General features: G+C 58.2%; 5 protein-coding genes and 2 long non-coding RNA genes across 21 annotated transcripts; 4 read left to right on the forward strand and 3 right to left on the reverse strand.

Annotated features, from left to right (window-relative positions):
* Nucleotides 1-1,803: 1,803 nt before the first annotated feature.
* On the forward strand, nt 1,804-5,509 carry LOC123596984. The gene is made up of 3 exons (XR_006711909.1): nt 1,804-2,244; nt 3,215-3,382; nt 4,475-5,509. It is a non-coding gene; the product is annotated as an uncharacterized LOC123596984 (long non-coding RNA).
* Nucleotides 5,510-14,603: 9,094 nt separating this feature from the next.
* Nucleotides 14,604-15,742, forward strand: ISG15 (ISG15 ubiquitin like modifier). The gene is made up of 2 exons (XM_045475188.1): nt 14,604-14,726; nt 15,194-15,742. The coding sequence occupies exons 1-2, from the start codon at nt 14,724-14,726 to the stop codon at nt 15,662-15,664; spliced, it is 474 nt and encodes a 157-aa protein (XP_045331144.1). The 5' UTR covers nt 14,604-14,723; the 3' UTR covers nt 15,665-15,742.
* A 2,309-nt stretch (nt 15,743-18,051) lies between these two features.
* AGRN (agrin) lies at nt 18,052-52,652 on the forward strand. Of its 10 annotated transcripts, none has more exons than XM_045475178.1 (39): nt 18,052-18,397; nt 20,631-20,892; nt 33,435-33,482; nt 37,945-38,160; nt 38,234-38,458; nt 38,545-38,769; nt 38,932-39,138; nt 40,194-40,412; nt 40,488-40,682; nt 40,779-40,979; nt 41,063-41,211; nt 41,302-41,407; nt 42,168-42,284; nt 42,367-42,531; nt 42,715-42,858; nt 42,963-43,087; nt 43,163-43,268; nt 43,349-43,702; nt 43,783-43,920; nt 44,361-44,488; nt 44,620-44,734; nt 44,820-44,939; nt 45,073-45,429; nt 45,622-45,814; nt 45,984-46,199; nt 46,621-46,742; nt 46,937-47,071; nt 47,286-47,382; nt 47,477-47,641; nt 47,762-47,873; nt 48,096-48,107; nt 48,324-48,440; nt 48,582-48,774; nt 48,856-48,943; nt 49,176-49,199; nt 49,893-49,925; nt 50,184-50,408; nt 50,892-50,995; nt 51,343-52,652. In XM_045475178.1, the coding sequence occupies exons 1-39, from the start codon at nt 18,191-18,193 to the stop codon at nt 51,498-51,500; spliced, it is 6,123 nt and encodes a 2,040-aa protein (XP_045331134.1). In that variant the 5' UTR covers nt 18,052-18,190; the 3' UTR covers nt 51,501-52,652. The 10 variants fall into 10 exon arrangements, with proteins under 10 accessions (XP_045331134.1, XP_045331136.1, XP_045331137.1 ...); XM_045475180.1 differs by having other exon boundaries at nt 18,053-18,397; nt 43,367-43,702; XM_045475181.1 differs by lacking the exon at nt 49,176-49,199 and having other exon boundaries at nt 18,053-18,397.
* Nucleotides 27,668-32,126, reverse strand: LOC123596989. The gene is made up of 3 exons (XR_006711912.1): nt 32,026-32,126; nt 28,208-28,270; nt 27,668-27,769 (listed from the first exon to the last, which is right to left on the reverse strand). It is a non-coding gene; the product is annotated as an uncharacterized LOC123596989 (long non-coding RNA).
* Nucleotides 52,653-55,526: 2,874 nt separating the features above from the next.
* Nucleotides 55,527-67,945, forward strand: LOC123596990 (tyrosine-protein phosphatase non-receptor type 11-like). 2 transcript variants are annotated; one of them, XM_045475189.1, is made up of 15 exons: nt 55,527-55,599; nt 61,264-61,386; nt 62,454-62,651; nt 63,276-63,462; nt 63,545-63,664; nt 63,874-63,987; nt 64,150-64,246; nt 64,509-64,588; nt 64,974-65,129; nt 65,350-65,481; nt 66,213-66,367; nt 66,472-66,539; nt 66,697-66,845; nt 66,959-67,050; nt 67,188-67,945. In XM_045475189.1, the coding sequence occupies exons 1-15, from the start codon at nt 55,586-55,588 to the stop codon at nt 67,354-67,356; spliced, it is 1,854 nt and encodes a 617-aa protein (XP_045331145.1). In that variant the 5' UTR covers nt 55,527-55,585; the 3' UTR covers nt 67,357-67,945. The 2 variants fall into 2 exon arrangements, with proteins under 2 accessions (XP_045331145.1, XP_045331146.1); XM_045475190.1 differs by lacking the exon at nt 63,874-63,987.
* A 742-nt stretch (nt 67,946-68,687) lies between these two features.
* On the reverse strand, nt 68,688-76,395 carry RNF223 (ring finger protein 223). 3 transcript variants are annotated; one of them, XM_045475195.1, is made up of 5 exons: nt 76,282-76,395; nt 73,908-73,979; nt 71,455-71,819; nt 70,330-71,187; nt 68,688-70,016 (listed from the first exon to the last, which is right to left on the reverse strand). In XM_045475195.1, the coding sequence occupies exon 5, from the start codon at nt 70,005-70,007 to the stop codon at nt 69,240-69,242; it is 768 nt and encodes a 255-aa protein (XP_045331151.1). In that variant the 5' UTR covers nt 70,008-70,016; nt 70,330-71,187; nt 71,455-71,819; nt 73,908-73,979; nt 76,282-76,395; the 3' UTR covers nt 68,688-69,239. The 3 variants fall into 3 exon arrangements, with proteins under 3 accessions (XP_045331151.1, XP_045331150.1, XP_045331152.1); XM_045475194.1 differs by lacking the exon at nt 70,330-71,187; XM_045475196.1 differs by lacking the exon at nt 70,330-71,187 and having other exon boundaries at nt 71,455-71,569; nt 76,282-76,302.
* CC1H1orf159 (chromosome C1 C1orf159 homolog) lies at nt 75,383-107,475 on the reverse strand. Of its 3 annotated transcripts, XM_045475192.1 has the most exons (10): nt 107,419-107,456; nt 87,641-87,742; nt 87,473-87,561; nt 85,360-85,435; nt 81,447-81,629; nt 81,070-81,135; nt 79,480-79,614; nt 78,118-78,143; nt 77,990-78,020; nt 75,383-76,520 (listed from the first exon to the last, which is right to left on the reverse strand). In XM_045475192.1, the coding sequence occupies exons 3-10, from the start codon at nt 87,542-87,544 to the stop codon at nt 76,423-76,425; spliced, it is 687 nt and encodes a 228-aa protein (XP_045331148.1). In that variant the 5' UTR covers nt 87,545-87,561; nt 87,641-87,742; nt 107,419-107,456; the 3' UTR covers nt 75,383-76,422. The 3 variants fall into 3 exon arrangements, with proteins under 3 accessions (XP_045331148.1, XP_045331147.1, XP_045331149.1); XM_045475191.1 differs by having other exon boundaries at nt 77,990-78,143; nt 107,419-107,475; XM_045475193.1 differs by lacking the exons at nt 75,383-76,520; nt 107,419-107,456 and adding an exon at nt 77,143-77,264 and having other exon boundaries at nt 87,641-87,736.
* Between the last annotated feature and the right edge of the window lie 29,269 nt (nt 107,476-136,744).

Below are 136,744 nucleotides of genomic sequence, written 5' to 3' on the forward strand. Positions count from 1 at the left end.
CCGCCATCGCCAGTCCCCACCAGGGCCTAGGGTCTCATCTGACCTGCCACGCGCTTAGCCTCCCGGGGTCCCCACGGCCCGCACACCTCCTCAAGGCCTGTGACACAGTGAACACCAGCCAATGGGCAGGACAGAGGTCCGCTGCCCAAGGTCATGAGGCAGGCAGGGTGGCGTCACGGGACATTTAAATTGTGACATGGAACCAATGAGGGTGCTGCTGCAGGTAGAGGGATGTCACCAGTCACGCAGGAAGATGTAAGGATGTCACCTGGTCAGGCTGGCGATGCCACCAGATAATCAGAGGTGATATCTCTGGTGAAGGTACATGGTGATAGCCCAGACAAGGGGATGTCATGGGGCCGGTGATGTCACATTCGTCTAGATTACCCAACAGCAAAGTAGGGCTCACAAAAAATGAGGAACAGCTACTAAAATCTGCTTATTTCAGGGGTGCTGGGGGCTCAGTCAGTTGACCGTCTGACTTCGGCTCAGGTCCTGATCTCGCCTTAGTGAGTTCCAGTCCCACATGGGGCTCTGTGCTGATGGCTCAGAGCCTGGAGCCTGCTTCTGATTCTCTCCTTCTCTCTCTCTCTCTCTCTCTCTCTCTCTCTCTCTCTGCCCCTTCCCTGCTCAAACTCTGTCTCTGTCTCTCAAAAACTAAAATAACACATTAAAAAATTGTCTCTCTTAAAAAAAAAATGTGCTGTTTCATAGTGACATAGTGGGAAAAACGGGACTATGTTTATCTTCCTGTTCCATATTGTTTTCATTCTGGGGGCTTTTTTGGTGGGTTTTGTTCTGGTTTGGCTTTTTGTTTTTTGTTTGGTTTTTGGTTTTTTAAGATTTTATATTTAAGTAATCTCTACACCGAAGGCGAGGCTCAAACTCACAAACCAGAGATCAAGAGTCGCATGCTCTACTGACCAAGCCAGCCAGGTACTGTGATATTATTTTCATTTTGAATTATATTGCTGGCCTATACTCTGTTGAGTACTCAGAGTCTCCAGTCCACTGTGGCTTGATGGCAGTGTTGCCATCCATCCCACAGACATTTCTGGGGCTCACTGTGGGCCTGGCCAGCCCTTGGGGTGGGGGAAGCCTATCCTGGGGCTTCTAATCTGGTGGATGACAGGGCAAGCAAAATAATCATTCCTTTCGAAGTGATAGAAAGAAATGGGTGGGCTGCTGGGAGAGAAGAAATCTTTCTTTTCACCTCACATCAAGGTGGGATCTTCTGGGGAGAATGCAGCTTTGCAAGGCCCCAGGGTGAGGGAGTGGCATCCCTAGAAATGGAAAGGGACCACAGAGGCCAAGGGAGGAGGGGAAGGGGCGGGCAGAGGCTTCTGGCTCCAGGAAGGATCTGAGAGCCTCAGGGGCCTTTTCTGAGCAAGGCAATGAGCCAAATGGCAGCTTGGAAAGGGTTCCCTCCACTGTTGTGGGTCTCCATAGTGAGTGTCGTTGGTGCTGCCCCCTGACCCAACACCCATTCCCGGGGTCCCACTTTGGGGTCCCATCCAGAGGCCTTCGTCCCATTCCGAGGCTGATTCTAGTCTAGTGCCAGGCAAAGATTGCCCCTGCCCTCTACCGATGCCCCCCACAGTCGGCCTGGGGTGCAGGGATGGGGCAGGGGGCAGCTAAAGTTCTCCCCACCACACAGTCACACATGGGCACCCAGATGAGGCTACCCATTCCCCTTTCCGGCCTCAGAGGAGCATGCGAGAGGAGTGGAGGGGGCATTGGAAAGCCGCTGGGGTCAGGCAGGGTTCTTCCGAAGGGGACCCCACCCCCCCCCCCACCCACCCTGCTAGCACGAAAAGCCTGGGAGCGTGATTGGTCCGGCGGTACAGGCGCGGCTCAGACTAGTCTTGCTGTCGAGGAGGTGGAGGTCATGAGGATTGCAGAGGACAGAAGCCCGCGGGCGCCCTCGGTGGCCACTGGCGCCTCCTCCTCTTTCCGGGAGTGATGGAGGAAGCTGCCTCCAGGAGGACCAGATGTGGGTGGGCTCTGGGAGGCCCCTAGCCTCCTGTGGAGGCCAGATAGGCAGGGGATTCAGACTGGAAGGAGAGGCCTGAGGAACTACGTTTTTGGCCGTTCTTTCCCTCACTAGTTGTTAGATGGGCTGACTTACCTTCCTATACCTGCGTCCTCGCCTGTAAAATGGGTCATCTTTCTATTTATTCCAGGATTATTGGGAAGATAAATGAGACCCTATTCTGAAGGCGCGCAGCACGTAGAGAGAACTGGGTACATGTCAGCTACCTTGTTGTTACTTCCCCAGGGGAGCAGGTGGGAGACAACTGGACAGAGGGGAGACTGAGGCAGGGAGAGGCAACTGGATAGAGGGGAGACTGAGGCAGGGGGAGACAACTGGGTAGAGGGGAGACCGAGGCAGGGAGAGGCAACTGGGTAGAGGGGAGACCGAGGCAGGGGGAGACAACTGGGTAGAGGGGAGACCGAGGCAGGGAGAGGCAACTGGGTAGAGGGGAGACCGAGGCAGGGGGAGACAACTGGGTAGAGGGGAGACCGAGGCAGGGAGAGGCAACTGGGTAGAGGGGAGACCGAGGCAGGGGGAGACAACTGGGTAGAGGGGAGACCGAGGCAGGGAGAGGCAACTGGGTAGAGGGGAGACCGAGGCAGGGGGAGACAACTGGGTAGAGGGGAGACCGAGGCAGGGGGAGACAACTGGATGAGGGGAGACCGAGGCAGGGGGAGACAACTGGGTAGAGGGGAGACTGAGGCAGGGGGAGACAACTGGGTAGAGGGGAGACCGAGGCAGGGGGAGACAAGTGGGTAGAGGGGAGACCGAGGCAGGGGGAGACAACTGGATGAGGGGAGACCGAGGCAGGGGGAGACAACTGGGTAGAGGGGAGACCCAGGAAGGTGGGGACAACTGGATAGAGGGGAGACCGAGGCAGGGGGAGACAACTGGGTAGAGGGGAGACCCAGGAAGGTGGGGACAACTGGATAGAGGGGAGACCGAGGCAGTGGGATGCCTGTCCTCAGCTTCATCACGTGCCCCACAGTGCTCTCTACGCTCTGAGCACGCCCTAGGCTCATCCTCAGACACTGGCCAGAGAGGGAAGCAGGCCCCCACCCAGGGTCTCCAGGGGCCTGTGTCTTGGCCTTCCCAGCCCCAGCCAGCCAGGAGCCCTCTCTAGGCCAGAGCTTTCCCAACGGCCTCACCACCGACATCCTCACTGTGTCTTTCCCACAGGGCCGCACCCCCGCTATCTGTATGGTCTTGTCTCTCTGGGCTGTTGTCCCTCAGACTGCCTCTGCAAGGAAGCACAGACTGGTGCCATGGAAAGCCCGCAAGGAGAGGTCCCATGGAAAGGCCTGGCGTAGGTATTGTAGCCAATAGCCCAGTCGTCTCAGCAAACACGTGAGTGAACCCCTAACCGGAAGTTGCCATGCCACCCACTTTATGTTTTCCCAGCTGCCCTGTGTGCTCTGCTCCGATTGTTTTTAACTTTTTTTAATAGTTCATTTGTTTTTGAGAGAGAGAGAGAGGGAGCGAGTGAGCGCAAGTGGGGGAGGGGCAGAGAGAGAGGGGGACAAAGGACCCGAAGCAGGCTCTGTGCTGGCAGCATAGAGCCTGATACGGGGCTCAGACTCACGAATCATGTCATCATGACCTGAGCTGGAGTCAGATGTTTGCCTGACTGAGCCCCCCAGGCGCCCCTCCAACCCTTACAGAGGCTCAGTGGTTTTGAGCCCTGGCTTTCCATCTGATGAGGTGCTTCTTGGAGCCATCAAAGGTCAGCTGTCTGTCTTTTGTACCCAGGCCCAAGTGGGCCAAGCCCCAGGTGGCTGATGGTCCAGCGGGCATCTCTGGGGCCCACTGGTGGTCGTGCGGAGTGGTGGGGGGGGGGGGGCAAAGCAAGGTAGTCAGTGTGGGAGTTTGTGGGGAAAGACAGAGGTATCTTCTAGGCCAGACCTGGGACTCCAGCCTTGTGGGCAGGAGGTCTCACATAGGCCACTGTGAGCATTCCACATGACAGTATTCAGCCAATGTCCCTTGAGGGCCTGTGAAGTGCTGTCTACCGATAAACAGCCCCCATCCCCCTCCACCACAAATTTTGACATGGGGTTAACAACTGTATTTACACCCTGCCCCTCACATTCCTCTGGCGCATGGATTCCAGAACATCAGAGACACCACAGACCACCACCTGCCCCTGTCCGCCCCCCCCCCCCGACCGTGCACCCTCCTCTCCTGCCAAGAGGCAGCAGCCCATTGGCTCAGGCAGCTGGGACCAGAGCTGTCCAGTGACCAGGCTAGAACTGTTGCAGTTTCTCTCCTGCAAGGTGGGAGTTAGGGGCTGAGTCTTATTGGTGTTTGCTGCAATTGTAAAGTGACAGAGGCCAGGGCTGATGGGATCCAGGATGCAAGATAGAGGTGAGGGAAGCATAATGCCCAGGACCCAGGCAGAGGCCAGGAGCACAGGCTGCGGACGCTGTTTTAACATTCCAGGACGACCCTGATCTTCTGTGGCCAGAGGGGCATCTTCCTCCCTTACAGGACCTGGAACTGACACACCTTCCCTCAGCTCCCAAATACTGCCCCCCAGCACCCGCTGAGTGACAGCACCGCCCCCCAGCACCCGCTGAGTGACAGCACCGCCCCCCAGCACCCGCTGAGTGACAGCACCGCCCCCCAGCACCCGCTGAGTGACAGCACCGACCCCCAGCACCCGCTGAGTGACAGCACTGACCCCCAGTACCCGCTGAGTGGTCAGGGTGTTATCAATGCTTTCACCCAAATCTGAGCACTGACACCTCTCTACATCTGGGAGGTGACAGAAGCCCCTCCGAGCTCTGTGTGCATGGGACGCTGCCTGGCCCACTGGCTCCCCCGGGTGCTGCTGTTCCTTCTTCTTGGACCGCTGCGCCTGGTGAGAGGTGAGCTTCCTTGTGCCTCCTCCTTGGCACTTCCAGACCTGTCTCTTTCCTAGCACAAAAGCCCCAGATTTGAACCTCGTATCATCAGATCTTAACTTGTTGAAGTTGTCTGCACGCCTGGGGGCTTCCCTCAAATCCTTCCTGTTTTACTCCTGATTCCCTGTCACTTTCCCCAACCACTCCTGTCATAGTTCCTGGTGATCTCAGAATCCACGGGGGATTCTCCAACCTTCTGTACATCCTCCCCTTCAGCAGTCCTGTCGCCTTCCCAGCTGGCCACTCGCTCCCCTGGCCAGGGTCCTTCTCACAACTGCAGCCTCTCCACAGTCTAACCTCAAGGCCCACATTCTCTGACGAGTTCCCAACCTTGCAGCTCATGCCCTCCACTCCCCTTTAGCCCCGCCGAGATCTGCGGTCCTCGGATAAGACCCAGGTTAGTACCTTCTCATCCCCTGATGGCCTTTCCCTCCTCTGTATCAAGAGAGACTCTCCAGATCGGCCACTGTGCCTGCTCCCTAACCCTACCCCCCTCCTCTTGCTTCATCATATTCACTTGGCCAAACCATGACCCATGTTAAATCCCAGCTATCTCCGTGTCTTTGTTCCTTCTCACAGTTGGTGGATCTGGGTGGTGCAAGTGGCTTCCCCAGGGCCCCACTCGTGCTGTCAGCTGAGGGTCAGCTAGGCTGCGAGGATACAAGTGGCACTATGTGTGGACACGTGGGGCTGTGGTCACTGGGCTTCTGGCGCTCTGCCACGTGGCCCCACCCTGCCCAAGCCGGCCCAGTTTCCTCACGTGGCTTGGCCAACATTTCCGAAGGGTGAAGCGGAAACTCAGGGTCTCTTGAGGCCTGGGCTACAGAACTCACACGGTGAAACTTCTGCCAACGTTTCCTCAGCTGAAGCAGGTCACAAGGCCAGCCAGATTCGAGAGTGAGATGCCGTGGCCGTGTTTCTCTATCAGTCACGTCAATCTTCTGGCATCCTGTCGCTGCATGGGGCCAGAGAGGCACCGAGCCACTGATCAGCCTTGCCTCACCCTCTGGACCACGGGCCTCTCGTGGCTCTGATGCTGCCTGGCCCCTCCCCAGCGTGCTCCTGAACAGCTCTAGCACACTTTTGGTCTCTCTCCCACAGTGCCTCCTCCCTGTCCTGCTCTCATCTGATATGGAGCTGAGGACACACAGGCCTGCAGATCACACGTCCTTTGGTTGAGCCCCGTGCTCTGCGTGTACTGGTGCTTCCTGCACGAGGCTGGTACCTGGCACCATCCCCTCTCTCTGCACCCTCAATCCCTCTCCCTGTGCATTCATTCCCATTTTGCTGTTCAGGGTTAGAAAAGCACACACGGCATCAACTTCTCAGGTCCCCACCTCACTTTCCATCTACCACTGCTGCTCTGTGGCAAAGATCCCAGAGCGACCGCCTACCTCGTGAACCCGTTTCCTCTCCTCCCTTCTCTCCAGCTCTCTCCCGGTCTGCCAAGACTCTATGGACACCAAGCTCACCAAGGTCACCAGGATGTTCCTGTGGCTGATCTAGTAGTGACGAGGTGCCTACACACCCCTCACTGCTTCTTAGACCTGTCAACCCCTGATTGCCCTCCTGCCTCACCGCCACTCCTTCTGCCTTTCTGATTTCTCCATGAGTCCTCACTCTCTCTGTGTGTCCCCACTCCCTTGCACACCTCACTGAGGCTCCTGCTGCTGGCACTCCAATTGGTATCCACAGCCTGGGCTTACCCACGAACCCCAGGCTGTATCCTTTACCTGATTTTAAGTCTAACAGGCATTTCGACTGCAACATGCCCATAGCCAAGTTCCTGATAGTGTCCTATGGTGTTGGATTTTGACTGATGCTCTTAGTTTCACACCCAACCTGGAGTTCCCACCCACTAGGAGGCCCTGACCACAGGGGCACAGGTGAGGAGGTCAACCTCCCTCTGGGCTACTTTTGACCTGCCTCTACCCTGCACAGCCCCAGCCTCTTCTCTCTGGCCCAGCCTCTCACCTGCACTGACTAGCAGGTGTCTTCATGCTCTCTGATGTAGCCTCAGGCTTCTGATGCCTTGTGAATAAGTCTTTACACCAATTTCTCTGTTTAGACAACCGGGGCGGGCAGTGTCTCTGCCTGGTGATTGGGCCTGACTGAGGCTCCTTGCCTCCTCTGCGTCTGACCTTTCTGGGAATTCTCAGACCAGCATTCTGCCGTCACGCTTAACACTTGGAGTCCACTCCCCACACTGGCCCATCAGGCCCTCCTGCAGCTCTAGCTCCCTGATATATCCGAACGCCACTTCTGGCCATTGGCTCTCCTGCCACTGACTGTGTCACCGTCACCTTTTGCCTGGATTTTCACAGAATCTCCTGATTGGTCTCCAGCTCCCTTCCTGACCCAAGGTCCTTCACTTCGTGCAGCTGTCCTGATGATCTTGTCAGGCCTGAGTGGAATCGGGCCAGGACCCTCCATGGTGAAAGCCTGGTGTGTTCAGTGGCCAGCCACGTGCCCTACTTCTCTGCATCCACTCTCCAGCCTCACTGCCTCACTCATGTGCGGACACACTCCTGCCTCAGGGCCTTTGCAGCATCTGTGTCTCTGCCTGGGAAGCTCTTCCCTCCCTGAGGTGTTTACTCAAAGGCCGCTTTGGTATCTCCTCTCTGCCTCCCCCACTTCAGGACTTACACTCCCCCTTTCCTGCTCTTTCTTCTTCCTGCTCATCCCTGTCAACGACGTGTGCCATCTGCGCCTCCCCGGCCCGTGTGGTGTCTGCCCATCACACTAGAACATGAGCTCCATCTTGTCCAGGGGAGTACCTGGCACGTAGCCTTGTACTCTGTAAAGACGTGTTGGCCAAATGAACGAGTGACAGAGATGGTATCTCCCAACATCCAGACAATGATACCATCTTTTCCCAAAATCAGTGTGGTGACCATTCCGCTGGCATCTGAGCAATGGAGGGATACCTTCCAATATCTGATGTCAAAATATGATTTTCAAGGCAAAAAAATCCCAAAGAGCAAGCACGACTTCCATGCAAATGCAGAGCGAGCCCATGTCCAGTGTCTGTTTAGCTCACCAAAGAGGAAACCAACAGGTTCCGAGAGGCTTTGAGGGAGGAGTACAGGTCAGTACGACACTGGCAGATGTCACATGGGGCGGCAAGACTGTGTTTCTCCAGGATTGATGCCCCCTGTGTCTGGTGGGACAGATGTCTACACCGTATTACCTTGTAACTTCAAGGATATCAGCAAAGGCACCTCCAGAGAGACCTTCAAGGATAGGAAGGATCCTTGTGCCTGATTTCCAAGTTTAGGATAATTTTCTTAACACTAAGAACTGGTGGCCTCTCCCCCAACCGTCCCACCTGAGTCTCCTCCTCCCCACTTTGGCCCCAAGGCCCAGATCCCAACCAGGTAGAGTGAAGGATTGTGTGGTGTGGCTCAGGGCAAGGGCTAGACTTCATGGGGTATCAGGGCTTTGTCTCCTGAGGCGAATTCTGCAGAGAGGGAGGATGAGATGGCTGATCCTTCCTTCTCTTTCCCCTCCCCACCTCTTCCTCTTCCATCGAAAGCGTGTGCGGAACAGGTCGGGCCCACAGATGCATCCCATTGGATTTTCTGTTTTGTGTCCTTCACCATCAGCCTTGGGTTGGTCGGGTGTCTGCTGCTTCCCTGCTGGGTCTGGGGTGAAGGGATGAAAGCGTCATTTAGTGGCAGGGGACATTAGGGAGCCTGGTTGGGCACAATCCAAGCCCCTCCTCCCCTTGACGGTACCTCCGGCACAACGGGCCCTGGGTCTCCACACTGCGGACCCCAGGCCTTGTTTTCGCGTGGTCCAGACCTCGGAAGACTTGTCCCTAGCACACAGGTGACCACATAGGACTACAGGGTGTGTCTGGATCTTGGGGCAGGGTCCAGCTGTGCTGCTTCCTTGCCCTCCCCAGCTCCTGTGGGTTGGAACTAAGTCCAGTGCCCCCCACCTTGTTCCTCCCATACCACAGCTCCAAGTCGCTGCCTCCCCAGGTTAGCACAACCCCTGCATCTCAGGTCTGCCTTCTACTTCTCTTCCCCCCCCCCCCCCCATAAGCCATCCCTGTAGCAAAAGGAATCTTTCTCATCTGCAGACTATCTCTTGACTTCCCTGAGGACCAACCACCCCTATCCCAGAATCTGGGGGAGAACCAGACATGGGGCTGTTTGAGTGTCCCTCTAGGACAGCTGGTCAGTGTGGGGATAGCAGCTTTATTTCCACTCTCTGTCCTCCACTGAGTCCTGTTCTCCCTGGACACCCATTACAAGGAGCTGTGGCTAGGAGAGGGATATGTCCACCAAGTGGGTGGTGAGGCTCTTGCATGAGAAGGGATGGGGTCCAGGACAGTGAGGTTGTGGCCCAGGTCAGGGGATCCTCGGCCTTCCTAGTGCTGGGTGGAGAAACAGAGTGACACTTTTCCCTCAGAGCACGGAAAGGAGGGGCTGCCTATTTAATGAGCTCAGCCAGCAGATATTTACAAGTAATTAGACTTCAACAATAAGTGGAAATTTGGCCCACCCAGTGTCTCTGACAACACTTTTCCTGGTCAGCCACGGTGACTAACAAGCTCTGTGCCACTTTCTCAGCAAGTCATGGTGTGCCTGGGCTTCCAACATCTGTCCCTCAGGAGGTCTGTGCGGGGCAGCCCACCCTCATCATTCCACAGCGCATGACCTTCGAACGGTGACCAAAGGCCCTCAGCTAATCAGACGTCATCCAGGATGATCGTCTCAGGGAGCAGTGATTGGCCAGGTGGAAAGGTAGGGGAAAGGAATCGGATCGGAATGAGAGCAAAGATTGTTGTGTCTCATTAAAAGGTAAACTCAAAAATAAAACAAACTCGAAATGGATGAAAAAGCCTAAATGTAAGACAGGAAGCCATCAAAATCCTCGAGGAGAAAGCAGGCAAAAACCCTTTTGACCTTGGCCACAGCAACTTCTTATTCAACACGTCCCTGGAGGCAAGGGAAACAAAAGCAAAAAATGAACTACTGGGACCTCATCAAAATAAAATCTGCAAAGCGCTGCACAGTGAAGGAAACAACAAAACTAAAAGGCAACCGACAGAATGGGAGAAGATATTTCCAAATCACATATCAGATAAAGGGTTAGTATCCAAAATCTATAAGAACTTATCAAACTCAACGCCCAAAAAACAAATAATCCAGTGAAGAAATGGGCAAAAGACACGAATAGACACTTCTCCAAAGAAGACATCCAGATGGCCAACTGACACATGAAAAAATGCTCCACATCACTCATCATCAGGGAAAGAGAAATCAAAGCCACAATGAGATACCACCTCACACCTGTCAGAATGGCTAACATTAATAACTCAGGCAACAGCGGATGTTGGCGAGGATGCGAAGAAAGAGGATCTCTTTAGCGTTGTTGGTGGGAATGCAAGCTGGTGCAGCCACTCTGGAAAACAGTATGGAGGTTCCTCAAAAATTAAAAATGGAACTACCCTGCAACCCCGCAATTGCACTACTAGGTATTTATCCGAAGGATACAGGTATGCTGTTTCGAAGGGACACATGCACCCCAGTGTTTATAGCAGCACTGTCGACAATAGCCAAAGTATGGAAAGAGCCCAAATGTCCATCAATGGATGAATGGATAAAGAAGATGTGGGATATACATACAATGGAGTATTACTCGGCAATCAAAAAGAATACAATCTTGCCATTTGCAACTACGTGGATGGAACTAGAGGGTATTATGCTAAGTGAAATTAGTCAGAGAAAGACAAATATCATATGACTCCACTCCTATGAGGACTTTAAGAGACAAAACAGATGAACATAAGGGAAGGGAAGCAAAAATAATATAAAAACAGGGAGGGGGACAAAATGTAAGAGACTCTTAAATATGGAGAACAAACAGAGGGTTACTGGAGGGGTTGTGGGAGGGGGGATGGAGTAAATTGGTAAGGGGCATTAAGGAATCTACTCCTGAAATCATTGTGGCACTATATGCTAGCTTGAATGTCAAATAAATAAATAAATAAACAAACAAACAAACAAATAAATAAAAGGTAAAGGTGGTAGATTTGCAACTAATAGAAGAGTTGGGCTGTGAGACTAAAACCTCTATGAGATAAGAACTGTGGACGTTCTTGGAAAGGTTTTTTTATTGTTGCAGTTTTTAGATAGTGAAGGGTTTAAAAATAAAATCAAGTATGTTAAATGACTTGAAAGGTTTTCAAGGTTTAAGGAAGTTTCAGTTAGTTTGTAAATGAGACAAAATATTAACTAAAGGTCCCCTTATGAGTGACCATTATAATTTCATAAGTAGAACATTAATGTTTGAGACTAGAACTTACATATTTGTGGCCATATTATTAGGTGCATACAAGTTTACAGTCATTTTCTTTTACCAGTGAACTCAGCCTTTTATTGTTACCTTCTGTATCTCTGTGACACTTTGCATATAAAGTTTCTTTGTTGATATGTTAATAAAATTGTTAATATGGCTGCAACTGCTTCGTTTTAGTTAATAGTCATGTGGTATGTTTCTTCCCATCCTTCTACTTTCAAATTTCTTGTATCCTTGTATTTCGGGTGATTCCTGTCTTCTGTAAGCTACATAAAATTAGATTATTTTTAACCAGCCCGACAATACTGGTCATTGAGTCCCCCTGGATTTCAGACTTCTTGCCATTGTTTCAAGCCCCCCAGTCTGTGGTAGTTTGTTATGACAGCCCCAGGAACTGAGACAGGTTCTGTCAGTTTGCTTCCCTAATGACTTTGCATTTAGTTCCTCCTATCAAAAGCCGGAAGACAACTGGTGACAATGGGATGAAGTAACTAAAAGAAAACGAAGAATCTGGTGCCATTATGTCAGTATTAAGAAATCAGAAGACATTGGGGCACCTGGGTGGCTCAGTTGGTTGAGCGTCTGACGTCTGCTCAGGCTGTGATTTCACAGTCGTGGGTTCGAGCCCCGCATCAGGCTCTGTGCTGACCACTTGCTCAGAGCCTGGAGTCCGCTTCGGATTCTGTGCCTCCTTCTCTCTCTGCCCCTCCCCCGCTCGTGCTCTGTCTCTCTGTCTCTCTCAAAAATAAATAAACGTTTAAAAAATTTAAAAATATATCTTAAGGAATAAGGAAAAGGGAATTAAAAAAAAGTTAACACGTCCTACTCTCACCATTTTGTAACCTGTTTCATTCAAATAGTGTATCATAAACATTTTTCCATATTAATAGATACTTTTATGCAAAACAATTTTTTAATGGCTACACGTGTTTCCCATAGCATAATGAATCCATTATAGTATAGAGGGGAATTTAGTTAATCAATCCCATATTGTTGAATATTTAGGTTGTTCCCAAATTTTTGCTAATACAAATAGCATATAGCAGGCGTAAGTTAGCTAAACATAAATAAAATTTAGGTAAATAAGAAAGTAAATAATTTTTGAAATAAAAAAAGTAAAAGAGTGGAAAAATAAATGTTGTGAATATAAATCTTTCCCAGCTCATTTCCCCATTTTCACCACCTACCTCCCAAATCTCATAGGACTCCAAAATTGTGAACACACCAAAAACCAGAGGGGTTTAATTTTTCTTCTTTTTATTATTTTAAGTTTATATCTTGACTCATTCCTTGCATAAGTAATATTGGTATTATAAAAAGAAAACCACAAATGTTTATTGAGATAAAGAATACAGAATGTAAAAATCTCCCCCAAATGACCATTATTAAACATGGTATTGATATCTTCTGATTTCTTTTTTTTTTTTTTTTACATTTATTTATTTTTGAGAAACAGAGTGAGACACAGCGTGAGCGGGGGAGGGGCAGAGAGCCTGTCAGCACAGAGCCTGACGAAGTGCTCGAACTCACAAACCCTGAGATCATGACCGGAGCCGAGTGGGAAGCTTAACAGACTGAGCCACCCAAGTGCCCCGATGTGTGTGTTTTTAGCTTTGTCTTTCTGAGGTGAAATTCACGCAACAAAAATTTGTCCATTTTAAAGTGCATAATTTAGTGTCAGTATATTTACAACATTGTGCAACCATTACCTCTCCCTAGTTCCAAAACATTTTATCACCCCCAAAGGAGGCCTCATATCCATAAAGCAATCACTCCCTATTCCTGCTCTCATCCAGTGCCTGGAAATCCCTACTGGGCCCTGTGGATTTGCTTATTGTGGGTATTTCATATAAGTAGAATCATATAATATGTGGCCTTTTGTATCTGTCTTCTTTCACTTAGCATAATGGTTTCGAGGTTCATCCATGTTGTAGCAGTTATCAGTATTTTATTCCTTTTTATGGTTCAGTAACATTCTATTGTAAGGGTGTATCATATTTTGTTTCTGCATCCAGCTGTTGATGGATTTGGTTGTTCCCACAGTTTCTACCTCTTGTCTATCGTAAATAGTGGTGCCACGAACATTTGGTTACAAGTATTTGTTTGAACACCTGTGTTCAATTCTTTTGGGCATATACCTAGGAATGGAATTGCTGGGTCATATGAAAATCCTGTTTAACTTTTTGAGGAGTGACTACACTGTTTTCCACAGTGGCTGGGCCATTTTCTATTCCATCAGCAATAATATGAGGGTTCCAACTTCTCTACATGCTCCCCAACATTTCCTATTGTTCTTTTTGAATTATTATTATGTTATACTAATATATGATTATTATTATAGTTATGCTATAATAATGGGTATGACATAACATCTCCTTGTGACTTTGATTGGAATCTCCCTAATGGCTTTTCCCTAATGGCTAATGAAGTTGAGCAGCTTTTCATGTGGTTTTGGCCATTTACATATTCTACAGAGAAATATCTATTCAAACATTTGTCCAATTTTTAATTGAGTTGCTTATCTTTTTATGGTTGAGTTATAAGAATTCTTTATATATTATGGACACTAGACCCTTATCTGACATACGATTTCCAAACATTTTCTTCCATTTTGAGAACAATCTTTTCACCTTCTGGATAGTGACCATTAGTTCATTTTTATAGAAAATAAGAGATACATCTCTTTCATTAAAAAAAAAAAAAAAAAACAAACGGGGCGCCTGGGTGGCTCAATCGGTTAAGCGGCCGACTTCAGCCAGGTCACGATCTCGCGGTCCGTGAGTTCGAGCCCCGCGTCAGGCTCTGGGCTGATGGCTCAGAGCCTGGAGCCTGTTTCCGATTCTGTGTCTCCCTCTCTCTCTGCCCCTCCCCCATTCATGCTCTGTCTCTCTCTGTCCCAAAAATAAATAAACGTTGAAAAAAAAAAATAAAATAAAAAAAAATCTTAAAAAAAAAAAAAAAAACAAAAAACTATCTGAAGAAATATTGTCCTAAACCAATGGTGATTATCTCTGGGTAGTTTGGATTGCCACTCTTTTGTTATTTCTGAATCAATTGTGGCAATGTGTTCCATACTTACTAATTTTGCAAACTGGTAAACGGAAAGTGAAAGTGCTAATCGTTAGCTCGTGTTATTGTGACTTCTGTGCATCTTGTAAAGGACCCGAAGTGATGGACACTTAGGGGGTTTCTGAATGCACACAGGGGCAGGGTCCTGAGTGCTGGGGCAAGTGGATAGTCCGGCTTTTACCCTTGTTATTCTGTTTTGTTTCTGTCACTCACGGGGCACACCTTGGGAAAAGGAAACTGAAACTGAAGCTGAATTCAGCCACTGGTGAGGCTCTCTTCCCGACACTGCCCCCTGACGTGCGCAGCTCAGGTTCATAAAAGGGCTGAGCCGCAGGGGAGCTGGAAGCTGAGAGGCAGCCTCCTCGTCTGTGCCTGTGGAGGACCTGGTGCCAGAGCCTACAGCCATGGTGAGGGGGCTTTGCCGGGTGGGGGCAAGGGGCTCTGTACCAGTCGATTTTCCCATTTCATCGCTGGGGTCTCCCAGGGGTGGAGCACTCACTGTGTGCCAGGCAAGTGGAGGTGCTCAGAGCTCCCTCAGGTCCCTAATCGTGCGGGGTGGTGGACAGAGCTCCTTCTGACGCCAGGGTCTGGGTCTTGGAAAGTGTGTCTTGCCCAGTGTTTAACCCTGAGATCCCTGGGCATTGGCACAGAGGGGCATCTTCGTGGGTTAAGGGAGGCGAGGTGATGGTTGCGGGTGGCTGCCTTTCTTCTGGAAATGCTCCTTGCTCGCCTCCAGCACCTGGGGTCCCTTTCCTGGTGGGTGGGGAGGAGAGCAGCATCCCCAGCCCTTAGGAGCTTGCCCTGTGGCCAATGCCATGCATGCAGTGGCTCCAGGACTGATGCCAGGGTCTGTAAGTCTGTGTGATGTCCACAGGGTGGGGACCTGAAGGTGAAAATGCTGGGGGGTGAGGAGTTCCTGGTGCCCCTGAGAGACAACATGCTGGCGTCGGAGCTGAAGCAGCAGATCGCCCAGAAAACTGGCGTGCCCGCATTCCAGCAGAGACTGGCCACCCACCCTGCCGGCACAGTGCTGCGCGATGGGGTTCCCCTCCTCAGCCAGGGCCTGAGCCCCGGCAGCACGGTCCTGCTGGTGGTGCAGAGCTGCAAGGACCCCCTGAGCATCCTGGTGAGGAACCACAGGGGTCGCACCATTGCCTACGAGGTCCGGCTGACGCAGACGGTGGCTGAGCTCAAGCAGCAGATATGCCGGCAGGAGCATGTGCAGGCCGACCTGTTCTGGCTGAACTTCGAGGGGAAGCCCATGGAGGACCAGCACCGGCTTGGGGAGTATGAACTCACACCCCAGTGCACTCTGGTCATGAATTTGCGCCTGCGGGGTGGGTGAGGCAGGACCAGGACAGCAGCGCGGAGGGCTGCCCACCCAAGTCCCTGACCAAGTGTGGGTAATAAAAGTTGACGCAAAGTTAAACGTCTCCTTCCGTTTCTGCCCTCCTCCTTCCCCCAGCACCCCTCGCTTCTGCACCCCTACTGATGAGGCTGGGGGAGGGGCAGAGGAGGAAGTGGGATAAGGAGACCCAGGGTCACCGGGTAGTCACCAGGCTGCATTTGCCACGTAAGTTAAGGCACAAGTCTAATGAGATCAAAATAGTGACCCACTCCCAGCCACTCCTCGGAGAAACTGAAGATGTCCCCTCACTTTTGAGAAATTAAATTCTAGAGAAAGAAGAGACATATCTGTTGGCGCGCACCCCTACCTCCGGGCTGAGCCTCAGTCAGCCCCTGCATAACTGATTCCCATCCCCCACATCTGGGTCAGCAGACAGTACAGGGAGGGAAAGGTGTGGTCAGGTTCTTACTAGGACCAGCACCCCTGGAAGTGCTCGGAGGGTGAGGCCCTAGGGCCTGCCTGGCTGGGTTGTGAGGCAGCCTCCTCCACTGGCACTCATGGCCCTCCAGAACCCATCAGCCTGCCCTGTCCGGCCTGCACTGGTCCGGGGAGGGGTGTGGGCAGGGCCTTGAACACACGCATTACCATCTGGCAAGCTGCTGAATGGAGACTATTCTCCAACAAATACACCTTAATGGAGAGACCATGGCCAGCAGGTGAGGGGCCCCCCTGGAATGGGCGATTCCTTCAGTCCAATGTGGAAGAGCTTGTCTCAGATGGAGGGCACGCACCTAATTTGACACAAACTACACCTGCTTCCACGTAGACTGTTTCTCTCTATACCAACTTCCCAGGAATTCCACGGGAGCCAGACTGAGTCAGCTTTGGACACAGGCAAGATGGGGGGTGGGGGGAGAGACACAGAACATACCCATACGCTTCTCTGGGCTAAAGTCCACGACTCTGGGGACGCAGACCTCAGCCTTCAGTCTGTTCAGAGTAATTTGGCTGGAGACCCAGAAGCTCCTTTCTGGTCTGGGGGGGGGGGGGGGGGGGGTGGGGGCAGGGAGGGGAGGGGGCAGTTTGTATCTGGGCTGAGAGACTTCTAGGTCTTGCTCATCTGTGACCAATATGTGTAGACAGGCAGCTGTGTGTATGTATGTGGGAGGGGTGCTCTCTTGGTTCCAGGTTCATTTCCTGGGTCCCCACCCTCACTTCTTTGTCATACTACAAATTAGCGGGTGTGAGCATACATCCCTGGGGCCATCCTCCTTCCCTGAACCCCTCCCACCAGGGTCGGGGAGGTAAGGTACCTTCTCCCAGAGGGGCTACTTCCTGCATTGCTTCTGGCTCAGAGATCTGCGGATGGCTTGGGGTGAGGGGGTGTGCCACGGATTCAGCCCTGGACGGACAGAAGGGGTCTCCTCCCCCTCCCCCTCGATCTTCAGCTAAGCTAGGCTCCAAATTGTACTCTCTGGATCTCAGTTGATCCCATGTACCTAGACAGGCTGGCTGGAGAAGGGCCCACCGCGGGGCTGAGGAGGGGGCGTGGCCGGCCGTCCCCTGCTGAGCCGACACAGTCGCGGCTGGACGACAGAGGGAGCCCTCCGCTCTGCAGCCAGGCCGGGGCCGACCCGGGACCGGGCGGTGGGCGGGTCTGCGCTCCATTCTGACCAATCGCCACAGCCACCGGTCCACATTGGTCCTAGCCGGCCGGGGGCGCGGCCTGCTGGGGCCGCCTCCTCGCCCGAACCTGCTGGGGGTCCCGGACCCGGGCGAGTTTCTGTCCCCAGCTCCCGAGAGGGGCTGTGGTGTGCCATCGAGCTGTTCCCGCCAGGGGAGGGGCGCAGCCCTGCAGGGTCCGAGGGGCGGCGGGGCCCCAGGACCTGGCAGCCCCTTCCCGCGGCCAAGGAGCTCCCGCAGCTCTGGCCCCGGCGCAGCCCGGAGCCCCTTGGAAGTCCCGTCACGTCGCCTCCAGATTATGCATTAACCCGATTGCAGCCGCATTTCCTGGGCGGGGGTGGGGGTGGGGGAGAGACGCCCGCGCAGGAGGGGGAGGGGCGTCCACGGGGGTGCGCCGCAGAAGAGCGAGCACCTCCCGGGCCCGCCCACCACCACCCCCACCCCCCCCCCGCCGTCCCGTCCGCCCTCCGCCCTCCGCCCTGGCAAGTCGCACCACCCACCTTGGCCCGACCCAGTCCGACCCCCGCCCTCCCACCAGCCCGGCCTCCGCCCGGCGTCGCTGTCCCGACGCTTTGTTCGCGGCCGGCGCGGGACGCTGGGCGCCGGGAGGGTAGGGGACCCGCGCGGGCTGGGGAGCTGGGCTGGGGGCGGGGGGGGGGGGGCGGGCGGGCGGGGGGAGAAGGGGCGGGGAGGGGGCGGGGCTGCCCCGGGTCCCGCCCCCGCGCCGCCCTCGCCCCCGCCGCCTCCCGGGAGCTGCGTCCCGTCCTGTCCAGTCCCGCTCCCGGCGCGGCCAGGCCCGCGCGCTCGCTCGGCCGCCTTCCGCCGTCGTCGGCCCGCGCCATGGCCAGCCTGCGGCCGCCCGGCCCAGCCCTGCTGCAGCCACTGCTGCTGCTCCTGGTCGTGGCCGCGCGCGCCCTGCCCCGCGCCGACGGGACGTGCCCGGAGCGCGCGCTGGAGCGGCGGGAGGAGGAGGCGAACGTGGTGCTCACCGGCACCGTGGAGGAGATTCTCAACGTGGACCCGGTGCAGCACACGTACTCGTGCAAGGTGCGCCCCCGCCGGGACCCCTCGCCCTCGCCCCAGAGAGCCCCTCCTGGAAGCCGGGGCTGGGGGGCCTCTTCCTCCGCCAGCCTGCGCCCCTAGCCCGGAGGCCGGCCACCCCACCCCACTGGGACCCCCATCCCAGGCCGTGGGAGCGGGCACCAGACGCTCCGCAGCTCTCGCTCCCGCTCCCTTGGCGACCGCCGGGCCCCCGGGTGGGGCGCGGGGTCCCGGAAAACTCGCGAGTGCCGGAGGGAAAGTTCCTGCGGCACCGCTGCGGGCCCACCTCGTGGTGCCAAGGCCCGGGAGACCCAATCGTGTCTGCCCCCACCCCCACCTCCAAACCCACCACCTTGCTGGAAACAAGTGCGCCGTCCCCCAGGGAAACTGTGTGGCTATCGCACCCCCTCCCCATCAGCCGTAGGAAAGGAACGGGGACAAGGAGAGGTGATGCCTGCTGTTTGGGGTGAAAGTGGGGATTTGGCCTACGGTCAGTGCTGTCACTACTCCCTCCCAGAGGCCTTTACCAGGGCCAGAGGGCGGCGGGGGGGTGGGGGTGGGGGGGGGGGTTCCGGAGAGAGTGGAGTGCGCATAGAATCTCCCACCCCCAGGCATCCTGGCGGCGGGTGCTGCAGTGACTAGGTGTGGGGACAGGAGCAGAAAAGTGGGTGGAACCGTTGCTGAGCCTCAGCTGTGGAGGGGTGCAGGGACAGGTGCCCCATCCTGCTCCTGGGAGAACTGGATCCCCCCAGGCCACAGGGGAGGGGTGCTGCTCGGCCTCTCCCTCAGCTGGATCTGGGAGTCTCCTGGGTTAGGTATGGTGGGTTTTTCCCATAACGCGTTCCTAGGGAGGACTCAGGGGATCCAGGGCCCATCCCCGCTCTGGCCCCTAAAACCACCTCCCTGACCAGAAATCGGATCATTCCTTCTCCATGGAGATGGGGGGGGGGGGGGAACAGCTTCTTTCAGATTGGCCTGTGTTGGCTACAGCTGGGATCCCCGCCCAGCCCCCTCCCCTCCACCACGCCAGGGCACTTTGCCAAGTCCCTGCAGGATTTTCCCGACTTCCTCCCCGCTGCTCCTGGGTGTGGCTGGGGTGGGGGAGGCGAGGAAAGCGGCCCAGTCCTCTCCCTGCTGGTTATCATCCTTCTGGAGCCTACTGTGTGTCTGGGGTTGGGAGGGATAAGGTTGGACAACTGGGCCACTGGAAGGTGGAGGGAGTCCCTAAGATGCTGCCTTCCTGAGGCTCCCAGCAGGGACCTGGCAGGTGGGCAGGCCACCATTGTCTTTCATCACCCGTTCCAGAAGTCTCAGATCCCCAGAGCTCCTGAGGAAAGGGGCTTCTTCTCAGGGAATGTGTGGTGGACTCATGTCCCCTGTGCGTATGTCCCCACGGATCTGTTCCTTGGAGAACATCCCAGTATAGCCTGCAGCTGCTGAGACCCTCCTGTACCCACCCACCCCCCTCGCTCCCCGGGCTGTGGGCGTCTCAGGGCTTGGTTTGTCAGAGCAGGTACCCTCAGGGCCCCAGGAGTGAGAGTGTGTAGGGTGGGGCTGCCCTGTGCTGCCCAAACTTGATTTTGTGGTTCGGAGGCTGCCTTGACTGCATTCACTGTAGGAGCCTGGCAGGAGGAGGGGTCTTTCGCCTCCTGGGGTGTGTGGGGGGAGAGGGTGTCTTAGGCCACCCACAGGGCTGCAAGGAGCCAAGCTGGCCCAGAGCCCTGAGCTCGGGGCCCATGGCCCTTACACCCCATTGTCCATGTTCGCTGCTCCTGGCTGTCCCCAGGGGTGGGCCCAAAGTAGTGGTGGGTAGGTGGAGAAAGTAAGGACATGGAAAGCAGGCACCCAGGCCAGGTGGATCCCCTTCCCATTTCCAGCCTGAGCTGAGATGGACATTATAGGAATTGGGGTGGCTGAGGTCAGTTAGACCTAGTGGGTGGGAGTGCTGCCTCCTGGGTGAGGGCACACGTCCTTCTGTGTGACACGCACAGGCTGTGGCATCCATCAAGGGTGTGTGCTTCCCTGCAGCCCCCTCCTGCAGGCTGACCCAAAGATCTACGCACACCTCTGCCCAGGCTTTGAGTCTACTCTGGACATTTGGCCTGAGCAACTGAGGTGGGAAGAGAAGAAAAAGCCCAGGCGCCCAGTCTGTACTTGTTCCTGGACTCTGTGGCCTCCTCTCCCCAGTGGAAAGAGGATCACTGATACCTGACCCCCCCCCCCCCCATGTCCACCCCAGGTTCGGGTCTGGCGGTACTTGAAGGGCAAACACATGGTGACCCAAGAGAGCCTGCTTGATGGTGGCAACAAGGTGGTGATTGGCGGCTTCGGAGACCCCCTCATCTGTGACAACCAGGTGTCCACTGGGGACACCAGGATCTTCTTTGTGAACCCTGCTCCCCCGTACCTGTGGCCAGCCCACAAGAACGAGCTGATGCTCAATTCTAGCCTCATGCGTATCACTCTGCGGAATCTGGAGGAAGTGGAACACTGTGTAGAAGGTACGTGGGGACTTGACCAGGGGCAGAGGGTGACTGAGGTGGGCAGGCTTGGAGGAGCTCCATATCATGCCCTGGGGAGCAGAGGAGAGTTTGCTGTAGGCAGGAGCGCATGTGTCTTGTGGTCGTCTGCTCTCCTTCCTTCCTCCCTCATCTCCCAGCTGACTCTGGCCGTCGCAAGGTCACAGCTCCAATCTCTGACATTAGCAGGGATCCCCACTAACCACCGCCGGTCCCACAGTGCCACCACCTTTTGTCTTAGGGCCAAGCAAGCCCCAGTCTTGGAAAGGGGACAGGCTTCCTCCTCTTCTGCTTACCCTCTCCCTCCTGGTCCTTTTCTGAGTGGGAGGAGGGGACCAGGTGAATGAACACCAGCTGTTTATGTTCCTGGAGAAGCCCAAACATCTGTCTGGACGGGTCCCAGATGTTGAGCAAACCCCTCAGAGTGGGGCATAGGGATTGGAGGAGGGGCTGCCCCCTTATGTGTTCCAAGAGGCCTGTCATTTCTAGAAGGGGGAGTTTGTGTGGGGTGGGGACTTCTGGGGGTTTGAGTGGGTGTGAAATGCTCTAATTGAGTCGAAGAACGTTTCCATGTCTGCTGTCCACACAGCACATGCCTATTCTGAATGGCCCGAGAGCTCCCCTCCCCCAGCCCAGCCTCTGGGAGGTGAGCTGGAATCACATGACCGAGGGCTTCCCTGCTGCCCCCCCACCCCCTTGCCCCAGGAGAGTCACAGTTGGGGGCTGAGATCCTTTGCTGGGGAATGTGGCAGGGAGAATGTAGGAACTGCCCCTCGCCCCCACATCCTGTCTGTCCTCTCAAGGCTGCCTGGGAAGGGATGCATCGGAGGGGGGGTGGCGGTGGAAAGAACATTTCCTCCTCCGGGCAGTGGGAAGGGTCTGTGACTTCCTTTCTCGGGAAGGCAACCCTGTCCTCTGATTTGTTCTTTTGGCCAGCAGGGAAGTCCCACTTTCTATCTAACTTACTGCTGTGATGCTGGCTTGGTTTTTGCAGGATCCTGGATGGTGGTCTGAGAGGGACTGTGCAGGGGTAGGGGCAGGACCTGAAATGGGGAGCCCTGTGGCATTTTGCCCCCGCTATGATCATCTGTTCCTGAGCCTGCTCCAGGGTCCTGGGCCACAGCATCACACAGAGAAGCCGGCGGGGCTGTGTATTCCCGGTCCCTTCCCAGCACTGGCTCAGATGAGGGGGACCCAGCCTGGCCCCCTCACACCTTACAACCTTGCCCTGCTCTGGCTGTTTGTGTTCTGGGGGGAAAGATGGGAAGGTGGCATGGAGATGGGGCAGGCTGTGAGATGGTGATACCCAGTTTGGGGGATGGGTGGGGGGGGGGGGTTAAGGAGAGGCTGGAGAAAGAAGGGTCAGGGTACAGAAAGTCCCCTGTCCCTATAAGATAGAGAGAGTGAATTATCAACTCTACAGCTGGGCGTGTCCAGCCTGAGGGTCTGTGACTCAGTAACTGTGGCCTTCTGTGGGGTCAGAGGGCATGTGGTGGGAGGGCCACCCTGGGCAGAACGAGGCTTGGCATCTTGCCCAAGCCTGTTCTACCCATGGCAGCCCCTGGCTCTGTATATGCCAGGCTGGGCACAGAGACAGCTGGAGAGGAGGGTACCCAGGGAGAGCCCCCCCCACCAGGACTGGGTGAGACTTGACCTACTGTGTGCCCTGGGCAGCCAGCACTCAGGTGCCAGGCCAGGACCCGAGCTCCAGCTGGAGAAGGGGTAGTGCTGGACCCGTAGGCCAGTGTGCAGCAACTGGCGTGCACCCAGGAGGGGCTGAGCCGCCGGACGCTTCCTGGGGTGGGCCTGCTAGGGAGGGTGGTCTTGGGAAGAGGGGACCCAGAGAAAGGCATTTGCTATGACTGTAGCTTGGAGCCTTGCAGGTGGAGCCAGGTGGAGGGAAGAACCTTCTGGGGAGGGGGGTGGTGTAGATGGAGGAGCTTGGGTTCCACTGTAAGGCGCCTGGGAAGTTTTGAGCTGGGCGACATAGATCTCTACTTTGAAAGCAAACCAGGGTGCCATGGTGGGGGGAGGCGGGCGGGGCGGGCTGGGAGGGCCAGGTGCTAGGACAGGGTTGCTGCATCCCAATGGCCCAGGGTGAAGGGGTGCCTCCCCCTTGAGGCTCCGGAGGCCTGAGGCACAAGATCCCGAGGGGCTAGGGCCAGGCTTGGGCAAGTATTAATCCCGTGCCCACCTTTCCAAGCTGGGTGAGGGTGGGAGATTGGCCCGCCTCCTATTCTGTGTTAGGTAAGGACCTCGGACCCCACCCCAGGACTCCACCCTAGGTGCTCTGGGAATCAAGGGCCTCACCCTAGTGAGGGAGATGGATGGACAGGGCTTGAGCTAAGCTGACCCCTCCCCGTCTGACTCTGACCCCATTCTGTTCCCAGGGGCCGCATTGTTGTCCCAGCCCCAGGGTGAAGCCTGGGCAGCCCCCAATCTGCGGAAGTCACCATGAATCCACCAGGCCCCACTGCGTGCAGGAAACCCCTGTCCCCAGCACACTTCCCTCCCCAGTGCCGCCCTCCCCCCATTCCTAAAGGCCCAGAGCAGCCAAGGTGGGGGGCAGTGTCCTTCCAGGCCCACCTCCTGGGGTACACCCTGGGCTTGCTCCCTCCTCCTCACTGCCTGAGCACTGCTCCTGGCAGTGTCCTGAAGGGGAACCTGCTGCCACAGCACACACCATCTCTAGGACTTGCCTTTCTCACTTTCTCCCCCAGGGCCTACAGGGTCTTTCTGACTCTGCCAGGTCAGGCCCCCTTCCCCAGCCTCCAGCCCCCAGGAAGGCTCCTCCTCCCCCTGTCCTCCCGCCTGGGGAACCACATTCCTGGCATAACTGAGACAGGTATGTGTCCCTCCCTGTGCGCCACCTTTGGGTGAGGGAGGCCTGCTGCTCCGGGGCAGCCTCTGCCAGAGGGAGACCCCTGCCCCCTGCTCTGTCAGGGAAGCAGCCTGGCCTCTTCCAGTGCCAGCTGCCCACGCACCGCGAGCCTGCCCAGGCTGGCAGCTGAGCAGGCATTTCCCCCAGTGCTCGGCCACCTTGCCCGGGCCTGGACACTACCCACACACACCCACTACTCTCCCCACCCTTGCCTCAAGAAGACTGGTCCTGGGGCTTCTCCTGGAGCCCCGGGGAGGGACATGGGCCTGTCTGAAGTCCTGGGGCCCTTGCCTCCCCACTAGGAGCCAAGAGCAGAGAAAGGAAGTGTTGTCTGCCCTTCTGGGGCCCTGGCACAGGGACAGGGTCAGAGTGAGTCTGGCATTGGCCCAGCCCAGCCCTGCCCAGCTCTGAAGGGGGTCCTGGCAGCAGCAGTCCCCAGCCCAACCTGGCAGGCCTGATTCTAGTGAGCACCGTCCCTTCCTCCCTGCCAAGCCAGCTGTCTAGGGCCTTAAGGAGGGCAGTGCTATCGGTCCAGTTGGAGAGGCAATGGGTCCTGGGCCCTCTGACTTCTTTCAGGCACTACAGGCCTTGGAGCTGGGTGTGGGTGGAGACACCCCCAGACGGAGGCCAGCTCTCTACAGTGTGGGGGCAGGTAGGTGTTCAGGGGAGGGTTCTGGGCAGCTAGCTTTTGCATTCCGCCCCCCCCCCCATTCATACCCTACTCCCCCCACATTCCTCCCTGCTGAAGTGGGAGGTAGCTTCTCCCTGTTCCTCTCCTGCTCTCTTCTAGACTGGGTTCTCACCCCACCCCCTGCAGACCCCACCCAGTGTCCTCCTGAGCCCCTCCCCCAGGCAGGTCAGCCAAGAGGGCTGAGAGAAGGCAGGCCCAGACTGGAGGTTGCCTGCCCTATTCTCTCTTCTTCCCTTCCACAGCTGGGGGGAGGGAGTCTGCCCAGGTGGGGGATGACCCCTCCCCCCCCCCCACCGTGCAGTCCTGTTCCCACCTGGGGAGTCCTTGGCAGGAAGGCCAGTGCTTCCGGGGCACCTGCTGGCTTTGGCTTTGATTTTAGTGTACCTTCGCTGGGGTAGTCCCAGGAGTGGGCTTTGCTAGCTGAAATGGACGGCTGGCGCTCCTGTTACTTCCCTGGGATGTCTCTACTTCGGCAGGGCTAAGCCAGTGAAAACAGCTCTTGGCTTTTTCCAGACCCACCCACCCCCTGGCTCCCCACCCAGAGAAGAGCCCCAGCCCCTGCAGACTGCAAATGGAAAAAAAAGGTTGTTTTGGAACTGTCGTGTCCTCTCCGTCTGTCTTCACTGGGCCTCCCCGAGCTGTGCCGGGCCGGACATACTCCTGTAGGGCTGGTTATGCCCATGGGGAAGTGGGAGATCACCTGGTCAGCACTAGCTGGCCTAGGTCTGGCAGCTACCAGTCTTCACAGGCCGAGTGCCAGGGTAGCAGAGGGGAGCGTGGGTCTGCCCCAGGGAAGTTAATGGGACAGGGGCCCAGACCTCAGCACCAACGGTCCAGCACGGCCTCCTCCATCCATCCTGGCTGTGTTGCTTCCTTCCTGAAGGGTTAATCCCCCACCCCCAACCCCATGAGAATCAGAGCCTGCCCCCTATCACCACAGGAGGGTGGAAAACAGCTGTAGAAACAGGCCTCCTTCTCCACACCCCCCCCCCCCCCCCCGCCCAGTCCCTTGCCTCTGCCTGCGGGACCCAGACCAGTCGCACCACCCTGCATGCCCCCCATCCCCACAAGTTCTACCCTTGCCCAGAGGCCTGGGCACGGGGTAGAGAATGGACTCCCTTTCCTGTTCTGCCCTCCTGGCCCTGGCACTCCCCTTGCCACTGGAATTGGGGAATCAAAGCTCCCACTCAGGTCACTGGGGCCTGGCTGGGGCCGGGCTGGAGGCTGCAGGCGCTCTCACCACAGTTGCCCACATAGTGCCGTATACCTCAGAGTCCCAGGAAGTTCTCACTGGAAGCGCTGACGGATAAGAAAAAGGGGCTCAGAGAAACAAGACAGCACCCCAGTGACAGTTACCCTAATGATAGCGACAGCTCAGTGAAGGAGGGTAACGTGCCCCCCATGCTTCTACACTGGGGCTTAAGAGGGGTCAGGTTGGAGCCTGAGGCTGTGGTTAGGATCTAGAGAGGGGGTGACCTAGGCCTCTGGTGGAGCCTCCCGTGGGGAGAGAAGCTCCCCTAGAGGGGCCCCTCTACCCAGAGCAGACCCTGAGAACTTCCTCTGAGGAAGATCCCCTGCCAGGGGCTGCTTACAGCTGGATCTGGGAAGGGGAAGAAGGCCCCTCCTGGTCAACACTCCACCCCCCCCCACTCCCCCCCCCCCCCCCCCCCCCCCCCACGGAGCCAAGGCTCTGGAGAGGGGGAAATTTCTGTCCTCACATGCAGCCAGCTGTTTCCAGCTGTGTGGCCTGCACACGTGTGTATGCGTGTGTTTGTATGCATGTGTGCCTGCAACCACAGACCTACTGATCTAGGCACATGAGACTTCTGGTCAGAGCCCCAGCTGGTGGCTTGTGGTTTCTGCCACCCTTGTTTCCCTGGGCTTGGCCTCGGGTGGGAGCCCTGCAGGTGGTCTGCCAACTGGCTGGTTGCAGGCAACCTTTGCTTGTGTCTCAGGGGCCTTAGAACAGGACCCGGCCTCTGTGTGCTATGGCTGTCCCATTTCCTGCCTGCTGCCCACCCTGTGCCTGGCAAAGACTGGGCACCTCGTCCTGCAGGCTCTCCTCTGGGAGTGACCACAGTGGTTTCTCAACGATGAGATGAAAGGGCTGTGGTCCCTGGGGGCCACTCAGGTTCACTATCCCAGCATGTGCCTGTGGGACCCTGAGTCTGACACAGGGCTCTGGGGGTGGCAGGGTAGTTAAGGAGTCAAGCTGGGCAAGTCAGGAGGGGCAAGTCTGCATCTGGCCTAAGGCGGGCCTGAGTCTTCCCCCCCTTCCCAGTCACCCGACCACCTGCCCTGGGAGAAGCAGACAGCCTGGCGCGGCTGCTGGAGGCACCTGCCCCTCCGTCCACAGATACGAGAGGCTCCGGTGCACATCTGGGAGAAGTAAAAGCACAAACATCTGGGCCAGATTGTTGCCTGTGCCCACCTGCCAGAGAAGAGGGTATGTCTCTCTCTTCCTGGAGGGGGAGGCAGTGAGGCTATGCCCGTTCATTAATCCATCCAGTGGTTCCTTCCTCATCCACACATCCATTCACAGCCCAGCACCAGATCCTCACTAGAAGGTGTGTGTGTGGGGGGGGGGGGGGGGGGGCGGGGGGGGTCCCTGGAAGAAGCTGCTTCCACCTGCACAGGCCCTGCTGGGGTCCTGAATGGGCTTCCCATGGAGATGGGGGTGAGCTCGGTGTTGGGAGGTGAAGGCAGAGGGGCAGGGGTGTTCTGGGCAGAGAGGACAGCACCAGGTTCAGTGGGTGCAGGGCATAGCTTCAGTGAGGGGTGGGAGCAAGCCGCCATAGGCGTGGTACAGGAGAAAGGGCTGGAACCCCGGAACCCACGGCTACAACCGGCTGGCTGAGAGAGCAAGCTGGCCCTCGCCCTCTGAGCCTGCGCCTTCCCAGACGATGACAGCACGCCTGCAGACCCCATTCCTGTCTGCAGCTCTCTCCTCTCTGGGGCTCCCTCTCTCTGCCCCTTTGTTCTCTGAACCTCTCTCTGCCTCTCCCCGCCCCACCGGTGTCTGCCTGCCACTCCTCTGCATCCTGACGCCAACCCAATCATCACCTTCATAAAGCACCGCCACTCAGACCTTGGTGCCAGTCTGTGCAGCCCCCATGGTGCCCAGTTCAACACAGCCGGGCCCTCAGTAGGAACACTCCCTGACTCACCTGACTCTCCTGACGCGCCACGCACTGTCCACACTTGGGTGGCTCCCTGGATCCCCCAGCTCTCCTTTCCTCTTGGAGACGGGCAGGGCCTGACCAAAAAGAGGGGGACTTGGGGCCGTCCTGGAGAAGAGGGACAGAGGGTGTGTGGATCAGCCCCACTCCATCCCTACCTTCTTTTCTCCAGGCACCTACTCTCCTCCACCTCTGTTCAGATGGCGCCCCCTGGTGGCTACAGCTGGTATCCTGGCAGGTGTGCAGGCCTTGAACTGGGCGCCCTGTCCTCCCCAGGCCTGAGGATCTGCCCCTCTGGCTCCTTATCTCCTACTCCTAATGCCTGTTACCTTCAGGCTTCACCACACTGGCATCACTTGGTCTTTTGTGGGCCTGGGCCCTGGGCCTTTGTAGTTGCCTCTGGAAGCTCTTCCTCCTGGTCTATGCAAATCCCTCTCCGCATCATCCAGGTCTCTGTAGATGTCATCCCCCAGTCCCTCCAATCTAGGTTACACCCCCCCCCCCGCCCCCGCTACACTGTACCCTCCCTGAGGGCAGAGAACCTACCTGACTCGGGATATCCTCAGCCTTCCCAGTGGAGGAGCTCAGACAGGCTAGTGTGTACAGGGCCTGGGGCACCAATAGCGATGTGTAAGGAGCGAGGGTTGGGCACAGAGACTGCTGGTCAGGCAGCTGGCGTCCAAGCATCCAGCCGTGCTGACCCCCTCCTCAAAACTGTCATTTAATGCTACCACCCTGCAGCGTAGACCACCCAGCGGAAGTGTGGGCCTTGCCTGGTAGCTGGGTGGGTGGGCACACAGCCCGCAGAGTCAAACATGGGTACCTCTGGGCTGCACCTGAGGTGAGACTCAGGCTTGGGCCTGACGAGGCCTCCTTCCCAGTGGCTGGCCCTGGGCCAGCAGCGACATCCCGCTGTGAAGTGCCCATTGTCTGCTGAGGCCCCGGGAGAGGGAATGGCTGCAGCCTGAGAGCAGACACCAGGAAGCTGGGGCCTGGGGGTGGGGCCGCCCTGTCTGGTCCTCTTCCCCTCCCCCACCAGGGCAGCCAGACACCTGTGACTGGGCCAGCGAGGTAGCCTATGTTCTCTTGCTGCGCTCCACAGGCGGCTGCGCACCAGTGTGGTGTGCACCTCAAGATCCCCGGAGACTGGGGGGGGGGGGGGGTGGGCAGACAGACTGGAGGTGGCACTGGCAGGGGTGGGGGCGGAGGCCTCAGCATTAGAGGTGTGTGTGTGTCTGGGCATGTGCGCGTGTGTGAGACAACCAGTGTGTGTTCATGCCGGTGAGTTGTACACTTGTACAACGCCCAGTGCAAACTTGAGGGAGTGCGTGTACTTGGGTCTCTGCTTGGGTGACACCTGGAACACCGAATGTGTATGTGCACATCTGTGCGGTCACATGTTGCTGTGTGTGAGCCCAGAGACCAGAGGGGCCAATCTCTGGCTCAGAATATCCTCTGTTCCTTCCTAGGGCATGTGCCTGAGTGGGCTGGTCAGGGCTGAATGATTTTGAGTCTGAAGATCCCAAAATAGCTCTGGTAGCCTGCACTCCCCTCCCCCTACTGGGTCTGGGGCCTCAATGGCCCTTTGTCTCTCTGAAGGCATGGAGCCCCTGTGGGGGGCTCAGACTCTGACTGGGGCCAGGAAGGACAGGCTGCCTGCTGGTTTCCCTTCCCCCAAGCCAGGCCCTAAGCTCCCCCACCCCCGCCCCCCACCATGCTGGCCGGGTGGACCAGTCTCTCCCCTTCAAATGAGCATCTGAAGGCCAGCCCATTTGCCCACGGAGACAATCCCTTGCCAGCCCCCACCCACCCCAGGTTTATACTGATCCCTGGGCCTACCCCTCCCACACCCTGGTTCCTTTATGCCCCTCCTCCTGCAAAGCCCACCCATGAAACTGTGGCGGCAGCAGACAGGGTCCATGTGTGGGCATGTGAACATTGCTTGGGGTTTGACCCCAGCACTGTCCGTGGGTCCTCCTTGAGCCAAGCTCCTGGGGGAGCTGCAGGGACAAGTAAATGAGAAAAAGTGTGAACTGCCTGGGCTCACTACACCAAGTCTTTGGGCTCTGACCCAAGCCCTGCCCTGAGAAGATAAAAAGTCAGACCCTGCCCTGGGTGCTCCCAGGCCAGGGTGACGTCCTGGGGAGCTGCCGGCACTATCAGTGTGGTAAGCATTGCCAAGGTCCCGTGAGGTGAGGTAGAGGGTGGGAGGCACCCCCGAGGTGAATGAAGGTGGGCTGACCAGGGGCTGGGGTCTCCAGGTGGTTTGACGGATTGTTGCTCTGGGTCCAGAGCACTGTGAGGTGAGGAGACCACTTTGCTTATTGGCTTTTCCTGCAAAGTTTCCGCAGAATCTCAGGCTCCAGGGCTCTAAGAGGTTTGAAGACCTCCGCTGTTGGTGATGGGGGACCCTGACAGGATGGGCTAACCCTTAGATGGGCTAACTAGCGTGCCTGGCCACCGGATGGAAAGGAGTCAAAGGAGATGGACCTCATAGAACTGGGTGCTGGCTGGCAGGTGGCTGCTGTTGCTGAGGAAGTGGGGGGGGGCGGGCAGAAGGTTGGGTGGGGTGTGGAGGAGCCTACCTGACCAGAGGGGACGGGGCGGGGGGGGGGCGTGGTGGTTAAGAACATGTTTATGTCACAGAGGAATACATCGTCGGGTGGAGGGACTTTAGGGAGAGTCCAGTTGGAGGCTTGGTGGGAGTTGAGGCACTAAGACACCTGTTGGTGCCCTGGGGTGGTGTTACTCTGGATGAGTGGAGAGTTGGGCACCAGGAAGGGCTTGTTCCAGGGCAGAGGAGCCCCACAGACCTGAGAGGGGACGGAGAGGAGACCGAAGAGTGACCAGGGCGGCACTGGTGGCTGTGGCAATAGCGGTTTGGCCGGAAGGGGGACCTGCTGACTTCACTTACAAATAACCCTGCGGAGTCCTAAGTGCAGTGTGGGTGTAGGTCTGAGTGAGTGGGCGGGTACGTGAGTCTGTGGAGTGTGGGACTATGTGTAGATGGGTATGATTGAGCATGGGGGTGGGTGGGGGGAGCACTGGTGCAATTAACATCTTTTCAGCTGGGATAGGGACCAGAAGAGGTCCTAGGATGGGGCTGGGGGGGAGGCCTGATCCCAAGTTGAAGAGGGACCCACTGTGCCTTGGAGGCCAAGCTTCCTCCCCCTCTCTCCTCAGAAAGGGCTGGCAGACTCTAAGAGAGGGACAGAGGTCACCGCAGAGACTCAAGGGCCTGCGACCAGGTCCAGGCTGGAAGCGGCCAGCCGTGGTGGGTGTGGCAGTGGGCGCTTAGGGGTTCCTCCCAGAGGACTGTGGGACGTGAAGGGATGGGAGTGCAGGGCAGTGAAGGTGTTGGTCACAGAGATGGCCACCAATGGGATCCTGGCTGCGGAGGGTGACTGGTGTGGATGGTGGGGAAGGTGCGCGACCCCTGCCCCCCTCCCTCCCCAACCGGGCAGGGGCTAGGAAAGGGGCGTCCTCTGGGGGCGGATGTGGACAGGCCTGACTTCGGGAAGGACCAGGCACCCCCCCGGGCCCGGCTGTGACGTCACGGCCCCGACGTTCCCTGGTGGCCTCTGGGGGGCGCTCCAGGCTGGCGGGACGGCGCCGGAGTCCCGCGATTATTTGCATAACACTTCTTTACAAGAAACTCATTTGCATGTTCCTCTCCACGGCCGGAAGGGAGGTGGGGGGCACGCGGGTGGTCTGAGGTGTTGCCGCCAATTCCCGGGAGGGCGGACCCATCTTGCCCCCTCCACCCTCCACGTTGGGCGCAGCCCGCTCCCCACCTGAGCGTGTACCTGGGGACCCTTCCCCCACATGCGCGCGCCAGGGCGGGGCCAGCACAGGCACACGCGCCCGTAGCGTAGAGTGGGGGCCTGCGTGCGGGCCTGAGCCCCGCTGCGTGCGCTCAGAACGACCCCCCGGCCCTCCGCCGCGCCCTCGGCCGCTGACGCACGCGGTACGGCCCAGCGCAGCCGGGTGGGCGCGGAAGGGGACCCGCCCCGCCCCTGACCCCGCCCCACACCTTCTGGCTCCGCCCACCCGGTTCCGAGCCGGGCCCCCACCCCCCAACCCCCGCCCCGCCCCGGCACCTGCCTCCTCTCCCCCCACCCCTGTTCCTTCCCGGCCCCGGCCCCGGCCCCGGCTCCCACCTCACCCACCCCACCCCACCCCACCCCACACCCCAGCGCCCCCGCCTGCCCCTGCTGCTGCCCCCGCCCGCCCTCCCGTCCTCTTCCGCGCGGTCCTCTGCGCCGTGAGCCACGACTCCCCACGGACACCGGGGTCCCCGGAGGCGGCTTCCTTTGTCTCTGCTCCCCGCCCTCCCTCCGCGGCGCCCCTCGCCCCTCACTCACCGCCCCAGCCCCGGCGAGGGCGACGGAGCCGAGGCGCGGCCCTCCGCGCACCCGCTCTTTATTCTCTGCCTCCCGCTCGCTGCCTGCGCCGCTCCCGCCTCTGCTGGGGACCCGAGACCCTCCGCGCCCGGCCGCCCGCGCCTCCCCACGGGGTCCCCGGGCGAGGGCCCGCTCGCCGCCAGTACCCCTCGGGCCGGCCCTTCCGGGGTCGCCCGGCGGGCGGGACCGGGGGCTCCCGGGGGCTCCGGGAAGACTGAGCACGCCGGAGAGCTGCGGGCACCTACGACTACCGGGCTGTGGATACAGGGGGTGGCCGCTGGCGGGCCCTCAGTTTCTCCTCCGCCGCCCTCTGAGCCCACATTTGGGGTGCTACTTCGGGAGAATTTTGCACATCTCCCATTATGAGCCTCAAAGGCTGCGGAGGGGTCCTGGCTCTCTGGGCTGTGACCGGCGTTGAACTTTGAGAACAGAGCTGCTGTCCGCTGCCCCAGGGGACCCAGCATGGGAGGAGTTGCCCCGAAGAGGCCCAAGGGCGCCCCTTGAGCGACCCGCTCACCCTGAGAGTGGGGGCTGAGGAGCCCAGGGCCATGCCTCCACTACCTCTGGAGAGGGACCCGCGGCAGCAGCGCGGGGTCTCCCTGCTGGTGCGGTATTTCATGATCCCCTGCAACGTCTGCCTGATCCTGCTGGCCACCTCTACGCTGGGCTTCGCCGTGCTGCTTTTCCTCAACAACTGTACGTGGCTGCGGGCATGGCCACCCCCCCCTCCCCCCCCCCCCCCAGGGGCCGGCTCGTGTGACCCTCCTTCTGCTGGCTGAGTTCCCCTGCCTCAGCCACCAAAGACTGGGGGAGAGGCAGGGTCAAATAGAGGCGACCAGCTGAGAGGTGGCTCCGATGGGCCATCTGCATCTTTTGGGGATCAGGATCAGGATGAGTCATTCTCTGGACCCCTGGGCCTGTCAAAGCTTGTCCTTGCGTTCATGGGGAGCTGACCCTCACCCTGAGCTGCAGAGACAACTCGTTCTGGAGCTCTGAGCTGCGGAGACCACTCGTTCTGGGAGCTGGGGAGGAAGGGAGCGGCTGAATGCGCTGGACGTGGGGGCTTTGGCAGGGCCTGGCGCTGGGCCCCTATGGGAATAAGAGGCTGCCCACACCCCTGCTGTTGGAGCCCCCTGTCAGGTGTCCAGCCACACAGCTGAAGAGGCAGAGAAAAGCAAGGGCCTCTGCCTTTGTCTGCCCACAGGCTTTGGCCAACCCTCAGGGCTCAGAATGGGGCCAGGGGTGGGGGTGGGCACGGGCATAGAGGGCAGGTGTGGGTGTGCAGGGGTGGCCCCTCCAGACTGGGCAAAGGGACAGCTATGGCAAAGCCTGCTCAGTGAGGCCTAACTCAGACATTTGTTTTTTTCCAGACAAACCTGGGACCCATTTCACACCAGCACCTCCAGTGCCTCCGGACGGTGAGTGAGTGGGGGGCCTCCGATGGTGACAGGCTGCACTTGGGAGACTGTGTCTAGAGGGACAGTGGCACTCTTGGGGATCAGGAGCCATTCTTAGGGTGTGCACACCAGACCTATCCGGTGTATCTGGAACAGATGAGGCTGGATGAGGGAGCCTGGGTCCTTCCTGGGATATCACAGTGGTGGACGGGCAGAGGGCGTGTCGGGTCTGGAGTCCTTGGGCCTGGCCCTGTCCTGGCCAAGGGCCATCGCACACAAGCATGTCTCCAACTTCCGTGGGCCTTGCGCTTCTTGGCCAAAAATTGGGAATAAGTCCTGGGGCCTGCAGGTTGTAAGATGGGTCAGACAACATGTGCAGAGCAGGGGGTGGGTGTGAAGGACCAGTGACTGAGGAGGGATTGGAGGGCCTGTCCCTGAGACTGAACAGCCTGGGCTTGGCCTTCCTGACCCACTTTATGGGCTGGCCTCCCTGAGAGGCCTGCTAGTCTGTAGGCCACTGTAATTTAGCTAATATGGGAAGGGGAGGGGAGGAAGCTGCCGATGCCACCAGAGAGGGTGGCTTGGGGTCCCCTCCTTGGGTGGGGACACGGAGAGCTACCAGGTTTGCTGTCAGTACCGGGCCCCCTGCTGGGCAGGTGCCTGGCCACGTCCACAGAAGTCACACGTAGGAGGGTATCCGTATATGGGATGGGCTGTGGGACAGGGTCCTGGAGCTGTCTGGATTTAAAGGCGAGGCTTGGGCCGGGAGGCACCTTCCCCTCTCCCGGTGTCCCCAGTCTCCTCTCCTAAAGCGAAAGAGCTGCGTCTCTGCTTTACAAACACAGCAGCTGCACACGTGGGCCCCCACACCCACACTCTGGTCCTACTGCCCCCTTGGGATCAGCTACGTGCCACGGCCGTCATCATCCCTCCGAGGCACACACACTGCGTACTTGTGGCCATGGGCAGGGCTTGGCGTATCCGGTCCATCCCCCACCCGGGACCAGGAGAGGAGTTGAATATACTCACTCCAACCGGCGGTTATAAAAAGCCACTGCCGCCTCCAGCATGGCACGCGTGAGGGAGCCCTTGGGCGTGCAGGGAGCAAGACTGCGCAGGGAAGCTGAGTGGCCGAGGAAAGGCTCCTGTACGAGTCTGGCCTGGGGCGAATGCGGCAGGACACGTGGCTCGTGGGTATATGGGTGCCCTGCCTGCATTTATGAGGGGCAGTTTATGGGGTGATTAAGGGCTAATACAGGCGTGGCTCGAGTGGTGCCTGCCACATGCAGGGCACGGCTGTTGTGATGAGCTTGCCAGCAAACGCGTGTGCACGTGTGTGTGCTTGTGCGTGTTTTATGTCCAATCAAGAAACTTGTCTTGAGCCCCTGTGATTCCCTAGACCCGGGGGGCGTGGAGAGCAGACCTGGGGACGGGCAGTTGTGGAGCTGTATCAGGGCTACGCGCGGGAGCAGCCCTCGCCTAGCCTGACGGCCTGAGCACGGGTCCGGGGAGGGAAACCATTTCGGCCTGGACAGGGTGAGCGCCGTGAACTCAGGCTTCTGCTCTGCCCACGTCACATCACCAAAGGCTGTAACTGTGCTGGGAGCCGCGAGATCTACCCCCACTTTGCAGCCAGGAGATGGCCCCGGGTGAACCGCCACTCTGACAGCGGCGTGGGCTCCACAAAGTGGTGGCGGGTGGGAGCGCTGGGGCTGGACCCGCCTGTGTGACTTGGGAGTCAGTGCGGGAGCCTGAGCTTGATGGCCCCCAGAGGCACCCTGGCCTCTCCTCTGCCCTCAGCCACCTTCGGTCCAACAGCTGCTTCCAAGGACCCTGTCCCCGAGACGTCTCTGGTCTCTGCCCCCAGCCCCCTCACCTTGCAGCCCATCATCCTCCCTCCACCTGACCCAGTGCGCCCCAGCCTTGCTTATCACAGGTTGGCTGCCATTGTCAACACCACCATCGCCCACTAGTAGCTATCTTGGGGGGACAAAGCGGAACCCTGGGCTGTGGAGGGAGGGTGCAGGTCTTGGTGGGCAAGGAACATGCTGGTCATCCAGGCGTAGATGTCTTTGTCCAAGGGGTGGGAGCCTTGGAGTGGTCTGGCTGGACCGAGGGTGATCAGACGGAGAGAGGTCTCAAACCAAGGGCACAGACACACGGCAGGCAGCCCAGGAACCAGAGGTGTAATGAGGTGACGACCAAGTCTTTGCCACAGGGTCCAATACTCTGGAAGAGACCTTGGTCGGTAGGTCCAGTTGAAGCCAAACAAAACGGGCTGCTGGATATCAGCAAGTGCCTGTGGATTCTGCCCGGGGGGTCCCGGGGGCCTTGGGCAAGGAAGACGAGAGGAAGGTGCTAGGGGAGAGTAGATGGAGTTGGAGGGAGACAGAGAGTAAAGAGGGCTTGCGGGTAGACAGGATTTGAGTTTGGTTTGAGGCGGGACAGAGCGGGGTGCTGATGTAACGACAGTTCTTGTTACGGTCCGCGTAGAGCTACGTGCTGGGCGCCCTCCAAGCCGCTGCAGATATTGGCCCCACGGTAACCCTGGGAGGCAGGTCCCACTGTCCCCACTCACAGAAGGAGATACTGAAGCATGGCAAGGTGATAACTTGCCCACAGTCGCCGGGCGGGTGAGTGCAGAGTTGGAGGCAGCCTGGCTCTGGGCTCTGCAGGAGCAGGGGCTCAGGTGAGGTGGGGAGGAGGAAGACAGGAGTGTCAGTGGGAGGGGAGAACAGGTGGCTGCAGGGACTCCAAGCTGGGGTGTCCCTACTGGCCCCGCCCTTGCCTCAGGCCTCTGTTCACTCAGCCTGTGTGGGGTGGGGGTAGGGATGCCCAGTCAGACCCGGAGGAGCCTGGGGTGGGCTGTTGCTGTGGCAACAGCTGGCTGCAGCTCCCTTTGGGGCCCTGCCCTCCCCGGAATGGAGGTGCTTCCCCCTCCTGCCCCACTTCCTGAGCCTGCTGGGAGGTGATGGGGGGAGCCACCCCACCCTCTGCACCATAACTTATTAATGATAATTGGAACCGATTAAACATTCATCACGTCTAAACAGCTGCAGCCTGTATCGGGCCTGCACTCGTGTGGGCGTGCAGTCCTGGTGGGGGTCCTGGTGGGGGTCCTAAGCAGTCAGCCTACCTGGGTCTTCTCAGGAGGACCTGTCTCTGACGGCTCTGGGTTTAAATGTCCGAGAGCCTTCGTTCCTCCAGTCCAAGGGACTGTGGTCCCTCACCGGTGGGGTCAGGAGCAATACTTCCTGGGGCTGCTGTAGAGAGTAGAGGTTCAGCCACAGGGTGTGTGCTGGGCACACAACAGTTTTTAACTACAGGGTTAGGAACTGAAGTGTTTAAAGAGGAGGGTGACACATCTGCAGAGCCCCTGTGCTCAGCCTCCCGGAGGAGGTCACGGTGGAGAGTATTGGGGGGTGGGCAGCAGGACTGGGGAGGAGGGTGAGGACACTTACTGAGATGGAGGCCGCAGAGGACAGACGGGGGAGAGGGAGGTGTGTGAGCGTCCGAGGGACCTCAGAGAGAGACCCCGTCAGCTTTCAGCCGGGGAGGCCGGGAGGGTGGGAGGGCCAGGAACCCTGGAGAAGGCCCTGTTGAGAACGCCATAGCTGAGGGACCGGGAGAGGTGTGGAAGGTTCGCAGGGTGGGCCGAGGAAAGCCCGAGAGGCAGAGCTTACGTGGAAAAGATGTGGGGAGAAAGGAAAGCTGAGGGGAAGGCCTGGGGTCGGGGCCCCAGGTTCCTGGCCAAGGAGGGGCCCAGAGCCAGAAGGTGGAATGTGTGGCCTGACCCCGGATACTTCCCCCACACCTGCCTTAAAACCAGGTGACCTCAGGCCAGAGGTGGCAGGGGTTGGGCTACTTTGGGACCCTGGAGCAGCTGCCCCCAGGAAGGGGCCAGGACCGGGGCTCTGAGGGGTGGGTCATGGGTCAGATGAGGGGCTTTGATTCTGACGTGGAGGCAGGGTGGGTTCCTGAGCAAACCCGGAGCCGGTTCCCTGTCATGTTGTCCTGGGGGTTGCAGGTGTGTGGCTCTGTGTGTAGGGTCCCCACGGAGGTGGGTCAGGAACAGGTGGACTTGATTCCCTGGTGCTGGCGTGAGATCTGGGGGATGCCCCCCTCCACAGCGGTGGGGTCTGGGGGAGGGGGGCAGAGAAGGTTCTACCATGAGGAAAGGCCCTGGGGCTGGTGGCAGGGGTGGGGGGGGGGGACTGTGGTGGCTGGGGCTGGAGAGGGGGAGGGAACAGGTCCTGTCAGCGTGCACAGGTGCGAGTGTGCGTGGCCGCGATGGACACACATACGTACGTCTCCGCGCATGCCAGCGTGGACGTGTGTGGACGTGTCCGTGGGGCTAACGAACGAACACGCTGAGCGCACCGAGAGGTCTCTGCAGATGCGTGGACGTGGGAAGTGTGCACCGGGGCCCGGGGGGCCGGCAGAGGCCGGGCCCTGACCTTCCCGTCTCCCGTCCTACGCCCAGCATGCCGAGGAATGTTGTGTGGCTTTGGCGCCGTGTGTGAGCCCAGTGCGGAAGGTTCCGGCAGAGCCTCCTGTGTGTGCAAGAAGAGTGCCTGTCCGGCTGTGGTGGCGCCCGTGTGTGGCTCCGACGCCTCCACGTACAGCAACGAGTGTGAGCTCCAGCGGGCGCAGTGCAGCCAGCAGCGACGCATCCGCCTCCTCAGCCGCGGGCCCTGCGGTGAGTGCGGGCTCCGGGCGCTGCCCCAAGGGCAGAGGGGACGGCTTTGTGACCCCACCCCCCACCCCCACAGGCTCCCGGGACCCCTGCTCCAATGTGACGTGCAGCTTCGGCAGCACCTGTGTGCGCTCGGCAGACGGGCAGACGGCCACGTGCCTGTGCCCGGCCACCTGCCGGGGGCCCCCCGACGGCCCCGTGTGTGGCAGCGACGGGGCCGACTACCCCAGCGAGTGCCAGCTCCTGCGCCATGCGTGCGCGCGCCAAGAGAACATCTTCAAGAAGTTCGACGGCCCTTGTGGTGAGCCCTGCCCCTGTGCGCGTAGCATGACTTCTGCGTGTGCGTGCACGGCCCGGCACCCTGACCTCCGCCCTGCTGCCCTCTAGACCCTTGCCAGAGCGCCCGCAGTGACCTAAGTCGTATCTGCCGTGTGAACCCACGCACGCGGCGCCCTGAGATGCTGCTGCGGCCAGAGAGCTGCCCTCCTCGGCAGGCACCCGTGTGCGGGGACGACGGGGTCACCTACGACAACGACTGTACGATGGGCCGCACGGGAGCTGCCCGTGGCCTCCTCCTCCAGAAAGTGCGCTCCGGCCAGTGCCAGCCTCAAGGTGGGTGGCCGCGGGGGGCCCAGCCATGCCGCTCTGTGTGACCTACATCCCTGCCGGTCCCCGCACTCTCCTGCGCTCCTCCCTGGTGCCCACTCGCCACCTCCTGTACGAGTCCCGAGCCGGCACTCTGGCCGGTCTGATCCCCTTGCTCTGCCCTCCCAGACCAGTGCCCAGATGTGTGCAGGTTCAACGCCGTGTGCCTGATCCGCCGGGGTCGCCCCCGCTGCTCCTGTGACCGCGTCATCTGCGACGGGGCCTACAGACCTGTGTGCGCCCGCGACGGGCACACCTACGACAGTGACTGCTGGCGCCAGCAGGCTGAGTGTCAACAGCAGCGCGCCATCCCTGCCAAGCACCAGGGCCCGTGTGGTGAGCACCAGTGGGTGGGGCCCACGCCGCAAGTGGGCTGGTCCTGCATGGGTCCCTGCCGGCTGTCATCACACACCATCCGCATCCTGAGTCACACTCCTGCTGGGGTCCTGGGCGAGAGCCGGTGACGGGGGAGGCCTGGCCGGGCTGCTGTCTGTCGAGGGGCTCTGGGGCGGTGGCTTCTGTTCGGAGGGTGCCGGGAGTACCCAGCGGGGAGTGGGCGGAGCCGGGTGCCCGGCTCCCTGGTGGCCTGCGTGGGGCCGTTCCGCCCTCCAGTCCCCTGGGCCCCGTGCGGGCAAAGTCTCAGTCAGGCTCAGGCTGCGTGGGGGCGGGCCGTGGAGGGTGGAGACAGCATATACTGCCGTGGCTCTGCCGACCCCCACCCCGTGTCCGTCAGTCGGTCTGTCCGTCTTTCCGCTCTCTCTCTCTCTCTCTCTCTCTCTCTCTCTCTCTCTCTGCGTCTGTCCTTCCTTCCCTCTTGGCTCCGCCTCTTGTGTCTTCCAGCCTGACCTGGCAGGATGAGGTACCGCGCCTGCCGCCAGGAGCCCACAGCCCGAGGTCTGCCCCCGGCACGGCAGGGAGGGGGGTGGCTCGCTGCTGCCTGGCCTTGTGGTCCTCAGAGCAAGTGGACAGACACCTCCTCCCCCTTGTGGCCCTGGGTGTGACTGTGGGCTGCAGACTCCTCCCCCTGTGGGGAGAGAGCCCCCCTACCTGTGTGGGTGTCCCAGGGCTGCTGGTGGCCAGGGGTCAGTGACCCGGATAGCTGCATAAGCCTGGCCTTCCCTCAACCCACGGCAGGGGGGGGCAGTCAGGAAGTTCCTGCGTCTTGGGGGCTCACGCAGGGGGCCGAGGCTGTTTGGGTCTGTGTCCCTGTCCGCGTCTGTCGTGTGTCTGTCCCTTTCTCTGCTGTGTCCTGAGCGTTTCGGCCCTTCTCCCAGTCCACCTCCCCTCCGCTGTCCCCACCCTGGGAGAGGGTCTGCTGCGTGGAGCTGGGGGCTTTGTGCATAAGCCCGGGGGAACAGGTGGAGCTCACTGGGTGCCTGTGTCCTCCCCAGACCAGCCCCTGTCCCCGTGCCTTGGGGTGCAGTGCCCGTTTGGGGCAGCGTGTGCCGTGAAGAACGGGGAAGCTGAGTGTGTGTGCCAGCAGGCGTGTTCGGGCATCTACGATCCCGTGTGTGGCAGCGATGGCGTCACGTATGGCAGCACGTGTGAGCTGGAAGCCACGGCCTGCACCCTTGGACGGGAGATCCGGGTGGCTCGCAGAGGACCCTGTGGTCAGTGGCGGGCAAGCGGGTCTTGCTAGTGGGGCGTGGGTCCTGGTCGCCGTGGTGACGGAGCCCCTTCCCTAGACCGCTGCGGGCAGTGCCGCTTCGGAGCTCTGTGTGAGGCTGAGACCGGGCGCTGCGTGTGCCCCTCCGAGTGCGTGGCCCTGGCCCAGCCTGTGTGCGGCTCTGATGGGCACACGTATGCCAGCGAGTGTGAGCTACACGTCCACGCCTGCACACATCAGATCAGCCTGCGTGTGGTCTCGGCCGGACGCTGCCGTGAGTGGGGCCGTGGGGGCCGGCAGGCTGTGGTCCTGGGTCTCCCCCCCCCTCGGCTGGGGTCCACTGACCTCCGCCTGGCTCCGCCCCCCACAGAGACCTGCGGAGACACGGTGTGTGCCTTTGGCGCGGTGTGCTTGGCTGGACGGTGTGTGTGTCCCCGGTGTGAGCGCCCCCCACCCGGCCCCGTGTGTGGCAGTGACGGTGTCACCTACCGCAGCGCCTGTGAGCTCCGAGAGGCTGCCTGCCAGCAGCAGACGCGGATCGAGGAGGCCCGGGCAGGGCCCTGTGAGCAGGGTAGGCTCGGGGATGACCGGCAGGGGCTGCCGTGCACCCGCCTCAGACAGGACCCCACGGGTGACCCGGCCCCCTCCCCGCAGCCGAGTGCGGCTCTGGAGGCTCTGGCTCTGGAGAGGACGGCGAGTGTGAGCAGGAGCTGTGCCGGCAGCATGGCGGCGTCTGGGACGAGGACTCGGAAGACGGGCCCTGCGTCTGTGACTTCAGCTGCCAGAGCGTCCCGAGGAGCCCGGTGAGCAACCCCCGCCCCCCAACCTCCCCCGGCTCCGGGCGGGCCGCGGGGAAGTGGCTGTGGCCACCCACGCTGACCCCGCCCTTCCAGGTGTGCGGCTCCGACGGGGTCACCTACGGCACCGAGTGCGAGCTGAAGAAGGCCCGGTGTGAGCTGCAGCGGGAACTGTACGTCGCGGCTCAGGGAACCTGCCGTGGTGAGCGGGCACACGGGCTCCGTTTGGGTGTGTGTGGCCTGTTCCCTGTGTGTGAATGCGCTTTGGTGTGTGTGCACACGCGTGAGGCATGTGGGTAGGCACGTCCCCGTGAGCGCTGCGCGTGTGCCGTGTGGGGCGTGCGCGCACGTGTTTTAAATGTGCGGTGTTGGCGAGTATTCGTGTTGGTGTAGTTGCACACGTGGCCACGGGGTGCCTATCAGTCAGCAGGTGCACTGAGCACCCACCGTGCGCGAGACTGGGCTTTGGTGCAGGGAGGCCGCGTGTTAGGGAGGCCCGCCCTCTGGACACTCTGTTTTGGGGGAAGACTGATGGTGATCCAGTAGATACGTCACATTTATGTACTTCTACGTGTGCACGAGTGCTCGTGGGTGTATGCGCGTGGACTCCTGCACGTGTGTGCACATGCATGTCTGCGGGGTGTTTGAATGCGCGTGGTTTGGGAGGAACGTTGGCAAATGTGCACACGTGCGTGTGTTTGTATGTGTGTGTGCCAGTCTGTGAAAACGTGCTACCCTAAGCATGTTTGGTTCCGGTTGTGCGTGTACATACGTGACCTTGGGTGTTCTGCGTGCTCTTGGTCCCATGCGTCCAGACATGTTTTATAAGTGGTGTGGTCCGAGCCCCAGGTACCCAGGTCCTGGTGGGAGTTGGCATCAGGGGAGGTTGAGGCGGAGTGGCCGGGCCCAAAGCGGGCATCAGGCAATGCGTGACATCTGAACCCTCTGCCCCCTTCCTGCAGGCCCCACCCTGGCCCCGCTGCCACCTGCGGTTCCCCCGCACTGCACCCAGACCCCTTACGGCTGCTGCCAGGACAACATCACTGCTGCCCGCGGTGTGGGCCTGGCTGGCTGCCCCAGTGAGTATTTGACCCCAACACTGACCCCCAGCCGGGTGGGGCCATGTAGCCGCAGTGACCTTATCCTGCCCTGGCCTTGCAGGCTCCTGCCACTGCAACCCACATGGCTCCTACAGTGGCACCTGTGACCCAGCCACAGGCCAGTGCTCCTGCCGCCCGGGGGTCGGGGGCCTCAAGTGTGATCGCTGTGAGCCTGGCTTCTGGAACTTCCGTGGCATTGTCACCGATGGCCGGAGCGGCTGCACTCGTGAGTGACAGGGGCGACGGCCAGTTCCCAGGTGGGCACTCCCACCTGTCCACCTTGTCACTGTGTTCCTCGTCTCACCTGCTCAGACCCCGGCCTGATCCGCACCAGGCAGGAGCTGGGCTGGGCTCTGGAGCCAGTGGGGAAACCAGGCGTGGACCTCAGGTTCTTCCCCCTGCCCCCCAGCCTGCAGCTGTGACCCCCGGGGTGCTGTGCGGGACGACTGTGAGCAGATGGCAGGGCTGTGCTCGTGTAAGCCTGGGGTGGCCGGACCCAAGTGCGGGCAGTGTCCGGACGGCCACACCCTGGGCCCTGCTGGCTGTGAGACAGGTGAGGGCCATGCCTGGCACTGACCTTGGCTCCCTTTGCTGGGGGTGGGGCCGTCATAGGGGCCAGGCCTCCTCAGCCAGCAGGGCCCCCCGTGTCTGCCCCAGACTCCTTGGCGCCCGAGACCTGTGCTGAGATGCGCTGCGAGTTTGGGGCATCCTGCGTGGAGGAAGCTGGCTCCGCACACTGCGTGTGCCCAACACCCACCTGTCCAGAGGCCAGTGCCACCAAGGTGAGGGGCGGGGCATGTGGAAGGTGGTAGGAGAGGTGAGGGGCCTTCCCCCAGCATCCTTGCCCTGTGCCCCAGGTCTGTGGGTCGGACGGAGTCACCTACGGCAACGAGTGCCAACTGAGGACCATCGCCTGCCGCCAGGGCTTGGACATCTCCATCCAGAGCCTTGGCCCATGCCAGGGTGAGGCCCAACCCACCGCCCCAGAACTGACCGCGAAGGCCTGACACTGGGCTGACCACCTGACCCAGCCCTCCACTCAGACTCTCTTTTTCTTGCAGAGGCTATTGCTTCTGGTGCCCGCCCAACATCTCCTGCACCCGTGGCCACTTTGGGGCTCAACGTGAGCAGGGCGCTGCCGCCCCCACCCAGCGCCCTCCCCCTGACTCCCGGCAGTACCCCTCACAGCCGGCCCACTCCTCGACCCTCACCGGGACCTTGGACCACTGCCCGCATCCCCAGGACAACCACGAGGCCCGTGCTGACCATGCCCCCCACGGCCCCTGCCACAGCCCCCAGTCTCGCCACATCTGCCTTTGGCGAATCTGGCAGTGCTGATGGGAGCGGCGATGAGGAACTGAGTGGTGACCTGGAAGCCAGTGGGACGGGCTCAGGGGGTGAGCATGGGCCCAGGGGTGTGGGGGACAGGGCCCAGGAGGGCCACCCCTGGGGCGAGGCTTAGACTGTCCTTTCCCAGGACTCGAGCCCCCTGAAGGTGGCAGCGCTGTGACCCCCGGGCCACCCCTGGAGAGGGCTTCTTGCTACAACTCGCCTTTGGGCTGCTGCTCGGATGGCAAGACGCCCTCGCTGGACACAGAAGGTTCCAACTGTCCTGGTGAGTGGGTAGCCGGGGGCTGGGGTGGAACGTGAATGGTGGCCTGGACACAGCCAGGAATGCTGTCTCCCCCCACCGCAGACAGGAGGCCTGTCCAGCAGGTGGGCCCTCAGGGTTTACAGTCTTCTGGTCTTGGCACACACACGTGCGTGGTCTCGGGGCTTCGGTGTGGGCATGCACACGTGTGGCCTCGGCCCTCACGCGCGTGTGGGTGCCTAGGACCCCGTGGCTCACTTCTTTCCTATTGCAAGCCGGCCTCGGGCACTGCTCCAAGAAGTCTGCCTGGTAACTGACGCCAGCCCTGCCCCGGGTCCCCACTAACCTCATGATCATCTGACTAACCACCACCTGCCCTGCACCCCGTGTGGCTTGCTGCTGGGGGCCTGTGCCCATGGCCAGCTCAGAGGCCAGGCAGGGCCTCACTGCCCCCTCCTCCACAGCCACCAAGGCGTTCCAGGGTGTGCTGGAGCTTGAGGGAGTCGAGGGGCAAGAGCTGTTCTACACACCGGAGATGGCTGACCCCAAGTCAGAGCTTTTCGGGGAGACGGCTAGGAGTATCGAGAGCACAGTACGTACGGGGCCCACAGAGCAGGGCTGCCCTTCCCTCCCGGGACAGACCCAGAGAAGGGCCGCAGCGGGAGGGCCTGACAACCCGGCCTGGGCAGCTCCCCGGAGCCTTCACCCGCTCCGCACCCACAGCTGGATGACCTCTTCCGGAACTCCGACGTTAAGAAGGACTTCCGAAGTGTCCGCCTGCGGGACCTGGGGCCTGGCAGCTCAGTCCGAGCCATTGTGGACGTGCACTTCGATCCTGGTGAGTTCCCTACCCCGGGCCCTCCCAGGAGACAATAGGGGCGCTGTGTGGGGCTCCGCCGTGCTCAGTGTCCCCTCCTTCTCAGCCACGACCTTTAGGGCGCCCGACGTGGGCCAGGCCCTGCTCCGGCAGATACAGGCCTCTAGGCGCCGGTCCCTGGGGGTCAGGCGGCCACTGCAGGAGCATGTGCGTTTCATGGACTTTGGTGAGTGCCCAGTCTGGCCAAGTGCTGTGGCTTGCCTGTCCTGTCACCCCCTGCGGACCCGAGGACCCTTGTCCCTGCTGGCCCTCCCTGTGCTCTGCCTTCTGGATATCCTGACAGTCTCCGTAACCCTCAGACTGGTTTCCTGCGTTCTTCACGGGAGCCACCACGGGAGCCACACCTGCCGCCGCCACGGCCAGGGCCACCACTGTGGCCCACCTGCCTTCTGCTGTGACCCAGCGGGCCCTCTACCCCAGTCACACAAGCCGGCCTATTGGCAGGACCACAGCCCTGCCCACGACACACCAGCTCCCCACCACTGCCCCCCGTCATGTGCCTGGACGCCGGCCCTTGCCCCCAGGCACCCAGCAGCCACCAAGGCCCTGTGACTCCCAGCCCTGCCTCCACGGAGGGACCTGCCGGGACCAAGACTCAGGTGGAGGCTTCACCTGTAGCTGCCCAGTGGGCAGGAGGGGAGACACCTGCGAGAAGGGTAAGGGTCATTCACACTGGAGAGAGGCAAGGGGCAAGGGTCGGGGCTGCACCAAGGCACCGTCAGGAGTTGGGGGCTAGGCACCCCTGAGCCGGGGACAGGGCTGGGGATCTCCAGTTGGAGGAACACGCGGGGTGGGGCCAGGCAGGGTCTCCTGCACCCTGCAGCCGGTCCCTCCCCGTCCCCCTGCAGCACTGCAGCCCTCACTGCCAGCCTTCGGAGGCCACTCCTTCCTGGCCTTCCCCACCCTCCGTGCCTACCACACGCTGCGCCTGGCGCTCGAGTTCCGGACGTGGGAGCCACAGGGGCTGCTGCTCTACAATGGCAACGCCCGGGGCAAGGACTTCCTGTCGCTGACGTTGCTGGGGGGCCGCGTGCAGCTCAGGTGAGCACGCCTGGCTGCCTAGGCCGGGGTGGGATCAGGGCCAGGGCATACTGGGGCGGGGGTGGTCAGGAACGGAGGTGAGGCGGCTCAGGGTTAGGGTGGGAGGCTGAGGTTGAGCAGTGGACCTGACTCCTTTTCGCTGTGCTGACCGCCTGCTCCCATCCCCCAGGTTCGACACAGGTTCGGGGCCCGCGGTACTGACCAGCTCAGTGCCTGTAGAGCCTGGCCGCTGGCATCGCTTGGAGCTGTCTCGGCACTGGCGCCGGGGTACCCTCTCAGTGGATGGTGAGACCCCTGTTGTGGGCCACAGCCCCAGTGGTACAGATGGTCTCAACCTGGACACAGACCTCTTTGTGGGCGGCGTCCCAGCGGACCAGGCTTCCGTGTGAGCATCAAGGAGGGTGGGGTGCCCCTGATCCTGGAGCCCTGACCTTGGTCCTGACCCTTGACTCTTGTGGGTGGAAGGGTGAGCGTGGATGATGGCAATGACCCTGATTTGATCCTGATCCTGATTCTGTCACCCCTGGGGTGGCATCCCTGAGGACCAGGAATGGTCCGTCCTGCTGGCTGCTGTGTTACCACCAAGGAGGGGCTAGGCTGGCCCTGACCTTCCACCTTGAGCCTTGACCCTCAACCCACTTCTTGGTTCTGTCCTCTTTGTGGGACTAGCCATCTTGTGAACATCAAAGGGGCTGGGGCTGGGGATCCTGGCTGACTGGGGGGCGGGGGCCAGTGTCACAGGGGGCTGTGCGGGAGGATGCCTTTGGTCTCTGGCCTCTGACGCCTGACCCTCGTCTTGGCGGCAGGGTGCTCGAAAGGACCTCCGTCAGTGTTGGCCTCAAGGGCTGCATCCGCCTGCTAGACATCAACAACCAGCGGTTGGAGCTCAGCAGCTGGCAGGGGACAGTAACCCGAAGCTCTGGTGTGGGTGAGTGCAGGGACCACCCCTGCCTCCGTAGGGCCCCGTGCCAGGCACTGCAGGCTGGTCTGTTCCCCTGTCAGTGCCCACCCGGCTGCTGTGGTGAGGGTGGAGCCTGGGCCGGGTGCTGGGGCAGGGGGCACAGCTGTGTGTCTGTGGGCAAGGGTTCAAGTCTCCTGGGACCCCTTCCTGTCTCCTTCCAGGTGCAACCTGTAGTGATGGCGAGAACCCCTGTGAGCCGAACCCTTGCCACGGGGCAGCCCCTTGCCGTGTGCTGCCTGAGGGCGAGGCCAAGTGCGAATGCCCCCAGGGACGAGGGGGCGCCCTGTGTCAGACAGGTGGGAGCACTGGGCCGTCAGGGCTGGGAGGAGGGTGGGGAGGAGGGGTTTTGGATTGCGCATTAGGGTGTGGGTTCGGTTTGGGGTTAGGATCGGAGGTCAGGCTAGTGCTAGGGCTTGAGTTAGGCCTGGGGCGCATAGATCAGTGGGGTTCCAGGGAACCCCGGGGGTCAGGGCCCAGCCCCCTGTGTGACTGCTCTCTTGTCTTGCACAGTCTCCAAGCAGGATTATCCCCGGCCCTTCCTGGCTGACTTCAGCGGCTTCTCCTACCTGGAGCTGGAAGGCCTGCATACGTTTGCGCGAGATCTAGGGTCAGTAGGGACAGAAGGGGTGGACGAGGGGGAAGCGTCCCACCAACCCCGTCCAGCCGTTGAGACGCCCCCACCTGACCCCGCGTGACCCCAGGGAGAAGATGGCGCTGGAGGTGGTGTTCCTGGCCCGTGGCCCCAGTGGCTTGCTCCTCTACAATGGGCAGAAGTCAGATGGCAAGGGGGACTTCGTGTCCCTGGCGTTGCATGATCGATTCCTGGAGTTCCGCTATGACCTGGGCAAGGGGGCAGCGGTCATCAGGTGCATCCTCTTGGGTGGGCGTGGGGGTGAGACTGGGGACACTCGGCAGTGTCACTCAGGCTCCTGAGTGGGCAGGCTGGCAGGGCCCAGAGCCCGCTCACGGTACCCCCTCCTCACCAGGAGCAAGGAGCCAGTGGCCCTGGACACCTGGACCAGGGTCTCACTGGAGCGCAGTGGCCGCAAGGGCGCCATGCGTGTCAGTGACGGGCCCCGAGTGCTGGGGGAGTCCCCGGTGAGTGTCCCCGGGGCCATGGACCTCCCACCACCAACACCCCTGCCTCCTTCTTCCTCCTCCTCCCGGGAGGCGTGGCAGCCCCCATCCCACAGCTGGCTCTCACTGAACTGTTTTCTCCCCCGTCTGTCCTGTGCCTCTGTCTGTCTGTCTGTCTTCTTTCTGCCCTCACTGCTCTCTGGCCCTTGCTCTGCAACCCCCACCCTGCTCTTCGGACACCAGAAGTCCCGCAAGGTACTGGTCTCTGCTCTCATCCTGCTCATTCACCTTCTAGAGTAGCCCCTACCCCCACTAAGTCCCCACATCGGCCGTGTTTGTGTGATTAACTGCCTCCTAGGTGGGCTGGCAGGCGAGGGGGGTGGACCACTGCGGGCCAGCGGGGCTGCTGATCTGGGGCTTAGCGTCCCTGTCCCTGCCCAGTGAGCTCCCTCACCCAGCACCTCCCCTCAGGTGCCACACACGGTCCTCAACCTGAAGGAGCCGCTCTATGTCGGAGGGGCTCCTGATTTCAGCAAGCTGGCCCGGGCAGCTGCAGTGTCCTCCGGCTTTGACGGCGTCATCCAGCTGGTGCGTGGGGCTGGGGCAGGGGTGGTGGCGTCGTGAGGAAGGGCCCACCCATCCCAGAGTTGCCTCTGTCCCGGGGCAGGGGCTGCCACGGTAGGGAGGACGCCCGGCAGGACGGAGGTTCTCCACCTCTTATCTCCCTAGGTCTCCCTGAAAGGCCACCAGCTGCTGACCCAGGAGCACGTGCTGCGGGCAGTGGACGTCTCGTCTTTCACACACCACCCTTGTACCCAGGCCTCAGGCCACCCCTGCCTCAATGGGGCCTCCTGCCTCCCTCGGGAGGCCTCCTATGAGTGCCTGTGTCCCGGGGGCTTCTCAGGGCTTCACTGCGAGAAGGGTGAGCGCTGCTTGGCGCTTAGCTGAGGCTGGGTGGGGTGGAGCCCCGCCCGAGGTGACCCTCACCCCGACGATCTCTCAGGGCTGATTGAGAAGTCGGCAGGGGATCTGGATGCCCTAGCCTTCGACGGACAAACCTACGTTGAGTATCTCAATGCCGTGACCGAGAGGTACCGTGCCGCCCGGGAGCTGGGCACCTCCTCTGCCCTCTGTTGTGTGTCAGGTCCTATCTGTGCGTGCTGTGCTGGGTAAGATGCCCAGACCCTCCACAGCCACCCTCAGCTTTGTGGCCAAGAGGGGAAGGCCCAGTGGCCCCCCCCCCCCACCTCCCCCCATCGACTCGGCCACCCACCACCTTCCTCCACCCTCCTTTCTCACCACCTCTGTCTCTTTGTTTCCAAGCGAGCTGACCAATGAGATCCCAGCGTAAGTAGCACCTTGGCCCCCATCCCCGCCTTCACTCTCACCCATTCTCAGTTCCTCATCCATTGGCAGCATGCCCCTTGCCCCACCCCCACTGAGGGCCAGGGCGAAACTTTCCACCCTGGTGGAGGAGAGTGGGGTTGGGCTGCCGTTCGTGCCATGGAAGGGTTGGTTCCCTAGCTTGGCAGCGGGGAGATCCCCATTCCCAGGACCTGTGCTGAAGCCCAGTCACCACGTCCACCCCAGCAGCCACTGCCCTTGACAGAGGGCCCCAGCAGAGCGTGCACGTGTGTGTGTGCGCATCAGAGTACCTGTGTGTCTGAGTATGTGGATGCTCACGGGTCCGTGTGCGGCGTGTGTATGTCACGTGTGTTTGGACAAAGGCCTCTCCCAGGCGGGTGAGCCCTCGGTCTTCATTCCACGCCACCCCATGCCTCACCTGTCCATCTTTGGCCTGGGTCATGCCCGCCAGCCCCACGTGTACCCACGTGTCGCTGCCCCGGCTCTGTGGTGGGAGAGCCGATTCCCCGGGGTCCCGTGTGTCTTCCGTGCGTGCCGGCTCTCGCACTCTCCACTGCTGGGAGGGGGACATGGGGCGGGGCTTCCGGGCCGCCCCACACTACCCCCCACCCCCCGCCTGCGCTGCAGCCTGTCTGTCCCTTGCTCACCTGCTTCCCCTCTCTTCCGGCTTCTAAGTCCTGAAGCTCCGGATTCCGGGGCCTTCCCCAGGTGAGCAGTGACATCCCCACCCCCGCTGTCTGTCCACCTTGCTCCTCTGTCTGTGTGTCTGCCTGTCCGGCCCCCTCCCCTACCGTCCGTCTCTCGGCCTGTCGGTTCCGTGTGGTTGTCCGCCTGCCTGCCTGCCTGCCTGCCCGTCCGGTCTCCCCGGTCTCATCACAGCTGCTGTCATGGCCCTTGCCCTCCCGCCTCCCCCATCCCGTCCCGGGACGCCCTCCTGGAGGCGCTGACCAGCCTTCTGCCCCGCAGTGAGAAGGCAGTGCGCAGCAACCACTTTGAGCTGAGCCTGCGCACAGAGGCCACACAGGGGCTGGTGCTGTGGAGCGGGAAGGCCACAGAGCGGGCTGACTACGTCGCTCTGGCCATCGTGGATGGGCGCCTGCAGCTGACCTACGACTTGGGCTCCCAGCCCGTGGTGCTGCGTTCCACCGTGCCGGTCAACACCAACCGCTGGTTGCGGGTGAGGGCACACAGGTCAGTGAGAAGCCCGGGGCGCGCCAGGAATAGTGGCGGGCACTGCCCGGACTTGCCCAGCCAGGGGCGCGCCCGGTCGCTTGTAGCCAGGGCACAGGCTTGAGGTGGGGGCAGGGCTAACTCACCCGAGGTCACTGCCAGCGATGGGGGGAGGGACCGGAACACACGGGAGAGGCCGTTATGGCCAGGGAACCCCTGATCTGAAAAGAGAGTCCCTGCTCTACCCAGACGCTGTTTGGAGACCTGTCCATACAGCCTGAGCCTGGCCGTCCCTTTAGCAAAGTTTAACCCACAGGAGGCTCCCCTGCGCTAGCCACAGTGTGCACTCCTGGGCATCAGCGCCACCCATTCTGGCCCCCAGGGGGGATGGCAGCGGGCCCGGGGCAGGGCTTCTGGCGAGAGGGATTTGGGGGCTCAGGATCTAGGGGTGGCAGGGTGTGCCCTCTGGAACCACCTGAGGGCCTCACCCCACCACACCCCCAGGGAACAGAGGGAAGGATCCCTCCAGGTGGGCAATGAGGCCCCTGTGACTGGCTCTTCCCCGCTGGGTGCCACACAGCTAGACACAGACGGAGCCCTGTGGCTGGGTGAGTGTTTTGGGGGAGGCCAGGGAAGGGGTACCCAGGGGTCTCAGAATCTGAGGGAAGACCTCATCCCTTGGGGCTGGCAACTCAGTGCCATCTGAGTCACCCATCCAGGACAGCCGACCCGCTGGCTGGGATAGTCCTGTCCCCTCTTGTCTTAGGCCCTGGGCGGTTATGGGGCCAGGAGAAATGCTCCAGCCTCCTGGCCTCGTGGCCCCCCAGGGCACTGACAGGCTTCAGGTAGCTCACCTGTCCTTTTCGGTTACCCGTGGGTCTGTCTGCCGGCTAGCGTCCCAGATTGCCCATTCCCCGCGTCGCAGTCGGGTGGCCTTCCTTCTGTCTTCTTGCAGGTGGCCTGGAGAAGCCGCCCGTGGGCCAGGCCCTGCCCAAAGCCTACAGCACAGGCTTTGTGGGCTGCCTCCGGGATGTCGTGGTGGGCCAGCGCCCACTGCACCTGCTGGGAGATGCCGTCACCAAGCCGGGGCTTCGGGCCTGCGCCGCCCCGTGAAACATACGCCACAGCCCACCAGCCGCCCTGCTGTCGTTATTTTCTATTTTTGTAAACTCGTTGCTTTTTTGATATGGTTTTCTTGCCTGTGTGTTGGCCAGAGGGACTGCTGGACCGGCCTCCCTACCATCCAGACAGACAAGCTACAGAGGCAAACTCTGTGTCAAGGGACTTGCAGGGGGAGGTGGTGCAGGCAGAGAGGGCTTGACTCCGGCGCTAGTCTCAGGACGTTCCTCTCCACCTCAGGCCACTGGGTCCCGGCCCCCCGTGCTGTGCCTCCCCTGCGTGTCCACCGGGCCCGTGTCCCCAGAGCAGGAAGGCGCTGCTGGGGCCTGAGGGGGCCTTTCCTCCTTGCAAGCCCTCAGGGGCCTCCTCGGTTCCCACTGGAGCTGCTCCTGCCCTTGGCGTGTGCGGTAGGCCGGGGCTAGCCTCGAGCGCAGCCTGGCCCCTCCCAGGCCTCCCGTGCCAATACTGTGACTTAGAAGCGATGTTACCGTTGGGGCTACATATCGTACCCTTCCTTCCCGCTATGTCCACCAGTCCCAGAGTGCTGGAGAGCAGCGGCCAAGCCCAGGCCTGGTCAGGGCACCTTGGCCCTTAGTTGGCCTGCCCGTCCGTCCAGCCACCCCGGACGTAGCTGTGTCCCCTCCCTGATACCCCAGGTCCCATGAGGAGTCCTGAGAGGGAGCAGGACCGCTGTTTGATGCGGTTGATGTCCGCGGCCTGCTTGTTTGGGCAGCCGGCATCCCCCTCTCAAGGATGGATGTTCGGGCCTGACCACCCACCTTTGTGCATTGATTTTATTTGACACGTGGAGCGACAGGGCCGTCGTTCTTCCTGTCCTGGCCCGAGGGCGGCTGAGGACTCCACACAGCAAACTCCCTCTCAGGTCCTGGTGTGAGGGTAGTTGTCATTGTCCAAGAATGACCAGGGGTCAGCCGAGTGTCTGACCGAGACCAAGGGGTGGGTGTAGAGGCAGCAGAAAAAACCGCAACGTTACGCCGCGTCCTACCTGTCCCCCCCCACCCTCCCCTCCGTGGGGGTAGCAGCCCCAACACCCCCACATCTGGGACTGTGTCATGTTACTAACTCCGGTCTGTGTCTGTGTCTGTGTCAGTCACCGTGAATTAAAGTCTGAACACTTTAAAAGAATTGCTGGCATCTGTCCACACCAGACACTGTGCCTGGGCCCTGCCTGGCCCGGTGATCACCCACCTGGCTGGCTTCTGTCCCATGGCTTCTCATTCAACTGTATGGTATAGCCCAGGCTGCAAGTTCTCTTCGGAGGCTCTGGATGAAGGGGGGTGCCGTGCACTGGGGATCAGGGCTGGTTTTCACAGAGGGCTGGTTATGATGGGGGTAGGGCCATGGAGGCCAGCCTTGGATGTGACACCTTGCGGGCAGCAACTCCCGTGTGTGCGCGTGTGTGTGCATATTTGCACATGTCATCTACGTGCGTGCGTCTGTGAGCACAGGATGGGAAGGAGGACTGTGAGGAGAGGGGGCAACGGGGTGGAGGGGCAGGGTAGGTGGGGAGGGAAGGAGGAGGGCCTGGGGGTCAGCCAGGGCGGGTGGGTGGGGCAGGCTGCCCTTTCCACTGGCTCAGGAGGGAGGGCAGCCGTTGGCCCCACTGTGAGCCCTAAGCAGGAAGCCTGAGCCATGTTGGTCCTGGGGAGCTGTGACCGACCAGCCCCCCCAGCTGCTGAGAGCCTCTAATGAGGAACGGGAAAAAGGGAGAGTCGAGTGGCTTTCCCTCTGGAACTCCTGACTTTTATTAAAGATAACTAAGTCTTCTTTTTTTGTTTTGCACTAATAGAAAAAAACCCACAATGAATGTAAGAAAAAAAATACCCATACACACAGGACCCGGGTGACCTATTAGCCCTTGGGCATTCACATTTTCATCCGTTATTCTTTCACTGTTTTGTTCAGGAGATGTGTATGGAGTAGATGCTGTGTTCCCATCACCTGGTCACGATAGGGTGAGGAAGCCCTAAACCCCCAGCGCTAGGGAGGGATTGGCAGGTGAGATGGAGGAAAGGAGGGCGGGACTAGCCTGGGGCTCCGTGAAAGTTCCAGGAGGCCTGGCGCTCAGACCCTGGCCTGCGGATGAGCAAGTTGCTGGAGGGAGGGTGTAAAGGCCTGAGGTGGAAAGAGAAAGTGCAGGGCCAGCCCAAATGGCTGGAGGCCACACATGCAGGACCGTGAGGCCAACAGCCAAGCTGGTAGGAACAGGCGAAGATGGACAGACAGATCTCGGGGGGGTTTGAGCCGGCGTTGCTCGGACTTCATGAGAAGGCCTCCTGATGTGTGAGAGAGTGCTGGGTCCCAAGTACTAATAAAAAGAAGAGGGGTGAGGCACCGGGTAGCTCAGTTGGTTGAGTATCTGACTCTTTAACTTTTTTTGAGAGAGAGAAAGTGGGGGGAGGGGCAGAGAGAGGGAGACAGAGAGAGAATCTCAAGCAGGCTCCACACTGTCCTGCTGGAGCCCGCCGAGGGGCTCGAACTCACAAACTGTGAGATCATGACCTGAGCCATAAACAAGAGTTGGACGCTTAACTAACTGAGCCACACAGGTGCCCCCAAGCATCTGACTCTTGATGTCAGCTCAGGTCATGATCCCAGGGTCATGGGATCGAGTCCCACATTGGGCTCCGTCCTGACAGCGCGGAGCCTGCTTGAGATTCTTTCTCTCTTCCGCTGCCCTTCCCCCACACGTGCACGCGTGCTCTCACTCTCGCACTCTCTCTAAAAAAGAGAAGAGAGGGATTTGGGAGGAGAGTGGATAGGCCTGGGCTGGGCTGGGCGGGGGACACTGATGGAGGCCCTAGGGCGCCTGGGTGGGCACCACCCTGATTTCATGTGGAGGGGCCGGGCTTGAGGAGCTGAGAGCCACCTGAATGGAGCCCAGGAAGCCGTGTAGTACCAGGTGGGAGGGGTGCTGAGCCGAAGTCCAGCACATAAGGGAGCAGGTGGACTGCTCTGGGCGTCGAGTGAGGGGAGAAGAGGACCTCACACCAGGAGGTTAAGGAGAAGGTGGGCCGGTGAGGCCGGGAAGACCAAGAGTGTCTGGGAGCTGATGCTTCCAGAAGGAGGGGGCTCTCAGGGTAACTGCTGCTGAGGGTCAGGACCCGCAGGTGGCCAGGTGAGGTGACCTGGGTGAGTGGGAGAGGAGGCATGGTAGCCAGAGCTGGCCTGCTCTCCACATTGGTGCATAGGGATCCAGGAACAGGGGTTGGAAGCTGCAGAAGTTTCCATGCCTTGGTGTACCACTCCTGAAAAGGTGGCAGAGGGGAGTTGAACAGGAGAGGGCCCCAAAATTCCGAACGAGGGAATCTCAAGGTTGAGAGCCCAGATAAATTAGGGTGGTGCTCCCCCGCAAGAGGCTTATGAAAGGTGGTTTGGCCGGTGGGGGCAAGAAACAAGCAGACAGGGGGCAGCTGTAGCAGAAGCAAAGGCTCTGAGGTGAAGGGGGTGTCAGCAACACTTAGGACGTGCGGAGACTGTCTGGTGTGAGTGGCAGAGGTGGAGGGGGGCGAGGGAAGCCCCGTTAGGTAGGAGGGGTTAGAGGAAGATGCGGTTATCTCAGTGGATCCAGTAACCCATCCTCCACCTCAACACTTCAGGGGTCTCCTCCTCTGGCTCCGAGTCCCCTCCCCCCACTCCCCATGAGGGGAGCACATCCCCCCTCCCCCCCCCCATTAAGGAGGCAAGGCAGGAAAGGTCTGCGGGTTCTGGGACACGCGGGGGCCGGGACCGATCCGCTGTCGCAGAGCGGCGGAGGCGGCTGGCCAGGCTGGGGGCCACTCGGACCCCTGCCACCCGGCTCCCTCGTCCTCCGAGCCCGGGACTCCCGCGTGAATCCCCTGGTTCTGAAGTTGGGCGCCGTCGAAAACTTTGGCTTTTATCCCAACTTCTCCCAAGCGCGGAGAGACGTGTGGGCGTGGCGCCTTTAAGGAAGCTCAGGGACTGGGCTCCGAGTGGGCGGGGCTCGGCGTGGGCGGGGCTCCTGGGGGCGGGGCCTTCTTGAAGCGGCCCGAGGGCGCGGCCGCCTGGACCCGCCAAGCGCCCAGCGTGGAGCAGACATGACCTCGCGCAGGTGAGCCGGGGCCGCTAGGTGGCTTGACGCCGCGACCCCTGGAGATGTGCTTCGGGTCCGACGGGCACCGACGGGTTAGCAGTGACAGGTCCCCAGGCCTGACCTCCTGGCGCAGCCTCTCTCCACTGCCAGGCCCTTGAGGCTGGGCCTCACCCGGGCAAATGAAAGGACTCTTTCTTAATGGGAGGTGAGGGGCTGGGCCTGGGTGAAGGTCAGAGGTACCCTAACTCTAGGGAACAGAGTATGCCCTGCAGGTGGTGGGTAACAGTGGTTGGAGCCTAGAGTGGGCGGCAGGTGTAGACTCTGCCCAGCTCCTGGCTCTGTTTGGGCCATCGGAGCTGTTTTCTGCCAGGTGGGGGTTACCTCTTCCTTCCCCAGGCCTGAAACCCAGGGCAGTAGCACTGAGGGGTCCCGCAGGGTCTAGTTGCCCCTGCTCTAGACTCGGTCCCTTGACCCTGCCTAGCTGTAAGGACCAGCTCCCCCTGGACAGGCTCGTCTTTGCTCTAGACCCTCCTGGGGCCGGGTTTAGGGGGCAACCTTCGCAGAAGGGATTCGAGAGCCTGAGCGGCCGCAGGTCAAGCCAGCTTCCTGCCTCCGTGGAGAGGGAAAATGGGAAATGTGACAGGAACTGGGCACTTCCTGCCCTTTCTGCTGGATCCCTGCTATCTGGATGTGTGCACACACGCATGTGAGCTCAGACTCTAGCGTGCATGTGGATGTGAGTGGGGGGTCATACGGGTGTGAAACACATATCACTAGGGGCTGGGTGAGGCCAGAGGTCACAGGAGGGGTCGTGCTAGGACGCTGCGTGACTCCCTAGATCAATGAGGGGCTGGACAAGGTCTGGGCTTCAGGGTCCAAGGGTATCTCTCTGCCTGAGCAAGATCCTTAGCCCAAGGCGGACGCCACTGCCTCCCCACAGCTCCCACCAGCAGTGCCTCAGTGATGAGGGTCCCGGGATCCCTATGAGGGATGTGGTTAGGAAGCAGCCAGGCACAGAGGCCTCCATCAAGGTCATAGGCTCAGGAGTAGTGGAAATCGGAACGTGTCAGCTCCAAAGCTCTGTGATAATAGCCCCAATTGAGGGAGGAGGAGGTTTTGAGGTCTGGTTGGAATGACCTCTCAGACTCACCTCAGCCTCACTCTTAATTGTTCTCCAGGCAAGTTCTGGTGCTCAGAGAAGGCCCAGTCTGTGTCACATGCCTGTGACCTTGCTCCAGCCTGGGAAAGCCCCGAGTAGGGCTCTGCCCGCCCTTGCCAACCCCTGTCTGCCCCACCCTGTGGCAACCATCTGGATTGTCACTCCTCTGGCCCCTGGGCCCCTTACACACCCCTGTCAGGCCTGGGCAGGTCTGACTAAAAGCCATGTAAGATCTATCCCCCTGTGCCCAACTCCACCTCGTGTCCCCTTCCAGTCACCCTCTGGCTTGTGAGCCAATGGGCGCCTCTGTCAGCTCTGCTCACTCAGGGGCCTCTAGTGCTGTGGGGAGAACTGGGTGCAGGTACATTGGTACTGATGCCTGGGAGGGGGCTGGATCCTACAGTGGGGTGGGGGGCCTGCTACACTCCTCAGGCTTACCCTCTGTTCCGGGAGTTGGAGAAGAAGGTGCATCTCTGGTTAATTTAGTTCTATATAGACAGGGTGGACCTTGGTTCAGTTTCCTCCTGGACCAGAAGGGTCAGGGTCTGCGGATGGGGCGCTGGGAGCAGGGAGAAGGAGAAGGATTATTGCCTGTGCTCTGGGGTCCTGAGGCCTGCAATTCTAACCCAGAATCCTCCTCCACTGGCCTGTGTATTCCCCACCATCACGACAGCATCTGCCCTGCAGGAGTGTCCAGCCGCCGTAACGTGTGTGTAGGCGTGTTGACAGGCTGTTCGTGTGCCTTCCAGGGTTCCGAGGTTGGAGCAAGGCCACACAGGGAGCCAGACCAGCCAGTGCCCTGTCTGGGTTCAGGCTGATCCGTTGGGTGACACGGGCTGTCCCTGGGCTCCAGAGCACTGACAGGGCTCAGCTGGGCCTTGAGGAGTCCGAGCCATTAGACCTGTTGGGAGCCCAGTATGCCTTGCTCACCCTGCTTGCCCCCCTTCCCTGGGCCTGCAAGGACATGTCACCAGGGCAGAGCTGAGTCACTGACCCATCACAGAGCAGGGAGCGCTTTGGCACAGAGGTGACCCTGGGCCCTGGCACAGAGAGGGTATGGGACTCGGAGGTGGGGACCTGTAGCCTCCCCACCTCCCCCTCCCCCTCAGCCAGGGGCAGCAAGCCTCCTGGCCTCCCGGGCGTCAGCTCCACCTCGAGGCTTGGTTGGGGGGATGTGAGGCCCTGCCTCAGCCTGGGATTCTGGAGGGCGGTGGTGTGAGTGGCTGCAACCTCTCAGGACGCCCCACCCCTGGAGATTTCCACCTGATATACCCAGCGGCAGTTTGTGGGGAGGAGAGGGCAGTGGAAAGTATGACTGAGAGTCCCTGGAAGGACAACAAGGTACCCTGCACCCCTCTCTGTGGCTTTGACTCTGGGCCTCCACCCTCCACCCCTGTCCCCACACTCTGGGCATTGCCCATCTTGGACTGGAATCTGAGGCTGCTGTGGCCAGGGGGAGGGGGCGTCTGGGCACAGGACGTGGTTCAGCAGAGTAGGTGGCCCAGGGTGGAGGGGTGGTTGGAAGCGTTCTTCCGGGTTCGGGTCCCCCCCGCCTCCACGGTAACTCATCACGGGTCCAGCGACAGCACAAAGCCATTGCCCTCTTCCTGGTGGCCTCCACTCTCCTGTGATGGGCCCTGGAGGTCACCATGTGGCATCTCCTCTTCTAGGAAGCCTTCCCTGGCAGCCTCACCTGCTGGACCCCTTGACCAAAAATTGCCTCCAGGTCTGGCTCCCCTACAAACCCGTGTCAGGGAGAACTCAAAACGCAATGCTCAGAATGTGCTCAGGACGTGCCTGGACAGCGGTAACCCCCATTCCCCAGGGAGCGTGAAAACAGGAGTGTTGCTCAGGCTGGGTGGCCCCAGGCAGGTCACCTGAGCTCCCAGGCCTCTCTGAACCAACACATGGACCCTGGGGAGCCATCGAGGTCAGAACTGAGCCTGCCCTCAGTGAAGACAAGGCTGACACAAAAGTGTGGAGGTGCCCGTGGGCTGTTAACAGATGTCCTGTGTAGAAGGTAGGACAGCGGTGGGGGCTGCAGTAAAATGCAGAGACAGACGGTGAGCCGTGCCCAGCAGGGGTGGTTGGTTCTGGGAGCGTTTGCAAGGTAGGACAAGAGGGCTCTGGGGAAGAGAGCACGGAGGGGCTGCGGGTTGGTGACCTGAGCTGTGAGGGGTGGCGGCTCCCTTCACTGAGTGAGGACCATGTAAAGGAACAGGGGCTTGTGGGCATGGCCAGGAGTTTTCAGTTTTGCAAATGTTAAGGTAGAAATGTTGCTACGCTTCCAAGTAGAGATGCCGAGGGGAGAAGTACCTATGAGCCCAGGTGGGGCCGGAGGTGTAGAAGGCGCACAGATGCGTAGGCACACGCAGGGCACAGGTGGGGAGCTCTGACATTGACAGGTCAGAAAGAGGAGGGCCCGGCAAAGGGTCCTGGCCAGGTGAGGCAGAAAACCAGGGGGGAGCGGAGAACAGGTTTCTAGAAGGAGGCAGGGTGCCTGTGTCGGTCAAATGCTGCTGAGGACTGAGGCCCGACCACAGGTCCCCGAGCCCGATGGGCACCCTCAATGCTGAGGTCTCAGTAGGGCTGGAGGGCGAACAGGTCTGTGAGGACTCGGGCAAGGGCGGACAGTGGAGAGCAGCACAGAGCAAGGGAAGTATCTCCTACCACTGTCAGTGGTCTCTGGGGCCACACGTGGCCCTCAGCAGTGAAATGTGGCCGTGGGACTGAGGAACCAGGTCTTGACTTTGCTGAATTTTCATTCATTTACATTCACATTTCAGCGTGCCGTAGGCTGCTGTGCTGGGCACGCCCGTGCCAACTGTGCACACAGATAGCTCCTTGGAGGCGTCAGGACAGGCCCTGAAGGCAGGAGTGAAAGGAAGCCTGATGGACGAGAAGAGCCTGGAGGAGAAGGGTCCTGCAGCTTTAGACACACGGTCTCATTTCCACTGTAGAAAAGCCTCCACAGGCCAGGACCATCGTGCTCCTATTGTTGGGTCAGATCTAAACCTGGGCCAGAAAGTCCTGCCGTAACAGGGAAGCAAAAGCTATGAGGGCAAAGAACACAGCAGCTCTGACCCTGGACACGGGCTTCTGCACAGCCCTGAGCGAGGGCCCTCCTGGCCTGTCCCCCACTTCATGGCAGAGGCTGTGGAGGAGGACAGTCCCGGGAGGCAGGGCGGGGGGCAGGGGCGGGGTCCCTCTCAGCCTACACTCCCCCCTCACCTCTAGGCCTTTACCAACACCTGCCTCAGTCTGTATCGGGCCCCACGGTTGGCAGAAGGAAGACAGCTCCTGACCTGACCTGCAGCTGCCCAGGCCCTTCTCTCAAGTGAAGCCCATCCATCCACCCGTGCCCCCACCATTTACGTATTCATTCACTTCTTTTTTTTTAATTTTTTAAAATGTTTATTTATTTTTGAGAGACCGAGCACGAGTGGGGGAGGGGCAGAGAGAGGGAGACACAGAATCCGAAACAGCCCCCAGGTTCTGAGCTGTCGGCACAGAGCCCGACGCAGGGCTCGAACTCATGAACCGAACCATGAGATCGTGACCTGAGCCGAAGTCGGACGCTCAACCGACTGAGCCACCCAGGCGCCCCACGTGTTCATTCGCTTCTTAATTCAAGTACAGTCACGAATACCCAGGCACTGTTTTCGCCCCTGGGATACAGCACTGCACGGAACAGTTTCCGCCCTTTGGAGCTTAAATCCTTAAGTGGGAGATAGACAGCAAACCAATAAATGTATCATGTGTCAGAAGGTGACAAAAACTATGAAGAAAGATAAAGCAGAGTAAAATAAGGGATGAGAAATGAGAGGAGTCCTCAGCCATAGGGAGGTGGGCCAAGGGAGCAGAGAACAGCTGGTCTAAAGGCCCTGTGGTCAATGACCTCACGTGAGTGAGGAACTAGGGCTGGGGAGAGGGGTCAGGGTGGAAGGTAGACCTGAGCCTGTAGGCTGTGCTTTTGTTCTGGGGCGGGGGACAAGGGTGGTTGGGAGGGCTGACTAAGCGACTCACACATTATGGCGGGGTTCCTGGGGCTGCGGCCGGTGCCCCTTGGGAGAGGGCGGTAGCCAACACCACCCCGGAAGGGGTGGAGCGAACAGGGTCTGTTGATGGGCTCTGAGGGCGGGAAGGAAGCCCTGGGTGACACTGGAGCACCCAAGTGCCTTTGGCCTAGCTGGGATGCCCTGGCAAGGCCGGAGGGACCAGACGCAGAGTTTGAGGCGAGGTTCCTAGTGGTAGCTGTGTGCAGGTGCTGGAGGGTGTCTGTTCCACCCCACCCCAGCTGCAGGGGTCTGCCCAGTTGTGTCCCCAGGACCCCATAGCCCCACCTCCTTCCACACAGGCCTCAGGCCCTGTGGTCATTACCCATGCGGGTTTCGAGCAGGGGGGCCAAAACAGGCACCATGGGTGGAGGTTGGATGTGGGCCGGGATTTTGGGGGGCGGGGGGGCCGGAGTGTTAGTGTCACCCCAGCTCTCTGGGATCACCGACTTGTGGTCCTCGTGCCAGGTGGTTTCACCCCAACATCAGTGGAGTTGAAGCAGAGAGGCTGCTCCTGTCCAGGGGCCAGCACGGGAGCTTCCTGGCAAGACCCAGCAAGAGCTGCCCAGGGGCCTTCACACTGTCTGTCAGGTGGGTGAAGGTGGGTGGGTGCTACGGCCAGGTGTGAAGGGGCCTGAGGCTCCAGGAGCCTCAGCCGTCTGAACACCCTCAGCTGGGGGACAGGTGGGGATCAGTCTCCCTCTCTTCCCAGAGGGGTGTTGGGCATCATCCTGGGCAGTAAGGATCCCTGCTGGGGGCTGGACATCCAAGAATCCGGGTCTGGTCGGGGGGTGGGAGCCAACGGTTTGGCAAGGGGTGGGTGGAAGTCTGGCATTCCTGACCAGACGGCTTCTGAGCAGGAGGGAGTCATTTAGAAGGGCCCGGTGAGGTAGAGAGTTGTCAGGACCTCCCTCCTGCCCTCTGAGGGGTCTCGCGTGCTGGACAGGGGCCTCGGTGGCCCTGATTATGATCCCGTGTCCTGGGGATGCTCGCAAATGCTGCCCACAGGGGGTCTGGCTGGAGGCCATGAAAGGGCCACTGCGTAGGGAGGAGGAATGGGAAAGGGCTGCAACCAGCAGAGTGGTGATCAGGGCAGGGGGTGGCTTCCAGAGGCCTCTAGATGTTTCCAGTTTCTCTGTTAAAACTGAGGCAGCAGGCGTCATGATGCCAGCCCTCAGGATGGACTTCCTCCACCTCGGAGAGACCGAGGTTCTCCCTCCAGGGGCTTCCCTGATAGCATCACATGCTGTGACCCTGGGGAAGCCATCTTGAGGGCCCTGTCCCCAGTCAGCTGGAGCCCCTAGGCAGGTGGTCTGGGGTGAGGCAGAGCCCCTTGCGGAGGGCTGCTTTAGCATCTGCCTCCAGGCCAAGGGAGAATCAGGCCTATGGTCTGCAAGCCCAGTCCTGACTGCACGGTGGGGAGGAGGCAGCGGGGGGTGGGGTGTCCACCCCCCATGGTGGGGCCCCCACCCTAGCTGGACACGGAGGGGCCTGTCCTTGGCTGTTCCTGATGGAGGAAGAGCACACAGGCAGAGATGTCAGGGCTGGAAAAGCTCAGGGACTGTTCTGGAAACTGAGGGCGGAGATGGGAAGAAGGGGGTTGTGGGGACAGACCCCCCCCCCCCCCACAGCAGTGATTGGTGCGCCCACCCTTCCAGGCGCCATGATGAGGTGACACACATCAAGATCCAAAACACGGGCGACTACTATGGCCTCTACGGAGGGGAGAAGTTTGCGACGCTGGCCGAGCTGGTGCAGCACCACACAGGCCAGCACGGGGGGCTGCTCCGCGAGCGTAGCGGGGCCCCCGTCGAGCTCCGGCACCCACTGGGCTGCCGGGACCCCACATCTGAGCGGTGAGCGGCAGGCATCTGCATGTTTGTGAACGTGTGCATGTCCGAGGAGCGCGGGGTGTGCTGCGCATGGCCCCCGGGCGTCCTCTGCCCTCCACGGCTCAGGCTCAGGCTTGGGCACAGCTGCAGCAAAGTTGAGGGAGTGTCCCCTGGGGTTCTGGGCACTCGCTGCAGGGGTGGGAGTGTACAGCAGGAGCCCTGTAGCCAGTCTTGTACCTTCCCTCTGGCTGGTGACTCACGTGGGCAGTTTTCTCCAGCCTCAGTTTCCCTGCCTGCCCTGCTGAGGCCTGAAGAGGCTGCATCTGCCAGGGAGGGGGCATGGAGCGGGTCTGGGAAGGTGGCCCTGCCCCTCCTTGCTGGGGACCAGGCTGCCACCTGGTGGCCACCCTGGGCCCCGCAGAGCCCACCTGTCTTGACTCCTGCCTTCTCCTGGGTAGGGTGAGAGTCAGAGAGCTGGGCAGGGCAGGTGTACCGCCGGGGCCCTTGAAGTCTGAGTGGGTCTGTCTGTCCCTGTGTCTGTGTCCTGGCTTGGAGCCTTCTGGCTGCAGGTGGGTCCGTGTCCCCCCACCTGGCCAGGCCATGGCCTCCGGTCTCACCTGCACTGCTTCCCACCTCCACCTGGGCCAGGTGGTACCATGGGCACCTGTCTGGACAGGAGGCCGAGCAGCTGCTGATGGAAAAAGGATGTCCGGGCACCTTCCTGGTGCGGGAGAGTCGGAGCAAACCCGGGGACTTCGTGCTGTCGGTGCTCACGCAGCCGCTGGACAAGGCAGACCGCCGGCCGCGGGTCACACACATCATGATCCGCTTCGAGGTGGGAGGTGGCAGCAGGGGTGAGGTAGGGCTGTGACTCTGGAGGCGGGCAGCGGCCGGGCCCCTCACTGCCGCCCCTACAGCCAGACGGCACGTATGACGTGGGAGGTGGGGAACGGTTCGACACTCTCAGAGGCCTGGTGGAGTGCTACAAGAAGAACCCCATGGTGGAGAAGTCGGGGGTCGTGGTGCACCTCAAGCAGGTACGCCCCAAGGCACATGACCCTTAGGATCCGGAGCGAGCTGCACCCCTGGGGTGGGAGGGCCCCAGGGGCAGTGGTGCCCAGGAAAAAGGATGCTAGCCAGTGCCGAGGGCAGGGTGGCCAATCTGGGGCCAGAGCAGCCGCCCCTGGGGGGCGCTGTGGGGTCCGCTGGACCCTGCTAAGCCTGGACGCAGGCCTCTCCGTGCCAGCCCCTCAAGGCCACGAGGATCAATGCCGCAAGCATCGAGAGCCGAGTACAGGAGCTCACCAGGGCCACTGACGCCGGCGAGAAGGCCAAGCAGGGCTTCTGGGAGGAGTTTGAGGTGCCCGCCCCTCTCCCCACCGCCCACTCTCCCACGGACTCCCGTCCTTTGGTGCTGGGGTGAGGGCCAGCAGAGGGGAGGTAGGTCAGTCACTGAAGGCTCTGGGGGAGGGTGGGGCAGCAGGCTGAAGCTTCTGCCCCCCCCCCCCCCCCCCCCGCCCAGATGCTGCAGCAGCAGGAATGCCAGCTCCTGTATCCCCGGAAGGAGGGACAGCGGCTGGAGAACAAAGCCAAGAATCGCTACAAGAACATCCTTCCATGTGAGGGCCGGGGGCGGGGGCTTCGTTGGGGGCCAGAGCTCCATCCACTCCATGGGGGGCCCATCTGGCAAGGAGGGGCCCTGGGGAGGTTGAGGCCGGATGTCACCTCCCACCACCGGTGTGACTTTTTCCCTCTTGCACATTCAGGGCTCCTTCCTCCCTCCTCCTGCTCACCATGGGGTCAGCAGGCAAGGAGGCAGGTGGGTCCGTTCCTCCCCCCACCCCCCCCCCGGAGACCCGAGCAGTATCTTCCCCTTCCCAGTTGATACCACCCGTGTCACCCTGCATGACGTGGACGACAGCGTGCCTGGAGCCAACTACATCAACGCCAACTACATCAGGGTGGGTGTGCGAGAGACAGGTGTGTGTGGCCGGCTGTGTGCGCAGTCTTGCATGGATCCGACAGACATCTTGAGCCACGTGTGGACACGCCAGTCACCCCATCCCCCTATTATGAACCCAGAGCTCTTTCTGGCGGGCCCAGGAACGATCCATGGACCCTGACAGGACAGTAGACGTTGTTGGAGAGGGACTGTGGTGGTTTCCAAGGAGTCCTCAGAGTGGGCCGGACTAAATATTGGTCCTAAGCTCCTCCCTCACCTAGGGCAGGAGGGGCTGTGTGTGAGCCACCTGCTGCTAATTTGCACATCGTTTGCATAGACTTGCATCGTCCTCTGGCACTTTAAATCCTGGAAACTGCAGACACCTGGCCCCCATCCCCTTACAGAGTGATCCAGAAGAGAAGCCAGGCCACGGACAGGGTAAGGTATACATCGCTACCCAGGGCTGTCTGCAGACCACAGTGGCGGCCTTCTGGGCGATGGTGCACCAGGAGAACACACGTGTCATTGTCATGGCCACAAGGGAGGTGGAGCAAGGCCGGGTATGAGCTTGGGTTTGACAGCCCTGTCCCCCCCCATGTGTTCGTGTGGTGGCCGGCCCAGCCCCTCTTCTCCTGCAGCCTTTGGGAAGCTGGGGGGAGCGGCGGACGACTCTGGAAAGCCCCTGCGGATGCATGTGCGTGCATGAGTCCCCACAGGGCACAGGGGCAAGGGCGCAGGTGGCCTTCCAGCACAGCTGCTGCAATGCACCCTCCCTCCCAGAACAAATGTTTCCGGTATTGGCCAGAGCTGCATGGCCGCCAAGAACATGGCCGTGTGTGTGTCTGCAACTTGGCTGAGTACCAGGCCCAGGGCTACTGTGTGCGGGAACTGCAGGTGTGGCGGCCAGATCAGGTGAGCCTAGAGGGCCACAAGATATGCAGGGCCAGGGTCACAGTGGTCAGGAAGTCCCCAGGTCTGTGCTGGGGGTGAGCCCTGTGCTGGGAGAGAAAACCCACCCACCCATGTGGCTCCAGGCAAGCCCATTGGCCTTGGGGGTATTCATATCCCTCAACCCAGCGGGCACAGTCCTGGCCTGGGCTCTACTGGGCAGCGTTCACAGGCAGGCCACAATCTCAACCTTAGGCCGCTGGTCCCAGGTGTCCGACTCCAGGGTGGCCTCACACCCACACCGCCTCGCCCTCCCCAGTCTTTCCCTGCGCCAACTGAGCAGGTTCAGTGCCCTTCATATGCCAGCGGTACCTATTTTCGTGTCAGGCACAGATCCCTTCCCATGGCCCACCCCGTCCCTTATGTCTAACCATCCCTTTGGTTCTTCCCAAATGGAGGTCGTTGTCCCTGAAACTTGCTCCCTCACCCCATCACACCCTCTTCCTTCCCCTAGGGGCCTGAGCCACCTGGGGCCATCTGAGGGCCCCCACGCCCTGAATTCCCTATTTCCCTCCCAAGCCTTTCTGCTCAGCCTTGACCCTGCTGGTCACTCCTTATGGCAATCCCCGCCTCCTCCCAGCTCATGCCCTGGGGGTGCGGAGGTCACAGCAGTGCCACTCTGACCCTGTGGCCCAGCCCCACCTGGGAACTGCCCATTCTGGCCTGGCTGGCACTCACCAGCCCGCCCTGCCCAGGGGGAGCCACGGCGCACAGTGAAGCACTACCAGTACCTCAGCTGGCCAGACCACGGGGTCCCGGCCGAGCCGGCCGGCGTCCTCGACTTCCTGGACCGAGTGAACACGGCACAGAGCAGCATGCCAGGGGCCGGACCCATGGTGGTGCATTGCAGGTGCGATCGGGGATGGGGTGGGCGGGCAACGCAGGTGCACCCCGAGGCGGGGCCGCGGCCTTCTCCCCTAAACTCTTCCCAGGCCTCCTGCTCCGTCCCCACAGCGCCGGCATCGGACGCACTGGCACCATCATCGTGATTGACATCCTGGTGGACAGCATCCGCAGGCGGGGTGAGCCGCGCGGCCCCTTCCCGCAGGCCAGCCCCTCCTATCGAGGCCCTCTCCTCCCGGCTACCCCGCCTCCCCGGCGCCGGCCCCGCCCCCCGTCTACCCCGCCGCCCCCCCCCCCCCCCCCGCCCCGTTCCGCCCTGAGCGCGCTCGTGCCCAGGTCTGGACTGCGACATCGATGTGCCCAAGACGATCCAGCTGGTGCGACGGCAGCGCTCGGGGATGGTGCAGACCGAGGCGCAGTACAAGTTCGTGTACCTGGCGCTGCAGCGGTACATCCAGGACGAGCAGCTGCGTCTGCGCGAGCAGGTGGGGGCGGGGCCGGGCTGGGGCGGGGCCTGCGCCGACCGCACCCTGGTGACCGGCGGGTGTCCCCCCACCCCACCCTCACCCCGACCCCCCCCCTCCCCCCCCCGCGCCAGCCGCCAGAAGAGCACGACCATCTGAACGCGGGCCTCGCGTCGGCAGACCCGGGCCGCAGCCCTGGGCCCGCGTCGTCCCGGGCACCGGCGGCGTGAGTGGGGCCGTCAGGGCGCGGGCCCGGGGCCCGGGGTGGGGGCGGGACGGCGTAGTCTCCGGGAGTGGGCAGGCCGTGGGGGGACGGGATCCCGCGCGCCTGCGCCGCCGGCCGAACCCTCTCTCCGCCCGCAGGACCCCAGAGGGCCTGCGGGGGGCCTCGGGCGGTGACGGTCTTCGAGGGCGCCGCCCCCCCACCCCCCCACCCCCCAGGGCCCGGAGCCGCGGCTGGAGGCGGGAGCCAGCAAGACACACTCCTCAAAAGACTGTGCACAGCCCTGTACAGCCCGGAGCTTGTCCCTGAGTGCTGGGGGAGGGGTCCTGGAACCCTCAGACCCTCCCTGGCCTGGGCCTGGATGCCTAGAAATGGGGAGGGGCAGTCGGGAGCCCCGAGTGCCCCTGCCCTTTCTGGGGCTCCCAGGTGAGGGAAGAGGGGGGAGCAGGGCTTCAGGGCAGTGGTTTGTCACTCACCGGGGGGCCACCAGTCACCACCCGCACAGCACAGTGACCAGTGCGACCCCACGTGTGCCACGTTTGAGTGTCGGCCTGTATGTGTGACGTGAGTCACCGGCGAGCAAGTGGCCAGTCTGTGCTTGACGGGACTGTAGCCGTTGGTGTTGTGCCTAGCTCCCCTGTACCCCAGCCACCCCCCTTCAGAGCTGGTCTTCGGCCCGACCCACAGCACAGGTTACATGTGGAAAATGCTTCATCAGGGAACGTGCGAGATGCCCGTGTGAGTGCGTGTGCGACGTCACGTGCCTGGCGTGGGTCTCACGTGTGGACTGGTGTGTGTGACGGGTGTGATGTCGCCCGCATGTAGTCTGTGGCCACACCCTCCCATCTCGGAACGCCCTGTGGCTTTGTGGGACCCTCAATAAAATGCCTCGTTCTCAGTTCCGCGTCTTCGTTGGGGTCTGGGGCCCAGCCTCTCGAGGGTCTCCCTGAGCACCCTCCCTATCCCAGGCCGGCCAGAAACCCCGCTGGTTGGAACAGGAAGTCCTGGGCTTTGGGGCGAGGGGTGAGGAGTCTGAGGCCTGGCGAGCCGGAACCAGCCTGGCCTCTCTTCGCCGTGCTAACTGGCGGTGTGGGATTCCTGGGGCCGACAGCAGGAGCGGATCCGGGCGGCCTCCCGCCCATCCCTCCAGCCGCCGCACCTTGCGGCTTCACCAGCCAGGCCGGGCCCGGGGCGGATCTGTGAGAGATCTTCAGGGATACACTGGTGGTCACTTCTGCTTCTGTACACCCTTAGGCCTCGGTTCCCAGGAGCTCAGTCCTGGGGTTCTACGACTTCTTGGGGTGCCACCTGCTGTGTCCACAGTGGGGGGCTCTGAACCACGCCAGGGCCCCGCCCCACTCTGGCCCAGCTACTCCAGCCCCTCCCCATCTTCCCGGGGGAGCCTCAAAGTTCTAGGGGAAGGGCAGGACTGCTCCAACCCATCCACAGCCCAGGGAACAGGAGTTGGACGCCCTAGAACCTGGGGTCTGTCTGCCCTGGGGGCTGCTGGGAGTTCAATCCGGTGGGGGTTTCCGCTTGCCTTAAAGCTCTCTGAGGCAGGGGCAGACCTGGCTCTTCTGGGAGGGAGAGGCTCGGTGGTGCAGGGAGGAGGGCTTACAGGGTGAGGACCCCTTACCAAATGTGGATACAAAATAATTTATTTAAAAATGTACAGTTTAGGAGAGGGGGGTGGGCACCGGGGGACCCGGCCTCTTGCTGCTGCCCTCTGTCCCCCTGGTCGCCACCCCCATCCTGCCCACCCCACTTCCCGCACGATGGAAGGGGCCAGCCCTGCCTGGGGAAGGGGCCATGGGTGAAATGTGAAAATAAAGATGGCGAGTCCCCTCCCTTCTCAGCCAAGGGCTCCCACTGCAGGTGGTTCACAGCGTAGAGGGAGGGACCTGACCAAGGCCGTCTCTCCTGGGCCCGGGTCTCCATCTGCACCCTGGCAAAGAGGAAGGTGGGCTCTGGGATCCGTGGGAGCCTGTGATTCTTGGAGGCTTCAGGGACCCCTTTATTCATGCCGTCGGGACCCAGCACCACAGAGTGCAAGGAAGGTGAGTCGAATGGGAAATGGGGTCCTCAGAGATGTTGGGGCTCCTCCAGGGGACCGACTCCCAAGAGCTGCTGCACCTGTGACCCAGCGGGGGGCAAGGGACCCACGCGGGCAGCTGGGGCAGGGGCGGCTGACCCTAGTTGTCAGCCAGGGGCCCAGAAGAGAAAGCGGTGGCCGTGGCCGTGGCCGTGGCCGCGGCCGCGGAGGGCTGAGGAAGGCAGTGCAAGTTCCCAGTCTTGAGCGCGCACTGCACGGGCCAGAGCACCACACAGGAGAGCACCAGCAGCAGGGCTGTGACCAGCGCCACCCGCCTCCAGTTCCTGCAGCGGGCCCAGCAGCGGGCCCGGCGGCCCCGGTGGCGCGCGGGGTCTGGAGTGGGCGTGGGTGCGGCGGGCTGGGCAGGCTTGCTCAGGCCCACGTCCACACACACGAAGCCAGGCTCGGGAAGGCCCGGCGCGGAGGGCGGTGGGCGGCAGCACAGCTTCGTGCCCTCCAGCCACACGGGCTCCTCCCGCCGCAGGTGAGCCGGCATCCTGGCCTGCAGCTGGCGGCTGGTGCGCAGCGCGGGGGCCCCGGCGGCAGGCACAGCCGTAGGCTGCCGGCAGAACGGGCAGGGCACGGCCTCGCTGCCGGCCTGGCCGGTTGGCCGGGCGGCCGCCAGCCGTGCCAGGCACTCCAGGCAGAAGACGTGTGTGCAGGAGAGCTCCTTCGGCGTCTTGAAGAGGTTGTCGTAGCCCGAGAAGCAGATGGAGCATTCCAGCGGGGAGGCCGCCTTCTCTGAGCTCGGGGTGCTGGGGGACCTGGGGCTGCTGGCTGAGCTGGGGGACCCGGGCACCGTGGCTGCAGGGCTGGTCCGACCAGGGGCCAGCATGGCCGTAGGCCACGCCTGCTGGCCTGACGACATGCCTCCGAGCTGTGGGACGAACGGAGTGCGCTGTGAGTGACCACAGGCTGCCCCTTCCCTGCACAGTCTGCTGTCTCTCTCACCCACACCGGCCCCAGAGATCTCTGCTAGGCCCACTCTAGAAAGGCCCCATACCCAAGTCAAGGTCTTTCTGTTCAAGTTGTAATCCTGCCCTCCCCCACATGCCGAGTCAGGGGTGAGCATCTGCGGGTGGGGGTGCTCCAGGTCTGACCGGCCCACGGATGGCCTGGCCACGGAGTCCGTGCGCGCAAGGGCATCGTGCTGACTGCTTAGCGGACGCCACCTACGGGGCCTGTCCTACCTGGCTGTGCCATCTGGGCAGAAAAAAAGTCGATGACAATGGCCCACAATCGTTACTATTGACATCTGGGCTCTGCCACAGTGGGCCCAAGTCACGTGACACAAGAGCCACGGCATAAAAAAGGCACCTTAGAGGGTGGAGTGACTCAGCCAGGGTCACCTGGTCAAGAGGTCGGCAGGGCCTGGGCTCTCACTGGAAGAGTGTGACGCTGCGTCAGACGAAATGGGTTTGAACGTGGATCCCGACACGGGGATCTGATTTGTTGGTACACATCCAGTTTTCGGGTAGGTGCGTGAGGGCAGGGTGCCAGGCCCAACTGGGTGAGAGTCCGGACTCGGTCTAGGCTCCAGGATGAGCTGGCAGGCTGGGGGAAGTCAAACAGGGCCAGCCGCACAGGGGTGGGGGCCGGCGTCCTAAGGATGGTTCGTTTCCCAGCCTTGCCCGAACCGGTAGGGCCAGCATGTCCGGCTGGTGACGAGGGCTTTCTGCTGGCCCTCGGGGCCTGGAGATGCACCTCAGCCCGGGAGCCAGAGGTGGAGGAGCCCCAGCCATCCTCCAGGATAACCCGGCCCCCTGCAGGGTCCCGTAGGCACACAGCCGCCACCCTCCTGACCCTCCTGACTCCCATTCCCACAGCAGACCGGGCCTCTGTTCACCGGGGAGGACTCGGGTGACCTGCCTGCTGCCCAGGGCCCTGCCTGGAGGAGGGAAGGCAAGGAGGACAGCGGACAGACCCTATGGAGCTCAGAAGGAATCCCCCCCGCCCCCAGACGTGACCCCTGGCCCTGGCTTGCTGGTTCATCCAGGTGGACCAGCGGAATGACTCTGTGGTGATGTGTCCTGAAGGTTTGGGTGTTGCTGCATGATGACCGTGACCACCGTGAATCATGGTGAGGTCACCGTGATGTCACGAGTGCTCCCAGCATTGCAACATGAAATGTCACCACATTTTGGGGACGGCAGCAGCCTCGGCATGGTCTGGGAGGGGACCGCGGGCTAACCTCTTCCAGGCCAGCGTGCCCCCACGTGATCAGTTCCCTGGCACTGAGGTCCCGGCCCTCCTCAGAGGCACCCCACCCTGAGCCTGTACCAGTGAGGGGTGAGTGCCAGCCGAGCTGGCCTTACCTGGTGGCCGGGGTTCAGCAAGGGCTGGGCATGATCCTCTTGGCTGGGCCACGGCCAGGCCCTGAGCCCTCCTGCCCAGCAGGGCCGGCCCGTGCTCCACCTGGCAGGCGTCCCCCTACGGAAGAGGCTGCCGGCAGCTGTCCTGGTGGCACCGGTCTGGCAAGCGTGCCCTCTTCTCTATCCCAGGCAGGTGGGGCTCGGGGGAGCGTGTGTGCCCTTCCAGATGCAGAGCACCGTCTGAGCAGGTGTGAGTTCTCTGGGTGTGGACTCCTGGCAGGTGTATTTATACACTCGAGGTCATGCAGGCCAGGGGCGTGGCCTGGGGCCTCCGGGATTGGCTGGCCTCCTGTCCTCACCCTGGCAGGCTGGGCAGCGGCGGGCAGGAAGTCAGAGGCGAGAGATCAGAGTCTGGGGTGAGGCTGGCGGTCGGCGTAGGCCTCCATGGTCGGGCCGGATGCCTGGGTAAAACCTCCCCCCGCAGCAGGCCCTGGGATATTGGAGGAGCCGGTCCAGAAACCGATCCACTCACTGACCCTGTTTAAGGCCCTGGTGCACCTGAGCTACTAGGTGGGCCTCCCAGGAGGGCCTCTCCGAGGAGCCCCCCACCCCCAAGCTCAGCCTCGCTCGTCACCCCCCACCTCATCCACACTGCCCACTGACATGCGTGTGCCACCCCAACGTACACACCCACGAGGGAACTTCCTGCTCTGGGTCCAGGGAGTGGGGCGAGAGGTCAGGGCTGGGCACCCCCGGGGTGGAGTCAGGGCAAGGACAAGTGAGGGATCAGACTGGCCATAGGACTTGTTTTGGGTGAGTGTCTGCTGGGGACACCCTCAGTGACACACAAGGGCACAAGGAAGCCCGGACACAGCCAGGAGGCCTGGAGATCTTCCTGGGGGGAGGGGTAATGGCTTCAGCCAGTGTGGGGTCCTCGCAGACCCCAGGGCCAGCCTATGCAAAGGCCTGGGGCTAAGGCAGGGGGGCTGAATGGAGGGCCTGGGGGCCTGGGGGCCTGGGTGGAGGACGTGGGGGGCTGAGGCCCAGCCAGTGGTATGGCTTGTGCCCCTCACAGCCATGTCGCACCTGCTCTGACAGTGGGAAACCAGAGACCCCGCTCATTCACAGAGGTGTGCTGGCTGGCCAGGGGAGGGGGAGCTCAGCCAGGGGGTAGGGACCCAGAGAGGGGGTGGAAATTCAGAGGGCTGGGGGCTCAATGTGGGGAGCTACTGTGTGGGCCTGGCCCAGCGTCTGCGTGACAGGGTGCTGGTTCCCAAGGGGACCGTGACTCAGGGCCACATGCTGCCTCCAGGAAGTGCCCTCTGTCTCTCTGCTCTGAGAACACCCTCCTGAGGGCTTCTGGGAATATTCAAGCTCTGAGATCACTTGAGCTCCTCAGTGGACAAGTCAGTGCCCAGAGGCAAAGGGAAGGCCCGAGGAATGTGCCATCTGGGGCGGTGGCCAGGCCTGACTGCACGGGAGCAGGGTCCAGACCCTGGCACCGGGATCTCGGCAGCTCACGACCTGGCTGACCCAGCTGGTACCCACACCCCTGCTCATACTCCACCCGGCGATGGGCAGCTGTGCTGCGTGGATGCGGGGCCACACGCGCTCTCTGTGTGAGGGGGTATATGTGTGCCAACGGGCCAACCTGGCTGTGTTTGAGCACAAATGTGTCCCTCGGCTGCAGGTGCACACACACACACACACACGTGCAGGGAGCATGGCTTTCAGTGTGTGACCCCACAGGCCTGGGACTCGCTGTGCTGAGGAGAAGACAAGGTCCCTAATGAGCACCTCACCCCTGTCCATCTGTGGCTTTTGAGATGTGGGGGTCCCCAGACACCTAGGAGCTCTGGGCTGGACACAGACGTTGTCCTTGGCCAGATGAGCAGGGAGGACTGTACCCCAAGGGCCGCCTCGGCTATGGGCCCGCCCCCCCAGGACTGGGACAGAACAGGCTTCAAACCCCAAGTGCTGTCAAGGACACACACAATGGCCGCTGCACGAAGAGGCCCTTCAGGGCTCATCTGGGGCCCAGGTGGCCCGGGGGTGTGAGGGCCGAGCCCCCAACCCTACCTGCCCAGTGCTGGCTGATCTGTCAACTGCTCTGCTGCCCCATCCCTACCAGCCGGGGACAGTGATACGGGAGAGACTCTGGGACACATCCGGGCTGCGGTTCCCACATGGGCAGAGAACGGGCCCTGGGCTCTGGCTGGGCTCAGCACTGCCCTGGGGGCATGAGGAAACCCTGCCAGGATGTCCGGTGGACTCAGCCCGTCCTGTCCCTCTCATGCCCGGCATGGAGAACCGGGTCCCCTCAGGTCAGTCGGCCAGCCCTCCCCCATCATGCTGCGGCCACCTCCTTCTGGGGCCTTGTGCCCGGGCTCCTGGCCGGGACCCCTGCACTCACGTTACCTCCTTGCGCCCCACCCGGTCCTGCTCTGTGCACCCACCTCCTAATGCTGCTGGAGTGCTTCCTCTTGCTGGCCTCTGACCTCTTCCGGCTTTCAGTGATTCTCCTAGTGCTGAGTGAATGAACGAACGAATGAGCCGCCAGCCATGACCCGGGGACTGCGCCAACTGCTCACCGCCCACACCATGCTCACCTCCCAGGGCGAGGGGGATCTCCAAAGCAATTGACATGGTGGGGGGCCAGGAGGTGACAGGTACGCCACCTGCCTTTGGCCTGAGCGATGACCCCATAAATCGGCCTCATTTTGGCTTCTTACACGAGAGCTGGGATCCAGGTAAGGGCTGGCTGCGGCTGGAGCTCAGGATGGACATGGGAGTGGCTGGTCAGGGCCCCACCGGGGATGCCCTGACTCTGCCAGCTAACCCGCCCCCAGCTCAGGTGCCCCCATACCCTATGGCACCCACTCACTCACAGGCTTTCTAGCCTGAATGCCCATTAGGGTCATGGAACTGGTCCAGTGACCACACTCCCCACTGGGGCCTAGAGAACAGTGGCACGCAGGCCCAGGGGTGTCCAGTGGCAGAATCTTGCCTCTGCAGCTCCTGGAAATCTGTGGTCTCAGGCTTGGGGGCGGGGGCTCAGCTGGCGTGGCTGAGGGCCACGGAGGCCAAGCCACCCAGGCCTTGAATGTCAGGGCAAGGTCATCCTGAGTGTAGGAGCCAGAGGGGTGGCAGGGTGAAATACAGACTTGTCTTTGCTGCCAGGGATGGGGCAAAGCTGGGGCTGGGGGCTGGGGGTGGGGGGAGGACTCGGAGATGTTAGAATGGCCCCAGGTTTCCAGTTTGCAGCTTAGGGTGGAGGAAATAGAGAAGGCCGCCGGAGGTGGGGTTGGGGGCATCTGTGCCCAGCCCGGGCCTTCAGGGCCTGACTGGCTGTACCTGCTGTCCTGGTTGAACATGGCTCTTCAATTCCTGTTTTGTCCCCAGATTGGCAGCAAGGGTTTGGTGCAAATGTGGGAACGGGGACGAGCGAGTGTCTTCACACGTCTGCCTCCCTCCCCACAAGGATCCACAGGATGGGACACCGCCCCCCCGCCCCCCCGACCTCGGGGGCCACAGAAACCAAGGGAGTCTGGACGGTCCTGCACGTTCTCCCCTGGCTCTCAGTCCCAGCCTCCCAGCCTCTGATCGGCACAGATGGGCAGTGGAGTGTCACCTCACTTCCCCGTGGTCCCTGAAGCTGGGGGGGGGGGGACCCTGAGCCTGGTCTCCCCACCTCCTTCTGGGTCCCCTTCTCCTCACACCAAGAGGACAGAGGAAAGAACAACAGTGCCCACAGGGACAGGTCACCATTCCTGGAGAAGTGAAGGAGTCCACATCAGCCTGGCTGGGGGCCCGCCGTGGGGGACTTGGCTTTCTCGGTGCCCCTAGGTCTCCCCCACGGTGGGGCGGGGGGGGCCAGGCCACAGCGGGGCCTCACCCTTACTGAGGAACAGAGGACCCTTGGCGCAGTGAGGATGGGGAAAGCCCTGAATAGTTTATTGACACTGATTTTGAGCTGCTGCGCCCCGCTCAGTGCTGGGCCCGTCACGGGTTCAAGTCTCGAACGAGCTCGTACCCATAAACTGTAGACGCGTGGGCCACGTGTCACGGTGCAGAAGGGCACAGCAGCTGAGCACACAGGCCCTGCCTCGGGACCCTGGGATGTGGACCAGGTGCTGGAGGAGCCATCATTCTCGACTGAGAATCTGGGAAGGACAGGGCCGAGCCCGGTGCGTGGGAGGTAGCCACAATCGCTCCTTTCTCCTCGGGAACCCCTTTCTGTGTGCAAGCAGCCAGGGACAGCACGGCCCGCCACAGGTCCATCCAGACCAGGCTACCCAGGCAGCAGTCACAGGTAAATGTGACCCTGGGTGGACACGTCCCTGCAGCACGCGGGCCCCGTGTGGGGAGCAGGTGATGAGCGGGCGACAGAGCGGACAGCAGGGCCCCTCCGCCTTTGCTGCTTCAAACTGACAGAAGTCAGTAGCAAACCAAGAAACTCGCCTCTGCAGCTCCTGGAAATCTGTGGTTTGGGGGCTCGGGGTGAGGGGGCGGGGCTCTTGGCTACAGGACGGCCCTGTAGGCGCCTCAGCCTTGGAGGGGCCAGTTCTCATGCCCCACCTCCCCTGGTCCGGACACCGTCCGGGCGGGGAGGCCGGGAGGCCGACTGGCCTGGTGGTGCGGGGGATGTCTGCCCGCTGTGGGCTCTGATAGGCGGGTTGGCCGAGCTCCCAGCTTTGCCAAGCACGGAGAAGCCCAGCAGTCCTTGTCTCTCCTGAGGGGCCCAGACCCCACACGGCCACGCTCTGGAGCCCGCCTCAGGGGCGCCTCCCCCTCCGTTACACTGAGCAGCTGTGGGGTGGGAAGAAGCACCTTCCAGCAGCTGGGCGGGTTCCAACTGAGCATCTGTCGCTGGGAGACGGTCAAGCTGAGCCAGGGGCCGTGTCCAGACCTGCCCTCTGTGTGCTGGGCTCTCTCCGAGGCGGTGTGCAGAGTTGTGGGCGGGTCCCCGGGTCAGACGTTGCTGACCCGGGCCTCCACCGAGGAGATGGCAGTGGGGCCTGTGTCCCTGTCCAAAGGCCGCTCCCGTCTGACATAGCGCGGCTTCCGCACTGAAACAGGGTCAGAAACGGGCAGGGTCAGAGGAGGGCCTGGGACAGGAGGAATGGCCCCCGGTGTCGGCTCTCAGCACGGCTCACAGGAGTGGGGTGTGGCCGCAGCCGAGGGGGAGGGAATCCCACTGAGCTCCAGCTTGTGAGCGGAGTGGCCGCAGCTGAGGGGAGACTCTGTGACGAACGCTCCGCTCATTCGGGACACTCGGTGCCCCTGCACCCCGAGCACCTTGGCCTGGACGAGCACCTTGCTCTCCCAAAACACAGAGGCCAACAGGTCCCATGAGGCACAATAGGACTGGATGGTGTCCCCCCAAATGTGTCCACGTCCGGAGCCCCAGAACCTGCAGATGTGACCTTACTTGGAAAAAGGGTATTTGCAGATGTGATTGAGGGTCTTGAGATGAGATCCTCCTGGATTATCTGGTGGGCCCTAAATCCGATGGCCAGCGTCCTCACAAGAGGGAGGCAGAGAGAGGAGACCCAGGAGAAGTCACGTGAAGTTGGGGGACAGAGGCTGGAGTGGTGTGGCCTGGAGCCACCAGAGGCCGGAGGAGGCAGGACGGACCCTCCCCTGGAGACTCGGGAAGGAGAGCCCCCGCCCCCCACCTCGATTTCTGACCTCTGGCCTCCTGAGCTGGGACGGAGTGCATTTCTGTTGCTTCAAGGCCCGCAGTTGCAGTTCGCGGGCATTTGTTATGACGGCCCCGGGGTGCTAATGCAAGGAACTTACATTCAAGATGCCTGTAGGTGGCACTGCTTTAGAGACATCAGACAAGCGTTGTGTGGGGCAGGGAGGAGCTAGCCTTGACCAAGTAACTCCTTTGTGCCCAAAGAAGAGGGACACCCACCCTGTCCCCACTCCAGACTTGTGCACAGAGGTAAGAACGAGACTGGGAAGGCCAGGAGACTTGCCGCATGGCCTGTGGCTGTGTGACCGTGGGCCAGTCACTTAACCTCTCTGTGGTCATGGCGCCATCTATAACAGGGTTCATATGTGTACCTACTCCCGGAATCATCCAAGGTGGGGCACACCTGACCCAGTAAAACTGAAGTGCCAGCCACCCGGAGGGGCCAGCCTGCTCCCTGCACCTACGGCCCAGCTAGAGCTGGGACTTGGGGAGGGCCAAGCAAAGGCTTCCGGGGATGGCCCCAGACCCTCTGCTGGGTATTCTCCTTCTCTCCCGACAGACTCAGCAGGTCAAGAACGAAAGGAAAAGGCACGGGAGCTGCAGTTGACCATAGGGGAACCCGGTGTCCCGTGGCTGACGACGGGGGAACCCGGTGTCCCGTGGTTGACGACGGGGGAACCCGGTGTCCCGTGGCTGACGATGGGAGAACCTGGTGTCCCGAGAACTACAGGGCCAGGTGCCTGCAGAGCCCAGTCCTGCAGTGGTCCCTGAAGGGCGGCTGATCCCAAGGGAGGGACAATTTTGAAATCTTTCACCCTGAGATGAGGACTGACGTACCTGAGGACTGTGGCGGGGGAATCATAGCAGCCTTGAAAAGGAGAAAAGGCACAGTGAGAAGTGCAGGTGGCCCCCAGCACAGAGGCCCACGACACGGGGGCACTCAGCCCATCCTTCTGGTTACTTACAGCTTCGCCAGGCTGCAGGGCAGGGGCTGCGGGCAAACGCAGGCGTCACCTGGAGGCCACATAGCTGCCTCGCCCGGGGCGGGGGTCCCTCGCCTAGGGAGGGGGTCCCCAGGGCCTGCAGAGGCTCTTTCCCCGCTCCAGGCTCAGCCCAGCCCCACCTGCACACACCTGCCCAGCAGTGCCCTCAGCCTAGCAGTGGTCTGTCCGGCCACACTTCCCAGATGCACTTGGGGAGACGGGCCCCCAAGCACCCCAGGGAGAGCCGCCCTCCCAGGCCCTCTTGGCGGAGCCACAAGCCAGCCCTCAGCAGGCACATTCCTCTTGGTCTCCAGCACCGTCAGAGAGACAGAGAAGGCTCTACCCTTGCCTGCATTTCCAGGTGAGGCCCAGGGCTGAGGGCCCGCCTCAAGAGACCACCACAGTGCCCACTTCTCACCTCCGTTGGGTAGGCCGCTATGCACCCCTGCGCTCTTGGTGGGCACCTAGGCTGCCCAGGAGCAGCTCTGGGGGCGGTAGGGAGGAGGCTCGGAGTGGGAGTGCCCCGGCCACTGCACTGACACACCAGGACCTCCGTGGCCACTGCAGCGGAGCAGCCTCCCACGGCGGACTCGGAGTGCCCATCCTGACTGGTGTGGGGGCCCGGCCCCTGACTCTCAGGACCTTCGAGCTACAACAGCCCCTCGGAGGCCCCCAGCATCGGCCATCAGTAGGCGGACAGGGTCTCACTGAGGCCAGGTAAGGAAGCTCTAGCTAATCACCCCCAGCACTGTCCACTGTAGGATCAGATCCGTCGGCCAGACCATCTGCCTGGCACACCCGAGGGCACGGCAGGAGTGACACCCATATCTTCGGGAGGGAGGCGGGTCTGCGATCCAGTCCGGGGTAAGCTGGAGTGGCATGGGGCCCCACTGTCCCTGCACCAGCCTGCCTGTCCCCCCCAGTCCCAGGGAGGCAGGACGGGGAGAGGAGACAGCTGGCTGGAGGAGCTGCAGGCAGGTGGCCCCCTCGACCAGGGATGTCACCCCCTCCCCACACCCCTCCCACCCCGCATCAGCGACCCCGCTGTGATGCCCTGAGGTGGCGTCTCGCCAACACCTCCACCCTGAGAGTCCCACAGAATCCACACGGGAGCCTCCCTAGGAAGTGGCTGCCCCTCTTACTCTCAGACACAAGAACCACGTGACAAGCCAGTCCCCTTCCTGTCGTTCGAGGAGTCTTCGTTGCTGGGCACCCTGGATCTCGCCACCCCGGCCCCCACTTCTCCGTGCCCCCCAGGCAGTACCCGTGGCTCTGTGCGGGCGTGGGCACTGGGCAGGACCCTCTGGCTCAGCAGGGTGTTGCCACGGTGGCAGGAGGAAATACCTTTGTTTCTCCCGTAGAAGACCTTGGGGAGTTTACTGGTTCGCTTCAGATAGAAGAACCCAGCCACGGAGAGGATGAGGCCAGAGCTGATGAAGAATGTCCCCAGGAAGAGAGAGGCTGCCACTTGAGGGCCCCCTGTGAGCAGAGTGAGTGGCAGCCAGTGGCAAGCCTGGACAGGCCTCAGGGGACCCCCCAGACCCCTGTTCCTGAACACACCTGGGCTGTGGGGCTGAGGTGCTCAGCCTCCCTCGGCCTCAGGCTTCTCACGGGGGGGTGGGATATGGAGAGGGCTGAGGATTCCAGCCCCCGAGAACAGCAGGCCCCGGGGTCCCCGTCTCCTTCCCAAAGGCTCGGCACGGACTGTGGACTCCCGTACCCCTGGCATCCAGGTCAAAGCCCTCGACTCAGAGGCAGCGGTTCCCACGACATCCTCGCCTCCTGGGGGCCGGTCAGCAGAGGGGACCCTGGGCCCACGATGCCTGCCCATCTCTACCTACACGGGTCAGCAGGACAGGCTGGCTGGGCCCGTGGGCGGGGGCTCTGGATGGCAACTGTAGGGAAAGTGCTCTCAGACTGCCTGTGGACAGGCATGAGGCGTGGCTGCGGCTACACTGGAACCTAGAAGCGGGGATGAATTCCAGCTCGTTTGGCAAGGGTGTCCCGCCCCAAACTGGCTGCAGTGAAAATGGGCCCGACAGCCAGACTCGCGGCCTTCCGCCATCAGCAGCCCCACTGCTAGGCCCGGCACGGTATCACAGGAGGCTGGGGCCGTCTGTGCTGACCCCGCCCTAAAACTCCTCCTCTGGTGGCCGACCTTGGTGGTCCAGGCCGGCACGAAGCCCCTTGCTTCTGGTCCTGAAACTTGCGCAGAAGGCCAGAGCCCTCTCAGTCCACGTACAACGTGTCCTCTGCCGAAGGCCCAGCGTCCGCAGGTCACGAGACCCCGTCACGACCTGGTCACCTCAGAAGAGGCGACCACTCCCGGGGCTGGTCCTGCTCCCCGACTGCAGTGGCCCCAGTGGCTGGGGTGCCACACCTCCGTGGCAGGACCGTGCCGTTATCTCGGACGGGACGGGACGCCCAGTGATCAGGAGCAGGCTGAGGACAGAGTGTGCAGGAGGGGGGCCTGTGTCTGGCCCTGAGGACCGGGTGGTGTGATGGGCTCTTCGGCCTGGCACGCAGTGTTTGCAGGCCACACCCCACATCCCCAGAACAGCGGAGGGAGGCAAGGGGACCTCAGTGCACCCTCCAGTCTCCAGAGCACCGCACACGCAGAGTTTCTGTGGACCGAGGGGCTGGGTGGGCCAGGACTGAGGCCACGGGTGAGGTGGCCTTCCACTGACTAGAACCTCGGGGGCACGTGTGAGTGCTGTGGCACAGGCCTCCTGCCTGTGCCCACTGACGCCAGCCCCGCTCTGCGATGGGGCAGGGTTCTCGCACATAGATCCCTCGGCCGGGCTGCAGTTCGACCCTGGCCGTAGCCGTGGCCCTGCTGAGGCCGGCGTAAGTGGTCACGGGCACTAGGAATGCCCCCTTTTCCACCGAGACCTGGTAGAAGCCCTGCTCTGGGCCGGTGAGCCAGAGACTTACCGAAATCAGGCCGCCCCGGTGTCCCCGTGCTCCTGTTCACCGGGAAGTGCGTGCCCCAGCCAGCGGCTGTGGGGAAGCAGACGTGTCAGTGTGCCGGCTCCCGGGCAGCCCAGACCCACAGGCAGGTCTGGACCACGCACGGGGACCCAGCTGAGGACACCCAGGGGACCAGAGACACAGCTCCGCGGGGAATCACGGGCCAGAAACCAGAAAGGGAGGTGGCCATGGGGACACAGCTGCCCTCGCCCCATGGCCGTCCCGCAGGGACAAGGATTTGGGCACGGAGGGGACCCGAGCGAGGGTGTTCACTCGATGGCTGGTGGTCCCGGGCGAGGTGGGCCACCCGCTGCTGTGGGAACAAGAAAGGCAGCTCCCACCCGTTCCTCCAGAACTTGGAGATGAGGCCCCTCGGCGGGAAGCAGGCCAGGCGGGCCCGGTGGGGGGTGCCGCGGGGCGGCCGGGCAGCGACGTGCGGCCTCTGCATTCGGAGCCGTGGTAGGTGCCGTTTCTGCATCGGACGCAGCTGATACTGCCGTCTTCGTTCCGGTGCCTGTAGCAGCCTGCGCAAGAGACAGTGACTCAGCTGCGAGTGACCCACGCCAGCTGTCTTCAGGGGGCTTTTCTGTATTCTGACTCTGTGAAATGAGAGTTCGTCCAAGAATGTGCGTTCTGCAGGTCTGGATGGAACGGCATACCTGCTCTCAGAAAAAGGAGCAAACTCGACGGGAGCCGCAGCGAGCTCGCTCACCCAGGGGCTCCTGCGGGCTCCTTTACCGGACGTCTCGTAAAATCCTGCGGGCGGGCGCCACACACGGCCGTGGGAGGACCACGATGGCCTGACCGCCGGCCCTCACCCTGCCCCGTCAGTGGCCCTGCCTCCAGCCCAGGGGTGACCCTTGCCCCCGTGTTGTCCCCGCCCTCCGCACCCTTCCCCGGGGAGGTCCCAGACTGATGTGCCGGCCAGCAGCCTCCCCCTCCCCCGGTGCTGGGAGCAGCCCAGCTCTCACCGGCCGGCGGTTCATGGACAGTCTGTTTTGCCAAGTAGCCAGGGCACCCCTTAAGGGCAAGAATTGTGTCTCGTGCCTTTATTTTTTCTTAACATCCCCAACATTTAGCACAGAGGCTAAGCAAACACATGCTCGATTGCAGGTACTGACCTGGGCCTCAATGCTAGCGCTGGCCGCTGGGGCAGTGTCCAGGGACAAGCCCCAGACTCAGGTGCGACGTTTAATCTACACAATGTGTCACTGTGAGATGACGCTAAGTGGATGGCAGGCCTGAAGACTGACCAGCGGTTACTCCTGTGGTACCGCGGGCAGACAGGCCCAGCACCACACCAGGAGGCCTGGGAGCATGGGGTCCCGGAACAGACCCGGTGCCAGCGAGGCCATCGTGGGAAGCACCCCTCCAACCGGCTGCAGGGTAACCGGGCAAAGCGGTGCAGGGCTGCCGGCCCCAAGGAGGCCCAGGGCTGGGCTGCTTTGTGCAGGGACAAGGTGACCCTGCCAGGACTGGTGACCAGACAAAGGAGCTAAGGTTGACTTTACGAAGCCAATGAAGCCGCTTTTGAAAAACCACAGGAGGGGTGCCTGGCAGACTCGGTCAGCGGAGCGTGTGACTCCTGATCTCAGGGTCATGGGTTCAAGCCCCACGATGGGTGTAGAGATTACTTAAAAAAAAAAAAATCCATAATGGAAGGGAAGGGGAGATAAGAGGCGAAGGGAAAAGAGGGACGGGAAGGGGAGGGGAGGGGAGGGAAGGGGAAGGAAGGAGGGAAGGAGGAAGGGAGGGAGGGAAGGACGGAGGGAGGGAGGGAGGGAGGGAGGAAGGAAGGAAGGAAAACCACCTGATACTTCCCAGCCTCACTTACAGGTGAGTAAGGAAGCTCACTTCCTGGCCAATCCAGGAAACTTAAGGGTATTTTGACCTTGAGAAGAGGGGAATTCAGGGCGCCTGGGGGGGCCCCATAGGTGAAGCATCCAACTTCTGCTCAGGTCATGATCTCACGGTTTGTGAGTTCGAGCCCCATGTCGGGCAGTGCACTCTCAGAGCCTGCTTCAGATCCTTTGTCTCCCTCTCTCCCTGTCCCTCCCTTGCTCGTACATACTCTCTCTCTCTCTCTCTCTCTCTCTCTAAAATACATAAACATAAAAAAAAGGAGAGAGGAATTCACCAACATCTATAGGTACTGCAGGTAAGGTCTGATGGCGAGTCCTTGGCTTGGCTTCCCAGCCTCGAGAGTCCAACCTAAGATTCCTTGTGAAAAGGTCCAGCAAGGCAGACTTAAAAGTCTAAATGGTGGGGCGCCTGGGTGGCGCAGTCGGTTAAGCGTCCGACTTCAGCCAGGTCACGATCTCGTGGTCTAGGAGTTCGAGCCCCGCGTCAGGCTCTGGGCTGATGGCTCAGAGCCTGGAGCCTGTTTCCGGTTCTGTGTCTCCCTCTCTCTCTGCCCCTCCCCCGTTCATGCTCTGTCTCTCTCTGTCCCAAAAATAAATAAACGTTGAAAAAAAAAAAAAAAGTCTAAATGGTTAATCACTATTCTTGCTGCACTTAGCTAGGTAATCGGGCCAAGTTTAGTGAGGCTAGACTTATTTTAAAAACAAATTCAATTCGGGGCGCCTGGGTGGCTCAGTTGGTTGAGCATCCAACTCTTGGTTTCAGCTCAGGCCATGATCTCACGGTTCGTGGGATCAAGCCCCACGATGGGCTCCGTGCTGAATGTTTATTATTTATTTGGAGCGAGAGAGAGAGCACACATGCACGAGTAGGGGGAGGGGCAGGCAGAGGGGGAGAGAGAGGGAGAACTCCAAGCAGGCACAGAGGCTGACGCAGGGCTCGATCCCACGAACCGAAGATCGTGACCTGAGCCGAAGTCAAGACTCGGATGCTTCACTGACTGAGCCGCCCAGGCGGGCAATAAACAAACATTTAAAAAAAAAAAAAAAAAAGAACTAAAACCGCCGTCTCCCCAAAGCCCTGCAAGCTGAGGCTGGACGTCTTGACACGAACCTCGCAGAAGTCACCTCGACACCTCACGTGTGGACAACCTCGTGCCTGCTGCTGCGTGGGCCACTCGGGAAGCTCACAAGAAGCCCCACGACCTCACCAGAGACACTCGCCGCAGTGCAACCCGGGAAATCCGTCAGACTGCCTCTTGCTGTCCTCACCCCCCAAACAGGCTTTGAGTGCAGCATCCAGAAAGGTACGTAGAGACTGGCCTCTAGACTGAAAGACCAGGTTTGTAACTCGCTACCACCATTCACATCTGTTTTCTTTTGTTTCCCCAGAAATGCCTCTGACTCCACACCGGCCCGCTCACGCCACGCCGAGGCCTCGTTCCGGTGGAGGCCCGGCCTGAGCATCGGTCTCACCGGGCGGACGGCCACCAGGACACCGAGCCCGAGGCGTGCCACCAGGGGCTCAGACCCGCTCTTTCCTGCCCGCTCACCTGCGCTCTTTCTCCCGCTGCCCGTCCCTTATCTCACAACTTCCAAGCAAATCTCCCTCAGCTCCCAGCTTGGCTTTTAATGTGTGGAACGTTCTGAGGAGGAAGTTTCAAGTGGGGGCTGAGGGGACCCGAACGTCACCCCAAAATATGCCTCTTTCACACAAAAATTATTTTGAGCTGAAGACCCTCAAAACACAGGAGCAAGAAGGGCTCTGGCGTCGCTTTCTCTCCCTGAGAAGCAGGGACAAAGGCCCCACGTGGAGGACGCCCACGCAGCAGGGGGAAAGGAACGCGCGCATCGCCAGGGACCCGAGCCCGGCGGACCTCGTTAAGGTCGCCCTCGCCTGCCTCCACCCCACACACAGCCTACTTTCCCGCAGTCGCCTCTCCCTGCTCAGCCTGGCGCGTGAGCGCTCCCGTCTTGGCTTCTTTATGAGGCTCCCGTGTCACATAAAGCTCATGTTACTCGGGCTGTGGGCTTGTCCCCGCGAATCGTCCGGCCGGACACCCTAGGAGGAGAGGTAGAGTCTCGCTTCCCCCACACCTCCCACTGCCCGGAGCCACTCTCCTCACGGGGTCCCGCCCCTTCTGCCCAAGAAGAGGCAGCCAGGCTGCTGGCCAGGAGGCAGGCTCAGACGCGGTCCTGTCCCCTTCCTGCGGCTTCTGTCCGCTCTCCCAGCCCCTGGCCCAGCTCCCAGGCCCCTCCAGCGTCCTTCCCGAGGGGCCATGTGCCCTCCTGCTCACACCAGGTATGGTGAGCTCAGCAGAGTTCACGTGAGGACTGTCCTCATCACCACGCTGGTGATGGCCGGTCAGGGTTGGCTCATGCCAAAGCAGCTTACCTGGGCCACACGGGCTTGTGCTCTGGCAGGTGGTGTTGACATCCACCACGTCCACACAACATTCAGGCTGCTGGCCCTAGAGGGGAGATGCTGGTGAGCTGCCAGACCCCACAGCCGGACGCTCGGGCAGGACCAGCAGGCCAGGCTGGGAACGGCCCTGGCCTGGGGGGCAGCGAGGAGGGGCAGGGAGCGGTCCTGGGAACACTTCCGGGACCGAGGTTTATGGAGTCGCTTCCCTCCACTGCCTGCCCGGCTGACCACCCAAGGCCTCGCCTGGGAGGTGGTGGGGGCCGTGGCCCTTTCTCCAGGTGGGTCTCGGGTCCGGGACGGAGCTGCTGCCGATCGCCCCGCGGACCACAGGCGGATACGCGGTGGGGCACTTCAGTCCAAGAAATGATTGACAGGCTTCACTCAGAGGTACTGCGGATTCAGTTCCAGACCACAATAAAGCGCGTCAAGTGAATTTTCTGGTTTCAGGTACGTGTACAAGTTACGTTTACACTCTAGTCCATCAGGCGTGCAATCACGTCGTGTCTAAAACACAATGTACGTGCCTTAATTAAAACGGCTCGGGGCGCCTGGGTGGCGCAGTCGGTTGGGCGTCCGACTTCAGCCAGGTCACGATCTCGCGGTCCGTGAGTTCGAGCCCCGCGTCGGGCTCTGGGCTGACGGCTCAGAGCCTGGAGCCTGTTTCCGATTCTGTGTCTCCCTCTCTCTCTGCCCCTCCCCCGTTCATGCTCTGTCTCTCTCTGTCCCAAAAATAAATAAACGTTGAAAAAAAAAAAAAACTGCTCTGCTGCTGCAAAATGCTGGCCGTCGCCCGAACCTTCAGCGGGTCATAATCACTGATCACTAGTCACCGTAACAAATGTGATAGTAACGAAAGAGTCGAAATATCGTGAGAATCACCAAAATGTGGCACAGAGACATGTTGTGAGCAGATGCTGGTGGAAACGTGGCACCCACAGACTCGCTCAACGCAGGGTGGCCGCGAGCCTTCAATCTGGAAAAATGCAGTATCTGCACAGCGCGATAAAATGAGGTGTGCCTGGCTATTCGCCACCTGCCAGACGACAGAGGTGCTAAACCCTACTGCAGGGCCACATGTGGACTCCTTCATGAAAAAAGGACACACACGTTTTTCTAGGCTATAATAAGATATGAAGATAAACCCAGGCGGCCCTGGCCTCCCTGGTGAGGTGTGTCTGCCCCTCACTCCCAACAAAATAGTCACCCCCTGGGTCCTGGTTGGTCCACCGATGTTCTCAGAAATGCTACGGATGCCTTCCACCGGGGGTTTTCAGCTTGGCCCTCGAGGAGGAAGTGCCCAGACCAGGGCACGCTGTGGGGTATGACCTCACACCTGCTGGGTGAGCACGCAGGAGTGCACCACGTGGGGGACAGACATGCCGAGCGCTGGCGTTTACGGGACCAGACTTGAGGGGTTTCCAAGGGGAGCTCGGCACAGCGTGTTTATCGTAGCTGAGCTTTTGTTTCTTGCGACAAGACCACAGTGAACGGTAAGGTGTCTAAGGAATGGCACGGAGTACCCACACCACCACAGGAAGTGTCGAAGGCCGGTTCACAGCTGAGGCCCAGCCCCCGAGGGACACCCCAGCCCTCCCATTCCACCCAACCCTAGCAGAGGCAGAGTGGTGGAAGGCCCCACCTGGCCTGGATGACGTGTGGCTTGGGAGAGCCAGGGCACCTGGTCACAGGAAGCCTGGGGCAGACCCTGCCTTATGCCACTGCTTGCCTGGAGTAAGCAGTCTCCAACCACCCCGCTGTCGGGCAGAGAGCCCGCAGGCTCCATTCAGGGCCAGTGGGGGGCAGCTGTGTAGAGACCCTATTTCAGCTGCAGCAACAGGTTCACGTTGGCAGAGACAGAAAGGAGGTTCTAGGGGACATAACAGAACAGGTGACAGTTGGGGGCATGTGTCTGCTGACCTCCATGTGGCACGGGCCTCCCTGGCCGTGACAGAGGGCACAGTCAGTGTCTCTGGGGCCAGGGCAAGGGTGACCCCCAGAGGTCGAAGGGTGAGGCCCCTCTGGGCAGGCAACTGGGAAGACTGGACTTCCTGGCACCCATGCTGCCCCGTGACGCGTCACCTACCACACTTTCTGAGGATTTGCTGGCAACTTCCACCAGGAGACCCGCCAGAAGGACAGCGCGCTGGAGCTCCATGTCCCAGAGCGCAGGGTCTGCAACAGACAGGGGCACTGTGTGGGTGCAGGCATCTCCTCCTGGGGCACCGTGGGGGCCGAGGTGCAGGACCCTTACCTGGCCTTCTGGGATGGGAGCTGCAGACATCCAGAGCCTGTCGCCCAGTGCTCAGGGGGCAGGGTGGGGTTGCTAAGAAGCCGCAGATCCCTGGTCCCGGGCCTGCAAACCAAGGCACACCGTTGAGGCCCGTTGTTCCCAGGTCGACTGGACTCACCACAAGGAGCCCCCGGAGCTGGGGGACTGGGGGGGCTGTGCTCAGTCCGTCTGGAGCTGGAGCTGGACAGACTCACTGCTTCCTCCAAAGCTTTCAGCCATTCGCTGCCTCCTGAAAGGACTAAGCACAAGGGGTTCTGGACCAGCCGGTCCTACTCATGAGCTCAGATGGATGTCGTCCATCTGCCATCTTGTTCTGTCCTAGGGAAACCCCAACTCAACCATTTTCACCAAGACACAGAACACCTGGGCAGCGAGGTGTCTCTGGGGCCAGCACGGGCCAGTTAGGGACCTGCAGTCTTATAATTTTCTGCTACTCACCCTGTTCTTGTCATGGAAACTGCAGGAAAGATGTCAGCTTGGGTGATAAAAGTACTACCTAAAACCACAACTGAGGACAACTCCAGAGCAGAGGACTTCTGATGGCTGATGGGGCCCCACACAGTGGGTAAGTTTCCTGACACTAGCAAATTCAAAACCCCACAGCCCGTGAGATGTGCTTACACTGCCACACTTCCAATGTGGTCAGAGAAAACCCACTAACCCGCACAACCCCTGCAGTGAATTGTTTCAGTTTTGAACAAATTTCTGTTAACTTACAAGGTGGTAACCATAATTATAATCTGTCCAAAACACAGCTGGCTAAATATTTGGACATAGAAAAGTCAACTCTAAAAGGACTTTTTTACGGGGTGCCTGGGTGGCTCAGTCGGTTGAGCGTCCGACTTCGGCTCAGGTCATGATCTCACATTCCGTGAGTTCGAGCCCCGCGTCGGGCTCTGTGTTGACAGCTCGGAGCCTGGAGCCTGCTTCGGATTCTGTGTTTCCCTCTCTCTCTGCCCCTCCCCCGCTCATGCTCTGTCTCTCTCTGTCAAAAATAAATAAAACATTAAAAAAAGGTTTTTTAAAAAAATAAAAGGACTTTTTAATTGACAGAAAGAGCTGCTTATTCAGGGAACCTGTTCAGGTTCCTGGAGATGAAGCTTCCACAGTGGCAAGGTGGGTCGGCAAGGAACACATCTGGAGCCGGGGAATGAGAAACCACCCCCTCAGCCAGCCGAGGGCCCATCAAGACGAGGCGGTGGGCGAGCTCCTGGCTGGGGGTCCTGGGGAAGAGCCCCACTGCCGAGGATGGTTGACAGGCGCCTTGCACTGTGAGCCCCAGGGTTCCGAGCACGGCAGGGAGGGAGGGTGAAGGCAGGATGACACATGCAGGAGGGCGGTATAGGAACAAGGGCGGGGCTCCGTCCTGTTATCCGCTTCATGCTAGAAGCCCTACACAGGCAGAAACAACCATCAGGCCTTGGTAAGAGCCCCCTTGCTGCCCCTCATTCATGCCATCCATTCAAAATGCACTTTATTCGAAATGCACCTTCTTTCTAGGACAGTAACTGCTGATGTCACAGACGCACTGACCCTCATCTACAGGGTGTGATCACACCTTTTCCACTTTTGCCCATGTAAGGTTGGCTCAGCAGAGGCCATCTATCTCTCCGTGCCTTGTGGAAACCCTAAATGTCATGGGACCTTCAGCTCAATCTGTGGTTAAGAGGCAACCCCAGGGTCATACTAAGTCACAAAACACCCTTTCAATTCAGGAATCAGAAGTACATATTTTAACCAACACTATCATCTGCTAGTCAGTCAACCTCTTAGGGTATAATTCACATACAATAAACCACATCCACGTAGAGCACACAACTCGGGGAGTTGGAAACGCTGTGCAGGATGTCTCTGCCACCCACAGACGACGCCTGAGCCCCTCTGCCGTCCTTCCCTCAACCCTGGCTTCATGCACCCATGGGGCTGACCTTTGTCACTGCATCGGCCTGCATTTTCTAGAATTCTACGTAAATGAACACAGTGTGTACACTTGTGTGCCTGGCTCCTTCCGTTTGAAATAATAATCCTTAGGGGCGCCTGGGTGGCGCAGTCGGTTAGGCGTCCGACTTCAGCCAGGTCACGATCTCGCGGTCCGTGAGTTCGAGCCCCACGTCGGGCTCTGGGCTGATGGCTCAGAGCCTGGAGCCTGTTTCCGATTCTGTGTCTCCCTCTCTCTCTGCCCCTCCCCCGTTCATGCTCTGTCTCTCTCTGTCCCAAAAATGAATAAACGTTGAAAAAAAAAATTAAAAAAAAAAAAAAAGAAATAATAATCCTTAGATTCATCTGTACCTCGTTCCTTTTATGGCTGAATGATACGCAACGTTGCCTTTACCCAACCACCTGCTGATGTTCACCTGGACTGTTTCTGGATTTTAGTGGCTGTGAATAAAGCTACTGTGGACATTTTTATACACATCTTTGCGTGGACATTTGCTTTAATTTCTCGGGTAAGCACTCAGTACTGCAGCAACAGGGTCAAGGGAAGTGTAACCTGCCGATCAGCCTTCCGCGGTACCACGTGCGCTCCCACCAGCAGGGTGTGGGGGCTCTTCGGCTCCGCATTCTTGCCAACAGTGGGCATTGTGTCAGTGGCTGTGCCGTGAGCATTTCACTGTTGCTTTAACTTGCATTTCTCTGGTCACTGATGATGGTTCCTCACCCTCGTATGTCTTCTTCAATCATTTGTCCATTTTGTTTAACTGGCTGTCCTTCTATCACTGAGTCATAATAGCTCTTCACACGCTCTTTGTCAGATATGTGTATTTTCAGATGTAAGTATATTGCAAGTATTTTCTCCCATCTGCGGCTTGACTTTTCATTTTCACATGGGATCCAGAAGAACAAATGTTTTCACTTTGATAAAATCCAATGCATCCATTTTTTCTTTTACATCTCTTGCTTTTTGTGTCCTAAGGTTAATCTCTGCCTTGACCCGAGGGTCATTCCTGTGTTTTATTCTAGAAGTTCTAGAGTTTTAGGTTTTACACTTTGAGTTACTTTTGTGTATGGTTGGAAGCAAAGATCAAGGTTCATTTTTCTCATATGTGTGTCCAGGGGTTATAGCACTGTTTGATAAAAAGATTATCCTTTGTGGGGGTGCCTGGGTGGCTCACTTGGTTGAGAATCTGACTCTTGATTTGGGGTCAGGTCATGATCTCAGTTTGTGGGACTGAGCCGCACACTGGGCTCCACACTGAAGTTTGGAGCATCCTTGGGATTCTCTCTCTCCCTCTCTCTCTGCCCCTCCTCCACTCATTCTCTCCCTCCCTCTCTCTCTCTCTCAAAATAAATTAATTAATTTAAAAAATTAAAATTAAATTAAAACAGCCTACCTGTCCCTGGGATTTTTTTTTTTTTTAATATTTTCCTTCTTGGGGCACCTGGGTGGCTCAGTCAGTTGAACATTCGACTCTTGATTTCAGCTCAGGTCAGGATCCCAAGGTTGTGGGATTGAACCCTGCTTAAGATTCTCTCTCTCTCTGCCCTCTCCCCCACTCATGTGCACTCTCTCTCTAAAATAAAAAAATAAAACTGAACACCTGGGTGGCTCAGTTGGTTGAGCGTTCAACTTCAGCTCAGGTTATCATCTCTCAGTTTATGGGTTCAAGCCCTGCATCGGGCTCTGTGCTGACAGCTCAGACCCTGGAGCCTGCTTTGGATTCTCTGTCTCCCTCTCTCTCTCTCTCTCTCTCTCTCTCTCTCTCTGCCTCTCCCCCACTCACACTCTATTTTTCTCTGTCTCTCTCTCAAAAACATACATTAAAAAAAATTTTTTTAATAAAAAATGTAAAAAGACTTTCCTTCTGGCATCTTCCATCATGGCATCTTTGTTGAAAATCAACCGAGTGTGTATGTATGGGTCTATATCTGGACTCTACTCTGCCCCATGCATCTATGTGTCTGTCCTTCACCAACACCACAGTCTCGATTACTGAAGCTTTCCTGAAAGCTTGCAAACCAGTAGCATAAGCTTTGCTCTGCCAGACCTAGGTCATATGCATTTCTGTATTTTCAAAATCACCTTGTTAATTTCTATAAAAGAGCCTGGTGGCATTTTGGCTAGAATAATGGACATTTTAACAATCATGAGTCTTCTGATCTATGAATGTGCTATCACCCTCCATTTATTTCTTCACATTTTCTTTTAAGCTATCTCGGCAACATTCTGTAGTTTGCAGTGAAGAGGTGGTCCTGGGCAGAAGTGGGTTCTGAACAAGCCAGTCCTATACATGAGCTCAGACTACTTAATAAGTGAGCTTGTCAAACTTCTTGCTAAATATTTTATTTTTTGGTACTATTGTAAATAGAATTGAATTTCTAATTTCACTTTCTAATAGTTTGCTGCTAGTACATAAAAATACAATTAAAATCTGTGCATTTGCCTTGCTTTCTGAAATCTTACTAAATTCATTTGATAGTTCTAGCACTTTTTGTAGATTCCTTAGATTATTCTACATAAACAATCATGTCATCTGCAAATAAATACAGCTTTACTTCTTTAGTTTTTTTTTGAAACTTGTTTTAGGGCACAGCAATTGGTCTATGTCAGAGAATATACATTGTGCACTTAGTAGGAATCTGTATTGTGCTTGTGATGAGTATAGCTTTCTACAAATATCAATTAGGTCAAGACGCCGGAGCGTAGCGTTCAGATCCTCTATGTCTTTACTAATTTCTTTTGCTGTTTTATTCTAATAATTGGTGACAGAAAGAGATGTTAAACTCTCTTATTATAATCATGGAATTATCTATTTCTCCTTTTAACTCTGTCAATTTTGGTTCATTTATTGTGAGGCTCTGTTATTAGGCACATTCATAAATTGATAGGTCTTCTTGAAAAAATGACCCTTTTATTATCAGATATTTCCCCTTTATCTTTGGTAATACTCAATATACTGGAATCTATTTTACCTAATATAAATGCAGCCAATACAGTCTGATATTCACTGTTTGCAACATAGATGGATTTTTAGATCTATAGATATATTTTGCATCTATATATCTTATCTTCAACCTGTGTTTTTTAATATTTAAAGTGAATCTCCTATATACAGTATGTAGTAGGTCTTGCTTATGTATCCATTGTGGCAATCTCTACCTTTTTTTTTTTTTTAATGTTTTTATTTATTTTTGAAGGAGAGAGAGAGAGAGAGAGAAAGAGAGAGAGAGAGAGAGACAGAGCATGAGCAGGGGAGGAACAGAGAGAGAGGGAGACACAGGATTCGAAGCAGGCTCCAGGCTCTAAGCTGTCAGCACAGAGCCCGATGAGGGGCTAGAACTCACGAACTGTGAGATCATGACCTGAGCTGAAGTCAGACGCTAAACCGACTGAGCCATCCAGGTGCCCCAATCTCTACCTTTTAATTGGAGAGTTCAGTCCATTAACACTTAATGTAATTATCACTATTGTTAGACTTAGGTCTACCATTTTATTGTCCATTTTCTGCTTGTCCCTCTATTTTGTTTTAATATATAAAATATTTTTAGAGCAGTTTTAGGTTTACAGCAAAATCGAGCAGGAAGTAAGCAAGTTCCCATAGTCCCCCACCACAACAGAAGCAGAACCTCCTCCACTATCAACATCCTGTAATTTGGGATAATCAATGAACCTATACCAACACGTCATTGTCACCCAAAGTCCATATTTACACTATGGTCACTCTTGTTTTTCTAAGTTTACTTATTTATTTTGATAGAGAGTGTGTGTGCATGTGTGCACGTGTGAATGGGGGAGGAGCAGAGAGAAGGAGAGAGAGAATCCCAAGCAGGCTCCGTGCTGTCAGAGCACAGAGCACAAAACCCAACTCGGGGCTCAAACTCACAGACCGTGAGGTCAGGACCCAAGCCAAAATCCAAAGTCAGACGTTCAATCAACTCAGCCACCCAAACACCCTTATGGTCACTCTTGATGTATATGTGGGCTTTGAAAAATGTATAAAGACACTATGGCTACTATTTTGTTTTCTTTTGGTCTCTATGGTGTTTTATTCCTCTGTTCTCTCTTTCCTGCTTTCTTTTATATTATTTGAATATTTAAAAAATTCTCTTTCAGGGGCGCCTGGGTGGCACAGTCGGTTAAGCGTCCGACTTCAGCCAGGTCACGATTTCGCGGTCCGCGAGTTCGAGCCCCGCGTCGGGCTCTGGGCTGATGGCTCAGAGCCTGGAGCCTGTTTCCGATTCTGTGTCTCCCTCTCTCTCTGCCCCTTCCCCGTTCATGCTCTGTCTCTCTCTGTCCCAAAAATAAATAAACGTTGAAAAAAAAAATTTTTTTTAATTCTCTTTCAGTTTATCTTTTGGTTCTTTGGTTATACTTCTTTGCGTATTTTTATAGCTGTTGCTATAGAGACTGCAACATACAATCCTTACTTTTTCACAGCCTAATTAGAATATGGCACCACTTCTACTAAAATGTAGACGCTGCAGGGGTGCCTGGGTGGCTCAGTCAGTTAAGCATCGACTTTGGCTCAGGTCATGATCACACAGTTCATGGGTTCGAGCCCCGCCTCGGGCTCTGTGCTGTCAGCTTGGAGCCTGGAGCCTGCTTCAGATTCTGTGTCTCCTCTCTCTCTGCCCTTCCCCCACTCGCACTCTGTCTCTCTCTGTCTCTCTCAAAAATAAATAAAACATTAAAAAAAATTTTTTTTTTTAATGTAGACACTGCAGAGTGCCTAAGGGGCTCAGTCAATTAAGCACAGGACTCTTGATTTTCACTCAGGTCATGATCTCACAGTTCATGAGATTGAGCCCTGCATCAGGCTCTGGGATGACAGCATGGAACCTGCTTGGGATTCTCTCTCTCTCTGTCTCTCTGCCCCTCCCCTGCACTCTCTCTCTCAAAGTAAATAAACTTTTTAAAAAATCTAGAAACTTTGCAACTCTATAGGTTCGTGTATCCTTTACTATTCTTTGTGCTACAACTGTCATACCTATTACATCTGCATACATTGCAAACACAAGAGATGTTTTAATTTTTTAAAAAATATGTACTTGAGGGGTGCCTCGCTGGCTCAGTTGGTTGAATATCCGGCTTTGGCTCAGGTCATGATCTCGAGGTTCGTGAGTTCGAGCCCCACATCAGGCTCACTGCCATCAGCGCGGATCCTGCTTCGGATCCTGTCCCCTTCCCTCTGCCCCTCCTCCACTTGCACACTCTTGTGCTCTCAATAATAAACATTAAAAATAAATTAATTAATTAATTAAAATACGTACTTGAAAGAAAACATTTCCCCCAGATATTTACCATTCCTGATGTTCATCATTCACTCATAAGATCTGAATTTCACTTTGGTATTTACCTTCAGTCTACAAACACTTCTCTAGCATTTTTAGCAGTACACATTTGATAGCAACAAATTCTATCAGTTTTCCTTTCTCTGAAAATGCTTTCATTTCACATTCAGTCTTGGAGAGTACAGAATTCTGTGTTGACAGTTCTTTTTTTTTAGTATTTTAGGGTGCAATACCACTTGACCCTGGCCTCCATGTTCCCTGATTCAGTCTTTGCAATGCTATACTATTATGTGATATGTTGCTTCTCTCTTTCAAGATTAAAAAAAAATTGGGGTTGGGGGTGCCTGGGTGGCTCAGTCAGTTAAGCGTCCGACTTTGGCTCCAGTCATGATCTCACATTTCATGGGTCCGAGCCCCACGTTGGGCTCTGTGCTGACAGCTCGGAGACTGGAGCCTGCTTCAGATTCTGTGTCTCCCTCTCCCACTCACATGCTCTCTCTCACTCTCTCTCTCTCTCTCAAAAATTAAAAATTTTGACTAATTAAAAAAATTAGTCAACATTTGTTATTTCTGTTTTTTTATAATAGCTATCCTCATGGATGCAAAGTAGCATTTTCCCTGATGATTAGAAATGCTAATCTCTACTTTTTATTTGGAGTATTTAATCCATTTACATTTAATGCAGTTATTAGAGTATTTTAGTTTAAATCTACCACCTTAATGTTTGAATTCTGTATTTCCCCTCTGTTCTCTGTTCTTCCTCCCTTTTTCTGGGGGGGGGGGGTTGGTGAATCAAGTTTTTAAAGTCCATTTTATCTCCTCTACTGATTTTTTAATTCTCCCTTTTTATGCTATTTTTTAGCGGTTCCTCTACAGACTAAATATGCATATCAAACTCATCATTGTCTATGTGGTCTAAAAAATACTCTTGTACTTCATGAGCAATGTGAGAACCTTTACAGCAGGCCCCAGACCACCTCCTACCTCTAGAGCTCTTGTTGGCATGTCTTTTACTTCTACATATGTGAGAAAATTCTACAACAGACTGTTATTATTTTTACTTCAGTTAATAGTCTTTAAATAATAGTTAAAGGTGTATTATATATATATTTTTTTCAATTTTGGGTACTTTCACTTGTTAAATTGAGAATTTCTGTAGAACTGCATCATACTTGGGCAGATGTGTAAAACATATCATTTGTTCAACGTTGTAAAACAAGCCATATTCATTGGCTCCAGCTGGAAAACTCTCAGATGCTAGTGTAGTATGGTCGGTGAGTAGAGGTTCTAGAGCTAGAGGCCAGGCCCATTCCTTACCCTGCCTGTACTTGCTGTGGGATCTGCTGTAAACCTGTTTTGTCCTCTTTAAAACAGGTTGATAATAGGCATTGTGGAGAGGGTAAAATGAGTTCTCGTATGTAAATCACTCAGAGTGGTGCTTGGCACACAGTCAGTGCTACATAAGCATTGTTCTTGCTGTTGTTAGATAGTGAACAGATTCACGTCCCTTGGAGAACCGGGATCTACAGCAAAAAGAGACTTGTTTTTTTAATGTTTATTTATTTTTGAGAGAGACAGAGTGCAAGCAGGGGAGGGGCAGAGAGAGAGGGAGACACAGAATCTGAAGCAGGCTCAAGGCTCTGAGATGTCAGCACAGAGCCGGATGCAGAGCTCGAACTCCTGGACCGTGAGATCATGACCTGAACTGAAGTCAGATGCTTAACCGACTAAGCCACCCAGACACCCCAACAAAAAGAGACTTCTTGATACTTCTCAAACCAATATGGCATGAAAGGCCAGCCCTAGCTTCACATACAGTCTCTAAGGACGTAAAATAACACTTCATAGGAGACTAAATGTCAGAATATTATTTATTAATTTGGTTGTTCTTTGAAGAATGCTTTAAAGAAAAAAGGGGCTATTCAAGTAAGGTAAGTGCAACTTATTATCTCAAATTTATCTTTTTGCAATTAGATTCATATTCTTATCCCGTAAGAGTGTCTTTTAGCATGCATCCTTAGTTTACTGTCCTGAGGCCCACACGAAGCCTGTCTTTATCTAATTCCTGCCCAGTGAAGATGATATTCTAGGGGCACAGCAGTTCCCTGCAAGTGTTCTGTTGCTGACAGCTGTAGTGCCTAGGAAACGACACCTGTGCCCCCCATTTGGAAACTAAAGTTGCTTTGGTTTCTGAATACAAAAGCCATGCAGTTCTATTTCCAGTATGGAAGAACTGGCTTCTAACAAAATGACTCTCCCACTGGTAATTATGCATTCTGGACAAAAACAGCTACCTGAAGGCTCTGAACAAAAACAGGCAGATTTTGAGGGCAGTTTAAACTTAAAGGAAGTAGCCCGGAATGCATTTCCTGTTTTCGTGTCTTTACCCTGAGGGCGGCACAGTCATCACAGTGGTGGTATTAGGTGATGAAAACTCTGATAGAAAGCCCACTATCTTTCTTGTTAGAGAAACCAGGAGAAGGAGCTGGGCAACCAGTGCTGCTAAAGAGTGAGAGGAGAAATCTGAGAAAGAGGGATTCTGTGTATAAACTCTGCTCAGATTTCCAGCCAAGTCTTGAACTGTCTGTGTGCAGTCCGGGCTGAGAAGCCATCTGAATTGAGATCTGAGCCAGAACTTATCACAGGTGTGACAGAATTTGCATTTTGAATCTAATGAAAGTAGTTGCATGCTTAGGCAAAAACATTAACTCTCTTCAGAGGAATATAATCAAATCCAGAGTCTCCACAACATAACATTTGCAGTATATAGGATACGATCCAAAATTATCAAGCATATGAAGAACCACAATAATATCAGCCATTCTCAAGGGAAAAGACACACAACAGATACTAATTATATTATGACCCAGGTATTGATCAAACAAACACTTTAAAGCAGACTTAATAATTATATCCAATGAGATAAAGGAAAATACACTCAAAATGAATAAAAATATAGAAAATCCCAGCAAAGAAATAGAAGATATATATGTATATGTACACACACACACACACACACACACACACACACACTTTTAATGAGCAAAATGGAAATTTTAGAACTGAAAAATATACGATCTGAAATAAAAACTTTACTGAACAGCTTAGTAGAATGCGAGTGACAGGAAATACTTGGTAACATCAAAGATTGATAGAAATCATAGTCTGAAGGAAAAAAAGAGAAATGACTGGGAGAAAACCATGAAGAGCGCCAAGAGGGGTATAGGGGCCAATACAACTGTATGAAACATCTAACACATGGGTAATTATACATTCCAGAAGAAGAGGAGAGACACATAGTGGAGCAGAAGAAATATGTGAAGAAATAATGACTAAAACCTTTCCAAATTTGGTGGAAGACATAGAAGGGACAAATATAATAAAGCCACACTTAGACACATCATTTTCAAATTACTGGAAACTAAAGATTAACTTTAAAAATCTTGAAAGGAGGGGCACCTGGGTGGCTCAGTCGGTTAAGGGTCTGACTTCAGCTCAGGTCATGATCTCATGGTTTGTGAGTTTGAGCCCATGTTGGGCTTTATGCTGACAGCTCAGGGCCTGGAGCCTGCTTCAGATACTGTGTCTTCTCCTCTCTCTCTCTGCCCCTCCCCTGATCATACTCTCTCTCTTGCTCTCTCTCTCTCTCTGTCTCAAAAATGAATAAACGTTAAAAAAAAAACTGAGCCACTCAGGTGCCCCAAGAAAATAAGTCAATTTCAAATACGTATGTACTTAATAGAAGGCTTCTAAATACATAAAGAATAAGGTGGCAGAGTGAAAAAGAAAAAGACAAATCTACAACCATGGCTGAAGACTTTAACATCCCTCTTCGAATAACTGATTAAGTAGAAAACAAAATTAGTAAGGATATAAAAGATTTGGGTAAAATTCTCAACTAACTCAACTCATAATTGTAGAACATGACACTCCACAAAAATGGAATACACATTCTTCTTAAGTGCAAACAGAATATTTACTAAGAGATCACATGCTAAACCATAAATAAATACCAATGAATTTCAAAGGATCAAAATCACAGAGCATAGTCTCTGACTACAATGGAATTATATTAAAAATCAATAACAAAAGATATTTAGAAAATCTCCAAATATTTGGAAATTAAACAATAGACTTCTAAGCCAGTCATGGATGAAACAAAGGTACTTTCAAAACATTTCAACAGAAAGGGGAGAGCCTGAGCGGTTCAGCTGGTAAAGCGTCTGACTTTGGCTCAGGTCATGATCTCACGGTTTGTAAGTTCAAGCCCCGCATCAGGTTCTCTGCTGTCAGCGCAGAGCCTGCTTTGGATGCCCTACCCCACCTCTCTGCCCCTCCGCCACTTGTTCTCTCTCAAGTAAATAAATAAATAAATAAATAATAAAAACCCATTTTAACAGAAAGATCATGAAGTGCAACATATCAGATTTTGTGTAAGAAGCTAAAGCTATGCTTAGAGGGAAATTTATAGTTTAAATATTTATGTAAGGAAAGAAGGCACATGTAAAATAATTGATCTATGCTTCCATCTTAAGAAGATGAAAAAGATCAAATTAAACCCATGTTAGGGAAAAGAAAAGAAATAATAAAAATAAGAGTAGAAATTAATGAAATAGAAAGTGGACAAAAATTAGAAACAAGAAGTAAAATCAAAACTTGGGTCTGTGAAAACATCAACATCACTAATTATCAGGAAATGCAAATCAAAACCACAACGAGAGATCGTCCTACATCTGTCAGAACGGCTACAACAAAAAAGACAAGAAATAACAAGTGCTGGTGAGGATATGGAGACAGAGGCACCCTGGTGTACCGCTGGCGGGAATGTGAATTGGTACAGCAATTGTGGAAAACCGGAGGGAGGTTCCTCAAACAATTAAAAATAGAACTACCATATGATCTAGTAAATCCACTCCGGGTATTTGCCCAAAGAAAACAAAAACACCAATTCAAAAGGGTGCACGCACCCCATGCTTACCGAGGCACTAATTACAAGAATTACAATAGCCCAGGTACGGGAGCAGCGCAAGTGTCTCCACAGGTGAGTGGAGAAGGAAGGGGGGAAACGTGCACGATGGAATATTGCTCGGCCATTTGCAACAACACGGATGGAGCTTGCGCAAATTACACTAAGTGAAACGATCAGACAGAGAAAGACAAATAGCATATGATTTCACTCATATGTGGGATGGAAGAAACAAAACAGTGGAAGAAACAAAGAAAAAAGAGACAAATAAACTCAGGCTTTTTTTTTAAGCTTTATTTATCTTTGAGACAGAGACAGAGTGTAAGTGGGGGAGGAGCAGAGAGACGGAGACACAGAATCCTGAAGCGGGCTCCAGGCTCCGAGCTGTCCTCACACAGCCCGACGCGGGGCTCGAACTCACGAACCGGGAGATCATGACCCGAGCCGAAGTCGGACGCTTATCCAACGGAGCCACCCAGGAGCCCCAACTCAGACTTTTAAATATAGAAAACTGGTGGTTGTCAGAGGGCGGCAGGTGGGGGATGGGTAAAATAGATAAAGGGGATTCACTTCCAGTTACAAGACAAGGAAGTCACCGGTGGGAAGTACACCACAGGGAACGCAGTCAATAGATTGTAGACGTGTTGCACGGGGACAGATGGTGACCTCACTGACTGCAGTGAGCACTGACACTGAGGAACACAAGAATTGTTGAATCACTACACTTTGCACCAGAAACTAATATAACACTGTATGTTAATCATACTTCTATAAAAATAAATAGATAAAACTGACAAACCTCTAGCAAGAACAATCAAGAAAAAATATCAATACAAATTATCTATATCAGAAATGAAAGGGGAGAAATCACTATAAATCCTACAAACATGGCAGGATAATCAGACAGTATTATAAACCACTTTAAGTCAATAAATTCAACAATTTACATGAAATGGCCTCATTTATTTCAAGATAAAAATTACCAAAAATGATACAAGATGAAGCAGAAAATATGAATAGCCTTATAGCCATTAAAGAAACTGAATTCACAATTTTAAAGCTTCCCCCAGAGAAAACAACCCAGACAGTGTCTTCACTGATGAAGTCTATCAAATATTTGAGGAAGAAGTGCCAATATTACACAAAGTCCTTCAGAAACAAAGAGGGAACATGTCCCAGCTCATATAAGGCCAGCAAGACTCAAAGATAGTCCAATATAACCCGGATGGAAATCAGACAAGGACATTACAAAGAAAAAAGTACAGACTACTATCCTTCATGAACATCAATCCGAAAACTCTGACAAAATATTAGCAAACTGTATACAGTAACACATGAAAAAGGTGACAGAACGTGACCAAATGAGCTCCTTTCGGGACACAAGGCTGGCTTGCCACACAAACACCGGTTGTTACCATCGAATGCTTTAACAGATTAAAGAAGAAAAACAATCATATGACCTTTTCAGTAGCTGCAAAACAAGCTTTTGACACAATTTCAGGATCATTCATAATAAAAAGTCTCAGCAAACGAAAAATAAAAGATACCTATAAAAAACCTACAGCTAACATATTAACAGTGAAATATAGGACATTCCCCCTAAACACTGAAGGAATCAAGATACCCAATATCCTTGGTGCTAGTCCGTATAATAAGGAGAGAAAACAAAGAAACGGTCTCTGTGTAGATGGCATGACTGTTTATATGGAAAATCCTAAGAAATCTACAGAAAAAAGCTAGTATAAGTGAATTTAGCAATGTTCTAAGAACATACAAATCAATTGTTATTTCTATATACTAGCAACAACTATTTGGAAAATGACAAATAAATATAATTTACAATGGCATTCAAAAACATAGTTTGTGGGAATAAATTTATTTTAACATATGTAAGACCAAGGGACACCTGGGTGGCTCAGTCGGTTGAGCGTCCAACTCTTGATTTCAGCTCAGGTCATGATCTCAGAGTTCACGGGTTCGAGCTGACAGTGCGGAGCCTGCTTGAGATTCTCTCTCTCTCTCTCTCTCTCTCAAAATAAATAAACTTATTTTTTTTTTAAATAATAAAATACAGGGGCACCTGGGTGGCTCAGTCGGGTGAGCGTCCAACTTTGGCTCAGGTCATGATCTCGCGGTTCATGGGTTCAAGCCCCGTGTCGGGCTCTGTGCTGACAGCTCACAGCCTGGGCCTCTTCAGATTCTGTGTCTCCCTCTCTCTACCCCTCCCCCCGCTCATTCTCTGTCTCTCTCTTCTCAAAAATAAATAAAAACAGGGGCACCTGGGTGGTTCAGTTGGTTAAGCGTCAGACTTGGACTCAGGTCGTGATCTCACGGTTCATGGGTTCAAGCCCCACATCAGGCTCTGTGCTGACAGCTCACAGCCTGGAGCCTGCTTCAGATTCTGTGTCTCCCTCTCTCTCTGCCCCCTCCCCTGCTCATGTCTGTCTGTCTGTCTGTCTGTCTCTCAAAATAATAGCATTAAAAACAAAAAAACTGGACCTGTACTCACACAGTATGAAAACTAAGAAATGGATCATGAAGCTAAATGTAAAAACTGAAGCCAGAAAAAGCCTCTAGAAGAAAATATAGGGGAATATCTTGGTGACCTGGTTCGTCAAAGACTTTTAGAAAGGACGCAGAAAGCATGAACCAAGAAAGAAAACCGATTCATAAATTAAACTTTATCAATATTAAAAACTTCTGCTCATCAAAATACACCATCACAGTGGACACAAGACTAGGACTTGTCAAAAGCCATAGGATCATGTATCACAGAGAGTAAAGTTTAATGCACACAAATCAAACAATGTTGGGGATCTCAAGACAGAACACAGACTGCGACCAATGGTTCTAACTGGGTCACAAATATATGACAATACACCGAAGGGGATGCAAAACAAGGAGCTGACCTCAGCACCCCTGGAAAACGGTGTTTGACTAAGAAGCTAAAGATCCAAAGAACCACACTTAAGCTGCACTCAACTTGGGAAATTTGTTTCTCGTCGGGGTGGAATGTGGGTGAGCAGTTCTGAAACTGCCTCTGTGTGCACTTGGGGCTAGAGATAAGAAACCGATGGCGGCTGTAGGAGCCAGGTTCTCACAGGAAGGTTACACACACACACACACAGATCACAGACGCACACACACAGATCACAGACACACACACAGATCACAGACACACACACACACACACAGACCACAGATGCACACACACACACACAGACCACAGATGCACACACACACACAGATCACAGACACACACAGATCACAGATCACACACACACACAGATCACACACACACACAGATCACACACACACATACACATAGACAAACAGTTGCACACGTTATCTAACTTCATCCGCCAACAAGACCTCAGGCCGTGACAGCTGCAGCAAGGCGCACACCAGTGCCCAGATCTTGGCTTCTAAACACCGTCCTCCAGTAAAAGACACCAGGGCTCCTTGGAGACGTGGCTGCCGCTACGGCTGAGGCGGGCACACGACGAGATGAACCTGGAGCCCCCGGCAGGGCCACAAAGTAAGGCGGTGCCCCCGAAACAAGCAAATGAAAGAGCCCCCAATGGCCAGGGCAAAACAACACAGTGCGGGACCGGACCCCAAGTACACGACACACATCCAGGAGTCCCTGCTGGTGGAGGGGACCGCTGATAAGCGTGAGCACGTGGGGGAGACAGAACTCCTCCCTCCAGAATTCCAAATACTACGGCGGTTCTTCCCCGCCGCCCCCCGCCCTCACCCCCCCCCCCACCCCGGTCCCGGGAGGGAGGCACAGCTTCGTCCCCAGCCCCGCAGTGAGACCGCCTCACTGAGTGGCTGCTGCCCAGGAAGACAGGAGGGACACCCGGCAGGCACCACCCGGACCAGGTGACCGGCCAACAGGACCCCCTGATAGGATGTGACAAGAGGGCCACCTCACCTCTGGGGTGTCCTTTCCCCAAGCCACAACCCCCCTCTGACCATGAGAAAACACAAGAGATAAACCCGAAACGAGGGACATTCGACACAACGCCTGTGCGGTCCTCCTCAAAACTGTCAAGGTCATGACAAAGCAAGAGAAGCTGAGACACACATCCCGGAGGGGACAAAGGAGCTGCGACAACTCAGCGCAGTGTGGAACCCGGACAGGGACGCTGTGGACCTGAGTGACACCTGCCGTCTGGAATGTGAGCACTGCTATTCTCAGTTCTGAAAAATGCACCATAGTCACCTAAATGTCTGTAGTAGGGGAAACTGGCTACCTTTAACACTTTTCTGTAAATCTAAAACTCTGGGGCGCCTGGGTGGCGCAGTCGGTTAAGCGTCCGACTTCAGCCAGGTCACGATCTCGCGGTCCGTGAGTTCGAGCCCCGCGTCGGGCTCTGGGCTGATGGCTCAGAGCCTGGAGCCTGTTTCCGATTCTGTGTCTCCCCCTCTCTCTGCCCCTCCCCCGTTCATGCTCTGTCTCTCTCTGTCCCAAAAATAAATAAACGTTGAAAAAAAAAATTAAAACTCCTCCAAAATTTTTAAAGTTAATTTTTAAAATGTAACATTAATAAATGAATAAGCAAGTGAAAGAATGAGAGATATTTGCAATATATATCTGGCAAACCATGTATCCAGAAGATAGAAAGGACTTTCACAACTTGGTAATTTTTTTAAAAGGGCAAAAGACTGGATCAGACATTTCAGAAAAGAGGTGTGAGCAGTAATGAGCAGGTGGGAAGGTGCTCAGCATCACTAAGCTCAAGGAAATGCAAATTAAAGCCGCCCCGAAACACTGCTCAGTAGACCCAACCCAGCAGCGTCACTCCCAGGGATTTTCCCAAGAGAAAGGAAAGCACACCCACAGATGTGCACAACGTCCATAACCTCTTTAGTCACCTAAGCCGAGTGCCACCACAGGACTGATAGGCGCACTGTGGCACATCCCAGGAGTGCTGACACAGCAACACGGAGGGACTGGAGCCAAGACTCCAAGATGCCGGAAGATTCCAGAGATTCCGTGTCTGGCTCAGCCTCCTTCCCGTCCTGCAGACGGTAACTTCTTTCGGTGTCACACAGCCTTCCCTGTGCCTGTGACCAGATTTCTCTCTTCTCTCCTAAGGGCACTAATCCCACCATGGGGTCCTTTCTCGTGCCCTCATCTAACCCTGACCACCTCCCAAGAGCCCCACCAGCGTCCAAATACCAAAACACTGCGAGTTAGGGCTTCAACATATGGATTTGGGGGACACACCATTCGGTCCACAACACGAGAGACCTTTCCAGGATGACAGAAATGTTTTCTATCATGATCGGTAGCAGGTTACACAGCTGGGTGCAGCTGTCAATAACTGCATGTGAATTACACCTCACTAACCGACTGAATACATGTGATTCGTCCTGATCGTATCAGAGCGAAAAAGTTAAGTAACTGGATAAAAATATTTCTACGTGGCAATGAAAAATTTGGTGAGAATTAATTAATTTATTTAAAAAATTTTTTTAATGTTTATTTTTGAGAGAGAGAGAGAGAGAGAGCAAGCACGAGCGGGGGAAGGGCAGAGAGAGGGAGACACAGAACCCGAAGCAGGCTCCAGGCTCCGCGCTGTCAGCACAGAGCCCAACACGGGGCTCGAACTCGGAACCGGGAGATCGTGACCGGAGCAGAAGTCGGATGCTCAACCGACTGAGCCACCCACGCACCCCAAAACTCGGTGAGAATTTAAATTGTACTGTATGTTCTCTCACAGCTCATTTTTCCTTAGGAGAACTGGTTTCAGTGAAGAAATAAAGCCTCCAGGCCGCTGTGACCCTAAGCAAGTAATGTATCAGGGCTGACTGGGTGGGGTTATCTGCGGTCCCTCCATAAGGAGTTAGGGCTGGGGGGAGGACCCTGCAAAAGGCTCTTCAGCCAGAGTGAGCACACAAGTGCTCACTGCAGCTCGGTTCCCCGAGCCTCCAGGCAGCTGTGGCAGGACAGGAGAGTGGGGACAGGGGGTCACCAGTCTCAGGCTCTGAGGCACTGATGAAGCACAACACAGGCCCGTTGCCCACCCCTCCCCGCCAATCAGAGTAGGTACTGCCGATGGTCTTCTCAGCAAGCAAAGGAAGCCAACGTGGAACTCGTCTCTCAGGAAGATAAGAACTCAGGAAGTTGAGAACTTAGGAACGTGCTTCCCGATCTAAAAGTCCCATCTCGCACTGTGATGGAAAATAAATGCCGTCCACGGTTTGACCGGATAGAAAGGAAACATTCCGGTCTGTTGACACGTGTGGCCGATGCCACGAATGCCACGTGGCACCCACTGCCCACCATTCTGTGGCCTCTGCACACCTGACAGGGGTGTGGACCCCTGCAGCCTCCGCTTGGGGCCTGCATGCGGGAAAACCACTCAAAGGCATCCCTCGCCTTGGAGGTGCGGAACTCTCAGCGCTGTGGGGACTCCTTCATGCTTCTAATGAGTCACGTGATAAGTCACAGCTTGTCTTGGAGGACAGAAGTCAGCGAGGGGCTGGGAGGTGCCTTTGGGGTCCTGCGGTGCCCCTGTGGACCAGCCCACTCAGGTGATCACCCACCAATGCGTCTGTTTGCTCTGCTCCGGGGAGGACTGTACCAGGGCGGGGGCTTGTGTTACGAAAAGAAACTTTTTGGATAATTCAGATTCTATCTCCTTCTAGGAACTTCTGAAAACAATGTGGCCATTAAGATTCTGCCTGAACACAGACTACTTATCCAGTGGCTCCTGGCTGGGAGCGGGAGTGGGAGTAATCCAGGCGGGCTGCCTGACCACCGGGTACGGGAACCCGTCCAGGCCTTCCTCAGGTTAAAAACCACGAGAAAGATGCAGACCTAGGTCAGCATCCTCCTTATAATGTAGCGATACTAAGAAAAACACAAAACGAAAAACGGGGCCAAGGTTGACCCCTTCGAATCAAACGAAACCGTTACGAATTGTCAGAAAACAGATTTTTGGGCGAAGCTGCATTTGCCAAAATGCTACTCCTTCAAACCCTTGAAAGGCCGTATCCGAATGTACCCTAGTGACCTGCTCTTAAGTTACACCGGAACTAACACACCAGTCAAACTGTTACGGTGGCAACACACTCCTCGAAAACCTGCGTAACGACTCAACCTTGACAATTTCGTGGCGATAAACGGACTAATAGATCCCGCAACCTCCAGGGAGAGTGCCGGTGTGAACACGGCTTCCAAGGACAGCCGGCGGCCTCACACTCCCCCCACCCACCCCGGCCTGCGTTCGGTCCTGAGGGCGAGACCTCCTGGGGCTCCGCGGCTTCGGGGGCGGGGGAGGGGGCCTGAGTCCAGCTACCGACGGCCTCTCTCAGATGACGACTCCTGCGGGAGGTTCGGTAGCCGGAGGGGAGCCGGGTCCCCGCGGACCTTTGTCCGGGTTCCGCGCCCCACACCGCGCCGGAGACCATCCGGCCCGGGCGTCCGCGCCCCAAGGCCGCCCCCGGCGCCCCTGCCTCCGCCCCCGGTCCGCCCCCGGTCCGCCCCCGGCCCTGCAGACCGCGCGCCCGCCCCCGGCCCATCACTCACCCCGGCGCCCTTCGCGTTCCTCTTTCGTACCCCCCGCCCTCCAGGCGGTCGCGCCTCTCCCCCTGGGACTTGTAGTCTCTCCGCCTTCGTAGTCTCCGCTCAGCCTTGTAGACTCCTCTGCAGTCTCTCCTCAGCCTCAAACTACAACTACCGGCGGTCCTCGCGAGAGCTCCCTCTCTCCAGATGGGTTCCGTCACAGGGTTCTCGCGAGGCTGTGGGAGGCGCGCGTGGAGCAACCTAGGAAGTGTAGTCCAGGGCGCCTAGGTCCTAATAGCTGAGCCATGGACAGAGTGGAAAGGAGGGAAAGAACTACACTCCCCAGGAGTCCTCGCGCGCCGGCCATCTTTGGCGTTGCCAGGAGACCGGGAAGCCCCGGGATGCAGGCCAGCAGGTGGCGGCGCGCGAAAGGCAATGTGTTCCGCGGCCCCGCGTCAGCAGGGACGGGTGCGGGGAGTCAGCGTCGGCGCGTTACCCTAGAGGAAGTCCTGGATAACTGGGGCTTCGGCCCATGTCCGCTCTTAGCGGAGGCTGCCTGGAAATGAAGACCGCCAAGTCCGTCCCCAAGGCGACAACGTTTATCAAATACTGTCGGTTTTAGGCGGGGGATAGAGAGCTCCAACATGTGGCTGATTCTAGGGCTACCTTTCTGTTTCACGAGAGGAAATGAGAACAGGTATGACCTTACACACATGACAAGGTTACGTGACAGGAACATCCGCAGAGGACAATGCCATTTTCTGATTTGTCTGGAGAGTAAGCCGACTAGCCCACTGAAAAGCAAAAACTCCTTTGGGAAGCGAAGACGTGTCTCCTAATAAGCCCGCTGTAAAATCTACACTTCCTACCTCAGGTCTGGGGTGCCCTTTCAAGACCTTTCAGACCCCTGTGTCCTGGCTGTCTGGACGAGAGGCCAGCCCTTGGCCCCAGTGAAGAGCTGGGGAAAGACTAGGCCTTTGAAATGTTTGCTCTTTGTGGAATTCTTGATGTGAAGCCCTAGAAAGGAATCTTTGTTCTTGGCTTACCTTGCAGACCAGTTTTGCTGCTTTAAAGACCTTGGTCAGCTTTCATGGGTGATGCAGAGCCTTTCTCACAGGGTGGGGTCGGGATTAAATAGGATATCTTAGTGTTTAGTCCACACCAAGGCTGGCCTTTCAAACCCCCCCATCCTCCCGCGGGCATGCAGAGCTGGTCCCTGGAGAAAGGGTATGCCAAGGAGCTTCCAGGAGAAAACAGAGTAAGACTGACTGCTCCCCTTTGTATGTCCAGCATGGTTATACCTTTCTGATGGCCCGCCAGAGCACAGCAGACAGGAAAGGACAAAGGAGGGGGGGGGGGCATCATGAATAAGGAGTGGCTGCTTTCCCATGGGGCTGAGACCGGTTTTCCTCAAGGGCCTGTAAGTGAACCGGGAGAGCTACGACCTCAGCCTGAACCAGAAAGGACACCCACTGCCCAGCACAGGCACAAGGAGGCACCCAGGCCTCACCTGCACTTGCGCCCCGCTGCGGATAGGAATAGATGGCCAAGAGACAGGTGCCAGCCGGTGGGGCCAGTCAGACTGGTTACTCTTCCCACTAGACTACCCTGCGGCCATAAGGACTCATGGATGGGGAGGGGGCTGTGACTGCTCCCCACAATGAGTTCCAAAGTCCATGGGATCTATGCGTCTAGTGTGCTGGGTTCGCTTTGTGCCAACAGGATGACCCCGTGGCTGGTGGAAGTTCCACAAGTGTGGTCTCAGGCTCTGCTTCTGAGCTGCCCCCGGACAAAAAGAACAGTTGTGTGCATCCTGCACACTCACAGCTTTTCAATAGATAGAGTCTCTCGTGTGCTAATAAAAGGGTTTGGAGCCTGTCAGCCTTCCTACGGGTGTCTGAGTGAGAAGTGAGTGTGGGTCAGGGTTAGGAGTTGCAAGTGTACTGGGGCGTGGGTGCCACAGGACTCTGGCACCCGGGGCTCCCCAGCTCTGGGACATCCATGCGACCTCCTTCCCAGCTGGCCTCTGTGCCTGCGTCCTGGGTGTTCTCTTCCCTTCAGAATGCACCTTAGGACATCCTTCCCAAGTCTGAATGTCCAGACTTTTCAGCGAAAATAGAGTGCTAGCCTTGCAGCATAAGGATATTTCCAAGCAGGAGTATTGAGAACAGGAGGGAGAGTCCTTTTGTGTCTCTTTCTTGGAAGACGGCATTCTCCGAGCCTCTTTAATTGGAGGTGGGAGTGCTGCCCAGGGTGCCCCTCGGGGGCCTCTGTGGCAGTCGACGTGTTACAGGCACGGCTGTCAGGTGTGCAGGCCAGTGTTCCAGGGACAGACTTGCCGTGAGAGCGCCAGGGGCCGACGGAGCCGGCCAGAGAGGCTGCTGTGGGAAGGTGAACGCGGGCTGTTCCTGCTAGGCCCAGTGGTGGGCTTCGGCCTTTCCGAACATTCTGGTCCTGATTGGTTCCAAGCTGGAGGGCAAGGTCAGGCCCACGGCCCCAGGAAGCTGGTGGAGGTGTAGGGGGAGGGGTCCCATGCAGGAGCTATACCCAGGGTCCACCTAAGGGTTAGGGCTCTGAGGGCAGGAACTGACCACAGGGACCCTGGTGGGGGCTGGGCCATAAGCCAGGCTGACTCCCAGCCAGCCATCTGGTTCCTCACCCGAAGGATTCTCCATCACCCAGTCCCCCCCGCCCCCATCACTGCCGGTTCCCACAGGCTCTCCCTTTGCTCAATGGCAGGACAGAGCTCAGGGCTGACCATTTCTCTGCCCCACGCCCCTCAACTCATCTAAATTCAGCCCCTGCCAGACCCCACCTCCCTCCCAGCTCAAGCCTCCTCCCCAGGCTTCCTGGGCATCCCTTGGGATGGTCAGGGAACCTGGCCCCTGGGAGGGACCAACTTACTTCTACATCTTGCCTCCTGCCCTCTGGCTGTGGTCCTGGATGACTGTCTCTGGTTCCCCACGTGTCCTTTTGTGGCCTTGCTGTACGAGTATCTCCTGTTCCCTACCTCATTCAGGCACTGAGGGCAGTATTGTCTCCAGCTCGTGTCCTGGCTGCCAAGCAACTGCAGGGTGGTGCGAACCGCCCCCCCCCCCAGTGCCCCCCCTCCCCACCCAGTGCCCCTCCCTCAACCCAGTGCCCCTCCTCCCCACCCAGTGCCCCTCCTCCCCCTCAGTGCTCCCCCAACCCCTGCCCAGTGGCCCATCCTCAACCCAGTGCCCCTCCCTCCTGTGGAAGGCAGGCGGGGGTTGCCCGGCACCTCCTAGGGCAGGGGAAGGCCAGCAGGATCTGTGAAGCTGTTGTCAGTGAGGGCACCCAGCAAACACTGAGGAAAAGTCTGCATGAGGTGAAAACTCTGATGGGCGGTGGCCCCCTGTGGCCCAGAAAAGGCCGAGAGAGACATTCTTGGAACATTTTAAGTAACCCCATGAGCTAGACAGTGCCGAGAATATGAAAGAATGTAAGATTTTATTAGGCTAGGTGGATAATACAAGACATCTCCTTAGGAGCCCATAAAGTGAAAGAAAGTTCTCTAGACTAAAACAAGAAATATATTTACTATCTTAAGGGCCAAAAAGGCAAAATCTCATTCAGCAGTCATGTGGGGAATGCTCCCTGCAGGGGACAGGGAGCAACACAACGTGGGACGTGGGCTGGTGCCCATGAGAACCCACCACGGTCAGGGGGTGGATCCCGCCAGCATTCTGCAGAGACCTCAGAGTGGGGGCACGGCCTTGGCCCGCTGGGCTGGCTGTGTCCCTGCATGAACACCTTTCCATCCTAGAGAGATTTCAAATTCAGCCTGAGAAAGCCTGGGACAGTCAGTCAGTCGTCATGCACAAATGTGTGTGGCATTGAAACGGAATCAGAACACGTTTTATGTGTGTAATGCCGGAGAGAACTCATCCCGCGAGAGGGTCGGCTTTGCCACCGAATCCTGTTCACAAGACGAAACTTCTCAGACTTTGTGTTGTGAGGTGAAATCCTGCTGAATTTATCTCTAGTGTTGAAAAAGCTAAGAGACGTTTTGGAATAACCTGTGTATACGTTTCATACAATTTAGCTGGATCTCATGAGCATTTGCTGGGGGAAAAAAAATCCAACCCAGGAACGGCATGGATGGCGAGAAGGGGCAGCAGGAGGGGTCTCCGTGGGGCGGAACACTCCGCATCTCGATTGCAGGGAGGTCACAGGAATCCCACGTGGGATAAAATGACAGAATAAACACACTCCCAGGTGGTGATGGTTGGCCAGCCTCCCTGGAGAGATCTGAAACTGTCCCCAAAGCAGAGGGCAGGCGAGACAAAAGAAAGAGGCAGGACGCTGGGTAGGTGGCCGCTTTAATAAACAAGGGAACTTAGGTAGAGGCTAGTCTTGGGCAGCCCCAGGACAAATGCATCCCCGCACCCACGCACCAAATCTTAAAAGTGTATACAGAGGCCTTCAGTGACTCTGTCACGCGTGCAGGCGTTGTCCACACCTCACCACCTCCAAAGTGTGTCCCGGAGCAGCTGCTGGGAGTGGGGCTAGGGGGCAGGAGAGGAGCCTCAGTGGCCAGGTCAGCTCACGGCTCACGCGCTTGTCTTCTCAGCCGTGATGTGCCCCCTGTCTTTAGGAAGGTCCTACTGCTGGGGGGGCCTGAGTGCCGGGCACCCGGGACTCGCGGGACGTGCTCCTCTGGTACCTGCAGCTGTCTGCCGCTTATCGCCGTCTCTGGGTCATCGGTTTCCGTTCTGTCTCCTGACACCCAGTCACCTTCCTTATGCTCAGCTTTTTCCTATAATGTGGCTATTTGGACAAAGGGGGCCTGCGGCTTCTGAAAGACGGGAAGCCCTTGTTGAGCTGCCAACAGAGCCCCGGACTAGCCACACTCTCTTGGGCCAGGATTGTCCCAGAGGAGCCTGAGCAAAACAGCCAGCTTCCCAGGGGTTGCAGGAGCATCTGAGGCCTTTCTGATGTTGCTTCAGGAAGGAGGTTCCTGGGCCAGCCTGAGGGAAGAGGCAAGCCTGGGCTCATTGCTCCAGGTGGGAAGGGGGGGTGGGGTGGGGAGGGGGAGCAGGCCCGCTCCTCCCAGCTCCTGGGCTCCGTTGGGAGAGTGACCCTGTAGTTCCGGGGAAGGTGCCCTGGCTTCCACACAGCTGTTCAGGGACACGTGCGGAGGTGGGCAGGCTCAGGCCCCTCTGCCTGCCTGGTGCCCCCCTCCACCTCCTACTTGCACAGTACCAGGAGCGGGCGAAAGTTGGTGGCTCTTCCCAAACAGCCGGGAGCTGGGCGAGGCTCAATTATCAGCTAATTAATTGCCTGCCATTAGAGAGGGCCTTAATTGCCGTGTTTACAACACCCCCCACCCTGTCCTCCGCCACCAGGCCCATTTCCCTAGGCTGTGGGGTGTGTGAGGAGCACGTGCGCAGAGACCAGGGGGGAAGCCGAGCTGGACGCCCCAGACTGCCCTACCCTACCCTGTCTTTGCCTTTCGAGGGTGTGAGCGGAGGGGGGGCCTTGCTGGGATGCCTACCACTCGAGGTGTTCAGCGGTGGCCATCAGCAGGCCTGGCACCTACGACAGGAACCCAGCACGCGGCAGTGCTCCCCCAGGAGCCATGGGCTACAAGGACACAGTGTGAATACTTGTTGTTGAGTCAGCCACAGGGCTGGGTGGGGACAGGGCCTGGAGAGTGCTGGCCTCATGGATACTAGGCCTGTCAAGCTGAGCCCCCTGGGCCCCGGGGGCTCCCTACTCACTGAGCCAAAGAGCATTTCAGCCTTGGCTGGAACTTTCTCAGAAATTCAAGAAATCAGCCTTGCAGGGAAGCCAGTGTCCTGTTTGTTATTAGCAAACCTCTGAAGCTGGAGGACATGCCCCACCTATGACCAAGGTCACGCTGCCTTTAGGGCTCGACCACCCCCTAGCTGGGGCCTGGGCACAGGGATACTGCCCTGGTGACCTCGATCCTTGGTCTGCGGGGCCTCACCTAGCCACCTGCTGCGGGGCTGAAATGGGACCCCATCCTCCCTTTGGTCTGGGGCCACGCCCATCCCCCGGGGGCGGCACGTTCTCAAGTCTGCCTGCAGGTGGCGTCCCTGTCCAGTGGGAGTCCAGCCTGGCCCCCTGACACCATGCCATTCTGATGCACAGGTGAGAACCTAGGCCCCTTTCTCAGGGAAGTGCTCAAATGGGGGTTCTCAGGACCTGAACGCTGGCCCCTCCACAGTGAGGAATGTCAGAGTGCTCCTGAGGTTGGCGGGGAGGAAGGGATCCTGCCTTCAACCTGTAACACCCAGAACCTCCTGCCCCAGGCATCCGAAAGCATCAGATCATGGCTTCCTGCCCCCCTCCCCCAAACCCTCACCAGCACCTCAGAGGAACCCTGGCAAACCCGGGGCCATCACACTCCCCCTGCCCCCCCCCCCCCACACACACACACTCTGAGCACCTCTGCAAGCACGTGAGGACTGCTCCTTCTCCAGGGAGCCTGTCTTCCTGCTTCTGGAAAGCTTGCTGAGGCCCCTCTCATAACCTGAGAAACCCAATCTTTTCTCTGAGTCACAAGGTGACCCTCACCCCCCAGAGTCGCTCACCAGCCCCTGGGCCTGGATGTGAGGCTGATGCACAGGTCTAGAGTGGCTGGCATATCTCTGACCCGGGGGGGGGGGGGGCAGCGTGGGCGGGATAGATATGCTGGACCCCTGAGGCGGGCAGGCCCCCCCCCCCCCGTCCCTTCTGCTCCATTAGATGAGCAAGATGCAACCCACCGTCAACCACTCACTGGGAAAGTATGTGTCGGGTATGTGTTGGTCAAGGTTCTCTAGAGGAGCAGAACCTGTATAAAGATCTACTGTGAAGAATGTGCTCATCAGATTGTGGAGGCTGAGAAGTCCCAAGATGCACTTGGCAAGGCAGAGACCCAGAGAGCTGCTGCTTTAGCTCCAGGCCCAGTGCACAGGCAGGAAAAGACCTATATCCCGTCTTGAAGGTGATCAGGCAGCAGCGATCCCCTCTTAGTGGGGGAGGGTTGGCCTTTTTGTTCTGTTCAGGCTCTCAGTGGATCAGACGAGGCCCACCTTTGCTGGAGAGGACCATCTGCCTTACTCCCTCCACCTCTACAAACATTAATCTCATCCAAAATCACCCTCACAAAAACACCTGAGTAATGCTTGACCACGTATCTGGGGCCCCTCGTGGCCCAGCCAAGGTGACACAAAACCAACCCAGATTCTGGCTTGGCTTGGAGACTCAGGTGCTGCAGAGTGACTGAAGTACAGTATAAACGGATGGAATGACCACACACGGGGCCGTTCTTATGAAATTGTTTAATGCTCGGAAAGACCGGATAAGGACAACGTGTGCCAACATTTCTGTAGAACAAGACGTTGTCAGACAACAGGTAGCAGGGACCTCAGTGTGCATGTGGGTTCCTGGGGTCTCTGGAGAGAAGGCCTGTTCCCAGTTGAATTTAGTTGAAATGTGTATCTTTTCGAAACTCCTCCCACTTGACACGCAACCAACCAATCACAAACAAGCACGCCCATAAACGAGATGAATGGCTTCCAGGAAAAAGCAAAAGGAAACAACAGGGAGTGGGCAGGGATCCTGACCAGTGGCTGTTCTGAACGGAAGCACCCGTGGTGGGCAACCTCCGCGCTGCCTCAGGCGTCCCGCTGTGAGGTATTTGTCCCCTGTGCCGCCCCTCCCCTCCCTGATTCCGCACTTACCTCCAGGTGGACGCGATGTAACAAAATTCCGAGGGCGGCACTTTCCAGATTGGTTCTGAGAAGGCTGCAGCCTGTCTCTGGGCTCTCTCTAGGACTGCCCGTCCTGGGGGAGCCTCCCACCGAGCTCTGAGGTGATGCAGCCCCGCCCCATACCACGGTGCAGCCTCCCCTGCGGCCACTGTTCTGCTCCCTGAGCCACAGAAGGAAGACAAATGCCTGTCCTTGCACACACAACACGTGGGATCACTTGTCATGCAGTGATAGGTAGCTCATACAGCCACAGGGACACAGGTCAACGTGGAGGCCCCGTTACTACACTCTGTTCACCTGTGGGACCTGCCACCTGCTGGCTGGCCTCTGGCGTGGATGATGGCTTCCTGTGCCCCTCACATTCCCCCCCCCCCCCCCCGATTTCCCAGTGCCTCTGTTCTGCTCAGTCCCTTTGCCGGCCTTTGCCTGATGCCGGGTCGGCTGAGGGGTGACCTCTGCCTTCCAGTCTGAAGAGGGGGGCCCAGGATGTGGCCTGACAATACATCTGTCATCTCCCATGCTCCCATGGCCGCCCGGGCCCTTATACGGCTGCCACAGGATCCTCTGACTTTAGGCCCATTTAATACCTAACCCTGAGCACCAAGCCCCACCCTGGGCAAATATTTATTTGGCAATTAAGGGCTCACCAGGACGAAGGCCGCAAGAAGCTTCTCAGAGCCATGGCGGCAGAGCATGAGCAGGAAGTTTGTCAAGGTGGGGGCAGCGGGAGGGTGCCGGGGGACGGGAGCAGGAGGCCATGGGGACGGGTGCTTGGACACCTATCCCCTGTGCAGAAGGTGTGGGGCGTCATGGTGCCGGGAGGTGGCCAGTGGCCTGTGGGGGACGGGACGTGTCCTGGTGCTGAGTCTCCGTGTGCTGATGATGTGATAGTGGAGGCGAAGGCGATGAAAGGGATCCGTAGCCTTCATTGTACGAGGGCTGTGGTCTGGAAAGACGCCTGAGGCTGGCCCTCAGTGAAGTATCGCCTCAGGTGCAGCACGGCTGCCCTCACCCCAGCACTGAGGAGCAGTGGGAAGGGGGCCGTGGGGTGTGTCCAGTTGGAGCCCCTGGGCACCCTGCAGGCCCCTCCTGGTGGCATCATGCTCACCTTGGAAGGGGCTGTCGTGGCTGAGGTGTCTTCTAGGGACCCCGCCACACAGACTCAGCAGCTCCCGACCCCTCCCTAAGCCCGTGGGGATCTCCTGGGGCCTGCCACGTGGTCAAGACCTCGTTCCTCTCTGCTCTCTGTTCACACGGAGGGGACATGGCACGAGGAATCCTGACTCACATTCCTCCAGAGAACTGTGCCGTCCAGGCAGGGAGGAGCCTGGTCCCAGATGAGGGTCACTCTCCTGCTGACAGAGCCACACCCCCCACCGCCCCCCCCCCCCCCCGCAGTTCCCTGGTGCAGACATGAAGCACACAGCCGCCTTCAAGTTGGCAAAAGCCTGGGGCAGACCCCACAGCTGGTCCTGACCCACCAAGGCAGCCATACTGCTGAGAAAAGGGAAAGCGGGCAGGGAGGCAGAGGGCGCAGGTGAGGAGGGGTCGAGGGAGGCCCCACAGCTCTGGCTGAGAGCGGGGACCCTCGGCCACCCCAGAGGGCTGGCCTCGGGCAGGTCTCAGTGACCCCGAGGAAGGCGTGGGGTCTTCCCCTCCATGGGGACCCCAGGACACGGCCAGCCGGCAGAGCTTGGGACCAGGTTCTCAGTCCCTGCCGCCGGCCAGACCTGGGGTGAGCAACTCGGCATCCCCGTGGCTCATCTGTAAGTCGACAGAAACCGGCATACCGGCTGCCCAGGGTGCTGGCCCTCGGAACTTGTCCCTAGCATTCTAACCCGAAACAAGAGATGAGGCGCTCGCCTGACGCCCCAGAAACCAACTTTAGCAAAGTCTGTTGTGGGCAGATGATATCATGGCAGGCAGCTACTCAGCACGTCATAACCAAAAAGGGAGAAAATCTAGCGCGGTCTCGAATGCGAAAGAGCGTGATTGGGTTTTAACCCAGTTCTTGCGTCAACGTGTAGAAAAAGTTTATGAGGAAAGGCGCCAAAGCGCCGGTGCTGGTGCCTGTTGGGAGTGGATCAGCGCTGGTGTTGGCTTTCTTCTTCCGCTCGTGCGTATTTCCCACGTGATCAGGGGGCCCCGTGCGCCGGCGCACACGCCTGCCCGCCGTGAGGCTCCCGGCTTTGTGTTCCAGTGGGACCCCCGCGGGTGACCGGGGATCCGGCTCGGGTAAACATGGGAATGGCCGGCCGCTTTCGAGAGCCGGTGCTGTCCGCCTGGGGCCTGCAGATGCCCTCCCGCCAGGGCGGGCCGAGCTCAGCGGTGGGGGCCGAGCGGGCTCTAAGGAGAGCTCACGGCGAGCCTCCCACGTTGTGCCGTTTGTGCGGTTCTGGAGGCGGCTGACGGCCGGGAGCAGGCCGTTCCCTTCCGGGCGCCCACGGCCGACCCCTGACCCCCTCGCTGCCGGCCCCCCCGGAGGCGCCCTGGGGCCGAGGGTGGCCGGCACCGCACTCCCCTGGGTCTCCCAGCACCTGCGTGGGCTGCGGGCGTCAGGTGCCTTCCTCCTTGCTCGGAGCAGATGGGCCTGGCTTGGTGCCGCTCCCACCCGCTGGCTCCTGGAAGCCACACGTAGGCAGAGGGCGACTTCTCTTCGTTGGCTCCCACACGTCACAGGCATCCCTCCCATCTTGAGGACAACGGACGGCCATTGTCAGCTGTGAGCCCCCCCCCCGCCTTTTGAGGGTGCCCCGCACACCGGGGCCTGGGGCGGGGGGAGGCGTTTTCCACCACCAGTCGGCGGCTGCCCCACCAGGGCCTCCGGGCCCTCCTGGCGGCTTTGGTCCCTGCAACTGCCCCGGCCTGTGGATTCTCACTTTTCCGACCTGTGGCCGAGCCCAGGCTCCCTGAACTCCAGACAACCTGGGACCTGGGCAGGCTTCCCAGCAAAGGGCTGGACCTGGTCCTTTGTCACCTCCCTGGCAAAGTACGTGGGGGGGGGAGGGGGGACACCACACACATGCACGCACAAACACACACATACTTGCACACACACACCCAGCAGACCCTTTCCGAGGCAGTCCTCCCGGGGCGGTGTTCCCACCACCGTACATGCTGGTGGGTGTCGGGAGGTCTATCCCCCGGTGTCCTGGAACTTCCTGGGGGCTGAAAGAGGCTCACAGCTGGTGCTGCCCTTCTCTCCTCTGGGCACGTGAGAGGCCCCTGCTTGCGGGGCACACACGACCTCTCTGGCCCCTCGGCTGCCTGGGGATGTGGTCGGGGTTCCAGAATGAACGCTCTCCGACCCTCTCTGGCTTGGGCCTGCTCGTCGCCCCCATCATCAGACCTGTTCCGCGGAAGCACGGTTCCTCCTGGCCTGTTTGCTGTCCCCATTTGTCGCTCCTGTCAGGGACTGGGACATCTCGTCTTGTGTCAACCCTGTACATTCGTGGCTTCCTCACATCCAACCCTTGGCCCCAGCCAGTCGGCAAGGTCCCACCCCAGCAACACGTGTCACCCGCCATACCTGCTCCTTGGCCACGCCTGCCTTCCCGGGACGTAACTCTCTCCCCGAAGCCTCGCCTGGCCTCCTGAACTGTACCTGCCCTCTCCCCCACCCCCTCCACTTGCTCACCCAGGCCGTTTCCTAAGACCCTCACCCCTTGCCTCCTTTTCATTGCTCGGTCCACATGCCGCCCCCTGACTAAAGCCGCCCCATCTCCCGAGACCTGCTCTCTGTCCTTTACGGACACGGCCTCGGTGCCTGGCTCTCACTGCTCCCGGCCAGAGCTTGTGGGTTCCATCCAGGGGTAGTTGGGGTCCCCCTCTGCTCCTCCGTCCCCTGCGTGGTCTTACTGCTGCAACATTGGCGGGCTTTCCTGAGAGGCGGGTGCGAGGGTTCCCATTTGACAGCCGCCAGCAGACACCCCAGGATGCACCCCGTTCGGCGTATCCTTTTTACATACACTCACAGCAGTGTTAGTGTTTGAATAAACTTGAACTCATGGTGCCTGATGCTTCTGTGCTTCTCTAACTGCTGGCGCTGGACATTTTCCCAAGTGTGCCTGCCGGTGCTTCTTTTGAAGAGGAGTTCCTGTGAAAGCCCGAGAGTTCTAACTTCTCAGTCCTTTAAATGCCTCATGTGAAGGACACTCGGCTCTTTTTCTGTCATATTTTCCCTTGGAAAGGGTGAGGTGTGTTCCCTGCATTCTGGAACGTCTCTGTTCCCTTTGTTGGATTCCCCGAGAACCTGCATAAGCATTTAAATGTCACTAAATCCACATCTTACCACACACACACACACAGCACCTGCTGTGGCCACAAGGACGCTACTGATGGTCCCCCGAGTCTCCAGGGGCCTCCAGGGGCCTCACGATGCCCCCAGGATGGGAGGGAAGGGACCTCACGCCCAGTGCCCAGCACAGGGAACAGAGGCAGCAGGGAGACAGGCCTCCCCGTGCGCTTCGAAGCCTGGGGTTTGCTTTGAGGTTTCTGGACCCTGCCCCGACCCAAGAGGAGGAAGGCCAAGGGGAGGTCAGGGCAGAGAAAGGTCAAGCAGTGCCCATGGGGAGGTGGCCCTGCTGTGCGGGCCTGTGGGGCAGGGATGCAGCCTTTGGCTCTCAAAATGGAAATCCTCTCCGCAGCTAATCAAATGAAACAGTGTATTAAAAATAATACATCACGCCGCCTAGGCACCCGGGTGGCTCAACTGGTAGAACATTTGGCTCTTGACACCATGAGTTCAAGCCCCACATTTGGGCACAGAGACCACTTAAATTTAAAAAAAAGAAGAAGAAGAAGAAGAAGGTTAATTTTATGTTATGTAAATTTCACTTCATTTTTAACAATGAAAAAAACCAATAGTATTCTATAAACTAGCATTAACCCATTAGGGAAAACAAAGAACTCACAACAGCCAGGAAAACGATCAAGTATCTGGGAGTCACCTTAAGAATACACACAGCGTCTGGAGAGAACAGCAAACCTCAAATAAAGCCTGTGGACGCTGATCTGAACCAGCGAGAGGCTCTCTGTTCTGAGATGGGGGAAGTGAGCGTTATACAAACACAAGTTTTCCTCATTAATCTGCAAAGTCCATGCAATCCTATTCCAAATTACAGATGGAAATTTTTCAGGAACTAGATATGAAAAAAAAAAAGGATAACCAAGCAAATATCAAAAAAGAGGGAAAGGGGGGCCAGCTCTTCCAGGAGTTAGGGGCACTTGGCAAAGCGACAGCTTCACCAACCAGCTGGTTTGGGCAAAGAGAGACACAGCGGCGGGGGGAGCAGCAGCCGTACCCGGCCAAGTCAGCTGGGCCGGGGCGGGGAAACAGGGTTACCACGTGGCGCAAGACAGGCCAGGGATGCCTGGTGGCCTGGGAGGGACAGAGACGGAGACCCTAAACAAAACCTCAAATGTACAAATGCACAAGACATCACGGCAAAAGTGGATGCATTTGATTATATCGAGGTCAGGGATTCCTGACCAAGGGACACGACGGGACCTGAGTTCACTGAAATGAGTAAATCCATAGGGACTGCTATCTAAGGTATATAAGGAATTCTGCAATTTAACAGGAAAAGAATAGAAATCCCACCCCAAAAAAGTGAGAAAAGGAGCAAAGGCTATGAGTGTTCCAGAAGAGGGCCCTGAGCCCGGGGCCGTGTGGGGAAGCATGTCCCAGAAGAGGGGGCCCTGAGCCCGGGGCTTGACAAGGTCAAGCACATTAGCAGTTGGCGACACGCAAAGTGAATCACGAGAATTCACCACCAGACTGTCCAACGTGGAGTGTGTGGGCAGGTGTGGACGAGGCAGCCTGGCCGGGGTGTGGACGGCAGGGAGTGGGCGTCCCTGCCGTGCTGTCAGGGAAGCGGCAGGCGCGTGGGTGGGCAGCCCCAGAGGGCAGCATACAGGGCTGGGAGCCTTTCTGGAAGCTCGAGGGCTAACTGACACATCCCGAACCCGGTGCAGGACAAACACAGGCGGAAGGAGCGTCAGCCAGCTCAGCACACTGGGGGCTGACAGCGCCCACGCTTAAAGCAACCCTGTGGCCCATAGGCAGTGCGGGGAGTGGTGGGGGCACGACCTCTCCCCCCACCCGCGGGAAGAAGGACCAGAGCTCTCCTGTCCGAGGAGCCCCAGCCGCCTGCAGCCTGAGCCCACACCCCAACAGGTTACCCCTCAACCATCGGGGATCCTGGCCTGTGGCCTCGCCCGGGTTTGCTGTGTCTCCCATTCCTTACTCACCCCTTGGCATCCAGCGTGCAAGAGGGCGTGTCCTGAGGGGAGCCCCTGCTCCCCATGCATGTTCCTGAGGTTTACTCCCAACACGGGCCGGGATGAGTGTCCGCCCTGCTTGGACATATGGCCTGTAGCTGCCATGACGTACATGCTGGGTCATTGCAAAATGAGCTTCCTGCTGTTCCTGAACAAGCCTAAGGGTGTCCAGGGACCACACAATGTTTTGTGAAGAGGCTGGGGAGCCATGGTGGGGAAGGGTGGTGGGAGCCAGCCCCTCCTGACCACCTGCCCAGGACCCTTGTATCTGGCCCCACTGCTTGACCCCACCCCCAGAGGCTGGACCTAAGCCCCTTCCAGGCTCAGTCCCTCCAACACATAGGGTTCCCTGTGGCGACTCCCAGGGTGCTGAGCCTGTGGCCCATGTGGCAGAACGGAGCTGGGCCCCCTGGATCCCCACCCTCTGCAGTGGATGGTGATACCACCTCCTGTGGCAGCCCAGCAGCCTCCTGCGTGGATCTGTAGGCCTCTCCCGGGACGTCGAGGGTGTCGGTCACGCCTGTCTTGGAGCTGAAGAAAGACTCGAGGTCTTTGAAGGAAAACTTTGGCCTCGGGCTGTGAGTTTCCCGGCTCCAGCTTGCTGTACGATGGTCACTCTGGGCAGGGCCGGCCAGGCCGGCCCCTCTGCCATCGTCCCCAGGGCCCACTGGAGCTCCAGGCGGCCTCTGTCTCCTGCAGCCACAGGATTACAGGCCCAAGCCCTGGAAGAATATAGAACTAATGCCAGGAGTATGGAAGTCGGGGTCTGCAGGTGGCAGAAATGGTGCCTGGCCCCAGCACTTCCTGAAATCCGAGGCTGTTGAGAGAAATCAGTCCTGGGTGAGGAGTTACAGGCCGGGGGAGGTGGGGGGATGAGGGGTGGGGGAGCGGCCACCAAGCCGGCTTTGTACCCAGAGTGTGAGGGAGTCAGCGCCCCGGCTTCGCCACAGAAGGAGAGGTAAGACCTGGCCTGTAGCCCAGCCGAACGGTCCCTAAGCCCCTGTGACTGCTTTCTTTTTCTGTTCTTTTCTCCCTGCTTTTCTCCCAAGGCAGGTTTCCTTGTTATTATTGAGGTATTTACTTTTAAGTGAAAGCCGCTTGGCATTCCTATGTAGACAGACACTGTATACAGCCCTGGTTTTTTCTCAGAGCAGAAGTTAAAAATTATTCAACGCAAAATTCCTGGGCTGTGCTGCAGAGGCCGGTTGTACCAGGCAAAGGTTTCCACCACATTCCGCCCAGCCAGGCCACGATAAGGCAGCCCTGGGAGCCGAGCCTGCCGGCCTGCCCACCTGCCCCGCCGCCCAGCTGTCCCCACAGGGACCAGGTAGGACCGAGGCTTCTGGGAAAGCGTCAGGGAGAGGTTTGTCTCGTGGGGTCTACAGTGACCTCATCACTTGTAATCGGAGCTGGCCTGAAAGTCCCCGCCAACCTGAACTTTTTCTTTCGGAGCTGTGGTCCAGCCCACAGTCTCTGGGATGTCCTGGTGCTGCCGATGGCACTGAAACATGGGGGACCATGGGGAGGTCCTAGCCCATGAGCTTTCAAGAGAGAAGGAGTGGGGGCCTTTGGAAGGGGCTGCGTCAGCTGAAGGGGTCTTACAGAAAACTGGTGGTGTTTCTGCTATTTGTGGGGGGAGGGGGAGGGACTGTGCCCAAGGCCCATCTTTGGGAGTGTTGGAAGATATCTGGGCATGGCGGGGTGGGGGGAGGGGGCACTGGGCCTGTGCTGGCTGGGCAGGCTGCCCGAGATCCCACAGCTCCGTGACCTGTTGGAAATCCAGCCCCATGTGGCTGCATACAAAGGCCATGAGGTGACACACAGTGTCCCCGGCAGAATGGGGGTCTTTGCCCTCTGTGAATGGTGTGGGTGTTTTCGAGCATCCTCCGGGAAAGAATGATTGTTAAGTCCCTAGAATGTTCACTTATTACCTGGCCGTCTCTGAAGATGACAGCCAGGATCCTGGGGGCCCAAGGAGAAAGGGATCAAGACTGAGATCATTCCTGTTTCCTAGACGTGACAATGGCCAGAAAGTGCCGGCAAGGAAACCAAAGTTATTCCATTTCACAAGACACACGTGTACTATGCGTAACTACTGTAAAGGTGCGGAATTCATGACTGGCTGGGGTAGGGCCAGCTTCCTCCACCAAAGCTGAAATTGAACCCTGCTGAGATTCGGAGCCCAGGGTGTCACGGTAACGTGAGGACATGAAACAAGACGTGGCCTAAAACACAGGACGGTCCACAGTAGGGCTAAGCCTTGAGTGGTCTCATGACAAAATGGGCAGAATGTGGCGGAGACTATGCCTGCCCAGAACGGTGGACTCAGGGTGGGAGTGCCAGACTCTGTGAGACCCCATCACGGGGAAACGGATGTTGTCCCTGCTGACTATCAACTATCAAAAGAGGAGCGGAGAGTGTGACAAGGTCACTTATCGTAGGAGAGCAGAGAAGTTTGAGCTTTAATTACAGGTCATTCCAACATTACTGAAGTGGTTGCCAGGCCTCACAGGGTGCAAAGTATACCGACTGAATTTTTCTTTCATTTGTTTAATGTGTATTTATTTTTGGGAGAGAGGGAGAGAGAGAGAGCATGTGGCCGTGAGTGGGGGAAGGGCTGCAGGGGGTGGGTACACAGGATCTGAAGGGGGCTCTGTGCTGACAGCAGCAAACCGATGTGGGGCTCGAACTCACGAACCATTAGATCATGGCCTGAGTCAAAGTTGGGCGCTCAACCAACTGAGCCACCCGGGCGCCCCTTATTTCATTTTTTATCAAAGTTATACTTGTATGTAGCTTAAGAGTCAGGCATTCCTATGAGGCTTGGACAAACACAGCCTCCCAGTCACCCCCTATGCTGTCCCCAAAGACAACTTCCATATTCCGGATAACTTTTGCGTTATTTACATGCATCTGTGCAACAACATGATTAAACCACAGTTTCCTGGTGTTTCTGTTTTAGGTATTGTCCACTGAATTCATTCTATGGACAATAGCTTTTACTCCTTCCACCTCTCCCCACACTCGTGCCCCCTGTTTTCAATGGAGTTACAATTTTAGTTAGCTCTGTACTCAGGGATTAGATTTGTATTCATACCAGGCCTGTGGCATGCCATGGTTATTGTTCCACCCCACACACATGTTGTTTTCCCTGGAGTTAATAATCACCTTTCTTTTCTCATGCTTGCTGAGTTTTCTCTGAACTCATTACTAATTCATCCTTAGATTCTTGCCAGTGCCTTAAATTCAAACACACAGAGTATTTCTAAGGAGGTACCTCCAGGAGCTTCTGCCCTGCCCCAGGCCTGGTCAGCTCTCCCTGGGTCCACGGCAGGGCTGGCCCCTCAAGAACTCCTTGATCTGCATCCTGAAGATTCCTTTTGCTGCTCCCCTGGGCTGGATTTTCCTGGATCTGAGGCTTGCTCTTTCTTAATTAGTCCCTGTTCTAGTGGAGCACGTCCTTTGGTAGCTTCCTGAGAAAGGGCACATGGCAGACACAAGGCTTTAAAATATCTTTAATCCACTTGTGTGATAGTTTGGTTGGGTATAGAACCATTTTCCCTCCATAATGTGAGAACTGTTTCAGTGTCTCCCAGCTTCTGATGCTGCTGTGGGTAAAGGCGACGTTGTTTAAGTCCTGATCTGTGGAATGGAAACCGCTTGTTTCTTCTTGCTAGAGGTGTTTAGGGGCTTCTTTTTGTCCTGAGTGATCTGACGGTTCATGAAAATGACCTTTGTGTGGATTCATTTCCATCCCTTTTGCTAGATGCCCGGTGGCTCTTTTGGTCTGGGAATTCCTGTCCTTCAGTTCCAAAAAATTTTCTTGAATTACTAATTTTAAATTATTTCTTTTCTTCCCTTTTCTCTGTTTCCTCTTTCTGTGGTAAATATCAGGATCCTGGACCTCTTTGGCAGGCCCCTAATGACCTTTCTGAATTCCTTTTCCCAGTATTGTGGCTTCACTTTCAAGGAGATGCTTTTATTCCGTGTTCCAACTCCTTCATCGAGCTTTTCATTCTTCTGTAATATTAATTTCCAAGAGTACATTTTTGTTCTCTGAATATTTATTTCTACAGCATTCTGATCTTTTACTGTGGTCACACTATTTTCTCTCATCTCACTGAGGATATTAATAATCTCTCCTTTTTAAGTTTTCCTCTTGTACAGACTCTGAAGAAACGTGATAAATACATTTCTGCACCTATTTCCTTACAGTCATGCTTGCTATAGCAAAGTTAAATCAGAGTTGAATCAGAATTAAGAACTGATAAATTGTCAAGCAAAACACAAGATAGGGACGCCTGGGTGGCTCAGCCAGTTAAGCATCTGACTTCAGCTCAGGTCATGATCTCACAGTTTGTGAGTTTGAGCCCCGCATCAGGCTCTGTGCTGACAGTACAGACCCCACTTCAAGTTCTGTGTCTCCCTCTCTCTCTGCCCCTCCCCCGCCCCTGCTCACACTCTGCCTCTCTCTTTTTCAAAAATAAATAAACATTTTTAAAAAAATTTTTAAAAAGAAAAGAAAAACACAAGATATTCTATGGAAAGATAGGAGTGGACCATGGCCCAGTGAGCCAATGATCACATCCATGGGCCATCAGAATTGAGAAAAGTTCAGATTCGCTAGTTCTCGGGAAGGCAAAACTCAGACACTGGCTCATTCTCTGGAAGCAGAGCCTGGGGCAGGGGATCCTGTGCAAGAGGAGTACTGTGGGGAGGGGTGCCTCAGAGAACAGAGAAGCAAGACTGGGCAGAGAAGGAGCTTCTGGCCTTGGGGAGCAGGCCAAGCTACCCTGCAGAGCATCAGTCATCATTTTGAGGGTGACAACCCCCAGGAGGCAGCTGAGAACCCTGGGCGGTGGGGACTGTGCACCTGTTGTAAGGGTTCCTGGGTGGGCACCTGGCTTCATTGGAGGTGAAGTGTCGCTTGGGAGGAGTCATACTTGCAAAACCGAACAAGTGAAGCACCAACAGCTACACAGGCGCCTGTGGGGAGAGCAAGCTCTCGTGCTATGGGGGATGCAGGAATCAGGAGCACTCCACTGGGAGCCTGCAAGGAGGCCCGAGGGAAGGTGTCCTGCGGCAGCTCACAGCGTGTGATGGGAGGCAGAGAGAGCACTCGCAAGGGCCGGCTGGGCGCGTCGAGTGTGTGCAGTCTGTCCATGGTGCCCGGGAAGGGGTGCTGGTCTATCTGTAGTGCCCCCGGTGGTGGGCCAGGGTCTCCCGTCTTTGGCTGTTGGTGCGTCCTTCCCAAATGGGGTCATCGCAAGCGTGACGCTCCTGTGTGCACAAATGTCATCTTCCCTACTGCTCAGGGAGGCCATGAGTGAGAGGGGCTGGGAGCTGGAGGCACATGACGCCCTCCCACTGGCCCAGGGGCTCGGTAGGCCCCAGTGTCAAGCTGGTTGGTCCCTGCGGGGGGGCTCCTGCATTAGATTCTGAGTCTCTGCTCCCAGGCAGTGGTGGGAAGGCAGCCAGTGGGACAAGTGGCCTTGCATTTGAATGTCTCACTCCTTCCCCTGCTTGATTAACCCTGGGTGGGGCTTTAACTGTTTCTGTAGAAACCTGTCCCCCCCCCTCCCGCCCCCCACCTCAAGGAACAGAACAATGGCCTTTCCCTCTAATCTGTCAGGTCTGTGCTGGGGTCAGCAGCAGGAACTTCGGGGACACCCACAATGTCTGTCCATGAAATGATTTGACAGGCTAGGCTAGGGGTTCCTGGGTCTGTTTGGACAAGCGTATAGTTTTCTGGAGTTTGACCCAGTGGGTCATTGGTCTTGGGAGAGGGAAGTGTCCTAGAGAGTAGATTCCGTGTTTGGTTTTCCTGAAAAAGAACAGTTTGATTAATTTGCACATCTTCCTCGTAAGTTCCCTTGCTTGGGCCTGTGAAGAGTTAGTGGTCGGGCAGACACGAAAGCTTCTGTCTCTCCTAAGGAACAGAGGCACAACTGAACATCAGCTCACTGGGAAATCCAAGTCCAGGCTTGCCCTCTCCTTGCACAGACCCCTCTCGGGCCTTCTGCCCCCTCCTTTCCCGCCATCCCACTCTGAAAACCAGAGCAGATCGGCCACTTCTCTCCATAAACCCATTCCTCACATCCTGTTAACACCAATAACATCCCAACAACAACATCCCAGAGAGCCATCCCTACCTCCCAGGACATCACTGTGTGGTGGCCTTGAGGGAGGGAAGGTCCCCACACAGGCAGGCCCGTGACCCTGGGGCCCCAGAGCTGCCATCACACCCTGGGCATCTCTGAGAACTTCTCACTGTCTTGGGAAGGACTCTGCAGGACCCCCATGGATCCCCCACAGGATGGGTGCCAACTCTTTCCAGTGTTCTGTGAACAGGTGCCCAGAACGTGGTCACAAAGAGGACCCTAGAGCCAGCATCTATGTTGGGGGCCCACATCTGTGTTGGTCCCCAGGAAACAGCTTTCAGAGGTGGAATATGGGATCTGGTGACAGGGTGAAGTCCCACAGAAGGACTGGCCCCATGAGAAGTCCTTGCGGACAGTAGGGTCTTGTTGAGGAGGGGTGGACCGACCACCAAGGCCGGGGAAGAGGACAGATGGAAGCTGGGGTCCCATCTGTGGCCGACACTGACCTTGGCTCAGACCCGAGCCTCATCAGTGTCCCATCTGTGAGGGGGCATGGCTTTTTTTAAACCAGGCTTCCTCCAGGCCGGAAGAGAGTGGTGTGGAGGGGCGGGTGGGCCACCTGACCATAATCACACTCCCCCCCAGCAGGGCCACCAGAGGGCTGCTCCAACTTAGGCCCAGACCAACATGCCTGTGGCTTCCGAGGGTTTAGGGAGAGCCCCTCTCTGGGACCCCACCTCCCAAAGCGGTGTGCCGCCTGCAGCCTCTGACCATCCCCCAGGGCTCTGTGGGAAACCAGGTCCCAAGGCCACTGTCCGCTGCTCCTACCGTCCTGCTGACCAGGCCGAAGGCTGCCCAAGGGCATTTGGGTCACGAGACCAGTGCCCTCACACCCCGTCCACAACTTCCTGGGCGGGGACTGGAAGGTCTTGCCACCTCCCTCTCCAGGGAGTGGGATGTCCCGGGCCGTGGTAAGCTGGTGAATGTTTAACAGCTGGCCCCGGGGGTGGGCACCCGGTTGTGGCATTTGCCCATTTCCACAGTGAAAACACCCACCAGGGTCTCAAGCCGCGGGGTGCAGCCAGGGAACACTGAGGTGGGAGGCGTAATAATCCGCAGGCGGGAGTGTCTCCTAAGCCACTCCCTGTCCTCCTGACGCGCTCTCGTGTGGGATGTGAATCACACAGGAGCACCGGTGTCCCTAGGCCAGAAAGCAGGGCCTCGGGGTCACTGTGGCCTGTGGCCATAGGGGTAACGGTGCGTGCCCAAGCCTGGGCTGAGGGCCTGCCATGGCCCCCTCCTCAGCTCCCGGGTGCCCATAGAGGGAACTAAGGGAGGGGGGTCCACCTCCGCAGCTTTGTGCCCGCACACATCCTCCGAGGCCAAGAGAGCCACTTACCCCCCAGCTCTCTGTGCCCTGGGGAGGTGGGGCAGGGGCAGCCCATGGGGTGCAGGCAGAGCTGAGAAACACAGGGGGGTGCTGGGGGGGTGCAGGAGGCAGCCCTTGGAGGTCTGGGCTGAGCAGAGGCCTGTAGGACACAGTGTCTGGGGGCTGGTGAGTGGAGGACTGCGGGACCGTGGGACCAGGCTCTGGGCACACCAGGTGGACAGGCTGGGTTGGGCTGGCGGCGGGGGTGCGATTTGCCGCTGTGGCCCCCTTGTAGCAGAGTGAGGTGGGTCAGAGGTACCTGTACTGGAGAGGCTGCTGGTGGCCCATGGGATGTCAGCTGTCAAGCCGCAGAGGGAGCCCCGGTCTCTGCTGTGTGTCTGAGGCAACAGTGTTGTGGGTGCCACGAGGGCCTTTACCTGGAGGGACGGCTCCCGTCACTCCCAGACAACAAAGGGGGCGCAGAGCGCGGGATGGGGGTCTCAGCTCTTGGGGTGCAGGGCTCCGGGCCTGGACAGCTGCCGGCAGGGGGGTGGGGCGGCACGGTGCTGAGGCTGCGCTCCTGCTGGTACAGCCCAAATACAGAACTTCTCTGATGTGCACAGACGCCTGCATCCCGCCCTCCGGGCCCGGAAGGCCGGAAGCGGGTGGGAGCAGGCTCTGGGGTGGAGATGATTGCCTCTGCCTAGGTGAGGCTGCCAGAGACAGACAGGAGGGCGGATCTCTTTTCTGGGGGACTCATGCAGTCTCACCTTCATTTGTCTGGATTAACTCGGGAGCAGGTGCATTTCTCCAGCAAACAGAGGTGCACCACCCAGGCCAGCTTAACCCTCTCCCCACCGATCTGCTTGGGACCCTGGGGGCGGGGCGGCAAACCTACGGGGGCAAGAGGGCCGGAGGCCTGTCCCAGGCCCGGGAGTTCAATTTGCCCTGAGTACTTGGCCACATGCACCTTTGTGGGGATAGCGGCCTCACTCCTGCTGGTCGGCTGGGTCCAATCGAGACGAGGAGGGGGACCAAGGCAGCCCTCCTCCCACTCCCTCTGCAAACTCACGGGCACCAGGGCCTCTGGAGTCGGGCACCTGTCCTCGACCCCTCAGCCCCGCCTCTTCTTTGGTTTTCCAGCTAACAAAGCAAGCAGGGTGCTTTGTGGTGGCCTCACCCTGGGGACTGGGCCCATCCTGGGAGGGTGGGTGGGAAGCCCAGCTTTGCATAAGGAAACCCGAGCCCCGCCAGGTGCGGGAGACAAAGGCGGGTGGCCCGCCCCTGCCTGCGCTGGCTCTGAGGGGCGGATCCTCCAGGCGGGGTGTCCACACCCCCTCCCCTGGTCTGTGCGAGGCGGTGAGGTGGGGGGCGGGGGGGTACCCGGCGGGAAGATGTGAGTGTGGGGTTAAGAGGCCCGAGGTTGCCCCAGCCTCCTGCCCCACGTCTGCATGGGCCCCTCCCCAGCCTCGCAGGCTGCGCCGTGGACAGAAGGGGAGCCTGGGGAAGGCAGGCAAGCATGCCTCTCATGGCGCGCCTATGTGTCCCTATCACCCCTTCGGAGCGGGTTTCCCGGAGAAGGGCAGGCGCCTTACAGCCCCAGCCTCCCCAGCCCTGTGCTGGGTCGTGGGCCCCCCATCACAAGGCCTGGGTCCTGTGGTCCTCAGCTCCCCAGCCCTCTGCAGTGGGCCTTGTGTGGGTCCTTCTGGGGACTAGGCCACCTGCAGTGTCCCAGGCACCGCCCCCCCCCCCCCCAGCCTAAATGCAGGAGCATCCCCCTGGGGGTTTTGGGGACCTACAGAGGGAGGGGCTTCCTGGAGAAAGGACCCCTCCAACCCCCAGCTGGCCCGCTGCAGGGCTGTGGCACAGCCTCTGGGCCTGGGTCCAAATCGCTGTGACCTTGAGGAGGGGTTCAGGGTGTTCTGTCACAGGAGCTGACGGAAGGGGGAGACACAAGCAGCATTAGTGGGAAGGGGGCTGGGGTCTCTCTGGCCTCTCAGGCACAGCCCACCCCCGGAGGGTCAGGAGCCTGGACCACCCGCGCCCCCTGCTCTTCTGGGCCCCTCCCAGTCCCCTTCCTTGTGCCTCCAACTGCCTTCCTCCTCCGGGCTCCGCATATGGGACCCGCACCCGTATCTCTGGGATGCGGGGACTTGCTCCTTCCCTCTGGGACACCTGTCAGGGCCGATGTCCCCAAACCGCTCTCCCCTTTCAGGTTTGTCTCACGCACGCGCTAGTCACACACGTGTCCAGTAACACGTCCACAAGGTCACCCCCTCCCAACCCCCCGTATCCCCCATGTACAGCCACCAGCGTGCACACACACAGAGGAATGTGCATCTGGAGCTGGCGGCCAGGCACCGGCATTGCAGTGTCCTCTGGCCCCATCCTGGGCCATCCACCTCCCACCCCATTCAGTTCATTTCCAGAGGTGGCCCCCCACCCCCACCGTGGCCTTCAGGCCTCCTGCTCGTCTGGGGGGGGGGGCACTGGGAGGCAGCACACTGACTATATCAGCCTCACAGAGAACCACAGGCTCTGCTTTCTTGGGTCTCGCTAGGACTGGAGCGGTCTTGACCCGCCGCCAATCTCACCGGCTGGCCAGGCCAGGCCCGTCCCACCCACGCGGGTTCCACCTGGCTGGAAGCCATGAGCTCCTTCCTGCTTTCCACCTTCTCAGAACAGGGTGTGGCCCTTCCTCTCCCTGGGTCTGACCGCTTCCCTGAGCTTCCATCACAATCTGGAAACTCAGCAACCTCGTTCTCTGGGCAGGCACCTTGGGGAACCCCTGAGAGACAGGGGCAGGGAGCTCCAAGCCCTGTGGGTTCGTGGAGCAGGAGCCCAGGCACAGGGGACACGCAGGAGGGCCCCGGTCAGGGCCGAGACAGGCCCTTCCCAAGCAGGGCCAGCCCTGGCTTTGCTAGTCTATGGAATGCAGTGGATTTTCCAGAAAGCTGAGTTCGAGCGTGTGCAATCTAAAGGAAGCATCTTTCAGCCCAGGATTGTGTCCTCCCTGGTGACGGGTGTTAAAGCCTCGTTTGCTTAGGTGGTAGATGGCAGCCGTCTTGAGTGCCCTTCGTGTCAAATATGTGCTAGCCCCCGAAGTCAAGACAGTGGGGCCAGCGCTGCGTTGCTTGAAGGGAGGGACAGAACAGTGGCCAAAAGCTGTGCTCCTGGCCCACGTGGTAGCCCCTGGAGCACGGAGGACAGAGGGGCCGTCCTGCCCAGGTGTCATGAGCACGCTAGGAAGGCGCACACGCAAGTTGCGTCTTTCCGCCAGGTCAGCCTTACCCAGTCGGAAGGCAGAGTTAGTCACGATTATAAAGCAAGTTCAGGATTCCAAACTCGATGACATTTCCCCACGTGATTAAACTTGGCTTCTCACACAGCACACAGAGCAAAACACAAGAGCAGCCACACAACAGACAAGACACAGAGGGGGTGGGGAGCTAGCGAACCAAAGTCAGGTGAGTCTGTGAACGCACAGTTGAGACAGGGCCTCGGTGGGCCCGAGTCAGCCCCGGGAGCTCACTGCTTGTTAGGTTCCAGCCGTGGCAGATCTCCGCCTGCCTTCAGAGCTGCCTTTTAAGTGGGCGGGCACAGAGGGGTCACCTGAGGAGTCTGACAGTTTGCTGCAAAACCCTTCCCTTTTTATTAGTTTTTAATTTATTTATTTACTTATTTTAATGTTTACTTCTGAGGCAGGGGGCACGGGGGCAGAGAGAGAGGGAGACTCAGAATCCGAAGCAGGCTCCAGGCTCCGAGCTGGCAGCAGAGATCCCGACGTGGGGCTCTAACCCGTGAAGTGTGAGGTCGTGACCTGAGCCGAAGTCAGCCGCTTAACCGACTGAGCCTCCCAGGCGCCCCGATCTTGCCTTTTTGAAGGGATTTAATCAGTCTAGGGCCCCTGCAGGCCTCCTCTGCTTCTGCCTGTTATCAGTCCTGGGGTGTCGTCAGCCGGTGCGGGTCTCCCTGACATCTGGTAGCTGTGGTACCCTTAACTACTCGCGTCCTTGCTTGACGCAGGCTCTGGCTTGACCTGAGCGAGACACCCCGTTTTGCCCTCTCCGCTAGGAGCCTGTGGGCCGGGAGTCCGCTCGCTGCCCGGCCGGGATCACAGCTCTCTCCAGCTTTGGGTCAGCACTGTCCTGAGCGTGGCAGCTGCCGGGGAGGTCACCAGATGGCCCGGCCCTAGCTTCTGGGGATCTGGGTTCTGGAGCTCGGCAGGGCGCCCCGAGCGGTGGCTGCTGGCGTTAGGTTATGGGCAGCGCGTGGAGGAGAACTTGGGGTCTAAGATGGCAGGACCCGCAAATGAAAATGTAGTTGCTCTGTGTTTAGACAGAGATGTGCTTCATTTCTATGGGCGGCTTCTTGACGGCACGAGGCCTTAGCCCGGAAACCAAGGCAGCGTCTCTCCAGCCGCAGTTCCTGGGCTCCTGGCGACATCAGCGCCCTCCTGGGCTCCTGGCGGCTGCGGTCACCCAGGGCTGCTTTTCGCTTCCGCTTCAGGCCCGGAGCTGGGATTTGCTTCGGAAAAGACAAAAGGCAGAGAAGGGGAAGGACAAGGGGGAGAGGTGTCCCTCACAACGGAAGGAGGCTTAGCCAGGAGCGGCGGGTGGCGGCGGGGTGGCCTCAGGACTTCTGGGTCCTGAGCAAAAGCCAGGACACCCCCAGGCATCTCCAGCGAACGTGCCCGGGGGTGCCCTTGAGGGGGAGGATGGGGTGGGAGGAGGTGGGCACAGTCTCCCCTGATCCTGTGAGACTCGTTACAACCCTTCTGCCAGCCTTGTCTTGAAGTCTAAGTTTGCTCGGGTGTCTTTCCTTTCTCAGTGCTTTGTATTCGGGGGTTTTTCCTCTTGTGAGTGTCCACACTGCGTTGTATTGTTCAATATGCTACGTGGTCAGCTTTGCACCCGTCCTCCCTGCAGCGCTGGGCTCTGGGTGTCCTATCTTGTGAATGCTGTCGGGAGAGCCCTACATCCATCTGCGCCCCCCGCCCCCAGGGGGTGAATGACCAGCTCCTCCTTTTCCTGCATGAAATCCCACGTCTTGTGGGTCTGCTCCTCCGTCTTTCTGGTCCTGCACCCGTGTCTCCCGGAATCGGGCACTTGCTCCTTCCCTAGTGGGCACCGGTCAGGGCCGATGTCCCTAGACCGCTCTTCCCTTTCAGCTCTGTTCCCCAGGATGGGGATGGCGCTGGGGTGTGAGAGACTTGGGGGAGCAGGCATCTGACAATGGGGGCCTCCCCACAGCTGCCTGGGGTGAGCTGACCTAGGCCCAACTCCCACCGCGCCCCCAGCCGCCTCCTGGTCCACTCTGGCCCTGCAGAGCCCCCCGCGCCCCCCCCCCCCACAGGGAGGCATCTCAGGCCCCTCCCGGCCAGCCCCTGCCCCAGGCCCCTCCCAGCCACCGCAGACCCTCCTGCTCAAGGCCCGGGGTCCGAGCTGGTCTCCTCTGGGGCTCCCTAAGGAAAAGAACCCAGAAAGCTTCCCTTGCGAACAGCCAGAAGCACAGAGGCTCCTGCCAGGTGGAACCCCCCCACCCTGCTCCTCTGAGGGCAGAGCTGCACCCTCAATGGCCCAATGCCATCCCTCCCTCACTGTTACCACCTGGCATCGGGAAGCGGGGACAGAGTCCTGGGGACGCTGCGTGCGCACATGTGTGCAGCCCCGCACGTGAACGCCCGTGCCACACGCCTGTCTACCTGCCTACGGATGCTCGCCTGCGTTTCCACACGCGCGCTGCACGCCCGTGTGCGAGCCTCTCCTCGTGAACCCTACCTGCACCCCAATCCTGACCTCAGCGCCTGACACGGAGTCTGCTCGGGACCCTGGGACCCCAGACAAGCCCCTCGCAGATGCTCCCGGAGTCCGTCCACAGGACACACGGGTGTTGACATGTACACGCGTGTACTCTCGCCTGACCAGAGCTGGCCTGGGGCCCAGACATGAGGAAGAAGTCGATGCCTCAGGGGGGCCCGGGGGCAGCAACCCCGGATGGGAGCCACACCCTCAGAGAGCAGGACAGGTGACCTGGAACCCAAAGGGACGGAGGTGACCCCATCCATGGATGTTTGATGATGGGGGTGTGGGCCATGTCTAAAGGGGCACTGTGCTTGGCGGGGAGGGAGGACCCCCCCCCATGTGACCCTGAGGAGGGAGGGCAGCCAGAGTGAGCTGGGCCCAGGGGTGGCAGCCGAGTGGCGGTGGGCTAGGAGCTGCCCCCTCTACTGCCCCACCCTAGACACAGGGCCTGGGGTGCCCCCATGTGATCCCAGGCAGAGTTGGGGGGACACATGAGGGAGTCTCTGGGAGTCTGTAGGGTGAGATCTGAGGGGCGATGCCCCCAGGGAGGCACGGCCAGGTGGGGGAGCTTTTCGGACAAGAGGCCGTGCCCTGGGGTGATGCCCTGGGGTGAGCACGTGACCTCCAGCATCTCACACCCCGTCCAAGGTGTGCTGCCCGGGGAGCCCAGCCCAGAGGCACACTCCTGAGAGTGATCTGTGCCCCGTGGGGAGCAGGTGGGGCCAGGACTTGGGGAGCTTCCCAGGATGCTAACCGGGGGTGGGCGTGGGGCAAGGGGTCCCTGTGCATCAGGTGGAGAACTGTCTTCAGGGGTAGGTCTCGTTTCAGCCTAAGAGGCTCAGGAAGCTTCCCTGGGCCCCCTGAGGGCAGCAGAGCAGCCAGGGTGATGGGTATGGGCTACCCTCTGCCTTGGGCCCCCATCTCTGAGGCAGCAGCTTCAGGGCTCAAGTCAGAATGAGGGTGAGAGAACCTGCTGAGCGTTCCAGGCACGGGGACCTCCCCTGGGTCCCCTAGTGACTCCTGCTTCACCCCAAGCTCTGGGTCCGCTGGACAGGGCTGCCGTGGGTGCCTTGTGGCCGAGGCAGGTTTGAGGTGTGGAATATCCCCGCGAGGGCACGACATTCCCCTAAGGTTAGTCACTGGACTCGCCCGCAGCACCCACGTTACCTGTGCCCCCCCCCCCCCATCCACTACTCGAGGCTGCTTGTGAGTGACTTCTGTTCGTGTGATCTCCAGCTTTCCTGGTTATCACTACTTGATGCAGACGCATCTGCACTTTGCTTGGATGGTTCCAGAAGCCTCAGTGGCTGAGTGGCCATACTCTGTCTCCAGCACAGGCCATGGGGTGTCTTGCCCAACCCAGCTTTGCAGTCCAGTAGCCCCTGACAGGTTAGCTGGGCATCCAGCCCTCACCCCCACCCCCCGAGACAGAAGCCCTGGAGACGTCTCCTTACATCTGGCTCCAGGAGGAACCTCTGGCTGCCAGGACACCCATCAATCAAGGCCAGTAAACAACCCAATGGGACCGAGGGTCTTCAAGAGGCTCCCACATCCCTGGGGCCCTGGCCCAGCCCTCACCCAATCCTGAGGCAGAGATGAGTGGGGCCCTGGAGGACCATGCACCCCAATGTGATGCAGGGGTCCCCGAGGCACTGCATAGGGTCAGGTCCCAAGCCTCAGCCAGGCCAGAGGCCCACAGCATGGGGGAGGAGAGGAGGCCCCATCCATGGTACGGGTGCGGGCACCGGAAAGGGGCCTGTGTTGCCCCCCCCAGACTCCACTTAGACCCAGGGCGGGGGCAGGGTCGACTTTCCGCGAGGACTTGAGGGGCTGCCCAGCCCACCTGCTCCATCTGTCTGGACAGGATATTGGCCCATCACTGTCATCAAAGCAGCCCTGGGCTTCTCCCTCAGACTGTCCCCATTCCCTCTCCTCAAAGGCCCCCAGGTGTCCCGGACTCCAGGTCCAGAGCTGAGCGGTGGCACGTGCCCTTGCCCAGGGCCCCATCGCAGATGACCACGCCCACTTCCTCCACCCTCACCCACACAA

This window comes from Leopardus geoffroyi, chromosome C1, assembly GCF_018350155.1.
Source record: "Leopardus geoffroyi isolate Oge1 chromosome C1, O.geoffroyi_Oge1_pat1.0, whole genome shotgun sequence".
Taxonomy (NCBI): Eukaryota; Metazoa; Chordata; class Mammalia; order Carnivora; family Felidae; genus Leopardus; species Leopardus geoffroyi.

What these genes read in the sequence shown, in the direction of transcription:
- AGRN (XM_045475178.1), top strand. Translation starts at nt 18,191, where the DNA reads ATGGCCAGCCTGCGGCCGCCCGGCCCAGCCCTGCTGCAGCCACTGCTG. An exon ending in GGGCCTGGCTGGCTGCCCCA is followed by an intron (nt 42,285 to 42,366) that starts GTGAGTATTTGA and finishes CTGGCCTTGCAG; the next exon opens with GCTCCTGCCACTGCAACCCA. An exon ending in CTAGGAGTATCGAGAGCACA is followed by an intron (nt 44,489 to 44,619) that starts GTACGTACGGGG and finishes CCGCACCCACAG; the next exon opens with CTGGATGACCTCTTCCGGAA.
- RNF223 (XM_045475194.1), bottom strand. Translation starts at nt 70,007, where the DNA reads ATGTCGTCAGGCCAGCAGGCGTGGCCTACGGCCATGCTGGCCCCTGGT.
- LOC123596990 (XM_045475189.1), top strand. An exon ending in GCCTTCACACTGTCTGTCAG is followed by an intron (nt 61,387 to 62,453) that starts GTGGGTGAAGGT and finishes CCACCCTTCCAG; the next exon opens with GCGCCATGATGAGGTGACAC. An exon ending in GGACAGCATCCGCAGGCGGG is followed by an intron (nt 66,540 to 66,696) that starts GTGAGCCGCGCG and finishes GCTCGTGCCCAG; the next exon opens with GTCTGGACTGCGACATCGAT.
- CC1H1orf159 (XM_045475191.1), bottom strand. Translation starts at nt 87,544, where the DNA reads ATGGAGCTCCAGCGCGCTGTCCTTCTGGCGGGTCTCCTGGTGGAAGTT. An exon ending in GCAAATCCTCAGAAAGTGTG is followed by an intron (nt 85,436 to 87,472) that starts GTAGGTGACGCG and finishes TCTCCCCTCTAG; the next exon opens with GGCCAGCAGCCTGAATGTTG. An exon ending in TCCAAGTTCTGGAGGAACGG is followed by an intron (nt 81,136 to 81,446) that starts GTGGGAGCTGCC and finishes GCTTCCCCACAG; the next exon opens with CCGCTGGCTGGGGCACGCAC.